A 104,577-nucleotide genomic window follows, 5' to 3' on the forward strand; every position below is an offset into this window, starting at 1 on the left:
GAGAAACTTCCTGACCATTAGAACAATTAACCAGTGGAACAACTTGCCTCCAGAAGCGGTGAATGCGCCAACACTGGAAGTTTTTAAGAAGAAACTGGACAGCCATTTGTCTGAAATGATATAGGGTTTCCTGCCTGAGCAGGGGGTTGGACTAGATGACCTCCAAGGTCCCTTCCAACTTTATTATTATTATTATTAATTATTATTATTATTAGACTGATTTCCTGAAACTGTCTTATACTCTGTTAAAACACAGTCCACAACTATATAACAGGCAGCAGCCCACCAAGAAATCATTGTGAGATTATCCCATCCTGACTAAATAAGGACTGGATTTGATGCCCTAAAATAGTTTGGCTTTTGTTTTACCATGTTGTGGGAATCCAGATGGTTGTGAACTATTCAATATACTATAGTTGTACAAATCATGTGTGTTTATGTGAACCCAGACATTTTTTTTCATTTCTTGTTTTGTTATACTTTACCAAATAGTCAGTTAATCCCATTGTCACATGTTATATCTAAATTGGCTACTTCAAAATTATGGACAAACTTCAGCTCCTAGAAATGGCTGCAACTATCATGTTGGCTAAGGAATTCTGGGAAGTGAAGTCCACCCATCTTAAATTTAAAATATGAGAAACACTGGGGTAGATGGTGAGTTTGGAAATCTGGTTTATTTGAATAAAGGATTATGAGTTGTGCAAAGGTCAGATTTGACACAGGCTGACTCTATAACTGTTTTAATTATTGTTGTTGTTTAGATAATTTTATAACGTAGATGATTTTGAAAGGTTTCAGAAGCTTAAATAAAAAGATGCATTTATGGTTTGCAAAATACCCATACGCTTTTTAAGACATATATCATGTCTGATAACATGATTATGCATTGAGCTATAAGGATCCTCATGTTACATTATATCCAATAAAGTGTACAATATTTTTTGTGACATAATTTGTAGACATCCTCTATTTTCTCTAATTCAAAGGTAGTATGTGTCAGTTTTAAACATGGTAATGAAAATTACTCTTAGGGGGAGCCTGGAACCCCCACAGAGCGTGTCCCCGGGTGGCGGATTGGGGGACTCTACCCATTATGGCTTTTATGCTGTAATTGGAGGGAATCAAATACCTCCTGTGGATCAACAGGCCTGATGAGTGGCAGCTGGCTCCCCAGTATTGACTGAAGGCGGAGACCATATTGGTTGGAACAGCTTCAGAAGCACATGGTGTGGTGGCAGCCACTTGAACAGCATGTGTACAGCAGGGTCAGAAAGCAAAGGGAAGACTACTACACTATATATTTCCCAGGAAAATCATGTTAATGGCGCAAAACCTAACAATGGCCCCAAGTACGGGTGCCCCTTAAATGGGGCAGGGGTGCTAAGAATCTCCCAGTCTGCTAAAAGCATGATAAACCCAAAACTATGAATTGGAACGTGGAATCTGAGAAGCCTATACGAAGCTGGGAAAACACACAACACTATCCAAGAAATGTCTAAATACAATATCTCTACATTGAGTGAATGAAATATGCTGGCCTGAAAATGGAATGTGTAGAATAGGAGATTATACTATCCATTGATATGGTGAGAATAGCAAATAACATTGAAATAGAGTAGCTATAGTTGTAAACAATCTTGTAAATAAATGCATCAAGTCCTGTATCCGATAGAGTGATGATGATGATCCAAATAAATAGTACTCCAGTAAATATGAATGTTATACAAGTTTACACTCCCATAGTTGACAGTGATAAGGACGCTTTAGAGGAGTTCTATGAAGATATATGCAGTGTACTGAAAACTCTAAAAAGTAATGATATCACAATACTCATGGGGGACTTCAGTGCAAAAGTGGGAGAAGAAAGTGATGTTCCGATAGTTGGAAACTTTGGCTTAGGAACAGAAATGGCATTGTAGACTTCTGCAAGGAACATAGGCAATGTATGATGAATACTTTTTTCAAGTTGCCAAAAAGGCGCCTCTACACTTGGAGATCACCAGCAGATACATGAAATAATATAGTAAGGAAACAAACTGACTATTTTACAATAAACAAAAGATTTCGAAACTCAGTAAAATCAGTAAAGACATACAAAGATGCACATGTACCATCCAATCATAATCTACTACTTGCCGAAGTCCAGCTGAAACTAAAAAGGATAAAAAAACCTGAATCCTGCTAAACCAAGAATTGACAGAGAATTAAACATGCAAGTAAGATAAAAGAACTAGAAAATCATTTAAGAGAAACCAACAACCTGAATGATGAAGATGTAGAAGTGAATAAAGTGGAATAAGTGGAATAAATTGAAAAATGCAATAGTAGAGTAACAAATTCAAAACAGAGGGATACCACAAGAAACAACAGTGGATGACAGAGGAAATTTTTCATCTCATGGATGAAAGAAGATCTTATAAAAATAAAAACAAAGAAAAATAGAATGAATTGCAAAAAACAATTAGAAGAAAAATTTGACTGGCAAAAGAAAAGTGGTTTGCAAAGAAATGCAAGGAAATTGAAGAGACAGAACGTATGATGATAATTTCAATTTACACACAAAAAAAGTGAAAGAAGCAGCAGGCCTTAAAAGAAAACCAACAACTTAGTTGAGAAAGAGGGGGAAATTATCTTAGATGAGGACAAAAACTAAAAAGATGGAAGGAATATATTGAATAACTTTTTGAGGACACTAGGGAAGATATAGATATGGGAAGTATAACAACTGGACCAAATATCACTATGGAGGAGGTTGACCGTGCAATAAAAATAGCAAAAACAAGAAAAGCCACAGGACCTGATGATATCCCAGTAGAAATTTTAAAATTGCTGGAAGACAATGGGAAGAATTTTTTACTGCAGCTCTTCAATTGAATATATGAAACAGGAAGGATACCAACTGATTGGCTAAAATCAACCTTTGTGACAATCCCCCCCAAAATAAATGTAAAGAAGTGTACTGAATACAGAACAATAAGCTTAATGAATCATGCCCTGAAAATATTCCTGAGAATAATTCACACAACAATATACAACAAAATTGAGGAGCATCTAGGTAACACGCAAATTGGTTTCAGAAACAATCTTGGTATACGAGATGCACTATTCAGCATTCAAGTTCTTGTACAGCGTTGTAGAGATGTCAATCCCAGTGTTTACATGTGCTTCATTGATTTTGAAAAAGCATTTGATAAAATAAGGCACAGCAAACTATTAGAAATCCTGAAACAAGGGTGACTAGATGACAAAGACATCCAAATCATAAAGAATCTATATTGGCATCATGTAGTATATGTGAGACTAGGCCAAAAATACTCAGCTGATGCAGGGATGTATTCTGTTTCCACTGTTGTTCAATATCTACTCTGAGTCAATCTTCAATGAGGCACTGGAGAACATCAAGGCTGGCATCAAAGTAAATGGTGTTTGGACCAACAATTTAAGATATGCTAATGATACAGTTCTGCTTGCCAGTAAACACGAAGACCTTCAGCTCCTCATCAAAGAGTCACAGAAATATCTGAAAAATATGGTTGAAGTTTAACACCTCAAAAACCAAGATCATGGTTGTCAGCAAACAAACCGTTAATTTATCACCAATAAATTTGGAAGGAATACCATTAGAAAAAGTTGAAAGGATCATGCACCTCAGTTCTAATTTACATGAAAGTTGGGACATGACCACTGAAGTAAAGACTAGGATAAAAAGGTCTTCTGCAGTCACAACATAAGCCTAAGATTGAAAATCAGGCTTGTCAGATGTTATATTTTTTCTACCCTGCTCTATGGAGTAGATAGAAGGCCACCTGAAGAGACTAGAAGCATTTGAAATGTGGATTTACAGGCTGCTATTAGGTATAAACTGGGTTGACAAGATCAGAAATGAGGTGATAAGCTGCCTGGGAAAGCCAAGGGAAATCATAAAACAATTTAAAAAATGAAAGTTAGAATATTTTGGACATGTAATGCAACACCCAGAAAAATATGGCATACTCCATTTAATCCTCCAGGGAAAGATTGAAGGCAAATGAGGTCCAGGCAAAAGAAGAACATCATGGCTTCAAAATCTAAGGGACTGGTTTGGACAAAACTCAGCAGCACTTTTTCGTGTGGCTGCTGATAAAAACAGGATCATCAATATGATTGCCAACGTCTGATAATGGATATGGCACAAGAAGAATGAAAATTAAGAATTACTCCTGTTGCATGTATTTAAATGAGGCAACTGGGCTTTGGGATGCAAATTGTTTTCATTTTAAAAAGCCTTTTCTGATGTTATCAGGTATAAGTTCCAAAGTTTCTTTTCATTTGAAGTCTTATTGATAAATTCAAATCATGCTAATCAACTCATTGCTTCTGCATTACTCTCTCCTCCAATAACAATATATATCCAACAATATCCAGCTTTGTGAGTAGAATAGGAAGTGGAAGTAGATGTGAACAAGTCAAAATACTCTATTCTGGGTATAAAGAGCATCAGAAAGTGGACTGTGATCCACAAAACCCTTGAGATAATAATTAGTCCAAGTACTAGTAGATCCTACCAAACTAATCACTTGCTTGAAAAAAGACTTGAATAATCACGGAAGCTAGATCAGCATGCTTATGTGTGCTTTCTAAAAACTATCTGAAGGAAAGAAAATCTATTTGGATTTTTACCCTGAACAAAACTCTTGAGGCAACCTTTTTGGGTAGATTCCTTAATGTTATGTGATTTATGCAGCGATATGTTTTATTTTAAGGGCGGGGGAAGAAAAGTACTGTTTTTGCAGGATCTCTTTAAAAAAAATGTAGGTACCTCTTGTTCTGTGACTATTTCCTGCGTGTGTGTGTGCGCGCGTGTGTCTGTACGCGCGCGCGTGTGTATGTTATCAGGAGCAGGAAACAGGAGCTGGAAGAACGAACGAGTACAGAGGCTATTCCAGGCTACAGAAGGAAGGCGGAGGCGGAAGGGGACCATTTTAAATCATTTTTTTTCTCCTCTGGCAATACTGAGATCGCCCTTTCCCCTTTATTTTTGGCCATGGGGAGGTGTGGCAAAGCTGCCTTAGGCCACAAAAGGTGAAGCCACCACGTGGGATGCGTTATGATGTTGCCAATCTGACGGCGGCACATTTTGTGGTGTGAGACTGGGGGAGGGGAAAAGGAGAGGACCGCTGGAAATCGAGGAGGGATAAGAGCCCGAGGAAGAAACAGCAATAGAGGAAGAAAAGCAGACCCCCCCCCTCCTGCGCACCCATCTCCTGCAAGCACCTCCCCAAAACAGCCACTTCCACGATGTACAGCTGCTAATGATGGATTTTCTTTGTCAAGCAAACTGGGAAGTGATGTAAGTCCAACCCCCATCTAATCAGGATCAGCCGGGCGAACGGGGAGGGGGTTTCGTAACGGAGCAGGGGAGCTATTGAGGGGTCAGAGTGGTGCTGCCTCCCCGAGAATATCCTCGCTTGCGCTGCTGCCGAAGATGATGCCGTTGATCTCCCGGGAAATGGACGGTCCACCCACATGACATGACTTCCCCCGGGGGGCTGGGGGACATTGCCGGATAGCAAACTGTGCCCCGCTAGCCTCGGCCCAGCGCCTCGAGTCTCCGGAGAAAAGCACGGAGAGGGGGGAATGATGCGCGATTGTTCAGGAGAGAAGCGCTTCCTCATTGTTATTTGTATCATTTCTCCGCCCTACCCCCTCTATAATATTGAACCCCATTATTCCCTTCCTTGAATTTCTTTCTTTTAGGATCAATTCCCCCCTCCCTTTCTCCCTCCCCCAAAAGATAGAAGGCTGAAACCCTTTCATCTAATATTTATGCTGACTATCCCTAGCAATGGTCCCTCTATCTAAATCAGTTCTCACCCCTTCCTCAATTTCATGTTACCTCTTCAACTTTGGTTTCCATTTTATATCAGGTTGTTGCTCCTGCCTTCCATTCTTTCCCCTCCTCAGAAGTGCCTATGATGTTCCATCCCCCCTTTGATCTCATTGCTGCCTAGTCTAAATTAATGTTGTGGATTTTTTTTTCTCTCCCAATTTGTAGTTGCATATCTTCTCTCCATTAGACCATGGGTTGTTCCCTGGTAATTGCTTTGTTGATCCATAACTTTTCCTTTCTATTTACCCTTCTCATCCTAGGACCTGGGTACCTCTCTCCTAATCTAATTTAAATTATGCTCTATTCTAAAAAACCTCAATAATTTGGCAGCATCCAGGTTTGAAAATGTTGGAAATAAAGCAAGAACAAGGTAGTCGGTATTGGATGGAGCCCCCAACCAAGGGGCCAATGTCATTAAAGTTATAGTTGTTTTTTAATGGAAAACATAATTGAGACATCAGTGAGATATATAATCTATTTTCTGGCCACTTTCCCCATTACTTGCCATGCTAGGTAGGAGCTATGCTTCTACATTCCCTAGTGTATTTATTGCCCTTTCCATCTGCTGTTCCTGTACTTTCCCTGCATGCCATCTGGGTTTGGTGCTTTCTCCCCACTCCCTTTCATTGCCTCCTTCCCCTTTTCCTAGTATGCCTGGCTTTTGCGAGTTTCCCAATATTTCTTAATGCAGACTGTACCTTCCTTCGATCTCATATACTATTTTGGTCTGTATCTTGACACTTAATCTTGGATTTGTTCCCTGCCTACCCTTCTAATTACTCAAAGTCAGGATGTGAAACTGTGAGAACTCAGATGAGTTGCCCTGAGTTCCATAATGGAAAAACATAATAAATGAGGAGTAAGTCAACTTACACCTACCTTCTTGTTGGCAGCTATGCTGCACTCCCATTGAATTCCAGGGGTGCTCTTCCCCCTATTCCACAACATGCAGCTACAGGATGGATTGTTTGTTTGATTCCTCCCATTGCTGCCATAATACTTCCAGCAAGTTCCTTCTGCTTTTCCACTTGTTACATAACTTTTAAACCTATTTCCCATTCTAACTAATCAAATTCTATCTTATTAGGGTTTAGCCTTCAGACTCTGATTTTGAAAAGATGCTGAGAATTTGCTGAGAATTGTTCTTGCTTATCCTGAGGAGATAAATGTGTGGCTTCCTTTCTATTCATACCCTAGAGGCTGCTGTTGCCACTTATTTCATGAGTGGGAACTTTAAGGAGGGACTAAGACGATGTGAGAAAAGTATGGGTGTTTGTTTTGAGTTCTAGCTCATCTTTTTCTCTGAGCTTGATGCTATCCACATGGTTGACTTTCCTATGAGGCAAAGGTGAAATAGTTGCTTCTGGAAGCCAACTTTAGATTTTGTAAATAGCAGAAGGCAAGGAGCAAATCTAATTTCTAGAGTCTAATCTGGTGGAACAGCCCCTGTACAAGTTCTGTTGATGGGGCACCTATTTAAGGGCATCTCCTGATTCTGTTTTCAATTTGGATTATTTCACACAATATTGTGGGACATTTTTGCAATTTTTAGTGCCCAAATAGGTACCATAGTTACAGAAGTGATAGAACTGCTTCCATGTACCTAAAATTATGGAGCATTATGAATGGATTTCCTTATTAAACTTCTTCTGGCTTTATCTTCATTTATTTATCTGTTACATTTCTGGGCAATATACATAGCATTCAGTCCTTATATTTTTCCTGACAACAACGCTGCGAAGAAGATTGGCCTGAGAGGCAGTAATTGGTCTAATGGTATCCTGTATACCTCCGTGGCTGAAGATGGACTCATAGCTGGGTCTCCTCTATTCTAGTCCAACACCTTAACCATATATCATCCTATAAATGAATAACATTTTTTGGATTTTCCACATGACTTCTAAGGTCATCAAGGATAACGAGCATGTTAGGCAGCACTGTACAAGCAACAAAATAATAAACGAGAACACAAGATTCTTCTATTTTACTTAATTCATTTCTTAGTTACAATATATTTTATTATATTGAAAATCAGCTTGCCTCTTCAACACATGTGGTTGGCAGCAGGGGGCGGGAGTGTAGAGCAGCAACATCAGTTATGTACATTGTTCTTCCATGTGAAGATGTTGTATAACTTTATGATCATAGGAGAAATGCGCAGTTGCAGTTTAATATGGAACTCTTCAGTTTAGTGCTTGGAGATGGAATGTGCTGCAGGATATTTTATCTTAAAAAAGTGTTCCCTATTATGACTACTTGGGTATGCCTTGCTCCATCAATGAGATGAGCTTATGCAGGCTAGTTCTTTCTCTCACATTCTCCCTTTGTTGTGTTTTAGTATTTTCCTTTCAGTAATCCTTGGTCTTCTGTAGCTATCTATGGTCAGTAAATCTCTTTATTGTAACTTTTTTTTAATAGTAAACTTGTTCAACATTATAATTAAAAATATAAAACTAATACAAGAAAAGAAAAAAATAATAAAAAGAAAAAACACAGTAAACGAAGAAAAAACATGTGAACAAATGATTTTCCCTTTATCACAACAAATATAAACATTTTTAATAACTTATTATCTTTTTAAAATACAGCAAATGATCTCTTCTTCCCATATCCCATCTCTTATCTATAAAAATATCCTCAAACCTTGTTGTTCAGTCCTAGTCAGCCAAAGTCCATTAATGGAGGTAAGTAAGATAACAGCTATTTTAATCTTGATCAAATAAACTGACTTTATATTCCTTCCTTTTACTTTTAGCAATCTTTAAATGTCCTAAAGCTTGATTTATTTTCATTTTTTTCTTTGACCCTTCTCACAAAATCCTTCAAGAGTTTAACAAGTCTGTTTTGTAAATCCAGTGTAGAAAATTATCCAGGTTGCTCTTTTGATTTGTTATTTATATATCCCTTTTAATTATCAAAACATCAGCCAGTTTCATTTGTATATCCAGTTTAGCATCTTTTTCTAAATCATTCTTGTAGCCTGTCATTTTTAAATCCAGTTTTAGATCTGTTCCTCTTCCACAAAATCTTTTAAACATAGTCTATCTATAAAGGCAGACACTCTTAAAATTAACTTTTAAGAATTGTCCCCAAATATCCTTATGCTTCCCTCTAGTATCCAATCTTCAGAATCCCAACATATCATTTTTTTAAACAATTCAAAACAACTGCTTTCCCATGGGAAGGAATTTTTAAAGTAAATTCAAAGTCTTATTTCAAATCCATTTGGACCCTTCAAAAATCAATGTTCTCATAATTTCTTTTCCTGTTTATTAAAAAAAGAGCAAGTGTTTTAAAGTTTTTAAAACTTTTATTTATTTTTGCACAGTGTTGAAGGAAATTTACACAGTGCTGTAAAACCTGTCATTTCCAAGGTCTCTAACAGCTGAAAAGCAGTTAATGAGCAATTTTCAAAAGTGACTAGAAAAGGGAAATATGTGAACCCTGGGCCGGCTGTGGTTTGAGTGAAGATGTCATTCCCTTGTCTCCCAGAACTCTAAACCTGCCAGATATCAGTATTTTGTGATCTCCTTTTGAGGAGCAACTGTTTGGAGCACTTGTGGGAGATCTCAAGTCTTTTCTTTTTCTGGAAAAGAATCTGTTTTCAGTTCCACATTGCTTCTCCAGAAGTGTTTTTTTACTGTAGCTCTCATTGGCTTCTGGAGCAAAATTTTTCCTCTGGTTTTAATTTAATATGTACTTCTGCAATATTTGAGATTTTTACCTTTATTTTGATAATCTTCTGATTTTCATTGCTGTTGGTGTAGGTAGTAGTAGGAGGAAGAAACAAAGCAAGAATCATGGTTCTAAGATAATGAAGTTTAAAGAGGGCTGATAGAAATTCTTGAAAGGAGCCAGCTATGACTCAGGCTTTTATGTCATATACCGTATTTTCCAGCTTATAAGACGACTTTCTAAAGCATGCAAATCGGCTCCGAAGTTGGGGGTTGTCTTATACGCCGAGTCGTCTTATACGCCGGAAATTATGGTAGTTTCTGGCGTATAAGACGACTTTCTAAGCATGCAAATCGGCTCCAAAGTCAAGGGTTGTCTTATACGCCGAGTCGTCTTATACGCCTGAAAATATGGTACTCTCATCTGTCCCAGGGTAATCTCAAATGTTAACCTTTTGATTGTGTCACTTATGTGCTGGATATGGAGAAAAGGACTCATTTCCCAGTTGGGAAATGGGTCATTTCAGAACATCTGTTGGCTGCTGTGTGGAGTTAGTGGGCAGGTTTTACCAGCCTAGATTTGCCAATCCATATGGTTTAATTGCCAAATGTGCATTTCTTGTATGCCTATTTTCCACATTTAATATATAAATGGAAGGAATGGTCTTTGAACACAATCTTTGGAAGCATTCCTGGATTTTATCTGGATTTTTCCATCACATGTGGATTTTTATGTTGGCTGCAAATCTTGGCTTTCCTTTCCTTTTGTTCACTTATGCAAAACTTCCTGTACTTAGAATATCAAAAATAAACTTGAATGTACCATGTAGTAAATTATTTGAAGTATACAAAGAAGACAGGTGGTTAATTACTGGAGGTTTATAGTACTTTGAGAAGATTTCTTATAAAGTGCTTCTTTTAAGAAAATCCCCTCTTAGTCAATAGTGCCCTCTCTAGCTATGATATATACATTATAGTATAGATGCGTCTAGCAAGGCTTTTCTGTATTCTAACAGATGATATTCTCCCATCATTTGCATGTCTGCAGACTCCTACATTCTACCTAAGTGTGTAACATGTCTTAAACACCAGCTGTTTTCCTTTCCTCTCCTACTCTTTTTCATCTTGTCTGGTGAAGTGTTGTTAGCTTGCATGTTATTTTAGAAACTTCACTTGGCTTAATAAGAATGTTACCTTAAGATGAAGTAGGTTTTTTTTATTTTTACTTCATTACTTTTATTTTGCTTTGCTTTATAGATTTATAAATGCAGCTTTCCTCAGGATACATCTTTGTATATGGCTGCCATTTTTCTGTTTCATTGTTGGAGAGAAGAAATCTAAGGAGTAAGGTTTTATTCTAATCCAAAAATCAATCTGAGGAATAGATTCAAAGCTATTCATATTGGAAGATGCAACATACACATGGATATCCATGTATTATCGGGATATAAATCCCCTCTTCTAAGTTTGAAATAAAACATTGTCTTGCTTAGATTTGTACTTTACAATTTTTTTAAAAAAAATCCTTTACCCCCCCCCCAGACATTTCCCCTTCCCCCATCTCTCTGATTCTCAATTATATGTTCCTTGCAGGTATGGTTGGCTTTGCTTTAATTAAATGTATTTAAATACAGATCCCTATAGTAACTGCAGCACTCCTTTACAAAGCACAATTTAAAAAATTGAATGATTGAATGGAAAAGGAAAATGGCATTTACCTGCAGTAGAAAAAAGCACATGTCCATGTGCATGTGCATGTATTTGTGCGAATACTAGAAAATATAAGTTTTAGCTGGTATTTTGTTTATTGAAACTACAGCTTTTCTTCTTACCTGGAATGACCTTGACACTGTAGCATATTGAATTAGCTGGTTGGGTGTGCAAATTTAGATAGCTGTTGACTGCCAGTTGATTTAATTTGGATAGCTTCAGTTTTTAGAATTAACTCTTTAAGTTCCCTTCCATTACTGTCTCACCTCTATTGCCATCTGTGAGATTTTGCCAATGCAGCCAAGATAGCTCTGTACAATGTAGCTTTAGACAAGTTATCTGAGCTGAAACCTGGAGGGTTAATATTCAACACACACACACACACACACACACACACACACACACACACACACACGTTTGGTGGCAGTGCTTAGGCAAGTTGCTTGGTTTCAGTTCCTGCGTGGCCAAAAGAACCAAGAATGCCTCTTTGAGTTATAAGTACTGAGTAGTTCCTTTATTGTTGTTTCTCTCCTACAAGCAGAATCTTGCCAGACTAAAGCAATTATCTGCAATAACTACAAGGTCTACTTATAAGGGAGGGTCCAATCTTGCTTTCTTCCTGCCTACCAGACATTTCAGGCTCTGCTGTCTTTTGCTCTCTAGGAATGGGCCCATCTCTCCTATGACTCCTGATTATATTCCACTACATCTCTTAATTTGTTTTAAAGTTGTAATAATAAAATAAATAGTAATATAAGGCATGGGCTATTCAACCATCTGATCTTTAGTTAATAATAATAAATTGATAAGAATGGTTTAAAAAAAACTGTTAGTAAATTTACAAGGAGTGGGGGGAAATCTAGAGTCAAATTCAACATTTTGTAAGAATCAAAAGATAGAGATAAGTCTTGCTCTTCCAAACTTTAAACTATATTTAAAGTTTTAAACTATAAAAATTTAAACTATATTTAAACTACTCAATGAGCAAAGCAAGAAATGCCAACTAAACAAGAAGACTACAACACAATAGGGAGCCAACAGCTTCTAAAAAATATGATGAGCTCATATATGAACCTAAAGAAGAAAACTGATACACCCAAATCGAACACATTAGGGAACAAACAGCTTCCATAAAAAAATGAGCCTATATATGTACCTAAAGAGCAAGACTGATGGAAACATGTCACTCTTAGAAGAAAGCAATCAAGGGCAAAGCCTCTACTATCTACCGTAGCCCACTCCAATGAAGACCATCTGAAACTGAACAATCGCTTTCATAGCCTCCCCCTTGTACAGGGGTGTCAAACTCGCAATGACATGTGATGTGTCGCGATGTATCATAACTTTTTTTCCATTGCTGGCAATGGGATGGGCACGGTTTCACCATGATGCATCCAACCTGTGGGCCGGCAGTTTGGCACCCCTGCCCTAGAAGAAAATATAAGACACTCACAAAAGAGCATTCATCAGTAGTTTCTTAAAAAAGAGGCACAACCCAGCATTCCTGAGACAAGAAGAAAAGTATTCCAGACTTCCCTAGGGAAAAAAAAAAGGTGAATATTGGTGATAGGAGATTCAATTCTTAGGGGAACAGAAACTATACTCTGCAGACCAGGCAGTCAATTTAGGGAGGTATATAGTCTCCCAGGAGCAAAAAACAAAGACATAACTGAATACCTTACTAAAATAATCAACCCCATGGATTACTATCCCTTTCTTCTCCTACATGTGGAGACCAATAACACAACAATGAATCTAAAAACAATAACAAGAGATTATGAATTGCTAGGGAAGAAAGTTAAAGAATTGGGAACACAAGTGGTGTTTTCATCTGCAATTTGGTGGGATGAAACTCATGACTGGAATGTATTGATGGAAGGATACAAACTATTCAAAAGAAACAGACCTAATAAAAGAGAAGGTGGAGTTGCATTATATATAAAAGATCACTACATCTCTGCAGAAATACACAAAACCAAGGAAGAAAACTTCATAGAATCCATATAGGTCAATATAAAAGGGGAAAAATGACATTGCTATAGGCATATACTACAGGCCACCCAACCAAGCAGAAGAAATAGATGAAAGTCAAGGAAACAGTCAATCCATTAAAGGAGAAGATGGCAAGGAAGTAACAGGCAGTAAAGAGAAAGCAGAGTTGCTTAATACATTCTTTGCATCAGTCTTCACACAAAAAGAAACTTTACCCTAACCTACTAAAAACATACAGTAACTGTAAAAGACAGACTAGAAATATAAATTAAAATAAACAAGAAAAGGGTAAGGAAACATCTGTCTGACTTTGATGAATATAAATCACCAGTCCCTGATGGATTACATCCCAGAGTTCTGAAGGAGCTGGCAGACGTTATCTCAGAACCATTGTACCATATCTTGGAGCATTTGGGAACTACCAGAGGTTGGGAAATTGCTGGTGTGATTCCCATCTTCAAAAAAGGAAAAAACAACAACCCAGACCTAGGAAACTACAGACCAATCAGCCTAACATCAATATCTGGGAAGATACTGGTAAAAAATTAAAAAACAGATCTGTGAACTCAAGAAACAAATAAAATTATAACTAGTATCCAGCACAGGTTTGTTAAAAACAGATCATGCCAAACCAATCTTATTTCATTCTTTGATAAAGTAACTAAAGTAGTAGACCAGTGAAATGCTGTGGACATAGTATTTAGACTTTAACAACAACAACAACAACTTTATTGTCACTTTGAATGTACACCAATTGGCGTACATCAAAATGAAATTTTGTTGCATACTGCTCTCAAAGGGTCACCACCTCCGATATACACTCCTTGTTCGTGGCCAGCTCAAGTTTCAGATCGTCCATTTTAGTCTTTAGGGAGCGAACAATGGCAAACAGGACAGATGGAAATGGAGCTTTATGTGGATTAGCCCTCAAATTAGCTTGTATTCCTGCACGACAATCTCTCCTCCTTTCCTTTTTCTGATCCTGACTGTTCCACCTTTTCCTTAAAGAGGCCTTGCTTCTTTTTGCCCTGGAACACGCTGCCACCGCCTCCAACTCCTCCAAAAGCCTCTCTCTCTTCCTCTGGGCCTGCAGACTGCCTCATCCAGTTCCTTCGCTCCAAAAGCTCTGGGACTTCTCCTCCTCTACCTCCTTTGGTTTGATTTGCAGTAGAATCCATCACTAGGCCAGCAGTCAGATCTTGCTGCTGGCAGAACAATTTCAAACAGCGCCAACTACTTTTAATGGTCTCACCAATAGTTCCGAAACACTAGAAACTCGCTATGCCGTGATTGTCGGTCGTATGTTACCTTAGTTCCACCACGTTGCTTAAACACATCAAAATTTAGTGAGGTGGAGTTTAAATCTTTTAGTGAGGTGGAGTTTAGATCAAAAGGTTGGTATTACTTTAGAGGATGTGAATTTGGTAAAACAGATTAAAGACCAAACTCGAGCTCATATAAAGAGAATTTATAATGTTTTAATAGAATTGGATTCTGAAACAGAGTTAGTTAAAGATTGTATAGTTAAATGGGCTCAAAATATTCAAGAGCCTATTTTATTGGATACATGGGAGACAATTTGGGTTAGAAATGTAAAATTTACCCAAGCGCAAAATTTAAGAGAAAATTTTTATAAAATATTTTATAGATGGCATTTGGATTCCCAAAAGTTGTCCCGCATCTCTCCTAATTTACAGCCCAAATGTTGGAGATGTGGAAGCTTAGACGCAATCTATTTTCATATTTGGTGGACTTGTAGAGATATAAAAGCTTTTTGGATTAAGATTTGGTGGAATATTCAAAAGATTTTTAAGAGAAAGATAAAGTTTGCTCCGCAATTATTTTTGTTGGGTATTATTGCAGATTTTGATGTCAAAGAAATTAATTTGATGCTGAATCTTATAACAGCTGCAAGATTATTGGTGGGGCAATATTGGAAGAAAAACTCTTTGCCTACTATGGAAGAATGGATAGTTAAGGTGTCTAATTTAGCAGAAATGGCAAAAATCTCCATCTATTTGAAAGACCATTCACAAGAAAAATATATTTCGTTTTGGAGAAGATGGATTGATTATATTCAAAAGAAATATGAGACTGAAAAGTATTATCTTGCTTATGAGTAGATTTTAGATTATTTTTAATATTTCAATATGGTGGAATTTATATTATTTTTAGTATTATGGTTTAATTATATTATTTTTGTTTTTAATTAGTTAACACTTGTTTTGAAAAGGAGTTAAAGTGTGTTATGGATTTGATTGATAGTATAGTCGGGTTATGTTAGTTAGATTATGTTTGTTTATTTTTTACCCTGTAATCAGCTCTGGGAAGTGGGGGAGGGGGGGAAGGGGTGGGAGGGGTTTGGGTTATATTGTATTAAATTTGTAAAACTTTTAATAAATAAAAAAAACCCTTCCTGATCTTGTGGCCCATATCCCTTAATATCCTTCCCAAAGCTTTTCACCTTTTAGCAAGGCATTTGACAAGATAGATCACAATCTACTTCTTGGTAAGCTAGAAAAATGTGGGATTGACAGTATCATCATCAGATGGATTTATAACTGACTGACAAACCATATTCAATGAGTTGTCCTTAATGATACTACATGTATATGGTGGGAAGTAAGCAGTAGGATACCACAAAGTTCTGTTTTAGGCCCAGTACTCTTCAATATTTTCATTAATAACTTAGATTAGGGAATAGAAGGGGAATTTGCAGATGACACTAAGCTGGCAGGAATAGCTAATACACCAGAAGAAAAGCTCAGGATCTAAAAAGATCTTGACAGACTTGAACAACAAAATGAAATTCAGTGTGGAGGAAAGCAAGTTTTTACACCTGGGTAGGAAAAACCAAAGGTACAAGTATAGATTAGGCAAAACCTGGCTCAAAAACAGTAACTGAAAGGGACCTTGGAATCCTAGTGGATGATCACTTAAACATGAGTCAGCAGTGTGGGGCAGCAGCCAAAAAAGCTAATACAATCATTGGTTGTATAAACAGAGGCATAGAATCAAAATCACATGAAGTATTAGTACCGCTTTATAAAGTCTTAGTAAAACCACACTTGAAATACTGCAGTTTTGGTCACCACATTACAAAAGATATTTGGAAAAAGTGCAAAGAAGAGCAACTAAGACGATTAAAGGCCTAGAGACTAAAACATATGAAGAATGGTTGCAGGATTTGGGTTTGGCTACTTTAGAGAAAAGAAGGACTAGGCGGGATATGATAGAAGTATTCCAGTATTTGAGAGGCTGCCACAAACGGGAAGGGGTCAATTTATTTTCCAAAGTACCAGAGGGCAGGACAAGAAACAATGGATGGAAACTAATAAAGGAGAGAAGCAACCTGGAATTAAAGAGAAACTTCCTAACAGTGAGGACAATTAACCAGTGGAAAGCTTGCCTTCAGATATCATGGGTGCTTCATCACTCAAGGTTTTTAAGAAGAGACTGGACAGTCGCTTGTCTGAAATAATAAAGGAACTCCTGCTTGAGTAGCGGGTGGAACTAGAAAACCTCCAAGGTCCTTTCCAGCTTTACTCTATTCTGAATGCTGAATATTACAGGACAAACTGTTTGTCATTCTGATAGAAATGATAAAATCCTCACATAGTAGAACATCAACATTGCATAGAACTGGTGTAATTAATGGGTTTTGTAGATATTTATGATACAAGGACACCAAAGAGTGCAAAAATGTTAAAAATAACATAATGTGAAGTTTGATAAAAAGTGTGAAATCTTATGAAAATAATAATTCCAACAATCTCACTGGTAGCCTCTCCTTAAAATTTTGCTTTAATTTTGGAATAAGAAAAATGCAATTACAGTATCATCCATTTAGGGTCAAAGATCAAAGACATACCAAGAACTACTTGGTGAAGCTGGAACATACCATTGTTGATATACCAACAGATTGCTGGAAGAATAAAAACCAACTTCAAAAATGAGAGACAGCTTTTAAAAAAATGTTAAGAATTTGAAATGCTCATGCACAATCATGAGCATGTATTAGAGCATATACAAGTTAGTCCTCAACTTATGACCACAATTGGAACTAGCATTTCCATTGCTGAGCACAGTAATTTTTAAATAGCTTTTTACAATCTTTTCTGCCTCAGTTGTTAAGCAAGTTACTAAAGTTGAGTGCATCATGTTTGGTTGCCAAGTGCCCATAGTTTGATCATGTGTCCATTGAAATGCTGCAACAGTTGTAAATGCAAGGATGAGATCTAAGTCTTTATTTTCATTGCTATTGTAACTTCAAACAATTGCTAAACAAATGGTGGTAAGCTGACGACTACCTGTATATAAATTGTTACTCAGCTATGACATCAATTGAGTGTAGCACTTTTGCTGCATCGTCTTTTAAGATTTTGAATAGCTCAGCTGGAATACTGTCACCTCCACTAGCTTTGTTGTTGCTCAGATTTTCTAAGGCCCATCTCACTTCACATTCTAGGATGTCTAGTTCGAGGTCAGTGACCATCTCATTGTGGTTATCTGGGATGTTAAGCTCATTCTTGTATAGTTCTTCTGTGTAATTTTGCCATCTCTTCTTAATCTCTTCTGCCTCTGTTAGGTCTCTGCCATTTTGGTCCTTTATCATGCCCATGTTTGCATGAAACGTTCCCTTCATATCTCCAATTTTCTTGAAGAGATCTCTGGTCCTCCCTATTCTGTTGTTTTCTTCTATTTCTTTGCACTGTTCATTTAAGAAGGCATTCTTATCTCTTCTAGCTACTCTCTGGAATTCTGCATTCAATTGGGTGTATCTTTCTCTTTCTTCTTTGCCTTTCGCTTCCCTTCTTTCCTCAGCTATTTGCAAAGCTTCTTCAGACAGCCATTTTGCTTTCATGCATTTTTTTTTCTTTGGGATGGTTTTAGTTGCTACCTCCTGTACAATGTTGCGAACTTCCATCCATAGTTCTTCAGGCACTCTATCTATCAGATCTAATTCCTTAAATCTATTTGTCACCTCTACTGTATATTCATCAGGAATATGATTTAGTTCATACCTGAGTGGCCTAGTGCTTTTCCCTACTTTTTTCAATTTAAGCCTAAATTTTGCAACAAGAAGCTCATGATCTGAGCCACAGTCAGCTCCTGGTCTTGTTTTTACTGACTGTATAGAGCTTCTCCATCTCTGGCTGCAGAGCACATAGTCAATCTGATTTCTATGTTGACCGTCTGGTGATGTCCATGTGTAGAGCCGTCTCTTGGGTTGTTGGAAAAGAGTGTTTGTTATGACCATCGTATTCTCTTGACAAAATTCTATTAGCCTGTGCCCTGCTTCATTTTGTACTCCAAGGCCAAACTTGCCTGTTATTCCGGTTATCTTTTGGCTTCCTACCTTAACATTCCAATCCCCCATGATGATAAGGACATCATTTTTTGGTGTTAATTCTATAAGGTGCTGTAGGGCTTCATAGAACCGGTCAATTTCATCCTCTTCAGCACCAGTGGTTGGGGCATAGATTTGGACTACTGTGATATTGAATGGTTTGCCTTGGATTCGAATTGAGATCATTCTGTCATTTTGGGGATTGTATCCCAGTATTGCTTTTCTATTCTTTTATTGACTATGAAGGCTACTCCATTTCTTCTGAGGGATTCTTGCCCACAGTAATATACCTGATGGTCATCTGAGTTAAATTCACCCATTCCTGTCCATTTTAGTTCGCTGATTCCTAAGATGTCGATGTTCAGTCTTGTCATCTCTTTTTTGACTACGTCTAGCTTGCCTTGATTCATGGATCTTACATTCCAGGTTCCTATGGAGAAAAAATCTTTACAGCATCGGACTTTCCTTTCACCACCAGATATATCCACAGCTGAGCGTCCTTTCAGGCTTTGGCCCAGTCGCTTCATTCTTTCTGGCGCTACTAGTACTAGCCCTCTGCTCGTCCCCAGTAGCATATTAGACACCTTCCGACCTGAGGGGCTCATCTTCCAGCGTCATATCTTTTTGCCTTTTAGTACTGTCCATGGGGTTTTCATGGCAAAGATACTGTTTTAGGTTAAAAATTAACCTAAAAATTGAGGAGATAAAGATAAAAATGAGCACCAGGAGGTAAAACAATTAAATGTTTAATAAATAGATAACCTAGCTTTCGATGGCTGTATTGCCACCTCATCCTCTCTTGGTAACTGTGACCACTGAAACTGGCAAAGTAGACCACGTACAACATCTGTCAAAACAGTGCTTTCCACATTCAAGGTCAAGAAATGAACGAGAAGAAATTTGTTGTCATGTAAATGCAAGAGAAAAAGTTGTAGGTAGTATTTAAAGCCAGTGGTTGATTTCTAGAGTTTAAAGCTGATTTTTCCCCATTATTGAAGCTGCTTTGATATCTGTAATAAGGGTAAATTATTATCTCTTGACTCTTTACTGCTAGGCCCTGAGCACAGAGTTGAGTTCCTAGAAAGAGAAATATTGATTTTCATGCTTTGGATGAAGGCCTGATAGTGATATAGATACACGAAGATAACCCAAAGCAATAGTGAATAGTTCCAGGTTAAACCATGGAGTTTTAGGAAAATGGAGTAGTCATTCTCCCTTAGGCCAGCCTATCTGAGAGGATTGCTTTTAGATAAAATAGGAGAAATCTATATGTTTACTTTCCAGAATACTGGAAATAAGTGGGGGGCAGTAATAATGCTTTATTTTAATTAGAACCCATTTAATCACCAAATGGATTTAGATGCAGAAAAGTGCCTCTCTAGGGCCTCTTGACTAGGGAAAATGTCTATTTTATTTTTTTCTCCAAATTTTCTTTCAGTTTCTTCATGTAGGATAAGTGGGGTCTTTTTATTGTTGCTATTGTTTGGCAACTGGGAATCAGAGTTTTGGGCATTGCAGATCAACTGGAGATCTGTAGTGGAGCTGATCCATCATGTTCTGCCTAATCTAGATGCAGAATATTAACTAGATAGCTCAATGGATTGAGTCTATACAAGTAGTTTCCTGTGCTCTTTATTTCCTAAAGAGCCAGTAGCTATCTGTTATCTATTTTTGTTTTTTATATATAAATATATGAGCCATTCAGAATTGTATACTGCTTTTTAAAAATAATGAATGATTTTTGTAGTCTCATTTCTTTACTCAACATGTCCACATAAGCCATTTTAAAAAGTTCTGCCATGGTGTGCAAGTTGCTGCAGCAGTTTGGACACTCACCTTTCCTCTGTACCTGATTTTATCTTACTATTGTTCTCCTTCCCGTTCTCCTTCCCCTTTTCCTTTCCTTCTCTGGGGGGTTGTCACATTCTGTGCCCATGTCTGAAATTGTTTAGTTCTTTCAGCAGGCTATCTCTGTGTTGGGCTTGACTAGCACATTTCTTCTTTCCAGTACTCATACTGAGAAATCCAGTGCAGCATTTGAGTTGCAGATTAAAGAACTAGACCCCAGATGTCATTCAACACAGCATATAATGGTACACAGTCAGATATGGAACCTTGTGAACAATGATCCAAACATTCTGCGGTACAAGACCTGTGAAGGTGAATGGGAGGTGTACTAAGAGTATTTCTGACAAACTTTGTGTTCCCTAAAAGCATGTGGGAAGGACATGTGGTCATGCCAAGCAAGTCCTGTTGGGTTAATTTGTGCTTAATTTCCTTCCAAGCACAAATCAATAAACATAATAGGGACTTCTAAACTGCTGCAATATGTGATGGGTGAGACTGCATAATTGATAGATGTAGCTGGTGGAGAGCAATCCACCACAATTCTTTAGCATACTTACAAATGAAGGGTTAGAAACACAAATATGTACTGGAGTACCACACTAGTGTACTGTAAATCTTTAAAACAGTAATGATATACTATCAATAGGAAGCACATAATCAGAAGATGGTAACAAAGTTTGTTCAAAAATGTTGATATAATTTCTTTTGCATCTTTTCTTTATTAGACCTTATCCTGGATTCCAAACAGATATTGTCCCTCAGAATAGCTTTCAACAATTAAAAATCCATTTACAAATATATAGCTCTTTTGCTCAACTTATAACAGAAATGATAAGAAGATGCTTAAAAAAAGTGGAATGTTGGAAAAAGGTATTTTGCTATCAGCCTTATTACTCTTGTTTCTTGTCACCTCCTGCAGCTGGATTTGGCCATGCATTGATATTTCCTGCTAAATGCCCACTCCTTCCAGACTATGTCATGGACTCCATGTTTGAGGATGATATCAGCATCCTTACCCAAGATGCCTTGGTGCAGGATGATGAATGGTTGGATAGTCCGAACACTGACCTCTCCAGTGAGATGTGTTCTGCCTCTCACTTTGCTTTCATCACGGCATATGATGATATCAAGAATCGCTTGACAGGGTTAGAGCGGGAGAACACTAACCTCAAACGGAAACTAAAGATGTATGAGATCAAGGTGAGTGGTAGCTGTGCAAAGTTAGATCAGCCAGAAAAATAGCATATACCAATTCAGAAAAAAAAAATGTTGCTCCTATCATGGGCAGGGATATATGTAATTATCTACTGCTACAAAACATTGACCCTACACAATAGGGGCTGAGAGTATCCCTCCTACTTTTTAATGTGTTGGTTCCTGATATGCTAGGGCAATCTTCTCCAGCTGCTGTGTTGAGACTGCAGTTTCAGAAATTTTCATCCAGCAAAGGTATTTTAATACCTTTGGAGGATGCAAAGAAGGCTAGAATAGCCTTTTATTCATGTACTCTTTTTTATTCACCTCTGTGGACCACTTGATCATGCCCAGGATAGGTGGCTGCTAGATGGACCAATGTGCTGACTAGGCTTCAGCACATTTATTTTTTTCCCTAGGAAAAATGTCATATTGTTGCCAATACTCACATGTTGTAAGTCTATTCAGAAGTTTTTCTTGGTTATACAACACCTCCCTCCTCTTGTTTTGTTTTTCATTTTAAATAAAATGAAAGTAACTAAATTAATAGAGAACCTCCTCATTAAACTAATGGTTCTCATATTGTGGCTCACAGATTACTGTCAACTCCAATTAGACATTTCATGGAAAGACAATTGAAGCACTGAATATATTTATATTTTACCCAGTATTTGATTTTTTAAAAATCTATTTTGTCCAGGCCACACAGAATCATTTTTCTGTATTTATTGTAGCAGCTAATATTGTAACTCTCTCATATTTAAATCTTACATGCAGATTTACTTGTTATTGCTTCCCATTTTGTGCAAATATTAATAAAATATGTGTGTATGTGTGTACATATAGATATGTACACATTTTTAATGCTATTACCAATATAGATATGTAAATACATATTATTCTCATATATACGGACACATGCTTTTTTTTTTTATCTGGCCTGCAGTTTCCATTGATCAGTGACTTTGGAGAAGAACATATGTTCTCAGCTTATGAATCCAAGGAGACTTCTCTTCTGAAGAGCGAGAAAGTCAACCTTCAGCAGCAGTTGAATCAGTTCCAGCGTGAGGTGAGGGGACTGTCTCAGTAATCTTTAACAAAATGAGTGCATTTAACTTACTGATCTTTTCATGGAATTTTACCTGTCATATGGTGGCTTTTACCACTGCCTCATGAACTGAAATGTGGTTCAAGGCTGAGGATTTGTTTTATTTGGTTGATTTAGTAATATGTAACTATGATAGTATACAAAACCTATAAGAAAATAACATTTCTAATAGCTGGGGTTGCCTAAGAAGGACTCTCTCTCCATTTTCATTGAGGATAATTTAATGGGATATGTTCATTTTCATGTGCAATTCTCTGTTGTTGTGTTTTGGAATTTTAATCTTCACACATCTGGAGGAAGGGTCCTGTACAATTTCAATTTCAGAAAGCATAGTGAGTAAGTACTATAACTAACAGTACCAAAGACATAGAAAGAAATAGAGTTTACATGTCTCAAATCACACCTTCAACTAGATAAGACCAGTGGTAGTACATTTGGATCCCAGTGTTCTGTTTGCACTGGAAGCTCTCAAATGACAACAATCCAAAATTGTGCACTTAGAGATAGACACATGTGCGTACGAACACACACACACGGGGAGAGAACTGTGAATAAAATTCTTTAAGAGAAATTTTATCTCTGTTGTCTCTATTCCTAGAAATAGATAATTGAGTAACTGAACTGAGTAACTAAAATACTAATACCTGTGTTCTGCATTAGAATAGGGACCCCATAGGCCGCAGTGAATAATGTGTCAGGTTTAAATTAGTTATGCATTAATCATATTTTCTGTAAAGATTTTTTTTTGCCCTGAACCATATGTACCTAGCAGAATTTTAAGAATTCTAGCATATTTATCTTTATATTAAAGTGAAACTATTTAGTATTCTATGGGGTCTTAATTGTTATTTTAACTCATCATAACCAAAGTAATGCAATGGCAAAGGAGATAAGAGGACCTAAAGATTCATGAGATGATCTTGGTTCAATTGCTTTTTTCTTTTAGCATTGCATACTTCATAAGGGTGTATAGGTAAAATGGGATGGAAGCACTGTGAGAGTGTGTGTGTGCATTCTTTTTCTTTTTTTATTGTACAAATATTTTATTTAATCATTAAATATACAAGGTTTTATGCAGTGAACAATCAAGTGACTATATAAGAAGTAAGAAATACAATTAACCACAACTAAGGGACTCTTTTGGACAAAGAGTCTTTATACAGAGCCCTTTTTAGTTCTATATATTATTCATTTTGTTTTTATTATAATGTTATAAATCTTGACACATTGTATTATTTCAATGAATATTTTAGTGCAATTATATGTAATATACATAAATTATGAGCATTCAATTATTTAGGAAGTTTAAAGTATTGAAAATAAGAAAAAATAAAAAATCTTTTTTTATTTGGTTGAAATAAGTTTATTTAATCTATTTGTAAATAAGGTGCTTAATCAAAATTTTATCATTATTAACAGGATTTCAGAACGTCAATATTGTAAGGATAAAATCATTTAACTTTTCCTCCAAACTCGAGTATAACATAAAAAGGGACCTATGTTATAACATAACAAAGTAATGGTAATATTTTTATCTGAAGCTAACTATTTAATATTAAGATCACCTTGGGATTATTATTTGGTGTATATGTAGATAGATAGATAGATAGATAGATAGATAGATAGATAGATAGATAGATAGATAGATATGGATGGATGGATGGATGGATGGATGGATTGAGCAAGAGATAGAGATACAGAATATATATAGATTGGGTACTCTATAAGAAAAACATTTTACATTTAAATTTTACATTAATATGAACTCATCAAGCAAGTACATAATTTGATTTTCAGACTAAGGTCTAAATTCTGTAAAAATACTGTATCTGCTATTTTCAGTTCCTTATAAAAGAAGAAAGGATTATCGCAGCTATAGAAACAAGAATTGGGCTTCAATATCTTACTTAGTTTGTATGCAAACTTTTCCCATGGAAGGACTAGCAGGATTGAACTAAAGATAGATTAAGTGTTGTTGAGGTGGGGAGGAGAGAAAGAATTGAGGTGGGAGTGAAGGTACCATCCCCTTCTGTTGTTCTTCAATAATTTGGAATGGTATATTTTTGAAATCTTATTCCAGTGCCATTCTTAATTTAGTAATGGACCATCTGCATTCCTTCTCTTAAAATATTTCCAGTTCTCTTGACACTAGAAGAGAAGGATGAAGCAAAGATTCCAGTGGTTGATTTTCAATGCTCAGTGTCAAACTTCACACCCAGACTAGGCATAAACCCAGACACTTCGCCCTAAATTCAGCTCTTGGTCAGACTTGGCAGGAGACTTCTAGGCATTCCTTGGCTCACAGTTTTTACTGTAGACAAAAAGAAGGCCTCAAATGCAATGATCATGACAATGCAATAAGGAAGGAAGGAAGGAAGGAAGGAAGGAAAAAAGAAAGAAAGAAAGAAAGAAAGAAAGAAAGAAAGAAAGAAAGAAAGAAAGAAAGAAAGAAAGAAAGAAAGAAAGAAAGGGCAGACATATTTTGTGGTCTGCCTTTTTGCTTTCTCCCTTCTGAATTAATAGATATTTAGCTAGTTTCTGGTGGCCTTAAAAGGCAGTTAAGATGTTTTTACATGATGGTCTTTTCTAGTCTTAAAACTGATTTCTACTTCACAAGATTCAGTTCTCACACTGTGGACCATTTTGGGGGACTCCTTAAAGTTGATGGAAATTGAAAAAAAAAATTAGATCCAAAAAGCAAAATGCATGCAGACATTAATAGGACTTACTCAAGATGCAGAATTCACTTATTTTTGGTTCACTAATGATATTGATATTGTCTTAGTATAGCTTTTTAAAGAATCCTGATCTCTGGCTCATTTGCAGGAATTAATATTGCTAGATGATCTCTACCAAACAAATTTTGTGGAATGTTCTACATTTTTGGTATTATGAATTTTTCTGTAGAATTACTAGTGAAATAGAACCCTCCTACAGGGATTCAATTTCTCACATAATGTCTTAAAATAGTGAAAGATGCTTAATCCCATCCTTCCCATGTTAAGCCAGGAGGTCTGAGGGAGAATTTCTGTTCAGGTCATTTGAATACAGTTAAAAACTTCAGTGCAATCAGAAAGAATGCTACCTTGGAGGAGACAAAATCAAAACAATTAATGACAGCAGTGTTGTTGCAACTATTTCCCTTGCTTCATAATATGGTTGACCATGTTCTTAATGGCTTCTTCTTCTTAAAGATTCAGGAAAGAGAATGATTTCACAAAATGATTTTGTAAAGCCAATCTCAATTACATCTCCAGTATAAATTGCTGTAGCAATGTGTGGAAATAACAAATGCACAAACCAATCTAATCCAAAATTCAGTCACGTTGCCTTCTTCTATGGAATTAATATTTCTACAGTGATATTGGGACAACTTGGAGTAGAAAGTGCTAAATTCTTCACTTTGGGGCATTTTAAAATATTTGGGTGGGGGATAAGTAGAATAGATATTTTGGATGAGAGACCTAAGACAGCCATTGCATCAATTAACACCCCTCCCCACAGGAAAAATCTAACCAAAGTTTTGGGGACTGGGTAAGTAATTTTTTTAATGGATTTGAACTTCTAAAACACCTACTTGTGCCTCATAATACTTACCAAAAAGAAAAGGTGACACAAATTGTTGATTTTCAAGGTATCTAAAAAGAGTGCTGGGTGAACAGTATGTGCCAGAGGGTACTTGTCCATGAAAAAATATTAATTGAAAATAGATCACATGATTTTTTTTGGAGCAATGGAGATAATTAGCTATTAATTACTACGGAGTAATTAATATTCACCTCATTTTCGCCTCTTGTAAATAGATTTTGCAGGTATACAATTGTGTAAATGGAAACTTTCTCAAGATATCTTCAGTACTTTTCTGTGTGAAAATAGATGCAGCTTGAACATTCTTTTGCTATGAAATGAATTCTTCCCCATTTCATTTCTGAAATGATAACTGTACCTGGCTCCAAATTTAGTATGAATTGCTGCCATTTTTGCTGAATGGTCTTCCTAATTCAGGAGGACCATCCAGGTTTGCTTTATTTTACTACAGCAACTCACAAAATTATCTGCTGATTAGCAAACTGGCTGAACACATCTGACTTAGGAACCAAGCAGAAGGAACAGATTTTCCTGAGTTTAATTTGGGGCAGAAGATGGTGTAAGGGTCTAAAATGCAGGGAATGTGCAATTGCTGTCTCCAGCCTTTGAAACTGGCAGTCACAGATTTAGATAATTAATGGCTGCTGAATGTGATTTTTGCTCATTTGTTTCCTGTTTCTCTCTCTCTCTAAACCAGCTGCAGAAAAGCAAGGAAAGGGAAGAACAGTTGGAGGAGATGATCCAAGCCTATGAGAAGCTATGTGTGGAGAAAACAGACCTTGAGTCAGAACTGGGCCAAATGGTGAGTTTTAACTACTTTCCTGGTCATGCATTACCTTTCCCCCCTCCCCCCCCATAGAATATTTGATGATGTGATTTGTTAGACTGAGAAAGTAGCCATGTTTGCAGTGTCTTGAGTGAAATACTATTTCACTGGGTAAAGACACTGAGCAAAGATGCCAGCCAAGGACATCTGCCAGCCAAGAGCATCTGAAGAGTACTGACATTATATCGGAGTACTAAAGATGGCAGCCAATATATGATTGAAGACTTCCCTTTCTTATGAATATCATACTTGTAAATGGGGCAGGGTTTCAATTGCACAGTCATGATCCCCTTGATTTTTCCTATACTCTCACCCTGCCCCATTCACCAATCCCTGTTATCACCCCTTATTGTTATGGGGCTACCGCAAAATTTTTAATCAAGAATATGGATGGAGACAAGACTAGAACTAAATTTAACATATGTAGATTTAATTAAAGCTCATTGAAAATAATCTAATACAATCAACATGATTAATTTTATTTTTTATTTTATTTGTTTATATCCTGTTTTTATATTAGTTTACAAATAACTCAGGGCAGCAACATATCCACATACCTTCTTCTTCCTCCTATGTTCCCCACAATAGCAACTCTGTGAAGTGGGTTGGGCTGAGAGAAAGTAATTGCTGGGCCAAAGTTATCTAGCTGATTTTCATGGATTAGGTGGGACTAAAACTCATGGTCTAGTTTTCTAGCCTATTGCCTTAACCACCAGTCTAAACTGGCAGTGTACTATATTTAATAGAATCACTAATATTTTTATATGTATTGGTTTAGTTTTCAAATTTCTATTCTGCTAAAATCCAGAGTGTTGTGTCCTGAGCCTGCAAAAGCAGGCTCGGGACATTGCAATGGTCCCGGGCTGTTGCAAGCTGCCCAGGACCAGACTAAGTGGCGCCAGCCTGTGCGCATGCACAAGGCGTGAAGCGCGCCATCTCTTTGTAACCTTTTTGCCCGGGGATTCTATTTAGAGTCAGAGAGGCCTGCGAGCCTCAGAATTGTGCCTGAGTGAGCAGAAGAAGAATAAAGCTGTTGTTGTATTCAGAATGTGTGCTCTTCTTTCACCATCAACTCAAGGACTTAACACAGAGGCTTGGTGATTTACAGAGATTATGATAGAGCCAAATTCTCCCAATTCTTTTATAGCACAATTGTTCCTCTGCCAAGATCTGTCCATAGATATTTCTATCACATTTTATATCCTTCAGTTAGGAGACTATTTACTTTAGCAGAATTGGGCACTAATTATTAGGACAACAACTAGTAGATCTATATGCCACCCATATGAAATCCAATTTCTTTTTTTAAAATATATTATATTAATTTTTTGCAATAACAATCTTTAGTGCTTAGTGAACAATGTGTTGTCAAGGTCATATATTTAAAAACAATAATAATTAATTTCTATAAGTGATCAATATGTTAATTGATAATATATTTCCTTTACCCTCTCTTCTTCCAGTAATATTCTCCTTTTGTCTACATTAAACAAAAATAATTCTTAATACTTTCAATACATACAGAGTTTGGTATAAACATTTTTCTAGTATTTGTACATTTAACAATAACATCAACATATAACATCTTTTCTAATCAGCTTATGTTTCAATTGTATTTATAGAAGTCATCATTAAGTCATTATATATCCTGTTTTGAAGATTCTTATTTAAGCTTAATTTCCCCTCAGTATTGAAACAACTCTTATCAGTCACAATTTTCTGAAAATTCATTACCTTTGAATATCCAAACTTTTCATTCAAATACACTCTCTCAATATTTTAAGACTTGATTAGAATCCATTTCACATGTGCTATTAAAATGTCCATTGTACACCCAGGAACAGTGAAGTTGAATACTTCCAATTGTTAACTCTAATTGCTATTGTGTCCAAGTGGTTATTACCCTTCTTCTTGGTGAACTTTCTTCTAAGAAGAATGTAAAATTCTTATTTATAGCTGTTGCTGTAGAAACCATCTGGTTCCTCCCCCATGCTATTAATTGTTAGCTGCTAATTGTATGAGGATTTTATCACCTTTTAATTTTTTTGTAGTTGTTGATTACTGGTCTTTTATTGCGTTTAGTCTTGGAGCTTAAATAAATTTTGATTCATTCACTACACAGATTATAAAAACCATGTCAAACATAAACAACTTAACATCAGTAAAAACAGTAAAACAATATGAGCCAAACATAGAACACATGACAGTTTTAATTTCTCATCTATTTACTATATTGTTTTAACTTCTATCACATTAAAAAATTACACAGGTAGTCCTGTTCAACAACTACTCAATCAGGGATTTTTAAAGTTACAATGGTGCTGAATGAGTTGAAGTTCCAGCCATTCAAGCACCTCCCACAGTCACTGGATTGACTGATGATGGTTGCAGCATTGTATGGATATGTGATTTCCATTTGCAACCTGCCCTGCTGGTTTCCCAAAGCAAAGCAACAGGGAAACCAACAAGAAAGGTCACATGTTGCTTTGGGTAGATGGTTTGCATTTCCCCCCTCCCTGCAGCAGCCATCTTTGGTTTTATTATGATAGCCCTTTATCTCATCAGCTGCCCATGTACTCTTTCCTGCCCAGCAGCAGCCACCTTAGTCCAACCATGATGGTGTTGCATCTTGCTGTGGACACCCACTTGGCAGCAGACACTTATTTGCCTCCTGGGTTTCTTGCAAGCCACCTGGGACTTATTTAACAATTTGCAATCCTCATTTAACAACAGCAATAGGGAATGCTGTTGCTAATTGTTATGTGATATTGCACTGCATCACTTAGCAAAGGAAATCCCAATTCCTATGTTAATCAAGGTCTACCAGTAATTTTTTTGGCAACCTTAGGAGGACTCTGGAGTTGCCACTAAAGATTTCAGTAAGTTCCATGAGGTTTTGCTGCCACAGACTGCAACTCTGCCTCAGATGGTATGGATATTTCTAAGATTTTTTTCTTTATCTTTAAAAATAACGTGGATGGCCATAAGCATCATTAATCTTAATTTAGGTGAATAGGGAATGCCATTTGCTTCCCTGACTTTTACAAAAAAGCCTGCATAAAGCATTTCTGAATCACGCAGAGGCAATTTGTCTCATTCAGTGGGGTTGGTTTTGAATGGCAGAATTCGAACTTCTCATGAATTCAGTGACTAATGGATTTAATGGTATATCTTTTCTTTTATTTCCCACCGACTATAATCTGCCATGCTAATTATAAAAAGTTATAAGATTATTATTTAGCCAGTCAAAACTAGGTTGGCAAGGCTTGATCCCTTTTGCTTCCTCTTGGACATAACTTTAATATAGAACTTACAATTCTTGTTATCCAGTCTTATAAGCATCATAATAATTGGTCTCTGAAGAAAAATAACATAATTTTACTAAGGAGCCCTGTTATTCAACTTCCAAATTTCATACTCAACAGCAGAAATGAGACAGAAATCCAGGGTGTTATAAAGCAGAACAAATTCAACAGGGTCACATTTTGAATGAAGGGAACTAAACTAACTCCTTTAGAGCAGTGTTTCTCAACCTTGACAATTTTAAGGCATGTGGACTTCAACTCCCAGAATTCCACAGCCAGCATTGCTGTGGAATGCTGGCTGTGGAATTCTGGGAGTTGAAGTCCACATGCCTTAAAATTGTCAAGGTTGAGAAACACTGCTTTAGAGGATGAGATACAAGTGCAAAGCAAGGTCACCCAAAAGACATTCTATTGCCTGAAGGAAAGGACATGCAAAAGACATACGATGCTAGCAAGGAGATGGAGTTTTTCAGTATTCCTGAGAGTACTTGACAGTTTAAGAGGTCCAGGGTGAAATGTGGGATAACACAATACAGTTTTTCAGGTGTGGGGGAATGCTATACTTTCTATTCCAGCATCTGTTAGCTTAAAGCTGTTGTTTCTCAAAGAATCTCTTCAGATTCTTTGTTGTTGTTGTTAATTGCGAAGTCGTGTCCGACCCATTGCGACCCCATGGACAACGTTCCTCCAGGTCTTCCTGTCTGTATTAATGGATAGAAACTAAAAATAAACATGAGACTGTGATGCAATCTGTTGTTAAAAAAAAGTCAGTAAAAGAAAACAAAGGACTGATCGAACCTCTTTCAAACATAGGGAGAAAGTTGGGAATAAAAAAAATAAAGTCTGGGAAAGAGAAAAAACTCAAATAATATAGAACAGCAAGAGAAAGATTTGAAGCAGTGATGAGCTTTTCAGCCAAATGGTCATGGTCTAATACTAATGTTTCTCAGGCAGTTGTGGCTGGCATCTTCAAAGGCAGAGTGAGCTGCTTTGTGGTGTACCTCTCTTGACAATTCACTGGCAGCTGAAATGAGCTGACTGGGTTTTATACTTGAACATGGCAAGCTGATCTATGGTCCATATCATGGGAGTCCAAGAAAGCTGGTTTCCAATTGATTTCTTTTTTTGAACACCAATCATGATTTTCTTTTGGCGTGTTAATGATGGCTTTTCTATTTTAGCCATAGAATGAGGCTCAATATTGCTTCATTGATGCCAGCTGTGAAAACCTATACTATATTAGGTGTGCACGCACACACACACTGACACACAATTAAGGAAAGATAAACTTAAGTAAACATCCTCACTCATTATTTCTTTCTAAAACATATTTTATCGGTAGATATAATGACTTAGGAATTATTTGTTTATTATTATTATTATTATTATTATTATTACAACTAAATAAAAGAACACACAATGTGAATATTTAGTTAAAAGATTCTTCAATATTATGGATTACTGTATAAATTTTCATCTATTGCTAATTCCCATATTTTAAACTTCATTGATGTAGTTAAGCATTGCGGTATTTTCTTTTTTTTAAATATTTGTTTATTAATTTTCTAATTTTATATTTAGGTATTTAAAAAGCAACGTGGTGACTGGATTAATCAATAGTTCAGTAACATACAATTTTTTTTAGTACAAATCTCAAATTATAACCTCAAATATTTCCTCTCTTTTTCCCTTAATATCTACTATCTCATATTTAATACAATTCTTATTATGTCAACTAAATAAAAACATCATTATTACATTTATTAATAATTTTTTAGCTTATACATATCTTAATTACTTTTACATTCATTCTTTACATTCAATCAATGTCTTGTTATTAGTTTTTCCCAATTTTTAGTTTCCCATCAATATTCAAATTCAGCGTTTGATATTTATAATTTCCAGGTTTTAGGTAAACAAAATTTCCTTTGTCTCAATTCATAACAGAATTTAATATTCAAAATACATATCTTATCTATTGGGGTATAATCTTGTTTTATTTCCTAAAAGTTATCTATTTCCCCCCATCTTACATCATCTAATTAATAATACAGTATCCCCTTTAATAAATTAAAGCCCATTATATATATTGTCTGAGTTAATCAATAAATCAAACATATTCATAATATTTTTTTTTCTTTTGGATCTACTTTTTAAGTATTAAACAAATAGCATCCTTATTTTTGACTAATTTCTAAATATTTTAAATTTAATGACCAAAATTTCCCTTATCTCAACTTCTCCTTTTGACCCCACAGTGTTTTCTTATAGTAAAATTGGCAGCTCATATCAACATTGAACTAATTTCTTGTATTATACCATTTTATGCTGCCTAGGAAAGATGAAAAATTAATCAAATCAAATCAAATGAATTATTAAAGATATTATATCTATTTTCCATTTTATCTGAAATTCTTCCAACCCAAATGTATAACTGCATGGACATTGTCATCAGAAATGGCTATACATAATGATTTGATTACACTCCTTCAGCATGATGACAATAAGTATTATAATACAGTTTTACGGGAGAATAGTACTATAAAGAATAGTACTTTTAATATCAGGGAGAAATGATATTGCTTTACAAGCTGAATATCTAGCACTAACTCAGTAAACCTGCTTTGAGATCTGAATAATGTATGTTACTCATCTTAAATTGAAGTAATAATAAAATTAGTATTTTTTTATTACTATCTTTAAAGTTTGATGTAGTGGGAAAGGTGCTGACTAGAAACAGGACACTTGAGTCCTAACTCACCCCCAGGGATGCAAGCTGGTTGGGTGACTTTGGACCCATCAGTCTCACTCAGCCCAATTCACCTCACAGGGCTGTTGTAGAGAAAACAACAACAGGAGGCAGGAGTATTAGGTATGTTTACTGCCTTGAGGTACATATAAAAAGGCATAAAATAATAATTCTAATATGTCAGGTTGCTATACATAAATCCTTTTCTACACTTTGTCTAAGCCTTTAACAACTATTTTATATAAATAAAGATTTCCATGCCATGTATAAATCAGTTAATGTGAATTGGAAACATTAAAACAGGAATACAAAGTAAGGAAGAATAGCAATTCAAATTGCAGTTTTTCTACTCAGCAATGACAAAGAAAAATATTGCCCTGACTTAAGTCAGGAATATGAGATTTTTTTTGCTTTTCTTAGAATGATGAAAGGAGCAGGGTGACACAAGCTCCAACTCTTTTGAATGTGCATGCAATGTCACAGCACTAGTACAAAATAGGATCGGTCTGTATCATTCCTTTCATTATTCTGTCCCCTTATGTGACTCTGCAGAAGCCAGTGATCAAGAATACAAAATGTTCAGCCAAAATATTCAGTCCTCCATGTGACTGTAGAGGAAAGAAAGAATGATGTAATGCTTTATAAATGCATTTCTCAGCAATGGCAATCCCAGTTCCAACTGCCATTGTAAGTTGCAGATAATCTCTATTTTATTTCTAATAATGTTTGAAGAAATATTGTATGCCTTTCACTTGGAAGATATCCAAACCGAGCAAAGCAAATAGCAATAGCAATACAGTAGCATTTATGTACTGCTTCACAATGCTTTATAGTCCTCTCTAAGTGATTTACAGAGTCAGCATATTGCCCCCAATAATCTGATACTCATTTTACTGACTTTGGAAGGATAGAAAGCTGAGTCAACTTTGAGCCACTGAGAATTGAACTGTCAAACTGCTGGGAATCAGCAGTCAGCAGAATTAGCTTGCAATACTGCATTCTAACCACTCCACCACCACGGCTCTTGGAAATAAAATGTTTTATTATGTTTTTCATAACACCATATAATACATGCCTATAATTTAATTGTCTAGGTTTCTTTTAGAAATAAATCCAGATTTGTTAGGAAACAATTAATTATAAACATTTTTAGCTTATAGGTTTTTTCATCTTGATTTAACAGTGTAATAGGTTTACGTGCTGACCTTTTGTGGACATCCTTATTTGGTTAAAGAATAACAAAACACACCTTCTTTAGTTCCACAAGGCAGGAACTTATATGTAACTTTTTATATAAATAATATTTATTTGGTATGCATTCATTTTTAAAAAATGTTTAAACAGTTCAATGCAGCCTACCAGTTTAAAATGTACTATTTCAGCTTCTCTTAATTGACTAAATAAATCTCTATGATCATCTATTAATTTAGAGTTTATCCTGTAATTTGTGAACTGAATATTTTTAGAATTATTACATATATAAATATAATAAAATGCTATAATTATTCTGTATGTTCTTTTGTTTACTTAATGCAGTGGTTCTCAACCTGTGGGTCGGGACCCCATTTCACGGGGGTCGCCAAACAACACAGTCCGCCATTTTTTTCTAATTCCATTGGCTTTCAAAAGCCAATAGGAATTGTCCAGGCTGTCTCTGCCCTGCTGAGCCCGCCAAAAGTCCCATTCTGCAAACGGTGCTGCACCAGTTGAGTAGTCCTCAACTTATGATTGGTTGATAGTCCTCGACTTACAACCAGTTGGGGGTCGCGGCATTAACCACTGATTTAATGGAACTTGATTTTCCTTCCTATCTACTAGCTACTTACCATTATGAATAGAATAGAATAGGGATAAAAGAGTAGATATGGAAGGGACCTTGGAGGTCGTCTAGTACAATCCCTTATACTAGGAGAAGCCCTATACTATTTCAGACAAATGGTTGTCCAGTCTCTTCTTAAAAATCTCTAATGATGGAGCATCCACAACCTCTGGAGTCAAGTCATTCCACTGTTCCCGCTGTGAGGAAATTTCTCCTTAGTTCTAGGTTGTTTCTCTCCTTGATTAGTTTCCATCCATTGTTTCCTGTCCTTCCTTCAGGTGCTTTGGAGAATAGGTTGACCCTCCCCTTTTTTTTGTGGCAGCCCCTGAGATATTGGAACACTGCTATCATGTTACCTCTAATCCTTCCTTTCATTCAACTAGACATACCCAATTCCTGCAACCTTTCTTCATATGTTCTTCATTCAACTGTATTATTTCCTTGGAGGAATTTTATAATCCTTTAGCAATGGATTATGGAGGTAGTGACAGATTTTATTTTTCTGGGCTCCAAGATCACCTCAGATGGGGACTGCAGCCAAGAAATTAAAAGACGCTTGCTCCTGGGGAGGAAAGCTATGGCAAATCTAGACAGCATACTAAAAAGCAGAGACATCACCCTGCCAACAAAAGTGCGTATAGTCCAGGCCATGGTTTTCCCAGTTGCAATGTATGGCTGTGAAAGTTGGACCATAAGAAAGGCTGAGCGCCAAAGAATTGAGGCCTTTGAACTATGGTGCTGGAGAAGACTCCTGCGAGTCCCTTGGACTGCAAGGCGTTCAAACCGGTCAGTCCTAGAAGAGATCAACCCCGACTGCTCTTAGAAGGCCAGATCCTGAAGTTGAAACTCAAGTACTTTGGCCACCTAATGAGAAGGAAGGATTCACTGGAGAAGAGCCTAATGCTGGGAAAGATTGAGGGCAATAGAAGAAGGGGACGACAGAGAATGAGATGGCTGGATGGAGTCACTGAAGCAGTAGGTGTGAATTTAAATGGACTCCAGAAGATGGTAGAGGACAGGAAGACCTGGAGGAACGTTGTCCATGGGGTCGCGATGGGTCGGACACGACTTCGCAATTAACAACAACAACAAAGCAATGCTATCTTTGAACCAAACATTATGTAATAATGAGATATTTAAGCTCCATTTAAAAGGAAGCAAAATTGAGATCATGGATTGAAAAAACCTAATACAATTGGAGCATTATCAGAAATTGCTGTTGTTATAACTATACTCTTGCTTAATATATGAACCCTGAATGAAATTAAGATCCTATTGTTGAATAGATTTGATTTTTAGCTGAGTACAACATAAAATCTTTAATGGAAGAGTTATTAATTACTCTGTGCACAAGAATGGAAGGATACTTTAACGCCCACAATGAACAAATGGCTGCAAAGTTAACAGAGATGATGAAATTGACAGATTGCTATTTTGTTTCTACTTGGAAACCACTATTGGACTTTGTGCTTGAGATGTAAACAAATGAAATGAAGTGAAATTTTGATTTGGGATTTTGACTAGATAGATTTGTTGTTATAGAAATGGCTAATATGTATAACTTAAGGCTATATGTTATTACAGCATCCTACTGTGCCAAAAAGTCAATGCTTTTCCCTTTCTTTCCCCCTTTCCCCCTTTTTTCTCTTCCCCTTCCTTTCCCCTATTTTCCAATTTTTCCATTTTTTTTTCTTTGTATTTTGGTATTTTATATTTTGGCAAGTTAATAAATACTTGAAACCAAAAAAGAAAACTGAAATGAAGGAAAAGTTGATCAGGATCAGTGTGAACTCAGAATGAAGACTTCAGAGCAGAAGAGTGAGGGTTGGCCTTAAATTGGAGGCAAGGCAAAGTGGAGGACAGCTTCTTTGTATTTGAAGGCTTCTCTGCTTGCTGATTTAATGGTGATTAACTAGCCTTTCTATCCCAACATCTATTTCTATCTTGGTCTTTCTGCAGAGAGCACTTGTTGATACACATTTGAATTGCATTCGGAGCCTGGAACAGCAGTTAAGGCAAAGAGATGGCAACACTTTCCAAAAACTCAGCTCTCAACTTCAAAATCAAGAAGTTCCGTTCCGATCACTTCATGGTACTCATGGTGATTTTTTTTAATTTCTAGTCCAGAGAACAAGGTATTGACTGTTAGGTTTGAAACCAGCTTTACTCAATTTATTTCCTCCAAAGTTTGGAACTACAAATCCCAGAATTAGATATCCTGGGTGGAAATATTGGGAATTGTAGTTGCAGCACATCTGAAGGTACATGTTTGGAGAATGCTGCATTAACCAAAATGTGACACTGCAATTTGGGAGAATCAATTTTGGAAGCAAGAGTACAGGGTTAAAAGGACCGCAGATGGTTGAGTTGCATCAAATATAGGCAGTAATCATAGTTCATGAAAAACATGAATGTCCGAAGCGTTAGTGAAAGGAGATATGAGCAGAAATAGGTCGGTGCTCAGATTCCAGAGAGGCAGAAGATGAAGTTGGATAAATTAAGGGATTTCTGTGGTGAAATATGTCTTTTGAAGTCAGATGGTATTTTCAGACTGTGGGGTCAGGTGACTATTCAGAAGCTGGACTTAGAGACTTCCAGTAGTACATTCACATCAATATTTATTTATTCATTTATGCATAAATAGAAGTAAAATATATAATAAATTATAATATTAGTATCTTCTATTTTTACTGTGCAACAATCTTGACATTTAAAATAAAAAACAATTAAAATGGAATTAAAAACAGTAATACTTAAATATCCAGTAAAAAATGTAATATAATTTACAGACATACAACATAGTTAATAACATATAACATACATTTCTTAAAATCTGCCAGTGTACTATATTATTAATATCTAGTTGAAAATGTAGAGCAATGCCAATTACTCAAAGAGCTTTGTGAATAGTACACTAAATTGTAAATATAATGGAGGTGTTGTATGCAGATAAAAAAATGTTGCAGACTGAAGAGGAATTATGAAATCACCGTTATGAGGCCAATGATTTCTATATGAGTATTTCTTCGACTGGATTCAGTAATTGTAGTTGGGACCATGTCAATCCAGGACCTGATACCAGATTTCCACCTGATTATCAGTGTAAAACATTCTTCATTCTGGGATCCTGTGAGGATGAAACATGACCTCTACCAGCAAGAGTTCCACAGTTAAGTTTTTTAAATCTTGGAAAAATGGAGCAAGTATATTGATAATTCAAAACTTAATATGTCAGGCTGGCATAGCCCAATGTGTTTCCCATGGAGATTATTCACATTATGGCACACATATTTGTCAGCCAGTAGGTGGTGCTATGATTCCTTGAAACTTGGCTGTGTGCAGGATAGTAGTTTCCAAAATATTGCCTTCCCTTTGACCTTTAATTGCTTTGAATTCATAAGAGAAGCATAAGGAATACAGGAAAGGGACAAAATGGTTAATTGGTGAATACAGACCAATTTTCTGGATGGTTTTACCTATTACCTACTCACTTTTTGGAGCAGTGTTCCTGCTTTTTCACAGAGGGCAGCTGTCTATCTCTAAGAAGATCTGAAATGCTTGTTGATCCTGATAATATAGTGTTATGTTATTAGAGCATATCAGAATGGAGGCTTAGCTTCTCAATTTATGGGTGCTGCATTACAAACAGATCTTAGCAATTGCATAGTCAATCCCTGTAATGGAGATAGCCAATCTATTTCAGACCAAGGACCATAACTGGTCTTTGAGATGTATGCTCCAGGCATGTCCACTACCATATATAGGGCAAAGATAAAAATTAAAGATTGTTAAATTAAATTCAAATAAAAATAAACTACCCCATAAATTTACAGTTTAGAATGGGCTCTGGAAACTCTGTGTAAGTTTTGGGGCCTGAGATCTATTTTAGTAAGAATACAGTTATAAGTTGGCTGAAGCACCCTTTAAAGGTAAAGGAAAGCAAGCTTGAAAGTTCATTTGTGTATGATAGTCCCACTTCAAGATTTGCCTTCTGTCAATTTCTTTCTTTGGTTCTAGCACCTAGCAGTGCCACATATATTCTTTTTAATTTCCCATATTTTTTTTATTTTGGCATCGTTTTAGACAATGTAGAAATTAATCAGATGGTTAGCTGTACCATTCTTATGATATTTTGAAGGCTGCCAGCACAGCCAGATGGACTCACTGAAAGGAAAAGGCTCCAACAGAGCTTTTTACTAGGCCCATCTCAATCTGGGAGCCAGTACAGTCCAGAACTCTCCAAATTGCACAATCTGCAACAGATCGTGCCTCCATATCAATAATTCTTTATTCTCTGCCTTTTCTTCCTAATTTCATCATTATGAATATTTAAAATCAGTAATTGAAGTCAGTAAGCTGACTATTCTGTCATTAATTCTGGCCTACGATTTAGAGATTAACCACAAGTCTGCTTTCATATTTTGAAGTCTGGCCAGGAGATATCCCTCTCCTAGTTTACAATGGCTACCAAAAATTGTTATCACATATTTTCGGAAGCTCTTGCCCAGTATTATTGTTACAAATTATTTGTCCTTAAAAAAAAATACAAGGAGTTTTATTTCTATGCAATTCCAGTTCTGAGGAACTCAACATAACAGTCCTTCATCATTTTGAGAAACAATTAACCCTGCCAGTCTGTCTTCCATCCTGTGATCTTTGATAATGACTTTCTCTCTCTCTTCCCACCTTTTTTACTCTTTCACAATACACACACACCCCCATCCCTAGTACTGGATCGCTCAATAAACTGGCCGAGTCCACGGAGCCTGGAACAGGCAGAAGCCTTGGAGGTTCAAAGGCTGGAAGTGGAGCTTGAAAAGTCAAGGCAGGAAGTCCAGAACTGTCAGCACCGGGAAGAACAATTGAAGGCTGAATGTGAAAAGTTGCAGGCAGAGGTGAAGCAACTGCAGGAGACCAGGGCTCAGGTACTTCTAACAGGATTTCCCTGTACTTTTAGTTAATATCTTAGAGATCTTGTTTGAGACATTTAATCATGTTTATAAAAAGAGCAAGGCAGTTTAAAATATTATTTATAAAAAAAACTCTAGATGAGTTCTTAAAACATGAAACTGGTGGAAATAGCAAATACTAGTAGTCCTCAGCTTACAACCATTTGTTTAGCGATCAGCCAAAGTTACAATGACACTGAAAAAAGTGACTTACAACTGGCTGCCCCATGACCATCTCAGTATCCCCACAGTCATGTGATTAAAATTTGGGTGCTTGGCAATCAGCACGGGTATTTACAATGGTTGCATTATCCTGGGATCATTTGTTTGTGACCTTAAACTGGCTTCCAACAAGCAAAACCAATGGGGGAAGCTGGATTCGTTTAGTGGCTATGTGATTCACTTAACAATTGCAGAGATATGTTGAAAAAGTTGTAAAATTTGGTGTGACTTACTTAACAACCACCTTGCTTAGCAATGAAATTCTGGTCATAAGTGGAGGAGAACCTGTAATTTGGAAAGAATTTTCTGTCTGTAGTTTTTAACAGTATAACATTTTTGGGGATGTCCATGGTGCAAACTGTTTGGTATTGAAAGTTATTTAAAATACTCTTGGAAAATCCTGAGGGTTGTATTTTTCTGGGGGTTTTGTGACTTCTGGGTATGAAAATATCTGAATCCTGTTAGCATATATCCCACCTTCAGAATTTAATATGATAGGAGATGGTCTTAGCTGATAATTGCAGCTAGATATGTTATATGCAAAGATGTTTGCTGTATGAGACTATGCAATTGAATTATTCTCATCCTGCTAATTAAAAAATAAATGTAACTGAGATAGGAATTTCCTATTATCTGCTATAATCCCAGAGGTTTCAATGAGGAATATCCATCCCTGGCCGTCTGTATTCAAGCCAGTGAAACTAGACCATATTATACAACAAACAAAAACTCTTGTCCTACTCTATGGGAATATCCTGCATCAGTCATTCTCAGTCTTGGCAACTTTAATATATGTGGCCTTCCCAGAATTCCCCAGCCAGCTTTGCCTATTGACTTTTGTATCCAAACTCTTCAACCATTCCCCGGTTTTCTGAAAAATCTGCCTGAAGTTCTTCAGATATTTTCCACCTACTCATTTAATCCACTATCATGGATTAGTTAAACACATTGCTTATATAACTTAAAGGTACATTTTTCCCTAAAAAAATGTAGTAGCAGAGCTCACAGGTACAAGTTAAGAAATATAAACTTCCTGTTCTGTATTTGTAATATCTTACTTGACAGCTTTAATTTTTCTAGTGTCCTGGTTGGAATGAGTGTTGTACATCTAAAGCAGAAAGAAGTAGAGAAGATGCTGTAGTCTTTCCAAGCAGTGACATCAGACAGGGCAAGAGGAGTCAGTCTAACACCAGCAGCATCACAACACAACCCCCATCACTTGTCTACTTTTCTCCAGAAGAGAGCAACTTGTGATGTTACATTGTTTCTCATTCCAAGGAAAATTGTATTCCACTGTGGATGTTGTTCACCTTTTCTTATATTGTTAAATTTACAACCACCAGCATTCTTCAATCCTGACCATGCTGGCTTGGGAAGCATAGTAGAGACCATTCAGAGGACTATAGGCAAAAGCTTCAGACATGAAAGATTATGAAAGTCCAATTAAATTAATTTATTGCTAATCATGTCTGTGCCCCTGAATCTTCTCATCTAACAGTTAAGGGATTAGATAAGGGTCAACATAATTCAAGGAAGATTAAATTTAGTTCATTTGTGGCAACATAAGGATTATATGCTGATTTCTATTTTAATTCCAGCCTGGGTTCTGCCACTGTCTATCCTACAATAGCAGAACATTTATTTTAGTCAAATAAATTAAGTCCCATTTTCAGGTTGTGGCACTCAGTTACTGAATTACTGATTAAAACACCTGAAAATCATTTATTTATTGCATTTGTTAAATAAGTTTCCCTTTTTTAATACATAGATATTTCTTATTTTATATAAGATCATTAGGATTTAATTCTTGTTACCATAAATAGTTATCTAACTTTCTTAATAATATATTGATCAATATGTCAAATAATAATATTTGAGGGACGATCAGAAAGATAAGGGGGTCAACCTATTTTCCAAAGCACCAGAAGGCAAAATGAGAAACAATGGATGGAAATTAATCAAGGAAAGAAGCAACCTGGAACTAAGGAGAAATTTCTAATGGTGAGAACAATTAACCCATGGAATACCTTGCCTTCAGAAGTTGTGGTGCCCCATCACTGGAGGCTTTTTAGAAGAGACTGGACAGCCACTTGTCTGAAATGGTATAGGGTCTCCGGCTCAAGTAGGGGGTCAGACTAGAATACCCTCAAGGTCCCTTCCAACTCTGTTATTCTATGTTCTATATACTATGATTCACCAGGTTAGAAAGAAATACTATTAGTTCTACTCCTCCCTTAGACATAGACCCAACTGGGTGACTTTGGGTTAATCAGTCTCAGTTCTAGGAAGAAGGCACTGGCAAATCACTTTTAAAAATGTTGCCCAGAAAATTGCATGGGCATGCCCAGGCAATAGCAATTTGTGAGGACATGTTTTTTGCAATGATTTCAGACTCAAATTAAAATTATAACGAAGAACTTTAATGGAAACCACATGAATAAAAATCAAATTGAAATAGTGCAAATAAGACCTCATTTGTTCCATTTACAAAATGGAGCTTCCCTCTAGCTGTGTTCCCCTGGCTTGTTGTACTGGGGATTGTGTAACCATGAGTATATATTTATAACAAAGTTTGCTCTAATTTTTCTTAGGATCTCGCAGCTAGTCAGTCGCAAAGGGACATGGCATGGGTGAAGAAGGTTGGAGATGACCAGTGAGTGCCATTCTTATTAGTAGATAATCATGTTTAGTGGGATGGAATTACCTTGATGTTCAAGTGCCAAACTGTCAACTTGTGAAATCAGATGTATTGAGATTTGATTGACCAAGATAATCTTGTCCACTGTGATAAAGCTCCAATTCTAAGAGGTTAATAGTGGCTGTTGCTTATCACAGGAGTTTGAAGTGCCAGAAAGATTCCAAAAAGTTATTTATGTAAGTATAGGTGGTGGGTGCACATAATTATTCAAGGCATTTACATTTAGATCTTGCCTTTCTACCTGATAATATCTCTTCAGCATTGCTCATAATAAAAAACAATTAAATTCTTTGTGTGTCCATTCGCAGTTGGCCAATGAAGAATTCCACTCCATTTCCCTGGACATCTATAAAGGCTTCAAATATAATGACAGGTCTATAAAATGCCAATTCCTCAAATACTGCTCTTCAAAAGATGTCCTACTTATCAATCAAAGCAAAGCAGCTTTTAGCTGCTTTGATCCTCAAGGGTGTAACTCATCCCAATATCTGGATAATTGAGATGATGTAGCACCGCAAAAATAAAATGATTTGTATTATCTTTAAAAAACAAAATTCTTATTACAGGGATAGTATAGAGATTCTCATCATACTACATGGGATTAACCAACTCATATATACAAAAATGCTGTAATGGTTTTGTAAAGAAAGAGCTATGAAAATGTGAAATCTCGATTTCTCTATAAATAGAACTTTGAAGAATTGACAAGATTCTTTCATAATGGCTTCTTTAACTTTTTTGCAACAAACCAACTTATTTGAACTTTCACATCCTTGGAAATCTATTCTTTTAGTATCTCACTCACTTGCTAGCTGGGAGCAATCTAAGTGTTGTACTGTATATTAGATAAATTATTTTGTAGTCCCTAGGCGAAACAATATAAATCTTACTTTAAAAAAGCTGTATCTGAAAACCAGCAAGGATCATTTCCCCAATATTTTCTGATGTGGACTTCAAGGTAATCAATCTTGAACCAAGGAATTCAAAGGTCAATTTCATAGCAAAATAACAGATTTGAAATTTTAGGCATTTTAAGATTTAGATAGTTTTAATGGATACCAAGTTTCTTATCATGCTCCATATGCTATTAATCAACACATCAGTGAGAATATCAGTGTCATCATCAATAACTGTGTTATAAAAAACGTAAGTAATTATTTTCTATCATTTTTCCTATCATTCATAAGAGCCGAGGTGGCGCAGCAGTTAGAGTGCAGTACTGCAGGCCACTTTAGCTGACTGTGTTCAGCAGGTCAGCGGTTCAAATCTCACCGGCTCAAGGTTGACTCAGCCTTCCATCCTTCCGAGGTAGGTAAAATGAGGACCCAGATTGTTGGGGGCAATGTAAATATATATATACATTGCTTACTGGTGTACACCGCTTAGAGAGTGCTTGCACTTAAAGCAGTATATAAGTCTCATAAATAAATAAAATAAATAAATTTTAACAATTCCTCTTCCCATTTATTCTATTCCTTCTATTTATGTATCTATTTGATTTATATAGTCACCCATTTCACATAAATGATTCTGGACTGTTTACAAGATTAAAACAAATCGACCCACCAAATAACTCTCTACCACTTAAGGATGAACTGTTAAATAATCTCACTGTCACTAATAGCTGAACTCACCTAACCTCAGACCCAAATACCTAGAAAAATGGCCAAGCTGTCAGTGTCTTGGGGACTGTTAACAGGATTGGGATAATATACCAAAGATTTCATGAAATTGCAGCCTGTGAAAAATGTCACAATAACTGTGTTACTTTTTAAATAGCCATAAAATCCTGTGGTTTTTGTTGTAGTAACAACATAGCAAGTTTCTTGGCTTTGGAGATTCATAGAGTTGAAACAGCATCCTGTATTTACCAAAACTAGATCTCCTTATGCCCTTAACTGATAAACTATCATTTGTGGGGTAAATGTTTTCTGGAAAAGCAAACTTTTTCCCATTAAAACGTATGCTGTAATAAGTTTTTTTAAGGGGCAACAGGCTGAATGGTTTTGCTATTGTAAGCCAACAACAAACCATTTGAAAGTTTTGAGATATTTTGACAGTGATTTCAGTTAGTTACACCATGTTTCATTTGATGCTATCTTTCATGTCTTCCAAGTAGAAGTAATTTTCATGTAAAATGGAAAAAGAGATGTATGTTTAATCAGTAAAAGACCAGCACCTTGTATTGCATTTTTTAAACTAAGCACACATTTCTTAAAAATGGCGTTGTTTGAATGTACAAAAGAAAGTATAAAGCATAACTATGTGGAGAGTAAACACATACCTTCAATGCAGGATTTTAAATCTGGGGTAGCAGATACTTTACATCTAAGTAAACTGATATTTTTGCCTACACTTCATACATGATTAACCCAGAGATTTTCATGAACGAATATGTGTAATCAAGTTTTTGGTGTACAGCACACTTTGGTAAAGTGCTTGATCTTCAATCTTTTTTCCTCTTAGCATATTAAGCCAAAATGGGAAAACTAAGAAACAAATTCAGCACTTTTGTGTCACTGTCCTCTTTGCCATATTGCATTTCTGAAGATACTAAAGATGATAGCCAGGCCTTTTAGAATGTGCAGAAAATACCAAAGGGAAATTTTGCTGAATTGTATCTTAATGCAACACAATTTCATAGTCTTTAAATAGCCCATTAATTTGTTAAAAACAGATTATTCAAAATATTGTTTCAAGTTTCTCGCAATTGACTTAAATCTGTAAACTATACATTATGTTATATGTGTTTGTGAAAGTGATACTCATCATTTGTATATCAAAAATTATGAATCTGAATTATGCAATGTTCTATATCAAGATAATAAAAATCTATGAATTTCTAATGGTGCTAATATATCCCATTGTCTAGGCAATAAATGTTTCAATGGAATGTATTGCTAATCAGCAGTTTTGGACAATTCAAATTGCAATATGGTGAATTTATACCATTTTTTTGCACATGAACTCTAAAAGGATTTTTTCCTGTTATTTGCAGAGTTGCATTCTGTGGCAATTTCCTACAGAAATAGCAATCAAATTTAAATTACCTTCCCAATCTCATACAGTTATGCTTTGCAACCATTAATTGTGATAAAGTAGCTCACTGTTAGTCAAACCAGGAACCTGGCCAGAAAACTAAGGGGTTCAAATAATAACTTTTTAATTGGCGATCACTTAAATCCCTTAATTTCCACTAGAAAATAGAGGTCAAAATATTAGCCAATTAACAGTTGAGAATCAAGAAAAATCCCACAAAAGCTTTCTCAGTATCTTATCAATGTGTTTAAAGTATGTGACAGGTATTAAAATACGATTCTTTCCAAGGGTATATATTAATTTGAATTAACATTCATTAGAAAGTCCTGCAAATCTATATGGAATTACGATTCATCACACAACCAGCCAGATGTTCAGACTGGATTTGGCATTTTTTGTCAACCTATCAAATCCTTCCCAAGGATCTCAGATAGGCAGATGTGGATTATTATGTAATTATTATCATCATTAATAGTTATTACTCTCCCATATAAATATATAAGATGTTTAACTATTGTTGTCAATATTATCTTGAAATTTGCTTTACTTGTTAGTATGTTGAACTGGGAGAAGTGAGGTTTAGGCTTTTGCTTTTTTAAAAAAAAATCTAGCATCTTGATTTGCATGTTCTTTTTAATTAATCAAGGTCTGACGAGGGAAAGATTACAGAAAAGGGGTGTGAAGTGTGAATTTAAAATGTGTCAAAGAGAGCTGCTGTAACACCTACCTTGCTCTTTATTTGTGCTGAGTGAGAAGAAAGGCCTCTGAGCCATAGATTTCTGAACTCTGCTTGGAACCATGAAGGGAGAACAGAGGTCCATAGTTTTGAATGAACTGTAAGTAGATTGGCTCTGTTTTTCCACAGCTCTATAAAAAAGAATAGCTTAGTCATCTGCCTGACTCAGCTGAAATCTAGTTCAGAGATTAATTTAGGATCTGAAAATACTCATGCTGTCCTTTCCTCTTCTTTACTTTTTTCCTTTTGTTGGATCTAGGCTTAGTTCAATTCATATGGCACTCTTGGCACAATCATACAGATAACCTCTGGCTTATTAAAAAGTGTGTTCATGTATAATTTTGATGGAGGTACTTTTGTATGGTGTCACAAGGTTGCTGTTTCAATTTGATATCCAAAGTCAATGTACCAATTAAAGCCCAGCCCATCACTGATAACTTTTGCCCACCAATTAGAGATTAGAAAATCTGTGCACTCTAACACCCCCTGAGCATTTGTTCAGTGGTGTCTGGTTCTTGCTATGACTTGCTTCCTCCCTCAAAACCAAGCAACAACTGGAATGGCTATTTTCTTTAAGGTGGTATCTGTGGCCTTGAAGTTGGATGGAAAGGCACACATAAATGATGAGAATGGATGTGGGTGTAGAAGTATGTTTGCATATGTATAAGAAAGGCAGAAAAAAAGCAAAGCTTCATGGGGCAACCATGAAGAAAACCAAAGGACAGGGAAGTATGAAAGAAAATGAAGTAAAAGGACGAGCAGAGTGAACTGGTACCTTTTGCTCATATTCATTCTTTTTGAGTAAATATAAAATTCATAGAACTTGATCCAGTAATTTTAATCTTTCTATAACTATTTTGTAAATATTCAAGTGATTTCCTATTTTACCCACCATTTGACATTCTCCCCAAAATAATTGAGCTGCTACCACTTACGATCAAAGTGTGCCAGAGGAAGAAAAAATAAAGACATGGGAGTAATATAACACCCAATAAATTATTGGGGAAGATTTGACTTTCAACTCAAAACATACTTATTTAGTTGTATATATCTGAGTTCTACAAAAAGCATATGGACATATTCTTATCTTATTGGCCTTCATGTATTCTGTTCTCTCAAAAACTTTTTTGCATAATATTAGATAGAAATGTCTTTCACAAGGTGGAAAAGTGTCAGTTATTCAACAGTTTGTTATAAAAATTTTCATCCCCATATTTAGCAAAAAAAAGTAACATCTAAACATTTTAGCTACCTTATAAATAGGTTACAGGTCCTTTGATGTCTGAGGCTGTGGCAGACTAATTTTGAGCAGATGTAGCAAGTTCTTCAGGATACCTGAGTTTATAGAAATCTAATTTATAATCTAAAGCAATATATATTCAGGAAGGACACACTTTATTGTATTTCAAATGGCTGGTCTGTTTGTTCTTTTCAACTCTTACTGTTATTGTTTGACAAAATATTTTGCAAGGAGCTTGATTAAAAATCCAATTTCCTCCATTCTATAGTATTCGCTAGTGAAGGGGAAAAGCAGGCCTTGCCAAAAAGCAAACAGATACTAATATGTATTTTCCTACGGCACTGGGATTAATGACAGTGTGCTACTTTTTAACTTGTGAGTTTGTTTTAAAAAGTCTCTCTGGTAATATATTCATCATTCACTTAATGGTTAGCATAGTTGCACTGGGAAAAAATCATTTTAGAAACACTAGAAAAAAGGCACCAGGCTAGAAGCCAGGAGACTATGAGTTCTAGTTCCTCTTCAGGCAGAAAGCCAGCTGGATGACTTTGCACAGTCACTCTCTGTCCCTCTGTCTCTCTCTCTGTGTGTCTCTGTCCCCCCCCCTCTCTCCTTCTCCCCCCCCCCCCAACCTACCTTGCAGGATTGTTCTTGTGAAGAAGATAGGAGGAGGGCAAAATATTAGGCATGTTTGCCATCTTGAGTTATTTACAAAACTAATAAAGGTGGGATATAAATAAATAATACATAAATAGCAAACAAATATACTGGTGGTTGAGACACAAGCTAGGAACCAGGAGATTGTGAGTTTTTGTCCCACCATAGACATGAAAGCCAGCTGGGTGACTTTGGGCCATTCTCAATCAGCCCAAATCACCTCAAAAAGTTGTTGTGGAAAAAATAGAGGGAGGAAGAAATATTAGGTTCACTGCCTTGAGTTATTCATAATAAAGGAAAGATAAAAATATATAAATTCTGTGGACTATGATTTGACAGTTACTGAAAGAACTATTGCTTGATCTTGAAACAGATAACTGCCAGTTCGATACAGTCTTTGCTTAGCAGTTTCAGTTCTAGTTAACAGAAACGTATTAAATAGATTTATGTTAAGAGTTAGGAATATATGTATGTCTTTCTTTTCCAATTCTTCTCACTGAACTAAACTCAAATTAACCTGCATTTTATATTACTATCCCTGGGATTTCTATTTCGTTTACTTATGCCAACATGTAAAATATAATTTTCCCTTACCTCATGAAGTGTGAACAGGCATCCCTTGACATTAGGCAATGTTCAAATGAACTGGATCAACTGTTTACCAAAACAAAAATCAAGGAGACAAAGGGTGAGTTGATAATGACATTCTGGAGAGCAGTTAATGAAGAAGTGTTGGCTTGCAGATGGCTGAAAGGATTTTTGTTTTCCTTTATCTCTGTTTTCCAAATAGAGATCCAGTGATGTAATGTAAGATTATAAAAGGAAGACACGTGTAGGTTCGTGTATGTTCAGATTGATATAGATTAAGAAGTTTAGAGGAAATGGACCATTTTCCTAATGTTTGTATTATTGCAAGATGACTTTTCCCATAGTGCCCTTAACTGCCTACAACCCTAGTCAATTTTCCCAGTTTGGCCCAATAGTCATGCTTGCTGGAGATAATGGTTATTATAGCCCAACACACACACACACACACACACACACACACACACACACACACACACACACACACACAAAGGGGTTGAGGATTACTGTGGTAAGGATTAAATCTATCACTTATAAAAGCCTTCCAGAACTGCACTTTATATTCCAGTAGCACTCAGCAAGTACAATGGTTGTTTTTGAGATACAGCTGAAAGATAATGTATCTCTAAGTTTATTTTGGATGTCAGACTGACCCAGGCATGTAGAAGATCGTAATGCATGTTGTATGGAGTAGAAATCACAATGTGCCTTTCATCACCAGCCACCACTGACTCATTCTATGGTGATTGGGCTCATTATTTTAAACCATGATTACTAGCCATAGTTTATTCAGTAAACAATAAAAGACTATTTGGTTTACTCCAAACCAAGAAAAAAGGGACTCTTTCTGATGTTAAGAAACCAAATCAGTAACCAGAGGGACAATTTTAAATATTGGTTGTCTATAATTTGCACATATTTAATTTCACTTTATTGAATGTTGGTATGATGAGTCAAACAAAGCAATGATAAAATAAAAATTACAGAGCCAGTTCAGAATTCTAGAGGTCTATTTAGCCTAGCATTCTGGTTGCAATAGCACTGTGACAAGTGGCTTATGAAGATAGGTCAATAGATAAACACTATCAGATCAAATTGATGGTTATGTCCCTTATTTCTTAGTGATATGTCATATATAGAGACTGAAGATTCTCTGAGAAATGAAGGGTTTTATTTATTATGATGGATATATTGTCAACAAATACAATTGTCTTAGCTTTCCTATATCTATGATTGTTTATCAGATTTGATTTTTAAAAAGTGCTTCAGAGCACAGAGAGACATACATAGAATACATGTTGGCAATTCTTTAAGGCAGCCATCGACCTTCCACCAAAAGCTGTAGCCAAAAGGGATGAAGAAGAGTGTTACCTGATCTGAAATACTTTTTTCTGTCTGAATTTCTCTCTGTTAAATTTGTTGAGAGCATGGTAGCACAGGGCGCTATGAAAATTGTATCTGTAAAAGTGTTATGATAGCTCATTCATACATGGCAGTGAAAAGTTGATAGTGTTGTCCAGTGATATTAGCATGTTCTGAATTAATTTGGTGACCTAATATAAATGTACAAATAGACCTTGATGAAATAAAAAGGTTTAATTCTGAATAAATTTTCTGAACTCAAGAGGGTGAAATGGGAAAGAACAAAAACACACACTCTAAACTATGCCAGTCCTTGAGAAGAAGAAACAGCCTTTTTGGCTTTCTTGTAATTGGTGTTCTTGTAACTGCAGTTCCGTTTCTTGTCAATTATGTTTTTTCATCGCTTGGCAGTAGAATGTATTATTTTTTTTTAGGTGCCAATTTCTTTCATTTTGGTCTTTTGAACTTCTTGAACTAGTCACTTCACTCCCAAATCTTACCACAAAGAGGCGGAGAGAATTATTGGTTTTAATCATGTTCTCCTTATTCATTGTCTTTTTCTTCCTTTCATTTCTCTTTTTGGAAAATAAAAATGCAAAGTTGGGAGGGAGGGAGGGACTCTTACTGAGCATAGTGGAAGTGAACTGGTGATGCTGCAAGTGCCAGCTTGAAACAAATACATCCGTTCTGGTTCTCTACATGTGAGTGGAAATATTAAATTTCCATTTAGTTTTATTTAGGCTATTTTTAATATGATTACTATTCTAAAACAGTATAGAATGTCAAACTATCATTAAATTGCACACATAAAGAATGCAATTCTGTAAGTAAAACTAAATTCTATTGATCACACTCATCTTATTTTCAAGTAAGTGAGCATAAAAATGCTCTTAAAATATTTTTAATTAGAGAAGGTTGTATTAAAAAAAGTGGAACAAAGTCAGTGAATGAAAATATCAGTGATTTGAAATACTTTCCAAAATCTAAGTTCTTATTTCACAGTAGCATGAATGGAAGGAGGAAACTGGGCAGATCCCATATGGATTGCACTCCCATTATTTGGATGCTAGCACTTGGAAAGATATCCCAAGAAAATGAGATGTATGTAGTAGTATTGAGTTTATTACTGATAGAAATCTAGATAAATCTCCCTTTTTTGCTAATTGAAGCACAAGAAATAATAATTTGTGGGCTTTATATATTGGATCTTGTGCTGTTTGTTTGCTCTGTAAGTTGATGAAATAGTTTTTTGTGTAGGGAAGATAAGCCTTATGCCATGGTCAAACTGTTAGCTTTTAAATATAATTTAAATATAATTTTTCATAGATTTTTCAGAAGTAACTATTCAAAAGGTTACTGCAGATTCATTATTATTCCCATTTGATATATCAAGACTGAGTGAGGGCAAAAGTTTCCAAGATCTTTCAGCAAAAGTTTTAAATCTGCATTTTCCAAATTCTATAGTAAAAAACCCAAATATGCAATAAATTCCATAAGCTAAACATGTAAAATGAAACAGGGTGAGGGAGAAAATCATACTTATGGTAAATCCTTGGCTGATATAGAAGAAAGTCTGAGCAGGTTCAGAACTGGTTAATATTTGGAGGGGGAAACACCAGAAAAAGTCAGGCTTCCATGCTGGCTTAGAAAATTGAAACTCCATTCCATAAGAAGGCAGCATCAAATAACTTTTATGCTCTTGCCATAAAAGGTCCATAGATACATCCATAGTCATCAAAAACCAAAGTTGACTTCAATTAGTCTTTACAGTGTGAAGTGCAATTCTAGAAATTGGCAGGAATAGCTGGCAGGAATAGCCAACACTCCAGAAGACAGGCTTCAGATACAGAAGGATCTGGACAGACTTGAACACTGGGCACTAACTAACAAAATGAAATTCAATGGTGAAAAAAGCAAGGTTCTACATTTAGGCAAGAAAAACCAATGCACAAGTACAGCATAGGTGGCACCATGCTCAATAGTAGTAACTGTGAGAGGGACCTCGGAGTCCTAGTAGACAATCACTTAAATATGAGCCAGCAGTGTGCTGCAGCTGCCAAAAAGGCCAACACAGTGCTAGGCTGAATTAACAGAGGGATAGACTCAAGATCACGTGAAGTATTAATACCACTCTTCAATGCCTTGGTAAGGCCACACTTGGAATACTGCATCCAGTTTTGGTCACCACGATGTAAAAAAGATGTTGAGACTCTAGAAAGAGTACAGAGAAGAGCCACAAAGATGATTAGGGGACTGGAGGCTAAAACATATAAGGAACGGTTGCGAGAATTGGGTATGTCTAGTTTAACGAAGAGAAGGACAAGGGGGGACATGATAGCATTATTCCAATATCTCAGGGGCTGCCATAAAGAAGAGGGAATTAAGCTATTTTCCAAAGCACTGAAGGCAGGACAAGAAGCAACGGGTGGAAACTAATCCAGGAGAGAAGCAACCTAGAACTAAGGAGAAACTTCCTGACAGTGAGAACAATTAATCAGTGGAACAGCTTGCCTCCAGAAGCAGTAAATTCTCCAACACTGGAAGTTTTTAAGAAGAGACTGGACAGCCATTTGTCCGAAATGGTGTAGGGTTTCCTGCCCGAGCAGGGGGTTGGACTAGATGACCTCCAAGGTCCCTTCCAACTTTACTACTATTACTATTACTAAATTCTAGAAACTAATCAAGGAGAGAAGCAACCTAGAACTAAGGAGAAACTTCCTGACAGTTAGAACAATTAATTAGTGGAATAACCTGCCTCCAGAAGCGGTGAATGCTCCGACACTGGAAGTTTTTACGAAGAAACTGGACAGCCATTTGTCCGAAATGGTATAGGGTTACTTGCCTGAGCAGGAGGTTGGACATGATGACCTACAAGGTCCCTTCCAACTTTATTATTATTATTATTAAATCTTGGATGTTTGGTAACTTAAAGGACCTTAATCTATACCTGTTCTTAATATGTTGATACCATTTAGCATGCATCTGTGCATGTAGCAGCAGGTTTAATCCAAAACGTCTGAGTGTGGTATAAAAATCTATATATTTATTTATGTTGAAGTTTGGACATTATATGTAAAGGGCAATAATTTAAGAAAAGCAATAACAGGAATACAAGTAAAGTAGCTCATATGTAGCTTTTAAAACCATTTTTAAATTGTAGAAAATGGCAAACAACTCCAAAGCATAAAGCCTAATAACTAAAAGCATAAGAAATATGTTGGTGGAGTACTAGAAATGTAAGACAGCTTTTGATATTCCATTAGAACTGAGGCTATAATTTAACTGAAGACTTCCAATTCCAATTCCAACCTCACTAAAAATTCAGTGTAATACCTGGCAACACTGCTGTAAGAGATTGATATAATAAAGCAATAGGGCTATTTCTATGAATAAAACCCAACAATATACAAGCTCTCTTTTTAGAACTCTAGCAATGTTAAACTACAATAGAGATTTGATTTTATATCTATATTTATTTATTATATTCAATGGTGGGATTCAAATATGTAAACAACCGGTTCTCTGTGTGGATGCTACTTCCAGAAGTCCGTTTTAGGCCTGGGCAACAAAACAATTAGCTACCAGTTCTGCCAAAGTGGTGCGAACCAGCTGAATCCCACCACTGATTATATTACCTTACGATAAATAGGAACACATTAAAAAAAAAACCTTACAATTTAAAAAAAATGAAAATGAAACCTAGTTATCCTCTGTAATAGCATTTAATTGAATTGTCTATGCATATTTAAAAACAAAAGTATTGTAAGGTTACCTCTTGAAAGGTCCATAAATTTGAAAGATATACCAATCTATTTAGCAGATTATCAAGCAACACAGAAATTACAATTTTCCTCTTTTAGAGCGGGATGGGTGGGCAAGGTACAAGTTTTATAAATCTTCTTTTTAATTTATGTTCAATATATTTTTAAGTCATCCTGTAAAGGAGGCTGCGCTAAAACATGGAATAGAAATAAATAAAAGTAATGTTTGCAATATGCAACTGCACATATCTAAACTTCTGGAAATTACACTGAGGCATTCCATAAGTGGCACTCCAGGTGACCACTGTATGACTACTCCTTAGTAGTCATCTGGATATTTGCAGCCCAAATATGGAATGCCCATGCAGCTCCAATACATTTGAAGAGCACCAGATTTGCAAGGTTTGTTTGACACCTGAAAGCCCAAATGACTTTTTTTTCCACCACCTCCTCTTCCTCCTTCCTCAAATCACTATGGGACATGATAGTCAGAAAAAGAAATCTGCAGAATTTTCTTTAAAATAAATGGAGACTCTATAAGAAACAGTGCTTTTTTTCTTTTTTTTTTTTAAAAAAAAGGTGCCGGAACTCACACACATCATACAACCCACCTTGCCTACCCTACATGGTTCCATCCCAAAAAGGTGCAGGAACTCTGTTCTGGGTATTCTATAAGAAAAAAAGCCTGACAAGAAGCATTGTTCATTTTTATGGGTTTTTTGTCAAAAAATTTCCTGGGGGTTTGCAACCCACAGAAGTGCAATAAAAAGAGACTTGACTCATAAATATTTCCTCTTTCATTTTCTTTTGGGCTTTGGGCTCTGGGTCCAAGGAAAGTACGAATCCATTGGTGAAAACATCTGGGGGAGTTTTCATCTTGCACTCAGTTGCAATCCTGTCCTGATGTAAAGATGGTAAATTCAAGGAAGTATTTTTTTCTGCTTTTGGTAGCCACGGGTTCCCTCACCTTAGGTAGCTTTAAAAAAACTTTTAATGATAAGTGTAGCTAACAACTTCTGGAAAATTGCAAATTTCTCACTTAAGTTCTAAAAGATATGTCAAATCCTGAATTCAATTTCCACAATGTGCAAGGAGAATTTTGCAAGGTACTTGCAAAATCACATAAAATTCCAAGGTAACTACTTTGGGGAAGAACTGGTCTTTTGAAAGGGGCACAGGACATAGGATTTACATTGTTTCCAGGATTGGCCTTTTGAATTGTGCTCTGCAAATTATAGCATATCTGCATTACAAAAATATTTTCTTCTCCTATCTTTCTTCAGTCTATTCTGTACAGATTGGTTGAACTCAAGTTATTTTATTACTTTGCTGAACAAAACTAACAAGAAAAAATAATTTTAAAGATTAGCAAAATATTTGCTAATTCCATCGAGTAAAATGTTTTTTATCATGAAATGTTTCTGCGTGGCATATAATATCACAGTTACAGCAAAGAAATAATGGTAAACTTTGGTTCTGATACAGTGTATATTTCATACAAAAAATGTGTTCCAGTATATCAGGCTTATGGTTCCATGTTATACTGTATGTGTGCTTATTGTAATGCACATGGTATATGTGTGTTGATTGTAACACACATGATTGCATCTCTCTGGAATTTTTTTTCACCAAAACTTGTTTTCATTGTGCAATTCTCTTTTTCTGTTATGAGTTCACCAACATAAACGTGCTCCTTACACAATATTATTTGGATGGGTATTTTTTTCTGCCCTGTTTTCTACACCATTTCAATATAAAGTTTTGGTTTCATTCCTGAAGTATATTGGCTTATTAAGTTACTTGGATTTTAAACATACATTTTTAGGTTCAAAGTACTCAGCTATGTCCAGGGATAGCATTAGGAAAGGAAAGGAAGGTCAAGGAAAACAGAGCCCATAACATAAGTGGAGAACTCAAAGTAATCTTTCTAAAGCAGCAGCTGAGATCTGGGATTATACAGAGAATTTTTATTCTGATCACATTTTATATAGATTTATATAGATTTGCCTGGTTTTGTTACATAAAACCAATATGAACACTTAAGATCTGTTTTTTCTCATTTTTCCCAATATATTTGTCCAATAAAAGATGTAGGGTTACTATAAATGCCTCTTGTGAGATATTATTTATTTAAAATGCATACTTCTAGTTGAACATTGAAATATTTAAATTGTAATCTAAATCCCAAAGTAAGAATTTTTGTGTACATTTTTTAAAAAAATTCAAATTGATATGGAAATAAGATGAACCAAATTTATGGTTGAAAACAACTGGACATCATAGATGAATATTTCTTTGATTGCGCAATTTAGAAGATGCAAGATGTCCAAGGCTGCGAGTGAATTCTGAGACAGTAGTTCTTGTTCACAGCACATTTTTTCCTTTCATGGACTGCTTTTGAAAGTGATTTGGATGCATGTTTCTTGGATTAAGTTATTATATTCCTGTTGGTTATCTAAGCCTTCAAATCACAGAAATTTAGATTCAGTTTTGATGCTGATTCCTCAAATTTTCTTGTACTGCTGTTCATGTTTTTTCAAGAGCATACCACACAGTCCTTAGTGGTCCTCATTTCTAAAATAAGATTGTATATAATCTCAGTGGTGGTTGTCCCACTGACAACCTTAGCTGGTAAACATATCACATGTGCGAAAGCTTAAAAATAGCGCTCTAAATATATGTGATAAATAAAGGTTTTGTGGCTCCATTCATTCTCGGTCCTTTTTTAAAGGGTGGTACTTCAGTTCTGCCTTGCTGTTTCCTCTCCCACAATATTCTGCCCATTCATCCGCCCTGAGTTGGCAGATAACACTGTGGTTTCTGCTCTCTTGTTTGGTTGTGTATAGCTTGATCTTGTTTATGAGGTATACTTCTTTCCTTCCGCAGTGGCTGAGGATGGACACTTTTTCTAGCCACCTAGAAGCCACAAAGAGACCCTCGTGCTCCACTGCATAACTGGGGAGAATGGAAGAGATTTAGGAAAAAGAGATATCAGATTGGGAAAGGGGGTATCATAGATTGCTTGGTCTTTCCTCAGGCCCATAGGAATTCCAGTTGCATGCTTAGAACATAAAAATGACAGTGTGTTCTATGTCTAGAAAAAAAAGATAAACATCAGTTTGGGCTGAAAAAAAACATATCTCTGTGTTGGGTGCACATATGTCTATATATATGTGTGAATGGCATAGAGCAACCTTGTATTAAAGATGTTATTTAGCTTGCCACAGTTTCTATGGCAACCATTTGAGAAGCAGCAGTAATGCCAAAGATGCCTACTAGACAGAAAAGGTAACCGATTCCACTTCTAAGCCATAGGACTTCTACTGATTACTCCTATTTCCAAGCTGGTTGTTTCACCAGTTATAAAATTCTGACCTTTTTCTCACCTATGGACACAATATGTTGAACTTTCTTAAGTTCTGACATATTCTGTGTGTGGGATTTTTCTATGATTGATATCAATTATGGTTCTTAGAACACAGAAAAAAAAGAGGCAATATTCAGTGGCATTTTCCTGTTTGCATTTTATTGCTACTATTAATGTTTGCCTATTTATGTATGGATTATAATATTGCTGGTTATATTTTCTTGGATCTTTAAATACTGATTGCTATATGTTAGTATTCTTTTAAATATCTCTTCTGCAAATCATCTGGAATTCTATGATCCATAGGCAGAATTATATATGTACCCCTAACTTGAATGGCCGATATCATCCATGGGGTGGGGGATGTTATGTCATGCATGTCATGGAGAAAATGGAGAGGGAGATTTCCCCCCCCCTTCTCTTAGAATGGCAGAACCTGGAGACATCCAACAATATTGGAAGAAGATCTTTTACTACGTTACTACTTTTTAAAAATGGAAATGAATAAAGTCATGGAAGACAAATCTATCAAGGGCTGTTAATGTTGGAGACTCATGTTGTCTCCGAAGTGGGGGCATCATATCTTTAAATACGAGTTTCAGAGGAACCACAGTAAGAGAAACAAATAAATCTCCATCTCCTACTTATGAACTCCTCAGAGGCATGTCTGTGAGAAAGAAAATACTGGATTAAGATATCCCTAATCCAATAGACAAGTTCCAGGTTCTTGTTGATGCCAACTGGCCATTAAGCAAGTAATTATTAGCAATTAATTATATACATGAAAAACAGTTAACTTAAGACAGTCTTTCCCATTCTGCTGTTCCTCAGATGTGCTGGAGTACAATTTCTTGGCCATTCTAAGAAAAACTGGAATTATAGTCTAATGTATTGAGAGGGTACTATATTGGAGGAAAAGTGTTGACTAGTTGTTCCAAAGTATTTATTGAAGATTTTTTTCCTCAGAAGGAGGGAAAGGCAGTTCTTGAAATCTGTTCCACCTATATTCCCCACTTTCTTCATACAGGACTTGCTCATCATCATCAGGGGAAAACCAATGGAGAGGTGTGATTCTCCTTCCTTTGTGCCTAGTACCATTTTTCACCAACAACTCTGAGGAAAAGGCTCTGAAGAAGAGAATGGAAGTCAGGCAACAGCTTCCATGTCTCTTCCTCTGGCATCAGGTTCCCAAGGGATAAGGGCAGCTACTCTTGCTGATCTAGGAACATATTGTTTTTATTGTGTTTCGATTTATGAGTATTGATGTGATTGATAAGATAGGAGGAATGGTGATGGATAATAGTTGTTTTTGCACTCTGCTTAAAATCAGGGTAGTTCATTTTATTTTGATGATCCTTCCATCAGGCTATGTGACATTTATTAGAGTGCAAGGGGATAGCTTTTCCCAATAAGCATGGTGATATGTATTGAATCATTTAGAGAACAGGGTGTGAAGCTTCCTTTTATCCCTTTCTTGATCTAATCCCAGGCTGGTTTTCACACACTTTGAATACAGATAGTCCTCAGTAGAAAAGATGGGATATAAAGGAAAAGAAAGAGAGACAACATTATACAAGTGTATTGGCCAAGAATGACCTCTCTTTGAAAACTGTCAAATTCAAGGTCAAGAGGCAATGAAGGTTTTTGAAATGGATAGTCAAATTAGATCTGAATAGTAGACTGAAAAGGACTACAAGTCAGTTAGTATCTGAGGTGACTTCAGGGAGGGGACAAGGCAGGCCAAATGAAAAATGCCATGGCACAATATCACATTACAAACTCTGCTTCCTTTATACCTGTACTGTGTTGTAATGTACATACAGCTCCTTTCGTTGTTTTGATGAAAATGTTGGCTCTTGTGGATGATTTTGCATAATATTTTTATTTAATATTTGTTATTTGCAATATTACTATATTAAAATATAAACTTTAATATGGTATAAGTAAATTTTATGTGGATCAAATCCTAGTTTGTTCTGATTTATTTATTTCAAGCACTCTTTCTTAAGCAAAGGGATCTCACAAGTGTCCTGAAAATTGGCTATAAACAAATGGGGCAACAATGGAGGCAGCTACTGATTTAAATATTTTAAGTTTTATTTTATATTGCTTTATTGTAATTATTTTTCACTGTAGACCACAGAGTAAAGCAATATGAATATTTTGATGAAGAATACATTTTCTACTTCCTATACATCACACACATTGAATCTTTTCCATCTTTACTAAATATAGAAATCCATGTAAAATGTTCATCTATACATTCTATATTGCATAAACTATACCAATCCTTAGTCTACAGTGAGTATGAACCAAAAGCCAGAAAAGTCCTTTTTTATAACTAAACCTCTCATATATATTATCTAGGGCCATGACGGATAGAAACTTTGAAAAAAAATGAAATGTACATTTTTTTTCTGATTACATTCTGAGGTTTCATTTGTATACAAATAGAGATGTTGTTCATTGCTTGTTTGAATTATGATCTTTATGTGTATTTCCTCGTGAGGTTGTTAATTCTTGAGATTAGGGTAATGAAAATAATGATTATAATGTCAATCTTTGCGAAAAATGTTCAAAATAAATATATGAACTACACTGAAAAACCATTGCTTAAACATTGTTTAAAAAATAAAAGGGATTATTCAGTTAATCTGTTTAATTATAGAAAAGTTCCTCCAGGCTGAAGTTTAAAAGGGACAAAGAAGATCAGAGATGATTCCCACATAGTGGTTTTCATTTTATTTCTTTTTTATAAGTGAGAGAAACAATATTTGTACACAACTTATGTACACATTGTATATTTATTCAAGAAAAAAATCTTAGGTTGTTCATATGTTAAGTAAGTAAGACTTCAATTGTTTGTACATTAAAGTAATCATTGAGCTGTGTAAAGTTTTAATATGATTTAAAAGTTCCATATTTTATATGGATTCTTACTGTACTCTGTTGAGTTTGTATTTTAAAAAAAGAATCTAGAGAACATACTATAACATTTAAAAAAAAGAATGAGTGGATTTTTGAGATATATCAGTAGCTATGGTTTGATGATAAAGAACTAAAAGAAAAGATGTGCCTTTTGAGCTATTTTGGATTAAAAATTCAAATTTAAATATGGTGAGGTATTGCAGAAGGAAGTTAATGTGACAATCTAAAATACGGTATATCTTTACAAACAGGATTGTGAATTGGTTAGCAAGCAGTTCCATGAAATAAGGTTTATTTTGTCATAATCTCTCTTCACAAGAATCCAGTTCATCTGCTATCTTAACTGTATTTATTTCACATAAGTCAAGGAGTTTTAATAAAGACCATAGGCTAGGTTTAAAGAAGAATTGGTTGTCACATTTTTTTACAAGGGAAAAATTTTGGTTGTATTATGGCAAGATTTTTTTTTACTTTTTTTTTAATTGTAGGCTGTTCGCTTGCTTGTTTCTTTATTTATTGAATTTATAGTCCCCTGTTTCTGTTTGCATTAATACTCAGCATGGCTTATGACAATTAAAAAAATACAAATATAAAATTTAGCAATATCATCAGTACAAGGGAAATAAAATAGTAATAAATAATAAATGAATAATAAAATAAAAGTTAAAATCAAATTAAAACCAGCATTTCATTTTTGAGTGGAATATGGGAGACCATACTCTAAATATTTCAGTAGATTATTTAAAGCAGGAGTCCCCAATCCTCGGTCTGTGGACCGGCACCAGAAACCAGTCCGTGCAAACAAGCGAAGCCCCATCAGCAGGATGCAGGCAGCACGCAAAACCACACCCCCTTTGGGCCACAGAAAAACCTCTCTCCAAGGAACCGGTCCCTAGTACCCAAAAGATTGGGGGCTGCTGATTTAAAGGAATAGTTTAGGTGAGCATAAAAATAGCAGTTATTAAAATGAATGTATTATCAAAATAAATTATTCATTTCAAATGGCACAAATCAGAATATCAGAGAGAATGGCAATAAATTCAGTAAAATTTATATGGAGTGGGAAAAGATCCAGAGTTAAACAAAACATTTTATAGTATTCTAAAGAGAACCAAACTTAAAATTAAATTAATATAACATTATACATTTCATATTAGCATATGAAATTTAAATATTAAATGCAACTATTTGACTTTTCTCCCTGTCTTAAATGATTGTTCCTTTCTGCCCCAATAAAATTATGGGGCAAATTTTGTTGCAGCTCTTAGAGCCCCACACAAATCTTTTTGAAACCATGTAAAACTCCTTTCCCAGTTTATTCATTTATCATGTTTCTTTGTTGATGAGTTTACCAGAATACTTATGACCAAGCTACAAAACAAATATAGCAAAACTAGTTCTGCTGCATCAAATCATATATACATAAATGTGTAGTATTTTAATATTCTTTATTTTTGATTTTCTAATTCTAATTTTTTGTTTTATTAGTTTTGTCTTATGCTAATAGATCATTTATGTCAAAACATAAGCATGTTTTTCCAGGGTGCTGAAATAGCCTGTTATACCTTCATGGGAAAAAAAAAAATCAAAGTAGTCTTTGCTGATTGGAGATTGGCAGATACTGATTGGCTCAAAATCATCTGGTAAATGACTGGATATTTGAATCTCAATCTTTTCCACAGACCGTTTTTGGAGGGTTTGCTAAATATATTGCACTTATAATTATGTTCATATATTTCTGTATAATTTGCTTTTAAAATATCTTCAGATAGCATCTTCATAGCCTCTGAGAATTGGATACAGCTGAACAGAAGAATCTCCATAGACATTGAACAGAAGAAAAAAAAAATCAAAACAATCCAGCTTGCCTTAGAAAGAACAATTTTGTTCATAGATGCAAGAGAAGAAGGATTCAAATATGTACAATCACAAAACGCATACATATTTTTCTCTAATTTTTCTGTTCCATCGCTATGTGAATAATTTGTGAAAATGTGTTACAGTAAGAGCTAAGGTATTACAAATCACATTCCATACTTTGATAGCTTTTTCCGAACTGGGTGACCTCCATATATATAACTTTCAACTTCCAGATTTCTTTGCAATTCATGCTGGCTGTGGAATTCTAGGACTAGAAAGTCATATGTCTGGCAGATTCCAAGGTTGTGGAAGACTGCCTTGGGGGAATCGTTTCTTCATAATCTTTCTTCCATTATCTATAATGTGGGAAGATTAATACTGGCCTAGTTTAAAGGGCTGTTGGTAAGGACCATAAGAGACCTGGTATAGCATACACACGGTCTATTTTATATCAATGATTTTCTGGATTGGGGCCTTGAAATGCAAACTTAGTGGTTTCATCTGTCTTTAGGTAAAATTTAACTTAACCAAGCATGTAACTAAACCACATAGTTGTGCTAGTGGTTGCAGTTGAGGACACAAAACCACAATTGTTAACAGTTCCACTCTCTACATTTGGCATAAGTACTTAAGGTTTATTTTTCCTATTGTAATCATGAGAACCAGGAACTTATTTTCTTCTTATTTGTGTATTTAAAAAATGTCATCTTTAAAAATATCAAGTGGGTGCAGCAGATGAATGAGAGAGATTAAAAGAGGAAGGAGAAAAAGGATCCATATTTCAGCTGACTTGCATGCAATATATATATTTCATTATTATTGTGTTGCCAACTTTTCTCTTAACTAGGTTTCCTGGTTCTGAAGTGACTGCACAGTACAATCAGCTACAACATCTTGGTGAAGAAAATTGTAACCTGTCATTCCCTTTATCAAACTATCAGTTGTTAATAAGCAGCACAAAATTCTCAGTGTTTAATTTTCTTACTTCTCTGTACCTTCTGGCTTCAACAAGGAAATATAGATGCACAAATTAAACAGAATAAATTGCCATTATTAAAGAAATTAAAACTCAAGCTGAAGTTAACTAGGTATCTTGCAATAGTCAACAGTCAAAACAGACTGTTGGCTGCAACAATCAAAACTGAAACAAAAAGAAATCCACAGCAAATAAACTAGACAAAAGGTTTGCCAGGGAGTGACAGCAAAATCATTATGTGAAATAGTTGTGGTTGAAACTCTCTATGGAAAGCAGTTAAGGAGGGAGTTAGTGTTGTTTCAGCTGGGTGGCCATTCCAAAGGGCTAGTGCTAACATTGAGAAGAAGTTCCTTCTAGCCTCAGCACCTTTTATTGCCTAAAAATGGGGGACCATGAGCTGATTTTCCTGGAAAAATCAGGTAGGTTGAGTAACTTTGTTGGTGAAGAGCTGTGCAAAGTGTTCAGAGCAGCTGAAGTTAGGATTAGGGGCTCTAACCAAGACTGCTGGATGACAGCCTGCCATTCAATAGATAGGGAGACATCATCGCCCTTGCTTAGCTTGATCTTGGTTATACATGCCAGATCTATCTGGCTATCACCAAGTCATGAGTGGACAACATTTTGTTATAGCAAAACTCAGAATTGACCAGAAGTATCTTGAGGCTGCTCTGGGCACCTGGACCCCAGAACAGATTTTCAAATTGAAGATTTCTCACCCCTCCCCCTCCCACCCAGAAGGTTCACCTAGTACCATACATTGTTCTGCGTTAGGAAGGGCCTAGTAATTACTGAGGTTGCAACAGGTAGGGGAAGAGAGATTAACATTTTCTTCCTTTGGAGCAGACCTAATAAAAAAATCCTTCTCCCAAACTTGTTTCTTAGCATTCCAAAACGGGCTACAGGATGGAAATTTATTCTACTTTTTGCAGGCTCCAAAAAGTCTCTCTCATCCTGCTAAATCTCTGGTTTTCCCCATTCTAATATCCTCCCTCGTACCATACAAGATGATCTGGATGTACCGGGGGGGGGGATCCCCAACTTATTACAAGTTTGGAAAGAATGGGGGCTTCCCAGTTCCTGGGCCTTCACACAAGTAAATAAAAGAAATCCCCTTTTCAGTGGTGAGTACATTGGTAGACCCCTGTTTGCTTAACACACATGGTGTTTTGTTAAGTGGTTCTAAATTTGTAAATGGAGCTTGAGTTCAGGATTGATAAAAGAAGAGTATCAGATTTAAAATTAGACTCTAATAAAAATTGTTATAAGGACTAAAGTTAGTTGGGACATGGGGCTATCTTAGAAATCGAAGTATTAGTTTTGGCAGTAAGATCCATCGTCAAGCCCAAGTGGGAATTTATTTTTTGTTTTATAGGCCTGACACACTGCTTATCATTCTATAATAGTAATTCAATTGTTAATGAAATATTTACAACTGTTTAATTTTACCATTGATCTTAAACTTTAAATAAAACTATTATAGTCTGAGGGTATTCATGAGCAATATATTTTCAACAGCAAAAACAGTTTGGCAGAATTGAGTAAATCCTTTCTTTAAACCTTCCACTACACTGAGAAAATGGTTGTTGAGATACCCAAATGTTATCCATGTTCAAATGGAAAAGCATTGGAGAACTATATAAGAGGTAGATTTCCCCCCCCCCCCCAACATTATGATTCTATGCCCTGCTTTCTTTGCACACAGGGAACTTTGGATCTAATCCTGCATTTTATCCAAAACATTATTAGAATGTCTTACCACAAATAGCAAACCATCTAAAAATATTGTGACAAGGGCACCCCTACAGTACTCTTAGAATCCTTCTATATATTTTTTTAAAAAAACTAGATAGAAACTTTGACTCACTTTGATAACTAATGATAATGTATGATCATCAAGAGCTGTCCTTGCCTTTACCTCAATGGTAGGCATTGAGGTATTTGGTCTGATAAATACTATTATAATTGCTAAGAGTAGATAATGGATACACAATAGATTTCTTGGGAGAAACTTGTCCATTTTCCCATGAAAGGTCTTGTTCTTGTAAAAATTAAGTAGAAGAAGGGCATAAGGAATTATAAAACTTTTACCTTGATTATGCTTGCTAAAGTTATTCTTCTGAAGTGAAATTTCAGTGTTTTGTTTCCCTCTCTAGCATTAAGTATGCAGGCCAGGTATGAGAATTATCCCTATTGCTGAGATTCATTTTAGAAGTGATAAAATAATCTTGAGACCCCAGAACCAACCTCACCATAGTCTTTCGCAACCTGATGCCTCCAGTTGTATTTCTAGAATTCCTGCTCCCCCTACTGACCCACAATCCTGGAAGTTGCAGTCCTGATATATCTGGACATAAACCAGATTTGGATTATCTCTGGCTTTATTCTCAACAATTGAGAAAGAGAAGCCTCATACACCTGCAAAATAAAATCTAAGCCATATTTTTATATTCTTTATTTGAAGAATATAAATGACAAATTGGGCTACTGCTCGATTTCATTGTGATTCCTGGGGCCTCTGAGGAAAGGAGAGATATACGGTTTAGGTCAATTAAATCCACTGCTCCATGCTAATCTCCCCTTCACCTAAGTTTTCTCCTTTATTTGATATTTGAAACACAACTGGAAGTAATCACCATAGTCATTTTATACTGTGAAGCACTCCTGATAAATTAAATTACAAAGGGAACTCACAAGCTCATATCAGGTTTTCCTGACAGATCATTTTCTTTCATCTCTTATCTCTTTCCTAAGAGAAGTTGTGTGGGAAGGGTGTTTTCCTTGCAGAGGGCATATGAAATTAGGCAGAGTGCCACAATATAACTATAAACTTGCCAATTTCTTAATTTTGCATTACTGAAATGATGTTACTAGGCTGGTTTCTATATCAGCATATAAGAGCAATTGATTTTGTGATGGAAGGTTGGTGGCATAAAGCATCCTTGGAAAATAGCCTCCATTGACACACCCCAGGACTCTCTAATTTATTTATAATGTTGGAGCTGGAACTATTTAATTTCTAGTAATGCTGTTGATATTTGTCACATATAAGTGCTGAAATCATCACCCATTGCTGCCCAGAGCATTGCCGGTGCTGCTATTGCTATATTGTGGCACTAGATATAAAATCCTGAAATTCAAGGCATCTTTGAACTTACAACTTAAACTTATTACCTGCATTTTATGTAGGATTGGGCAAAATCTAAAAAATTATGCGTCCACAACTGTTTTGGCATAGAAATCTTTTAGAGATCCACTTGCACAGAATCTCTTGTGAAAGAATTAAGAAATTTCCACTGCCTAAGTATGAAGTATGCCGAGGTCAGAGAGTGTTCTACCTGTATGGTTGATCTTTTTTTTTTCTTATCTGTACAATGGAAGGATGAGATAGTACCAAGAGTATTGTCTGTGACTCAGATTTTAGTGTACTAACCAGTGAAGAAAAGGTAGTTTGCTTATGATAGTTATAGGTAGGACTGGAGTCTTCAGAAATTAGCTCCAAAGGAAGATGTTATAGCTTTTTCCACCAACAATGGCCCAGAAAAGTTGCAGCAAAAGGATAAGAATTGCTGGGAGAAATTGCTTTCTGTATTGAAAATATTCATTGCTTACATATTTTCAGGCTTTGCCTATTTTTGTCTTTTGTTAGAGTAAACCTAGCCTTGGCCTACACAGAACTGACTGAAGAGCTATGCCGCCTGAGAAACCTGACTTCTCTTCAAAGTCAGATTCTCCGGACTCTTATGCAGGAGCAGGTCCTGAATGGTGAGTGGAATTTCAGCATAAAAGAATGTATGGATAGCCTGGAACAAACTAGGCTTAAACTATGGTCACAGATGGTTAATGATCTCCTCCTTTCTCCTTCCTCTTCCACCTTCACCTCCTCTTCTTGCAACAATAAAGACTTACATATCTCAGAGACAGACAAAGGAAAAATATTTTGATCAACAATCAATAAATAACATAAACACATTAATTAAAAAGGAAAGCAACAATGTTCAGACCTGCATCAGTTGTCAACTCATTTTCATTACAGCATCACCAAATTTAGCTGCTGTATTGTATCAGTGAGAGAAAGTTTCATATCTGAGAGAAATAGATTCACTTAAAGTGTTCTTAGTTATACATGGTTAAGATACAACTATTCCAAATGTCTTTATAATAACACATGATGGATTATTTCTAGATGCCCAGATGCTCAGAGCGGGGGTACTTAGCTAATGGGATTTTAGAGTACCTACCTTGTAAAAGTGCAAAGGAAAGGATGTTATATGTTGCAGAGACAGATGGTACTTCACCTCTTCCCACCTGCTTTGATAAATATGATTATTTTAATTTCAATCATGAGCAAGAAAGTTTGTAAACCTCTTTAGCCTTTGCTATAAAACATATTTTAAAATAAAACATATTTTCTATTAAGAATCAAGTAAAACCTGAATTAGCACAAGAAAAGATTATTTATTCATGGTTTCAGTATAGACAATTATTGGAAAGGTGGAAGATAGATTATAATGTGGGCTTGCTTAGAGAGGATGAGAATTTGTTAAAACAAATTAGAGATCAAAGTCGAACCCATATTAAAAGAATTTATGGTGTCTTGGTGGAATTGGATTCAGAAGCAGAGTTAGTTAAAGATTGTATGGTTAAGTGGGCACAAAATTTTGATGAACCGATCCTATTAGATACATGGGAGATTATTTGGGTGAGGAATGTTAAATTCACGCAAGCCCAAAATTTACGGGAAAATTTTTATAAAATGTTTTATAGATGGCACCTTGATCCACAAAAAATGTCTCGTATGTATTTAAACCTGCAGCCTAAATGTTGGAGATGTGGTTGCTTGGATGCTACTTATTATCATATCTAGTGGTCATGTAAAAGTATAAAAGCTTTTTGGATTAAGATATGGTGGAATATTCAAAGAATTTTTAAAAGAAGGATAAAATTTACTCCACAATTGTTTTTGTTGGGTATTGTTCCGGATTGTGATGACAAAGAGATCATTTTAATGTTAAATTTAATTACTGCGGCTAGGTTGTTAATAGGGCAATATTGGAAGAAGGAATCTTTGCCTACTTTGCAAGAATGGTTTTTTAAAGTTTCTTACTTAGCGGAAATGGCAAAAATTTCGGCTTTCTTGAAAGATCAATCGCAAGAGAAGTATCTCTTGGTGTGGAAAAGATGGATAAATTTTATACAATATAAGTATGATATAAGAAAATATTATCTAGCTTTCAAATAATTTATATTTAAAGTTTAAGATATTATCTAGAAGATATTAAGATATTATTATTCTTTAATTTTTTATTTTTTTATTTTTTTTTCCTATTTTTTTTCCTCTTTTTGTTTTTTATATATAATGGAGTTAAAGTATTTTACAATTTGTTTATTGAGTGTAATTATATTTGCTTAAGGTTTATTTGGGTTTAAAACTTTTTTTCTTTTAAGTTCTAGTTAAGCCTGTATTCAGCTCTGGGAAGAATGGGGGAGGGTTTTGGGGTGGGTTGGGAGGGATTGGGGAAGGGGTTTTTATTGTAAAATCTTAAATTTTTTTAATAATAATAAAAAAAGAATCAAGTAGAACCAACTATGTATGTAATGAGTGTAGAGCACCAAAGCTTTGACTGGTATAGATTATGTAAACTTTCAAAACTGTCTAGGCATCTTTTGGAAGTTAGTCAGTCATTGCTGTGGGTGCCTTCAGCATCCTCAGAGCATCTATTCTTTTCTCCCTTGTTCCAGGTCAGCGGCATTCTCCCCATTCCCAGCGCCATTCTCCTGCCCAGCAACGTGGCTCTCCAGCTCCTCAGTGCCCATCTCCAGCTCAACAAGGGAGACCTTCTGCTCCTCAAAGCCAATCTCCAGCCCTACAAAGGCGTTCCCCAGGCCCACCTGGTCAGTCCCCTGCACATCAACGTCATTCCCCAGCTCCCCCTCCTTGCCAGTCTCCTGTTAGCCAGCGTCGTTCACCAGCTCCACCACCCAGCCAGTCTCCTGCCCAGCAGCGCTGCTCACCAGTCCAAAACTGTTCATCGCCTGCCATGACTTCACAACATAGATCTCCAGGGGCTGACAGAAACATTATGGATCTAGGGTATTCTAAGCCAACCAGTCACCACATCAAAGCAAGCTTCCAAGGCCGTCGAAGCTATTCGGAGGTGAGCGACGCTGCTCTGTATCAACAGAACCGTTCTCTCTGGCTGCAGCCAGAAATATCCACCTTACCAAAGCATCGTCCCTACTGCGAGGTTTATGGCAGAGACACCTTCGAAGAGCACTTGCGCTTTGAGAAGCAGTCCTCGGATGAAGACGACTGGGCCCTCCCAAGTCCCCCCAGCCCTGAAGTAGGGGGTATCCGCTGCGCCTCCTTCTGTGCAGGGTTCCCCATTCCCGACACCTCCATGCACCGGATTGATGCATCGTATTCTAGGGCTGAGCATGCTCAGTCTTGGCCCTCAATCAATGTAAGCAACATCCAATGCCATGTGTATTCTATGCCTTTTCCTCACTTCAGTTTGAACTCAGTTTAGAATCAATTAAGTAAATGGTCCTTCATTGCCCAATTTATTTTACTTACAAAGATTTTCTAAGACAGCCAAGTGTTTATGGTGTATATTTTAATACTACAAATCAAACACTTAATACTTTGAGTAAGGAATAAAATTTGTGAGACCTGATGTTCCCAAGGTAGTGGTAACCATGTTTTAATTATACATTGACAAGGCCTCGGTGATCCAGTGATAAATAGTATGAATCAAGCAGATTATTTAACTTTAAAATTTTTAAATCTGTTCAAATCATGTACCTAACCTCAGCAATTAACATCCAACCCAAGTAGTTCCAGATGATGTTTTAGAAAATGCTAACCCTAGCCCTTTGACAGGTTTGCAATGTTTTCCTCATATCTGATTAGAGTTTGCATTCTAAAGTTGCCCAGTTATTTTCAGTAAAGATGAAAATGATATTCTGGTCTCATGTTTGTTGGCATTCTCATGATAGTGATTATTATTTTCCCATGTTCAATATTTATTCATTTTACTGCTTATTTTAAATGGCATTCTCATGCTGGCTTATACAATAAAGTACCATACAAAAAGGTTTTTTTTACAGTTTTATATAAAATAGAATTAATTAGAACAGCAATAGAAGACAATTTAACTGTGGCCCCAAAATGTTAGTGATCAATTAAAACTATAAAATGTACCTCAATTAAAAGAAAGCTGTCAGGTAAGGGGTCTCATATACCTTTTACAAAAGGCTTTTTCTAAGAATGGGGATGATTTTAACAAGATTAGCTTAAAAATAAATTAAAAGAGGTTACATATCAAGGAGGGAGCCTGAAGTATCTTCTGCAGCAGCAGTCCCCAACTTTTCTGGCTCTGCAGAACGGTGGAGGTGGAGGACCCTATTATGCAGAATGCCTTTGATAAAAAATGGGAATCCAGATTATGTACAATTAAGAGTTGCCTGAGAAAAACAGGAACCTTTGGCTTTGATCCCCAACGTGATGCCTTCCAGTTCTTTTGGGAGTACATAGCACTGGGAACAGCCACCCATGATGGTTTGGATTCAGGAAATTGTATCTATCCGAATGGCATCAGTTGCAGGAAGAGCGGTTTAGCTACTTTTGGAAATTGGTCAACAATACTCTCCCATCACTGTTCTTAAATGCACATGGTTTGCATGCATATTTTTCAAGATTTACCCCCCTCTCCAAAATAAAGAGAGACTAGCTAAGTAGTTGCATCTTACAGATAAATTGTAATTTATATAAACATTTCATGAAGTTAAGAGTAATATTACATTTATGAATGAAATGCAAATAACATTAGTAACGCCCAGTAGTGTCAGATCACAACAGAACATTGCATAAAGGAGAATATTTGTATCTCAAGGTTGAAATGAGGAGTCCTTGGTGCTCTCTGAGCTTGCTTATTTTCTTGCATTACCCAAATTAGGTAACATCACCTGTCCATCATCACTAGCACTGATGATGTTACCTAGTTTGGGTAATGAAGCTTCTGCAAGAAAACAAGCATGTTCACAGAGCGCCAAGGAACCTTTGGAACACTAGATGCTACAAAGCGACAGGGAAGATCTAAAACCTCCTAGATGCTACATTTGGTAGTATGTAAAAATCACTTACGTTATTTATTCTAACAGTTGGTGTCAAATATAGGATGATGCTATTTAATTATATTGTTTCATGCCCAGGTATTAGTATGAGGTTCCTAAAAAGTATAATTCACAGAATGTATATACTCTCTAGTTATATGCTTTGTCTATGACTGTGGTCATTTTTCTATGACAGGCACTTCTCATTTTAGCCACAAATTTATTTAAATATGATTAGGTTTTACCTCTTAACTTCAACTGTTACCAGCTAAAGCATTGCATTAAGAATGAGAACCTATGGCTCTCCCAGTGTTGCCGAATTGCAGTTCTTAGCAACTTTCGCCATTGGCTTTGCAATCTCTGGGAAGCTGTAGTTAATATGTATCCCAGAGAGTCACAGGCTATGCACCATTCCATTATGGGAGTATATCTAAAAGATCCACCTTTCAGAAACTTGGTAATTAATGTAATTAGCACAAAATAAAGACTTAATAATTTCACTTTTATGATACCTTTCCCTCCTTTGCATTCCTTCCCTGTATCCCTTAGTTGCTGATGGAAACAGTCGATTCTGACATCCGAAGCTGTCCTCTCTGCCAGGTGGCCTTTCCCATCGGTTATCCAGATGATGCTTTGATAAAACACATTGATTCACACCTGGAGAACAGTAAGATCTGAGGTCTGTTCCACCATCCTTCCTCTTCTGGCTTCCTTAAAGAGATTGCCCACCTCATATCCACTGCACCTTTCTTGGATGCTGCATGAAAAGTGGAGGCACCACAAGGGGCTTTTTCTCTCTAAAATACCTCCAAGTTTCCATTAGATTGAAGCGTGAACATTTTTGCCTCTCCCTTGTCTTCTTTGCCTTGGTTTTTAAAGTGGGTTGCCTCTCCTTTTACTGCTCTTTATGGGCAGTACCTGCAATATTTCTCCAGTGCTTCAACCAGCCACAAAGGTGGGGAAAGGAGTGAGAAATATGCTGGAATTAGGCTTAGCAGGGCACAGTCACCTTCACTATCTGATTGCTCAGAACTAAGGTTGCTTCTGGTGATGGTGAGACTCTATCTACATGGTTTAGTTTTGATGTCTCTGAAAGATTTCAGGGTAGGATGGGTAAAAAATAACCCAAGTTTGTGTGTTTGGGGATGGGGTAGGAGAACAGATTAATGAACTCCAACCCACTGAAGGCACAACAAATCACAGAGGTTTTGTTTGTGCCTGTTTTACACAGGGATATCCAAGTGGGTCAGATTTCTCTGCCTCTTATGCTACTACAAAGGGTATTTGGAGGTTGGTTGTTTAACAAATGTAAAAAGCCTTGGCCTCCAGTTGCTGGTTCAAGTGTCTTTGTGTTGGTCTTTTACATTAAAAGTCCACTTTTAGCAATGCTGCTGAGAAATAGAGCCACTTCCAAAAGTGTAGCATGGACGTTCTTATGTTATTGCACTGAATAATAAGCTTTTTTTTCCACAAAAGAAACTCCTCTTTTTGTCTGTGTTGGCTTCTTGTGAGTCGTTCTGGAGGACTTGTAAACTGCACACTTAGGTAGAAGTCCAGAAAGCATTCCCATATTTTGGCGACTGTTTACACATTTTTCACAACCACTTCACATCTTGCTTTAGATATCTCTTATATAAATAACTGTAGCTGCACATTTTGCCTCATTACTCTCTTGCAATGGCAGCATGTTAACATTATTGGGATAACAGTGTAAATTTAAACAACTTCCCATATTTGACAGCACTATATTTCTCTCTCTCTCTCTCTCTCTCTCTCTCTCTCTCTCTCTCTCTCTCTCTCTCTCTCTCTCTCTCTCTCTCTCCTTACTGAACATATATTTTATTATACTAATCTAAGATAAGGATCATGTACTGATTGGTTCCACATGTATAGTACCTCTGTATTGTGAGGTTGGTCTCCTTGAAACAGCCTATCTGTACATCGGCCTTTACTTTTAAAAAAAAGTGGAGAGGGGGAGAAGAATTGCATGGATTTTCTTTTCCTTCTTCTTGAGGCAACTGTCTTCCTATCTCCAGGTTCTATTAACAAATGTATATTTCAGATTTACAGCCTGCCTTATCCCAAGATCTCAGACTGCCAGTGGGCAGTAGGCATGGGCCCTTATCTTTTTGGCCATATAAAACTAGTTGGGATCAGTGTTTCTAAAACTTAAAACAACCTCCCCCAGCCAGATACCTCCATCTGTGCTGAATTTCATTCTGATCCTCCTAATGTCCATGATGCTGAGGAATGATTAATCCAGTGCATCTGGGGGAGGCACTGGGTTAAGGGAGACCAATAATAATTTAACATTTTTTTCTTCCCATCTTTGTCTGGTCAAGATTGCAAATCACCACATTCCCCTGTCCCCTGTCTTTAATCAGATTTTAATTCTCTGTTCTATATATGTCAATATTATGCCCATACTTTATTTAAATTATTCCAATGCTGAGGGAGAAACTAAACAGCAGGAGAATCAGGTCTTCAAACCTTCCCTGCTGTGAAACCACTGTCAGGGATTACATAAAAAAAAAAATAGCTGGCAGCAGAAAAGGTGCTGAACTCCTGCGAACTTCAGTTACCATGATTGGTCGGGTATTTTTAATCTAACCTGTTTTTTCAATCTCAGAGGCCATAGAAATACAACTGTGAGGTGGAACATACCTTTCTAGAAACAAAAATAGGCCACATACTATACAAAAAATCAAATGGATTCAGCATTTATATATACATGGAGCGAAGCTTCCAATACTTACATTATGTTCAAATTAATTTGGTTCAAGATCCAAATTGCAAAAAAATAATTTGGAAAGGACTTTGCATATAGAAAAAGAAACCTCTTTACATGTCTGGTAGCAGAAATCTAAAGCAGAGGTCATCAACCTTTTCATGCTGGCGGCCTGGAGGGAAAGGGAGCAGCTGGGAAGTCTGTGTGTGTGAGCACGTGCGCGTGCAAACAGGACTGCACATGAACAGGGCCACGCACACCCACATGGCACTAGCAGCCCATCTGGTCCTATCTCTGAACAATAAAAAATAATTCCACTCCTTCTTTTAAGAAACAACCCTTTGGATATCTGAGCTGCTATGATATCTCTTTCACAGGGTAAATTGATGAATATATCCAATCTTTTAATGATTGCTCAAAGAGCTTCTTGAGATGCCATGGAGAAAATTCATCCTCCATTGAAAAACCTTTTAAATCCAGTATTGTATGGTGTGACAGAACTAGTGGTGGGATTCAGATATGTGAACAACTGGTTCTCTGTGTTCTGGAAGTGCATTCTGGGTCTGGACAACAAAAAATTAGCTACCAGTTCTGCGGAAGTGGTATGAACCAGCTGAATCCCACCACTGGGTAGAACTCATAGATGGAAGTTATAGATTTATATTCCTGGAGACTTACATAGGAGAACATCCAGTTGTGTCCACTTTGTCTCTGTCCCAGCTTGCCACCCTTTAATGAGGACCGATATCAGCCTTGAAGCTTTAATTATCCTTCACGATAGGCCTGTTTCTGCTGAAGCCTATCTTGGTTGCATACATTTTATAACAAATGGTTGCTATACCTGTCATAGCTGCCATCCATAATTATCCACTTTAAATTTTTCTTGGTGTGCTGTAGCTCAGTTCAAGAGTTGAATAGTTTTCCTAAATCTCTGCAAAAGTTACAAGAAAATGGAAGAAGGCCTCCTGAGGAAGGCAGTCAGAGCTTGAACCCATGTTTATATCATCAAATGAAGCAATTTAAAGAGGCCTTTCATTGGCAATGATATTCTCTATCATTTAACTCCTGAAATTATCAATAGAAAATTTTAATCTACATAAGTCACATGATTTCTACAACTATTTTTGGTTTTCTTTAAATAGGAAAAGAGCCACGTAAGTGGTACACATTTGAAAATGTATCTTGCAACTTTTCACCTCTCTTCTATTTTGTTACATGAAATCTACCTCGATGTTTATGAGAAACAGGAATGATTACAAGCAAAAAAAAAAATAATCAACCAATCAACTAACTATCCAAGAATGGGGGAGGGTAGGCCTTGAATTATGGGAATGTTTTTATAATTTATTTTTTAAAAAGTCTATAATCTACTAAGGGCTCAAATAGCACTCAGATTGTTCCCCTTGCTCTGAAGCTTCATAATGTTTTTTTAAAGATCTCAAGGAGCAATCAGCAATGTTAGGGATGCACAAGAGCCATGAAATGGAGGTGTAAAAATAGTTTCCACAAGGGTTCTTCACACTTGTTTCAGCTGGTATAAAATGGTGGTTATGCAATTGACCTGTAATACACAAAGTCCCTAGTTTAAATTTTATATTTGTCACAATGACAATATATTGCTTAGACAAGCTCAATGAATAACCATTCTCTTGGCGATATTTCTCCTAAATCCCTTGGAAAAAAAAGTCTCACCACTGTAATCATGGGATTGAGAGAATATTCCTTCTATGTTTGGCAAAATTAATACTTTTTCAGTGTATACATCTAACATGAAATCTATGGAATTTACAATAAGTTAGATTTTACATATAATTTTAAATTAGTCAGGACGTGGTTTCCACATATCCATAGTTGTACATTCTGAGTATTTTATTCTGATATATTGAACAAATTACTGATTCTGTTCTGATGTCAGCTGGAAGTTAAAACTATTGTACGGTAACTGTTAGGTTGATTGATGGCTATTGTCTGTAATACTTAAGTGAAATGTTTTAAAGGCAAGATTCTGCTAAATACCAATTTTTGGTATTTACAAGAAGCTATTGTCATGACAAAATTATTGTCATAATTTTTTCCCCAAACTTCAGATGATCCACTCAATTAAGAGAGTGCTGGATAAATATAATTTTTATTCTGAAGAAGTAGGCCAGCTCACATATTCCTAAACTAATGTCACGAAACACCAATAAATTAATACAATGCTAAGTTTATATCTCATATTATAGTGTGGTTTGCTTTTGAGTAAGAGCAATATGAACCTGCCAATTGTGGCTTAGTATTATGTATGAGCTAGGCTATATCTTATTCAACAAGTCGTCATAAAAATATCTTGGTTTGGCATAATAGGCGAATTCAGCCATGAAGTTAATCCTTAACTTTCTTATTGTCAATCAGCATGGTAAGTATCAGATAGCTTATTTCACTTTCTCAAAATGCATGTTTAAAATATTTTTCTTTATGTTCCCTGCTGATCTTTTTTTTTAATTAACTATCAGAGGATTTTCACAAACATTAATGTAGACTCCATTCCAATGTATTTTCAAAAGTTCAGAATATCCAACATTTGCCATTTTTACTTGTGCTTATGTAACAATTAAAGATAGAAAGGTATATTAAGAATTTGTGTTGTGCTCTTGTAAGCAATTATAATTTTTCATTGGAACTTGTCTTCTAAGTAGTATTTTTTTCTTAGCTATTTAATATTGGTTTCAATTATTTGTAAGCCAAATTGTCTTACTTTCAGGAGGAAAATGCTCCTGAAGATAATACTCATGCTGATGAATTTAAAGAGTTGTCAAGTTTAATATAAAGAATGCATCTATTGGGAGCAGGAATGGAATTGTTTAAATTAGTGCAAATGAAAACCCACTACTATTGGTCATATAATTAAAAGATTAACGTATTCTGAAAATTCTTTAAATTCACTCAATTTCATGAAAGTCTCTTTGTAGTTTTGCAAAGAGTTTCATAAAAATTCATGGGAAGATATTCGGGACACTTTGAAAATAGAAAGGTTTTTTTTTAGTTATTCATTTTTCAGAAACTAACCCTCTTCTCTTAATCTAAATATAAAGAAGCAAGGGGGGACCTATTCTTAGCACTTTGAGTAAAATATTTGGGAGAGAGATGATCTATCTGTGTTGTCCTTTTCTTTCTGTACTCTGTGAAACAGAATAATTCAAATAAAAGTTGCCAACTAATAGATTTTATCATGGCTTGGGATGTTTTTTTTGGGCTAGTGGCATCTGTTTCTGTTGATAATGCTTGGAAGAATCACACTTCACTAAGAAACACTTTGTCCAAGTAGGAATCCTACCGAGTTTCCCCAAAAAGAAGACCCAGTCTTATATTTATTTTGCCTCCAAAAGAGGCATCAGGTCTTATTTTCGGGGAATGTTTTATCCCCTTACCTTAGGACCGCTGCATGTAAACAGCCTTAGAATATGTTGCCATTGTGGCTAGATAAACTGGCTGCCACATGGAAAAGACAACTGGAACAGATATGATAGTCAATGCATCAAGACAGTATTATCAGGTTTTGAGAGGGCTCCAGATTTCAATGAGTTCCTCCTATTCAAAGCCCTAGAATAGTGAAGTCAAAGTAAAGATTTAAGCTTCATAAAAATATGGTAGGATCTGAAACAAACAGTTCTTGTTGGAAAACACTAAAAGGTTTCTAAACTGAATGCTAAAGTAGAATCTACTAGGGTTCATGTAAGAAATAGATTGTGATTTGTTTCTTATACTAATTCTGGCAGATTCTATTTTGCAGGAAATGTTTGGTTGTGGTTATTATAGCCAGAGGGGGGTCCAACCAGTTGCTGAATCTGAGCAAGAAATTATATTTTTCATACTGCATGGTATCTTGAATGTTCATAAAATAAATGAAACCAGCACTAAACATGGACATTGTTTATATGGGTCTTGCTGATACATTCACTTTATATATCAGCAAGATCCATACAAAATCTGATATCATTTAGAGCAGTATTTCTTAAAATGTGGTTCAAGGGTCTGCAAAATCAAAATTATTTGCCAGCTGTGTTGGAAAAGATTACAACATTACAATCAAATCAAACAATCATGTGAAGTGTCAATAGCGGGAGCAGTGGCAGAGGAATAGACAAATAGCTTTACATGGACCTATGCATATGGTGGCTGGGGTGATTAGCAAGCTGACTGCAGACAGTACATCTCAGCATCAGGAGCATGGAATAGTGTGGAATGAGGCAATGGGATGCTGGTGGTGCCTGGTAGGCTACGAATCAGCTGTTTCTGGTATAGCAATGTTTAGCCAATCCCTGAAGGTGCAGCAGCAAGGCAAGGCAGAAGTTGAGTGAATTGCAGGATACTGTCTATCCTCCATTCTGTGGTTCAGTCTAGAAATAGGACTGCAACTCTCTGTGGCAAGGTGACTGTAGCTTGGGCCCTGGGAGTAGGCATCCTGGCTGACTGGAGGACTCGGATGTCCAAGTGAATGATGGGAACAGGTGCACAGTGGTTGCCAATTGGTCATCCACATGGCCCAGCTGCTATCTTGATGGCTTCTTCCATCTATGTGCGGCTCAGGATTGGATGGACTGTTTTGTGTCAACATTTCAAATATCTACAGAACTCAGTGAACTAATATTTTTCAATGGATGATATTACAAAATCATGTACGGGTAAAATATCCATTTAAAGTTCAAGGTTGACTACTAGATTTTAATATAGCTGAACATGAAAAGTTAATTGATACCAGATCTCACATAGCACCTTTGAGAAACTACTTGTCAAATTCTTGCATACTATCAAAGATACACTATATGAAAAGACTGTCAAATACTTTTTTCTTTCATTTTTAATACATAACTGCACAAAGCTGGATTTTCTCCACATACTTCAACAACATAACACAATAAATACAGAATCAGACATGAGAGTCCAATTGTCTTCTATTAAGCTAGATATTGAAAATACTTACAAAAGTTTAAAACAGACACTTTTATTATTTTTTTTTTAAAATTTCTTTAAAATACAGATTGTTTTTTCATGAAAATATTGTATGTTGCTATTTCCATGTGACTCAACAAACACTCTATAAATGTGTACATTTTAATTTTTAATGCAGTAAAATTTGATCATGGAAACAAAAGCTCTTTCGGGGATCTTCATAATTTTTTTTTAAAAATACACTGATATAGATGTGAAAACTATGCAAAAATTCAGAAAATCCCAAAGGGGGAAAATTTACTTTTTCACAGATATATCAAAGATGCAATTATTAGAAAGGACTTCATGCTCTGGTTACCATATGCCTAACTTCAGATAGCAGAACCAACAGGTGGAGAGGTCATTGTCTGAAGAACAAAATGACTCATTTAGAAAAATGTGACATTTAAAGGACTATTTTCCTGTGAAGTGGTAACTGATCAACAAGAGGGGACCTTCAAGTCTAAATGAATATTTGTTCAAAATATTTAATCCAAAGGACATCTTTCCACTAAACAGAGTTCCTTGCAAGCATTCCTCTGCACCCTTTACACTAAGGAGAGTAACAGATTAATATATGTGGGTCCTTTTTGTTTATCTTACCTGGCACATTTCAGATACATTGGAACAGCAAGTTGTAGAATTTTTAGGCAGCTTGATTTTTGGCAGAAAGTAAAGGAAGGTGGATTGGGTCTACATGAATGTGATTCATTTGTAGCCAACTGTGCTTCTCTGAATGGGCCAGTAAAATCACTTCTTAAAAAATCCAACTCATTCTAAGATGTAGTGGTATTTAAAGCAATGGCATCAATACTATAATGAAACAGGATTGACTTTTGATTTCTGAGGCAATAGTGTTTTAAAACTAAAATAGAGCCTTATCAAAAGCAGTTCTGAGGTTTAGCAAATTAATAAGTATACCCACAAACTTCCTTGTTAGTTTCAAACCTTGTAAAATAAATAAATAAATACATAAATAAATAAAGTTGATGGAAATGAGATGAATGGGGTAGAGACTTGGAAGTTAGAATTCTTAGCAGCAATATATACTGCCATGGAAACTATCAGCCTCAGGTTCAAGATCAACTTAAAAAGTATTTCACATAATAAGAATTAACTAATGAAATTTCATAAAATTATAGCTCTTGCAAAAAGATTCATATTCTTATTGATATGTAAGCATGGAAAGATCATGCAAAGACAGTTCAACTTTAAAGTGACAATAAGGGTGGGTTTCCAAATGGCTGGTAGGCAGGAGGTATCATCTCGTTTATTCATGTTGTGTAGGCGATGTATGTGGTTTGTCCGGACAAACCAACAGAAGAATAAGTGCACGCATTGAAGAACACAAAAACTCAGTCAAAAAAGAAGAACCAACTTCTTCCCTGGTCCAACACCTTAAAGCCACAGGACATGAAATTGACTTTAAAAAGACCAGAACTATCCCCAAAACTGAACACTTTAATAGCAGAATAATCAGAGAAGCATCGAGATAGAAAAACGCCCACACAGCATGAATAAATGAGATGATACCTCCCGCCTACCAGTCATTTGGAAACCCACCCTTATTGACAAACGAGTCCCTAACACAAAGAATGACATCAGACCCACATTCACGAAAACCACACAGGATGTCACCGCCACACATCCATGCAAAAAGCAAACCCAAACTCACACCGATGATGAGGCATGACCACAAACCAGAAGCCAGACCACAGCTGCATCATTAGCCACTTTAAACACCTCTAATCCATACCTGAAGAAAACTGACACCCACCATGAAGATGAGGCATGACCACAAACGTGAAGCCAAACAACAGCAACGCAGCTCAACATCTCAAATCCCCCTGCAACTCAGACTAACTTGAGCACAACAAAGCCCCCACCCAAACAGAACACTCCCCCATCCAATCAGAACACAGCCAACCCCTATCCAATCAGAGCACAGCCAAGCCCCTAACCAATCAGAACACACCTCCACCCAATCAGAACACAGCCAAGCTCCCACCCAATCAGTTCATACCCCCACTGGCAGTTAAAAGGAAGAAACAGCTATGATCACACATTGCTCCTAGAAGCACGAAGCCGAAAACACCAGCCTGAAGATGACGAATGGGACTTCATTGAAACCTTACCAAGACACTTCCAATTTTATGCGGGAGAAAACCTGAATAACCAAAGACCTACATACAAACACCCGCGATCTATCTATCTATCTATCTATCTATCTATCTATCTATCTATCTATCTATCTATCTATCTATCATCTATCTATCTATCTATCTATCATCTATCTATCTATCTATCTATCTATCTATCTATCTATTTATCGGTATAGGTTTAGATATAGATATAGATATAGACTGTGTATGTGCGTGTGTGTGTGCGTGTGTGTGTGTGTGTGTGCGCGTGTGTGTTTGATGACTGCAGTCAGGAGTTTGGGGAAAGATGTTGTTGCTTGGAAATTAATTGCATTTCAAAATGGATCATGCTTATCCAATAAGATCAATGAGGTATTATCCTGGGCACTCAACTTTTATAACTAATGGTGGAGATATATTACTAGCTAGAGCAGCATTTCTCAACCTTCAAAGCTTTCAGATGTGTGGACTTTAACTCCCAGAATTCCCCAGCCCAGAAACACTGGACTAGAGAAACCAATATCTTTTTCTTCTTTCCTACCTACTGAATTTCCGAGGTTCTTCTGCAAGTTTTGCTTCCCCTTTTTTGCTGTCCTGTATTTTTATCCTCATTTCCTTCCCCTCACAACACTCTGAACTACAAGTTCTAAGATTAATTTTCACATGAAAATGAGTTTACTAAATCTGAAACAATGCTAAGCTTGAGTTGATTCCGGCATTACAGTCACCAGGCTACCGGGATACCTCAGCAGTTTTGACCTGATGGTCTGACCAAAACCCTAAATAGTGTAGCATCCTGTTTCTCACAAGCAGATGGGCCAACAGAATTTCAGTGCACTTACACAGAAGGAAATGCCCAAGCAGTCTTCCATGATTGTACATAATCTCACTTACATGCTTAAAAACCACTTAAGCTACTACCATCTTCATATTTTCAAGTAGTAAATTCCAGATAATTATGCACTGTAATTAATTATGCATTGTATAAAGACCTATTTCCTTTTGCCATTGGCAAAGTTTCTCACAATGCATAGTAACTGGATGATCCTGAATTCTAGTGTTTTAAGAGAAAAAGCACTTCTGTCTTCTACATTTTCTACACTTTGAATAATTTTATAAATCTAAAACCTATGCATGCTCAAAAACTATATTTGTCAGTCTTGGAGAAAGCAAGGATTTTCTGTGGCATGGAAACATGTTACATGCTTGTAGGAAGTGGTGGCCAATACATTACTCAAGGAAAACACCAGTACTCCTGTTGAAACATTCCTTTCCCAGTATCAGTTGGAATACAATTTCTCTTGACACCAACTTTTGCAAACCCCTTTCCTGAATTTGGCAGGGGATGGAGGATATATGTAGTTCTTGACTTACAACCATTCATTTAGTGACAATTTCAAAATACAACATCACTGAAAAAAGGTATGAATAACCCATGCACTTATGACCATTGCAGATCTCCATGATCAAAATCTGGATGTTTGGCAACCAACATATATTTATAATGCAGTGCCCCAGGATCATTGATTGCCATTTGAGACTTTTCCAGCCAGCTTCCAACAAGCAAAGTCAACGGGGAAAGCTAGATTTATTTAACCACCACATGATCCACCTACCAACTGCAGTGATTCACTTAATAACCATGGCAAAAAAAAGTTGCTTAATTGTGCATGACTTACTTAAAAATGGCCTTGCTCAGCAATAAGACATTCAGGTCTCAGTTGTGGTCATTTAAGTCATATTTACTTTTGGGAAACCATATGAGGATTGCAATTAGGCTGCTACATAATTTGGAAGAAGCCTGGGGATAGTCTGGAACCTGCATTGAAAGTATCCAACAATGCTGCAGTGTGACTGGTTTATGAAGCTATGGCTTTCAACATAGCCCTAGAACACATGTGTCAAACTCGCCACATCACGTGATGTGTCACGTGTTGTGACATATCGCAACCTTTTTTGCATTGCCGGAGCTGGGGTGGCTGGCCTCCATACGATGCAATCGGCCCGTGGGCCAGCAGTTTGACACCCTTGCCCTAGGATGTTGGGCTATTGAAATAATTTACTACTGTTTCAACAACCATAGTACAAATGATCCAAAGCTACAATTTGTAAAGTTGCTCTGTGGGGTATTTCAGATGTTTCCAGAATGAATTAAAATGATAGTAAACAATAATCTTGTTCCATTTTTTAATAAATAGGCAAGAAGTCAAGTTTTTTGTATACAGCCATTAAAGGTGCCACAGTTGCTATCTAAGAAAAATGTTTTCCCGATGAAGGTCCATTATCTTTATGCAGACAGAAATCAATAGAAGTAGACTTAATTCATGCAAGAAGAGATTTACTGTTATGCTTTTGCCTGTCACACAGCTGCTAAGAAGGTACAGGTTTTTTTTTCAGTGTGGTTTTGTAAAATTTGTGTTCTATTTTTATAATTACTGGTGGAGGAACATTTAAGAACAAAATGGTATATTTTGCAAATGTGTCAGAGGATATGTCAGATTATACCCTAAAACAAATAGATGTAACCATAGGAATGTTACCACTTCAAAGACTTAAACAGGTATTAAAAATACTATATTCAAATTATATAATCATAGTTTTTACACAATTAAAAATATGAACTACTTTATGCAAATTAACCCAAAATATCCTTTTTTATAATGTATACTATAAACTCTCATTTTCTTTTACATGCCATTCAGAAATATGCTAGATAATAAACTAATGCTGTAATCCTACACATTATTGAAAATTAGATCCAATGGAATTAAAATAGCTTAATCTCAGATAAAATATAGGACTGCAGCCTAATCATCTAAGCCTATATATATATTTATTCCATCATGACTTTTTTCCTGTTAAAAAAGTTATTTAATAATAATGCACTGTGTCTTTGAGTCCTTTTTGACCTCTAGTGATCACATATGTAGGTTTTCTCCATAAAATGAAGTTCATGAAATACAATGTGAACAGATATACAAATATGGCTAAACAGAAATATATATTCAGTCATTTTTTTAAAGAAGTACATCAACAGTACTTAAAACAGAGATATATTTACAAAAAGATATCTATAAAAAAACAAAAATATTGAGGTTATGTAATCAATCAGAATAGAGCTGGAAGGGATCTTGGAGGTCTTCAAGTCCAACCCCCTAGTCAAGCAGAAGACCCTCTACCACTATTTCAGACAGGTGGCTGTTCAGTCTTTTCTTAAAAATCTCCAGTGATGAAGCACCTACAACATGGGTGTCAAACTCACTACGTCACGTGACGTATCATGACGTATCACGACTCTTTTTGCATTGCCGGTAATGGGATAGGCGCAGCTTCAGTATGATGAAACTGGGCCGTGGGCTGGCAGTTTAACACCCCTGACCTACAACTTCTGAAAGTAAGCTGTTCCACTAGTTAATTGTCCCCACTGTTAGAAATATGCTAGATATTAATCCTTAATTCCAGGTTGCTTCTCTCCTGGATTAGTTTCCATCCATTATTTCTTGTTTTGCCCTCTGGTTCTTTGGAAAATAAATTGACCCTCTCTTCTTCATGACAGCCTCTCAAATACTAATTATAACTCAACATGTCAGTAGTAAAGATTCAAAAGCAGAATATACTATTTTATTAAATGAAACAAAGCATAATTTTTTGAGTTTAATACCATACCAGCATGACCATTATTGTTTAGAAATGTTAAAAATAGGTCCACTGTGATTCTTAAGACATATTTGCAGATAAATACACAAACAAACAGTTTTTAAAATATGTATAATGTTTTATAAATGGTCACACTTCACATAGATTACTAATATTATGATCATAGATTTTAAGAGCATTAGCATTCGTATGATAATTTTCAAATTTGAAATACTCCATTTTATATATAAAACAGTTGTTTTATTTTTGAAACAGCAGTTTTGCATTTGAAACAGCCTCTTTTGATAAGTTTTAAAGTATATACCACCTAAAACACTTCTCAAGCGGCAAAAATAACTGTTTCAAATGCAAAATAATAATTTCAAATTGAGCATGAAACCACCTCCACTGGCATCTATAAAGATCCTTTAACCCGCTAAATTTATATCTTCAGAAAAAAAATAATTGAAAAAAATTAAAAAGTTAGCATGGTTCAGTGTAGAGCATTAGCCTCTGGTATGTGTTTATTTTAATATGCTCCAATGCATTTCTTAGAAAATAAAAATAGTGATTGGCTGTACTTTATGCAACCTGTTCTTACCTGCCCACAAAAGGAACAAAAGTAATTCAGAACAAGATAGAACACTAGACTATCGGTTTAATTACTCTGAATAGATCTTTACTAACTTTCCAAATAGTTTCTTAGTAGGATTCTACAGTGGGTCTTGCACAGAATTTCACCTACTTTCTCAGGGCTGATTCAAGTATCTCTTTCTATTACCACTTTAAACCATGGGGAAACTTTTGCTTTTTTGCATTAGTTACTTGATGCAGCAATCAGTTGCGCTGCTAAATATATATTCTAGCAAGCCAATACACAATATTTGAAGAGACAACATTCCAATTTACAGATAGTCCTTGATTTACAAGCATAATTGGGACCAGAATATCTGTTGCTACATTGTTAAATGATTTGCACCCAATTTTTCAACTTTTTCTGCCACGGTTGATAAGTGAATCATTGCAGTTGTTAAATGAATGTGTGGTTGTTAAGCAAATTTGGCTTTCCCTGTTGATATTGCTTGTCATAAGCTGGCTGGGAAAGTCATAAATGGTACTCACATGACTTTGGGACACTGCAATCAAGGTAAATAAATGCTAGTTGACAAATGCTCAGATTTTGATTCTGTGACCATGGGGATGGTGGGGTGATTATAAGGGTAAGAACTGGTTGTAAATCACTTCTTTCAGTGCTGCAGTAACTTCAAATGATCACTAAATGAATGGTCATAAGTTGAGGATCACCTCTAGTGTTTTTAACCTTGTCCCGAACAATTTAAAAGCCTTCCTCTCTTTCTTACAAATATCTGCAATAAACCACCCCTTCATAAATTACCCTTTTAGTCTGGGGGCTGGGTATAAAAGCACTTGGCTGTTTAAACTTCCATCTGTGATGGTTCACAAGATGACTTCCCCTAACTTCCCCTAGCTTCCAAAAACAGATGTGGAGTAGTGCTAATGAAGTCGGCTTTAAGGCTAAGGCATCATACACCTGCTTGTGAATCAGACGTGTTAATGGAAATCAACTTGCCTCAGATAATTAGATCTTAATTGGAGGCTGATGCTTCATGTGCATTGTGGGGGAGAAACATACCACCCTAACCCACACAATACAGAGGCCTGTTTCATTATTAGGAATGTGGGGAAGGTGTTAATAAGCTCTTCCTTCTTTGAGGTAGAGAAGGTAACACCTCTTCCTTGCTTTCCCTTCACAAAAGCTCTGCTGTTCAACTTTGCTTATTACTGCTAAGTGTAACTGACCCACTTTGAGTTAAACAAGAGAGCTTCTCAGGGTGACTTAGGCAAAGTATTCATTTGTTATTTAAGAACTGATTTTACACCTGCAATGGATTTACAAAATAGTAGGGTAGAACTGCATTAGAGATGGAATTTGCCCCCTAAAGTTAATTTTAAAGCTGGGGAATATCTAGATCAGCATTCTTGTGTTGTCTCTTTGGGCTCCAAGCTTATCATCTTACAATTACTTGCATGGCTTCCACTACAGAATCCTGGGAAGTGTAGTTTTTTGAGGCTCTGAGAATCCCCATTATTGCCTCACAGACCTTTCCTCCCCAAGGAAGGATCTTTAGAAAGAGGGATTTGTCATTCAAAATCTCCCACCTTTCTATGTAGAAAAAATAAGAGAAATCAGGCATCACTCTTTGTTGTTTTCTTCTCCAATATTGCATGTTTAACCTTTTCTATTTTTCCTAAGTAAACAGTGAATTGGGCTCTACAACTACTAATATATTTCTTTCACAAAAATGAAACCTGGATACAGCTTTAGTTATTTTGCAATGTTTTACTTTACATTTGTGTCTCCTCCTACTGAAAAAAACCAGAGCCTTTTATTTAACTGAATTGAATCAGTGAATCCTGTTTTATTCCTAGACAGAGTGACTATTGAGACAGAATAAGAATTTGTCTTTATTTAAATATCATTCAAGCTTAGATTCCACCATACTCTGCAAGGATTTAAAATGGTCAACAACAAATTACACAGCATTAAAACATCCACAGGAAGAAAAAAATAACAAAATAAAACTTCCATGATAAGGTATATAGGAAATAATAATAATGATACCAGCAATTTTAAACAACAAAGTTTAATATCTAGCATCCAATTCTAGATGGCATATACTTGATCAATAAATGTGGTTCAAAAGATCTCTTTGTTCAGTATCCCCTGAATAAAGATCACAGATCTAATGCTAGCCAGAATGTGATTCCATATAGCAGGAGTTGCCATGATGAAGAAGTACCTCCAAATCTTAGACCTTCTCATTTTGTGAATGTGAGGTCCTTGGTTTCAGTTTCAGCCTATTTTGTTCCCATTTAGATCCTTGCAGCCTCCATATATCAGGACATGTTATCAAGGCTATATTGAGGAAGCTGAGGTGTGGCAATTTGTAGTTTTGATCATCAGAACTGAGATGGTTACCACATTTCAGTCTGAAGAGTGACTTTCATGTAAATGTTAGACGGTAAGAAGCAGCAACCCCGAGGAACCCCACAAGAGAGTTGCCACTGAGATGACTTCTCCTCCCCTAAGTCCTGAGGGAAAGGACAGTAAATGCTTGTAATCCCCAATCCAAAGATTGAAGTTGGAAAATCACTAATTACAGGCATTAAATGCCACGGTGGTAAAAGTTTTCCTTACAGTGTTCTTTGACGATCAAAATGAAACTGGCTTTGACTAAAATAAAATAGGTATTTTCATAAGGGGACGTATTATAACTCAGAAGAGTTGAGTCTGTAATGAAACATAATTTGCTAAGATACAACAATGTCTTCCCGACCCACAGGCCACAGAACAGGTACTAGTATGCAGCCAGTTGGGAACTGGACCACACAAGTGGCAAGCGAGCATGCAAAACTTTATTTGCGCATGTGCAGGAGCTAGGCTGCACATGTGAAACCATCCCCTGCCCCCACCACTGCCACTGCCGCTGCCGCTGCTGCTGGTATCCATTAAAAGTTTATTAGCTGCATCTAAATGTAATATGTAGTTTGTCTTCCTGTGTCTGTTCTATAGCAGTGTTTGCCAAATCAGTTGGGAATTTGGTAAAGACTTATAAACTCATAAAGAACATACAGAACACTATACAATTTTTAATTTATTCTGGTTTATATGCCATTTCAATTTGAAAACTTTCCAAACAGCTCGTTTATTTATTTAACAACTTATTTTGTCCTATAAGAGTTCCTTTGCAAAACCTGATTCTGAAGAACTTTTGTGGTATGTAGAGCAAAAACAAAACAAAACAATACCTCCACAAGGCTTTGGCCAGATGGTGTGAAAGAGATAACCCAGCTTTTGAAGAGGTTGCGGCAAAGAGGCCTTGATAGAAACTGATTCCAAATTTTGAAAAGAGAATAGAACCCACAGCAAGACTTGTTTGTGAATCAATTACATTTATAATAAAATTTCTAAATTGAAATGCATGTGAAAATTTTATTAAGCATGAAAGTTCTGCTTTTTAATAGTATGCATAGACATGTTCATATGCAGATATACATATTTCTTATATGCTCACTCTGTAGGTATAGCTCAGTTTAACTCAGCAGCATTTTCTATTTCCCTGAACATGTTTGTAGAGTCAAATGTCTGCTATGAATGCAATCATACCTCATGTAGCTTAAAGTTTACCTAGCATGTTATTTGTATTTATATATTTATTTTCCATCATTCAAACTCCACTTTTCTCAAAACAAAATAATTTAAAATGAAGTTTTCTTTAACTAAGGTTATAATCTCACACATGCTGGAAATAAAAGGAGTCCCTGATGATTTTACTCACTCAGTCATTGCCAATTATAGGGGCGGTACTCATCTCCATTTCAAAGCCATTGAGTCAGCACTGTCTGAAGATATTTCCACAGTCATGTGGCCAGCATGATATCATGGAGTACTGTTACCTTCCCATCAAAGTGGTGCCTATTAATCTATTTGCACTTGCAGGTTTTCGAACTGCTAGTTTGGCAGGACCTCGGGCTAGGACAGGAGTTCACCCTGTAAAGTGGTGCTCAAATCTTAAACCTGGACTACCAGCATTTTAACCACTGAGCCGTGCTGGAAATAAATAGGACTTCAACAAGACTTTATATACAGTCTTTATAATTCTTTGTTAGCAATCCAAAAAATTTAAGAAACACAAATGATGTCGCAGTAACGACTGCTGCCTGTGGATGGCTCTAGATTGAGCTGATACAAGCAAAAGATTTCTTCCTCCCATATTTGGGCCGACAGGGTGCATAAAAAAAAACACTCAAGGTAAATCTCCTCCCCCGGTCTCTTCCCTCCCTGATACAGCTGACAAAGTGAGAAAGAGTCTGTGGTCTAGAGGTTAATACAACTGCCTAAGATGCACACAGCCCAGGTTCGAATCTCAGAAGGGTATGTCTGGCTGAAGAGAGTTAAGAAGCTCGAAATAGCCATTCCAGTTTTCCCTTTATTCTTTGTTAGCAATCCAAAAAAATTAGGAAACATATATATGTGTAGGTCTTTGGTTATTCAGGTTTTCTCCCGCATCAAATTGGAAGTGTCTTGGCGACGTTTCAACGAAGTCCCATTTGTCATCTTCAGGCTGGTGTTTTCGGCTTCTTGCTTCTAGGAGCAATGTGTGATCATAGCTGTTTCTTCCTTTTAACTGCTAGTGGGGGTATGAACTGATTGGATGGGAGCTTGGCTGTGTTCTGATTGGGTGGAACAGAATTGGCCCAACATAGTAGGGGAGGAAAAAGGGGAGAAAGTGAGGGGGAGAAGGGAAAAAGAACAGACTTCCTCTGTTGCAGTAGAAGGAAGCATTAATACTGAACCTCAACTTTTTATTTTTCCGTAACATTATAAGCTAGCCATTTCTACAACAACAACAAATGAATCTAATCAGTAAAACCCAAAATCCCCCACTTTTTTTTAGTCATCAAGTTTTTGACACCTTGCTGAGCACTGGTGGTACTCAAATATTATCATGTCCTAAAAGTGGTACAATCTGTGAAAAGGTTGAAAAGCCCTGCTCTACACATTGTGGGACAGTTCTCCATCAGCGAAAACAGTTTAGAGAAATCTTTGCAAATTTTCACTGCCAGTTATAAATTGACATGCTGCTGCCTCAGAAGTCTTCCCAGTTGGCAATGATTTCTGTAACGAGTGCCATGTGATAAGTGTGCCACCAGTTAAAAATGTGATGGTATATATCAGTGCACGTTCATCACAAAAGTGCTAAAGAATGTAGAATGATGCAAGATCAGGGGCTTAGGGAGAATTAAACTTGTCGGGGGTATTAAGTGAAATCAAAGCCACAAAGCACTGCTGCTATGTCACCACCATACAGCTCCATAGAGGTTCATCAGAAGAGGGAGAAGCATATCAGAGTAATTTCCCTCATGTTCTCCCCATGTCAAACAAAACCCACCTGCAAACATGGAATTAACCAAGATGCGGAAGCTGATTGTGTTTCACAGTTTCATTTGACCAATCTGCTCTGCAAGAACATAACCTAATTCAGCAAAGAGGATACATTTTTCTAAATCATGTGACATGAAATCAAACACCACCACAGTTGTTACAAAATGACTTACAATTACTCACTCCTCCCTTTCCAGGCAAGGTTTCCAGTGAGGGCAAAATGCATGAGTCAAGAAAGTTCAAAAAGGGGAACAGAGGGATGGAAAAAAAAAAAAAGCAACCTAATATCTTAGCTCAGAAAATTGGAAACCTATTAAAAAAGAGTCTTAAGCAAACTTAATTGCAAAACAAAAACTGATGTGTTCCTTTTGCTCTTTATTTTCCATGCTTGCTAGAAGGTCTTTCTCCACCCAGTCTATACCAACCTAAAATCTGCTGTCCATCATTGCCAATTTCTATTTTGCCTTGCTGGTCTCTGTTTCAAGCCAATTCTCATTTTATGTTGTCCTATTTATGTATGTGATCAGTAAAGCAAGGTGTTGTTTCCTTCAGTTTTGTGGTCTTCTTTCTTCAGCATATTACCAGCTAACAGCAAAATATTGCCCAATTCTACAGCACAAATGGAGAAAATGCCTGTTTCACTCTTGTACAACATTATACTCAGTGGTGGGATCTAGCCAGTTCACACCAGTTCGGCAGAACCGGTAGCTAATTTTTTGTTGCCCAGGTCCAGAACGGACTTCTGGAAGTGGCATCCACACAGAAAACCAGTTGTTCACATATTTGAATCCCACCATTGACTATACTGTATTTGTACCATCATAAGGGAAATCAACTTCTTCATTTAGTTCAACAGAGTTTTCAGCATGCAAAACAATCTGCATTTCTATCTCTGTGGGGACCAACTATATGGAAAGGACTTTGGCTTGGTAGAATGCGCTTACGCGACAGTCCTTTCACTGTAGGGCCAGTTTGTTGCTAGAACTTCTAATCATAGTGAAATGTTTCTTTTGGCTCTAGCTTTATGAACTTTGCTATACAGATCCTTTTTTCTGGACAGTTCTTTTGCTGATATATTCTTGGTTCTAATTTGCGTCTCTCTTTAGAGCTGACTGAGCATAAAATTTGATATGTTCCTCATAACATTCACATCCAGTATTCTAGGTATTACTTTTATTTTTGGTCTGTGTCTCTATGTCTTCATAACAAACATTTTTGTGGGAACTTCTTAATACCTATCTGTATACTCTGCTATAGATTGTTAATTTCCAATCCACCGGCACCTACACGTTTCACTCCGCGTATCTCCTCCAACTGGTCATTCTGTATCAAATGTTTGTATTCCAAAATGATTCAGAAAAATCTCTTCATGAGTTGTGGCTACTTTTAACTTTGGCTCATAAGACATTCCTGTGAATATAGCTCCTGTGTGTATATGATTTTTATTGAAACTTTTAAAAAAGAAGATAAAAACTAATACACATTAACATAAAGTAAAGAAGAACAAAATGAAAAAAAAATCAAGGAAAGAGCAAAAGAAAAAAGTTGAAAAAATGGAAAGAGAAAAGATACAAAGAAGTGGCTTTTAATATTCTTCATAGCAGTTATAAGTACAATTATATTTTAACATCTCTCTCTAAAGTTATATCATACTATTTTCCTTTCTATAAATTTTCCTGGTTAATCATCAAAGCCATAAATCACAAATTCATTTCAGTTTATCTATTAGTCTTAAAAGGAAAAATTCTGACCTCAGTTGAATACTAACATTAAAATCTTCTATATCAAAGTTCGTACCCGCATCCATTTTTTAGTTTTCTAATATGTTCACCAAGCATATTAAAATATCTGTTCATCTTGGTCTTATTTCCAACATACATTTAGAGTGCTTGTATACATTCTAGATCATTTCTCTGCTGCCATATCTCAGTGATACATCATTTTATTTTAAAAATTACTTTAGGATCATATATTTCATTTTTTTACTACTTCTTCTGTTTCAAATTTTAACAAAATATTACACAATTTGTCAATTACATATTCATCATTAGTGTACAGGTGTATTTCAAATCTTGTCTTATTCTGTTTCGTGTCATAAATCTTTTTGTCCTTTTTCAATTTTTTTTCTTTTTTGTTTAATAAAATTTTATTAAGTTGTACAATAAAATACAAACTACAAAGCAAAGAGTAGGACACAATGGGGAGGAAAAAGGGAGAAGAAAGGGAGGGAAAGGGAGGAAAAAGAAAAAAAAAAGAAATTGACTTCCGACTTCCCCTGTTGCAGTAGAATAAAGCATTAACATCGAGTCTCAACTTTACTTTTTCACAATAGTAAAAACTAGCCATTTCTGTAACAACAAATCAATCTAATCAGTAATACCCAGAATCAAAGTTTATTTTTTTCCACCTCAAGCACAAAGTCCAGAAGCGGTCTCCATGTGGAAACAAAAGTACTTATGTTCTTTTCTTTAATCAAAACAGTCAATTTAGCCATCTCTGCCAGCTCCATCAACTTCTGTAGCCCTAGTGGGAATCAAAATGACCTTCCATTTTTGTGCATACAGTAGTCTTGCTGTCATCAACATATACAAGATGAAAGTTCCAATTTTTCCCCCATTTTTTGAATTTTTCTGTTATCAGTGAATGGGAAAAACATTTCTGCTATTAATTGATCTCTTATATTCTCATGATGTTTTCCCAATCTTCCACATAATGACCTTATCTGCTGTTTTCTTCTATGATACAGCATGTTTCTTAAGATCCATAAGGGTGTTTTCCGGCACAGTTTATATCTCTTCTTTATTTTCAGGATGTCTAATAAAATGATTAATCCACATTAATTTAACTTCACTGCAACATAAATTTCCTTGCCATTCAAACATTAGGTCATGATCTTTTGTCTCTAAAAATTTCTTGTTTCTCAGCAATATCTATTCTTTTATTCAGACCAAACAACAAGCAGCAAAATACCATTTCAAATCCATTATACTCCATCTTCCTCTTTCCTTTGCATCTTTTAACACCTTTATATTTAACTTGTGATATTTCCCTTATCGTATAAACATAAATATAACTTTTTGTAGTTTTCATAATAGGTATTGACTGAAACAAAACATTATTCTTGGCAAAACATTCATTATTATCATAGTATCTCCCTAACAATGACAATAAGGACAATGATAATAATATGTTCTCTTTAATTTCATTCCATGTCTTAACTTAATTATTTTTAAATGACATATACTTCATATTTCTGGCAGTAATACCCATTTAACTTTTCTCAATCTTCAAACCAGTTTTCTCCATCATTTCTACTTGATCTTCTAACTTCATATTTTTCTTAATATATTTTTCTTTTGATTATTAATCTAAAATCTGCTAACATACCAAAGTTCTTTAATTTTCCCATTAGTTTTTCTATTAGCTCTAATGGATCTTCAGAAATAATACCCAAATCACCAAATGATTTTAACTTGTAACTTTCTTTTTTAATCTCTTCTCCCATAATTCTACTATCTTGCCTTAGGTCTCAAGACCTAAAAAAAAATTGTAGAAACAGTGGATATTCTTGTCTTATCCCTTTTTTGAATCTCACAAGTTTTTGCTAATTCTCCATTTACAATTATTTGTGCTTTTGGAAGAAGTATTCATCTTACCCAAGACAACACACTGAAGAGAATTTCAGACTGCCCACTACAGGTAATAGTAATAATAATAATAATAATAATAATAATAATAATAATAGTAATAGTAATAGTAGTAAAGTTGGAAGGGACCTTGGAGGTCATCTAGTCCAACCCCCTGCTCGGGCAGGAAACCCTACACCATTTCGGACAAATGGCTGTCCAGTCTCTTCTTAAAAACTTCCAGTGTTGGAGCATTTACTGCTTCTGGAGGCAAGCTGTTCCACTGATTAATTGTTCTCACTGTCAGGAAGTTTCTCCTTAGTTCTAGGTTGCTTCTCTCCTTGATTAGTTTCCACCCGTTGCTTCTTGTCCTGCCTTCAGGTGCTTTGGAAAATAGCTTAATTCCCTCTTCTTTATGGCAGCCCCTGAGATATTGGAATACTGCTATCATGTCCCCCCTTGTCCTTCTCTTCGTTAAACTAGACATACCCAATTCTAGCAACCGTTCCTTATATGTTTTAGCCTCCAGTCCCCTAATCATCTTTGTTGCTCTTCTCTGTACTCTTTCTAGAGTCTCAACATCTTTTTTACATCGTGGTGACCAAAACTGGATGATGATGATGATGATGATGATGATGATGATAAAGCAAGGGTAGTACCAATAATAATAGGCGCCTTGGGTGCAATCCCAAAACTGGAGCACCACTTGAACACCATTTGCATTGACAAATTCATCATTAGTCAATTGCAAAAGGCGGCCTTACTAGGAACTGCTTCCATCCTGCGACAATATCTGTAATACCATCAAACATCCACGTCTGCCTATCCCAGGTCCTTGGTAAGGACTTGATAGGTAGACAAAAATGCCAAATCCAGTCTGAAAATCTGGCTGACTGTGCAATGATCAATAACAACAACAACAACAACCACAACAGTAATAATAATAATAATGTTGGAAGGAATCTTGGAGGTCATCTAGTCCAACCCCCTGCTCAGGCAGGAAACCCTATACCATTTCAGACAAGTGGCTGTCCAATCTCTTCTTAAAGACTTCCAGTGTTGGATCATTCACCACTTCAAAAATTTAGAGATGGAGATTGAATGGGATATTGTCAGAAAAAAATGATATAAGGGATTGTAAAAAAAAGTTAAAGGATTTTTTTTTTTTTTGAGAATACTAAGGTACAGAAATAAGGATGGTTTGGGATGCAAGTAAAGCTTTTGTGAGGGAATAGTTTGTAGGCCAGAATGAATTTAAAAAAGAAAAGGCAAGAGAAAATGCATGTGATTTCGGATGAGATTAAAAAAAGGAAGAAGAATTTTAAAAATTCCCAGGAATGACAAGTATTACCAAATTAAGTTTTTAGAGGCAACTATCTACATTAACAGTGAGAAAGATGAAAATAAAGATGAACTGCATAAAAATTTACTTTGAATTTGCAAATAAACAAATTGCAAAAAGAAAAAGAAAGTGATATTCAAGTTAGAAGAAGGAAATCTGTACTACAATAACAGATAATGCAAATATGTGAAAAGTATTTCATTCTGTTGTATTACTTATACAAAGCCAAGACTAAAACAAGAAGGGCACTTGGCCAGGTGGGTTTCCAGCCTCCTACTAAAAATGTTTTGAGGGCGTGCGGATGAGCTGTTACAACTTTTACAACAAATAAGAATAATCCTGTAGAATAGAAAGGTTCTTGATAGTTGGAAAGAGGCTAATATAATATTAATGCCTAAAGAGAAATAAGATTTGATTTAATAAGAAACTATTGACAAGGCAGTCTCTAAGATTTGGACACAACAGAACAGGAGAAAAAAAATGACCAATATCTTTTATTAAATAATATTTATTATTATTTTTATTGTGAATTTGGCTGATACATTGAAGATAAGTTTATAGTATTCATGAAGATCAATGCTTTTTTTTAACCTAAAAGAATACTACAAGATAATAGAAATGTTTTGATTAATTTGAAATACTTGGAGCAACATAATGAAAAACAAGGGGCATTGATGTTCTTGGATATAGGGAAAGTCTTTGACAATTCGAATTGGATTTTTTTTCCCAATTCTGGAACATATGAACCTTTACTTTATCGAATGGCTATTGGTGATCATAAAACTGCCATATGAAGTGTAATTTCAGTCTAATATTTTCTGTGCTGGAGGTCACCATTTACAGCAAAAGGCTATATGATTCCCCTGACCCATCAAAAGGTTGTCCATGTATGCAACTTGGGCCCCCAGATATTTATATTATTTTTATACAAGTATTTATATATATAATTTAAAACAAAAAGTCCTAAAATAAAACCCTACTTCTTTTGCAAAAGCACAAAGAATAAAAGGGAAACAAAGAGAAAAGATGGACATAAAAACGTGGATATACTACTTTGCATGAATAGAGGCAAGCTGAGAAGTAATCCCCATGCTTTAAATCACTTTGTAACCCATCTCATCTTCCCTGTGACTTGCTCAATTTTAAATGGCTACTTTCTGAATGACTACTGTAACAGAGATAAAAAGGTAAAAAAAGTAAAAAAGAGATAAAACCATTACATAATACAGGTAGTTCTAGGGCACAGGTGTCAAACTTGCCACATCACTTGACATGTCGCAACGTATCGCAACTTTTTTTGCATTGCTGGAGCTGGGGTGGATGCAGCCTCTGTATGATGCAACCAGCCCGTGGATTGGCAGTTTGACACCCGTGTACTATGACTTCCTGTTTAACAATTGTTTATATTAATGGTAATGCTAAAGAAGTTGCTTTATGACCAGTTCTTGAACTTATGGCCTGTTTCCTGGATCCAGTTGCTATAAAACATAAATTAGAAATATTCTCCATATTGAAGAGAGGCAACGGAAGAGGCAAAAGTAGAAGCTGATACAACCATCTCACTAGAGTAGAATAAATGAGTCCTGAGGTCTCTTCCATTGTGGTATCATCTGAGCATTCAGAAGTCACCTCTGCCTGATTTTTCATCAGGTATGCTTGCTACTTTTCCCATTATTAAAATTATATTTTAACTACAATTTTCAAAGAGAGCCTAGGAGATTGTTTTAAGGCTTGGGGAACTGTACAGTGAATCTGAAAAAAAACCCTCAGAAGATTTTATAGGTTCATGGTTGCAATGAAATTATGGCTTAGCATAAAGGCCTATGAGAAAAAAATATTATTGAGTAAATCCTGCGGAGTCCTTGGTGCTCTCTGAGCTGGGTTGTTTGTCTCATTATGTTACTCACTTCAGTAATGAAGTACCTGTAAGCAAACACCAAGCTCAGAGAGCACCAAGGATTCCCCAGGTCATCCTGAGCTTCAGATATTCCCTTCTGTTGAGTAAGCCCTGACCAGTTTAGTACAATGGTGATCACAGCTGTGTTATTATCTTCCTCCCCCTATCTAAAAGGTGAGCATTGGAATATGATGACCAGAGTTCATATTCTTTCAGTAGCTTTACAAGAAAGGGAAAATTTGCAGGCCAAATATTGAATAAACTGTGATGACCAATCATGCTAAGCCATAAATCAGGGTGACAAATGGCAGTGGCTGGGTTTGTATAGTCCAAACTGCAGAAAAACATATTTCATCTTGGTGCACGATGGGAGCCCTGTTATTAATTAAAATGACAATCAGAGCCCACAGATTAAATAGAATGAGTCTTGTTACTCTGAAATGACTTTGATATATCACTTTAAAATGTTTTAACTTAATATAGGGGATGATTATTGTTACTCCCAAAGACTTTTCCATGGGATTGCTATAGCACAAACTAAAACAAATGAGTCAGTTTTGTATTTTAAATCCCTTGATAAGGGAGGGAAGGAATATGACGGAGGAGAAGGACACACAATGCTTAGATCAGTCTTGCTCAAGCTGACTTCTCCAATTTGAAAAGCCAGAAATTAATGGCCAGATTATTAAGGAAATAGTATCTTTTATCTTGAGGAAGAATGGAGTGAGATTGCTTTGTTACTTTGTCCAACACCTTCTGAAGAATCTCCCTACCCACCTGCACACACACACACACACACACACACACACACACACACACACACACACAGTCCTGCAGGAGGGAACACCTGAGTAACCACATGTTAGTCTTGATTTTCTCTCCACACATCATTTCCTTGACCTTCTGGGAGAATCTGTGGCTTGTGTCATGGGACTCCCAGCCTTACACACTGCACTGCCTTTGTTTCAGAGAAGCATCCTTTCTTATAAGAAACCAGATTCAAAGCTCTGCAGAGAAATTGCACTTTCTGTCTCTTTCTAGCCTATTCACCTATCAAAACAGTAAGAAAAAAATGCTTTCTCTACTCCCACAGTTTCCTGTCCGCATGAAGGAAGGCATGAGTCAAACCTGAAATGTGCGATGTTTAACCACAGTTTTAACCTGCTGTGTCATGTGAACCAGCGGAAATAATTTTTAAGTTAGTTCTATTAAAGAAAATACACCATATTAAGAACACAATTGTGTAGATCAAACAACAGATCAAGTAATGGTATAATTACTTAAAACACATACAAGAAGTCTTTGCAGGAGATGACAAGGCTGAGCCTGAGGGAGGAGTCAAACATGTCATAAGTCCCTTTGCATCCACAAGAGATCTAAATCCAGCCCACCCTGAATTCCTGTGACTCTTATCAATTGCCCATTTGCTTTGACCATTAGTAGTTTCAGATTCTTGTAGAGAGCTTAAGCCTGCAATAAAAATCTTTACACTCATTTGAACTGCTTGGCTCTCCTGATTTCCCTGGCACTTGATATTAATCTGAACTACTACCAAAACTTTTCATGGATTCTGGAATACCCAAGCCATAGCTTCAGATCCCAGAGCTGCAGCAATAGTGGATGAGCCAGACCTCTGCTCTGTCAGCAAATGCTAAGACAGCCTTGATGATGAAATCAGGAATCTTGCAGGCAATTCTCAACAAATGATGCAGCAAATGCAAATCCTGATTCAATAAAGGGTTCCTTTGCAATCACAACCACCTGCTCCACTTGTCCAGCACAACTGCCAATTCCTGCCATGCTCATCCCCAAGACTTCCAGCTGCCCACCACAGAGATCTACAAAGATTCACTGGAGAATCTGATCAGATGAGAATCCAACCTGGAAAATTTCCAATAGAGAGATCAAGAGTCTCCTTCATCCTCAGTCTTTTAATCAACTCTACTGCCAAATGGGTGTTTCCACATTGAAACCAATGACCCTGTTCTGGATAGTTTCCCAAGCTTCCTCACTAGATTTAGAGTGCATTTGGAGATCTTATTTGGCTAGAAATTGCCAAATAAGGCATATTCCAGCTTTCCCGGGGCAACAATTCTATGAGAACAGAAGTTGAAAATTTTAAGCTCATTGCAGAAGTTCTGGATTGGAATGAGCCAACCTTAAATCACAATTTAGGAATGAGATCAACTTGTTTTAATCAATACCTTAATCAAAGTATTCCCCAGAGTCTACAAGACCTCTACCTACATAATAGTTGAGTCTTGACTCATAGAACTTAGAACATTTTTCAGCAGCCCCAGCCAAACACTTCCAAAGCTGACTCCTCCTGTCACTATCCCTAGCCTCACAGACCCCCTTGAATTTGAACACTGAAGAGCCAATTAAAACCAGAGTGGCCAGATGAGCCCCAGGAGCTGAAGAATGGCAACGGCACAGAGAGCTCACCCTTTTTTTCTATTGTGGAGAGCCTGGCCACATGGTCAAGAATTGCCCTACTAAACCTCCTAGATCAGTGATGGCGAACCTTTTAGAGACCAAGTGCCCAAACTGCAATCCAAAACACACTTATGCATTGTCGGGTGCCGGCTGGGTGTGGCCCATTGCCTGGGTGTGGCCCATTGGCTGGATGTGGCCAATTGGGGGTGTGGCCCATTGGGCGGGCGTAACTGCGATGGTAACGGCAGACTGTGTGTGACTAAAAAGTTCAATCAATCAATTCCAACTTTGCAAGATATTTTTTTTCCGCAAGAAGTTGAAATTGATTGATTGATTGAACCTTTTTTTTTGCACATGGCAGCAGAGACCTAAAGCAAAAAAGTTTTATAAAACCCAGCTGAAGGCCTAGGACTGGGGCGTTGGTGCGCATGCCCACAGAGAGGGCTCTGTGTGCCACCTCTGGCACCTGTGCCATAGGTTCATCACCACTGTCCTAGATGATAAGCCCCAAAGTCATGGAAATGAGAAATGCCCCTCCTCTATGAGCTCATAGGGGGGTACCCAAGCACTGAATGGGGCTCACCTCCACACTCAGGTACATTAATAAAATTTGATTGTATAATGACATTTACGAATGGTCAGGAAGCCCCATCCCTGTTTTGATAGATTCTGGGGCAACCTCCAACTTCATAAGCCTAGCCACACTCCAGAAATTTAAGTTCCCCTGCAGTCTTCATTACCAGTGATAACTATTGATGGCTGAATTTTAAAAGCAGGCCCTCATTACACACCATATTGCCTTTGAACTTAACGGTAAATCACCATCCTGAAAAGTTAACCCTTTTTATAGCTGACTACATTGATCTTCCATTATGTTGGGAACTGCTTGATACAACACGATGATCCCACTATTAAGTGGAAAAACTGGTCTATTGCTTTTGATAGTCCTGAATGATATCGGCCTTCTGAAACCTCCCACCAGCCCCCCCCCAAAGGTAAGGTTCTCCATTGCCAAGTAAATATGCTGACTTTGCTGATGTTTTGGAGGAGGACGAAGCCTTGATTGTTTGCACCATAAACATGGTCCCTGGCACCAAAATTACTGCCAAGAAATAATACCAAATGTCTACTACAGATTTAGAAACTTTAAAACAATATTTGGATTCTAATTTGCAAAAATGATTAATATGACCCTCAGTAAGGACCTGCCTCAACTAGATCTCCCAAGGAAACAGAACTCTTGGAACAGGCATTGTTTCAAGAGAAACTTTTATTGAGAGTTAGTGATAACAGGAAGGCAAAGCAAGGTCTGAAGATTTCACGCACGAAAGGTGACATCAAAATGTCCATTCAGGTCTTCTCCCCCCAGTGTCCAACCATCCATTTAAAGTCCAGCCAATCCATAGGTACTAGGTTGTTTTGAGAACCTAGTGATTTAGCGCCCTTCTCAAGATCTCTCTCGGTTTCATTTCCCAATGGTCCCAGGCTCTGTTGTCTGGAGATAAGACAGAAGTTTTCAGGCCACATTCCTTTCACATGGAGGGAGGGCAAAGCAGAGCAAAGCAAATACACTCCCCAATGAACAAGCTCCCCTCCCAACAGAATGGCAGGCCCTGAAAATGAATACATAAGCACAAGCAATAAACTGTAAGCAAATCCATTTGAGGGGTCCTGATACCCTCCCAGTCTCCTGACGTGGTTCCAACTTTCTTCATAGCCAAGAAGCAAGACCCCAGTGGGCCTAACACAGTGGGAACCCCTCCACTGAGAATTACAAATCACAGTAAGAGATCATTATCCACTGCCATTAAGTCCAGACCTATTAGATAGACTGGAGAAACAAGCATTTTTTAGGACACTGTACCTCCACAATGTTTACAATTTCATTAGGTTCAAAGAAGGCCATGAACATTTAACTGTCTTCGACATTCAACTGTACCAGGTTGGTTGACTTCTTACAGGAGCAATTTTCGGGCCAACTTAAAACACCAAAACACCAACCAAGTGAAATAGGCTTACAAGAAGACAGCAGATGTCTATTGGCAAGAGGGACCTCTCATAGCAATAAGTTTGGCTCTCTACTAAGTTCTTAGCCACTTCAAGGCCTTCCAAGAAGCCAGACGCTAAATTTGTGGAACCATTCAAAGTTGTCCAATAAATCAATCCTGTAGCCTTCCATCTCCAAAGAAGGTGCATCCAGTATTTATTTTCCAAAAATATTTCCCCAAGCACAATATAATCCCTGTACTACCCCCCACCACTAGTATAGTCAAGGGAGAACCAGAATTAGAGATGGAAGAAATACTAGACTCTAGGAAAAGAGGTACTTGATTCATTGGAAAGGCTACTCAATTGCAGATCGCTCCTGAGAAAATGCATAGTATGTTCATGCCCCTGATTTAGTTCATCAATTTCACTCTAGCTTCCTTCACAAGCCAAGGCCGACCTGAGGAACCTGTTGTGGAAGAGGCTAACCAACCCCTCTGTATTTCTCCAGGCGGAGGTGGGACACTTGCTTATGATGGTCTTCCACATCTGGCCTTCAATTCCCAGGAAGGAGAGAAGAGAGAATCTCTAATGATGTGTATTACAGGAACCACCACCTGGCTCACCAGCTCCGTCAGAGGAAGTGGAGGTGGATTCTTTGAGACTGCCTCCCTTCCATTCTTGCCAAGCTCCCAGGAAAACTAAGACTTTGAAGATACAATGCAGAAAGGGGAAACAGCACACAAAACCCATGGAAGAGAAGGGGAGGCAAAATGGAGGGATGGAGATGACCAGGCTATACCTGGGGGAGAGGTCAAATACATCATCAGTCATGTATCCCTTCGTGCTCATCAGAGATCTAAGTTCAGCCCACTCTGAATTCTGATGATTCTTATCTATTGCCTATTTGCCAATTTGCATGCTCATTTGAACTGCCTGGATCTCCTGATTTCTCTGGTGCTTGACAGACCTTGACTTACAACTATTCATTCAGTAACCATTCAAAATTATGGCAGCTCTGAATGAAGGAACCTGACCAGTCCCCAAAGTTACAGCAGTGTCCCTGTGATCATGTTATTGAAATTTGGGCACTTAGCAGCTGACCCAAACTTACAACCCCAGGGACGCTTCAATTCCCCCACACAATTTATCCCTTCTATGCTCTTTTGGCCTCCTACATTCTGTAGCTGCAGCCTCTCATATTTATAGTAAACAATCGGATTGGAAGGCTCAGTCATATTTTGCAAAATTTCTTACCCACTTCTAATAATAACATTTATCTATAAATCATATATTCTGTAGATACCTCCCACAGTCTCTTAAAAGGATTCTTAACTTCATTGTCAATACTTAGTCCTATTTCATGTGTAGACTTTTAAAGAAGAGCTACAAAGCATGTATTGATGTATCATGTATCTATAGAAATGGCCTCTAAGATCTTCTAAGATCTTCTTATGTATTCTAAGATCTGACAATTACTGTTTTTGCTGCAGAAAGTCAATTATGAGAACTCTATGATTCAATGACCTATTGGAGAAAAGGAATAATTCATAACATATTAATTGTAAATTTTCACTTTTTTGCTTGATAATCATATGTATTTCTTCAACTGCGTGGTCCCCTAGCATTTGGACATCGAAAGTTATGCTAATTTTAGTATGTATTAATCATTTGTAGGTTGACTTCTTATCATTGCATTGACATTGGTTGAAGTCCATAATTTTGTTCATGCAATTCTGAACCACAGCCCATACAATAGAATGAATAATCTTTACTTAGAGCTATATTTAATAAAATGTTATATATTTCAGAAGTAATAAATTTTAATGATTTAGACCCAATATTAATTTTCACATTCAATTAATTCATTATTGCCAAAACAAATATTTTCTTTCTATGATAGCTGATGCCAAAACAACCATGATGTTTAGGCTAATTATATTTTTACATTTTACTTTTTTGTAGTGGAATTCAGTATAACCTTTTTTAATAGAAGTCTCTTAATCAGAATAGGCACCTTGTATTATTGATTACTATATTACTTCTAACTCTACCATTAGGAATTATTGGCTGGAGACTATTAATACATCCACATTAATATGTTTCATAATACAGCCAAAAGTTGACTATACCCCATTCTCCCATACTATCTTGTTAATAACAAGGAAGGTTTTAAAAGATGCATCCTTTTAAAAATATATAAACCCAGAAATTTTTGCCAATTTTTAAATTGAGAATGTGAGATCTAGTACAAAATAAATATGCAAATTCTGGCAATAATATTTCTTTTCACTGCTGCTCTTTCTGCTTGATAGTGTA

General features: G+C 36.3%; 1 protein-coding gene across 3 annotated transcripts; it reads left to right on the plus strand.

Annotated features, from left to right (window-relative positions):
- The first annotated feature begins 4,881 nt into the window (after positions 1–4,881).
- On the plus strand, positions 4,882–77,459 carry TBKBP1 (TBK1 binding protein 1). 3 transcript variants are annotated; one of them, XM_039333047.1, is made up of 10 exons: positions 4,882–5,332; positions 21,366–21,646; positions 22,587–22,709; positions 27,034–27,138; positions 36,995–37,136; positions 39,764–39,960; positions 42,798–42,859; positions 67,035–67,177; positions 69,155–69,876; positions 72,077–77,459. In XM_039333047.1, the coding sequence occupies exons 2-10, from the start codon at positions 21,425–21,427 to the stop codon at positions 72,203–72,205; spliced, it is 1,845 nt and encodes a 614-aa protein (XP_039188981.1). In that variant the 5' UTR covers positions 4,882–5,332; positions 21,366–21,424; the 3' UTR covers positions 72,206–77,459. The 3 variants fall into 3 exon arrangements, with proteins under 3 accessions (XP_039188981.1, XP_039188983.1, XP_039188984.1); XM_039333049.1 differs by having other exon boundaries at positions 4,883–5,332; positions 36,995–37,127; XM_039333050.1 differs by having other exon boundaries at positions 4,884–5,332; positions 67,062–67,177.
- Positions 77,460–104,577: the final 27,118 nt, after the last annotated feature.

Source organism: Crotalus tigris, unplaced genomic scaffold (assembly GCF_016545835.1).
Source record: "Crotalus tigris isolate CLP2741 ecotype Arizona unplaced genomic scaffold, ASM1654583v1 scf7180000024472.5447098, whole genome shotgun sequence".
In the NCBI taxonomy this organism is placed as follows: Eukaryota; Metazoa; Chordata; class Lepidosauria; order Squamata; family Viperidae; genus Crotalus; species Crotalus tigris.

Bases quoted from the DNA above. Each gene is read 5' to 3' on its own strand.
- TBKBP1 (XM_039333047.1), top strand. From the start codon at position 21,425: ATGGACTCCATGTTTGAGGATGATATCAGCATCCTTACCCAAGATGCC. The intron at 21,647-22,586 runs GTGAGTGGTAGC...TCTGGCCTGCAG, and splicing joins TAAAGATGTATGAGATCAAG to TTTCCATTGATCAGTGACTT. The intron at 37,137-39,763 runs GTGATTTTTTTT...CCCCATCCCTAG, and splicing joins ATCACTTCATGGTACTCATG to TACTGGATCGCTCAATAAAC.